The sequence below is a fragment of the Cervus elaphus genome, chromosome 5, assembly GCF_910594005.1.
Source record: "Cervus elaphus chromosome 5, mCerEla1.1, whole genome shotgun sequence".
Classification (NCBI taxonomy): domain Eukaryota; kingdom Metazoa; phylum Chordata; class Mammalia; order Artiodactyla; family Cervidae; genus Cervus; species Cervus elaphus.
The window spans coordinates 115,143,428-115,275,325 of NC_057819.1; the positions used below are offsets into that span (position 1 = coordinate 115,143,428).

The 131,898-nt window shown below is 47.8% G+C and overlaps 5 protein-coding genes, 3 long non-coding RNA genes and 3 pseudogenes across 13 annotated transcripts; 8 read left to right on the forward strand and 3 right to left on the reverse strand.

Moving 5' to 3' along the window:
* Positions 1–280: 280 nt before the first annotated feature.
* Positions 281–7,836, forward strand: LOC122693241 (annotated as a pseudogene).
* LOC122695156 (primary amine oxidase, lung isozyme-like) lies at positions 1,791–24,410 on the forward strand. 3 transcript variants are annotated; one of them, XM_043904709.1, is made up of 4 exons: positions 1,791–1,875; positions 22,436–22,721; positions 23,090–23,219; positions 23,952–24,410. In XM_043904709.1, exons 2-4 carry the CDS (start codon positions 22,465–22,467, stop codon positions 24,222–24,224), a joined length of 660 nt encoding a protein of 219 aa, XP_043760644.1. In that variant the 5' UTR covers positions 1,791–1,875; positions 22,436–22,464; the 3' UTR covers positions 24,225–24,410. The 3 variants fall into 3 exon arrangements, with proteins under 3 accessions (XP_043760644.1, XP_043760642.1, XP_043760643.1); XM_043904707.1 differs by lacking the exon at positions 1,791–1,875 and adding an exon at positions 20,534–22,241; XM_043904708.1 differs by lacking the exons at positions 1,791–1,875; positions 23,090–23,219 and adding an exon at positions 20,534–22,241 and having other exon boundaries at positions 23,952–24,117.
* Positions 24,411–29,689: 5,279 nt separating this feature from the next.
* On the forward strand, positions 29,690–35,535 carry LOC122693242 (annotated as a pseudogene).
* A 7,400-nt stretch (positions 35,536–42,935) lies between these two features.
* LOC122695155 (primary amine oxidase, lung isozyme-like) lies at positions 42,936–46,931 on the forward strand. The gene is made up of 4 exons (XM_043904706.1): positions 42,936–44,658; positions 44,853–45,138; positions 45,511–45,640; positions 46,378–46,931. Exons 1-4 carry the CDS (start codon positions 43,011–43,013, stop codon positions 46,648–46,650), a joined length of 2,337 nt encoding a protein of 778 aa, XP_043760641.1. The 5' UTR covers positions 42,936–43,010; the 3' UTR covers positions 46,651–46,931.
* Positions 46,932–49,780: 2,849 nt separating this feature from the next.
* Positions 49,781–54,070, reverse strand: LOC122695161. Its single transcript, XR_006341317.1, has 4 exons — positions 53,948–54,070; positions 51,698–51,851; positions 51,161–51,276; positions 49,781–50,009 (listed from the first exon to the last, which is right to left on the reverse strand). It is a non-coding gene; the product is annotated as an uncharacterized LOC122695161 (long non-coding RNA).
* On the forward strand, positions 54,003–58,031 carry LOC122695152 (primary amine oxidase, liver isozyme). The gene is made up of 4 exons (XM_043904696.1): positions 54,003–55,723; positions 55,938–56,223; positions 56,623–56,752; positions 57,470–58,031. Exons 1-4 carry the CDS (start codon positions 54,127–54,129, stop codon positions 57,743–57,745), a joined length of 2,289 nt encoding a protein of 762 aa, XP_043760631.1. The 5' UTR covers positions 54,003–54,126; the 3' UTR covers positions 57,746–58,031.
* Positions 58,032–61,142: 3,111 nt separating this feature from the next.
* Positions 61,143–73,110, forward strand: LOC122695153 (primary amine oxidase, liver isozyme-like). Of its 3 annotated transcripts, XM_043904698.1 has the most exons (5): positions 61,151–62,244; positions 62,833–62,955; positions 69,347–69,632; positions 71,860–71,989; positions 72,231–73,110. In XM_043904698.1, exons 1-5 carry the CDS (start codon positions 61,359–61,361, stop codon positions 72,576–72,578), a joined length of 1,773 nt encoding a protein of 590 aa, XP_043760633.1. In that variant the 5' UTR covers positions 61,151–61,358; the 3' UTR covers positions 72,579–73,110. The 3 variants fall into 3 exon arrangements, with proteins under 3 accessions (XP_043760632.1, XP_043760633.1, XP_043760634.1); XM_043904697.1 differs by having other exon boundaries at positions 61,143–62,955; XM_043904699.1 differs by lacking the exon at positions 62,833–62,955.
* A 4,360-nt stretch (positions 73,111–77,470) lies between these two features.
* Positions 77,471–86,768, forward strand: LOC122693465. Its single transcript, XR_006340905.1, has 3 exons — positions 77,471–78,129; positions 85,748–85,924; positions 86,016–86,768. It is a non-coding gene; the product is annotated as an uncharacterized LOC122693465 (long non-coding RNA).
* On the reverse strand, positions 81,728–85,506 carry LOC122693464. Its single transcript, XR_006340904.1, has 3 exons — positions 85,133–85,506; positions 84,745–85,041; positions 81,728–83,532 (listed from the first exon to the last, which is right to left on the reverse strand). It is a non-coding gene; the product is annotated as an uncharacterized LOC122693464 (long non-coding RNA).
* A 2,154-nt stretch (positions 86,769–88,922) lies between the features above and the next one.
* Positions 88,923–98,744, forward strand: G6PC1 (glucose-6-phosphatase catalytic subunit 1). Of its 2 annotated transcripts, none has more exons than XM_043904716.1 (5): positions 88,923–89,183; positions 91,785–91,894; positions 94,203–94,308; positions 94,920–95,035; positions 96,698–98,744. In XM_043904716.1, the coding sequence occupies exons 1-5, from the start codon at positions 89,149–89,151 to the stop codon at positions 97,207–97,209; spliced, it is 879 nt and encodes a 292-aa protein (XP_043760651.1). In that variant the 5' UTR covers positions 88,923–89,148; the 3' UTR covers positions 97,210–98,744. The 2 variants fall into 2 exon arrangements, with proteins under 2 accessions (XP_043760651.1, XP_043760650.1); XM_043904715.1 differs by having other exon boundaries at positions 88,928–89,353.
* A 24,339-nt stretch (positions 98,745–123,083) lies between these two features.
* Positions 123,084–123,168, reverse strand: LOC122695705 (annotated as a pseudogene).
* Between the last annotated feature and the right edge of the window lie 8,730 nt (positions 123,169–131,898).

Consider the following 131,898-nt stretch of genomic DNA (forward strand, 5'->3'; position numbering starts at 1 on the left):
GCTGCCAAGGGACATTTAAAATTCAGGTTATAACCCAAGCTGCATTTTCTGAGCCTGGCCTGATCACTGTCCTGCCCAACCTCCAACCACTGCCAATCCTCTTTCCTCAGCAGCTTGTCCTTAAGGTACATATAAGCATTGATCCAAAGCACAACTCAAAGAAAGACAGGAACCTACACACTCTAAAGGAGGCATCGTGCACCCAGTTTTGTTGGTCTGTCTGTCTATCTTGCATCTTGCATTCTGAATCAAAAGCCTGAAGATAGCCAGAGCTTTAGGGATGTTCATCTTCATTTTTCTGTCCTTGTGGACTCTTCTGGTGATGAGCAGGGAAGAAGGTGGTACTGGGAGTGAGGAAGGAGTTGGGAAGCAATATCTTCCCAGCCTGCTTCCCTGCTGCCCATCCAGATCCCCCAGTGCCCAGCCCTGGACACACCCTGGCCAGAGCCAGCTGTTTGCAGACCTGAGCCGAGAAGAGCTGTCGACTCTTAGGAGATTCCTGACCCAGAATCTGGGTCCAGGCCTGGTGGATGCAGCCCAGGCCCGACCCTCAGACAACTGCATCTTCTCGGTAGAGCTGCAGCTGCCCCCCAAGGCGGCAGCCCTGGCCCACCTGGACAAGGGGAGCCCCCCACCTGCCCGGGAGGCACTGGCCATCATCTTCTTTGGTGGACAACCCCAGTCCAATGTGACTGAGCTGGTGGTGGGGCTACTGCCTCAGCCCTCCTACATGCGGGATGTGACCGTGGAGCATCAATGGCGTCCCCTGCCCTGCTACCGATGCCCCTTGCTTCTCTGAGAGTTCCTGGACATAGACCAGATGATCTTCGACAGAGAGCTGCCCCAGGCTGCTGGTGTCCTCCACCGCTGCTGCTCCTAAAATCAAGGAGGAGGGAACCTGGTGATCTTGACCACAGCTCCCCGTATCATGCAGTCAGGGAACAAGGCCACCTGGTTTGGCTTCTACTATAATATTTAAGGATCTAGGATCTACCTGCACCCTGTAGGGTTGGAGCTGCTGGTAGATCACAAGGCTCTGGACCCTGCCCAGTGGACCATCCAGAAGGTGTTCTTTCAAGGCCACTACTATGAGAGTCTGGCCCAGCTGGAGGAGCAGTTTGAGGCTGGCCAGGTGAATGTGGTGGTGATCCCAGACAATGGCACAGGTGGGTCCTGGTCCTTAAGTCCCAGTTGTCCCCGGGTCCGACTCCACCTCTGCAGTTCCATCCTCAGGGCCCCCACTTCAGTGTCGAGGTAATCAAGTGGCCTCCTCATTGTGGACTTTCTCCCTTGTCCTTGGAGCTTTCAGTGGTCCTAGGATTTTTGACCTTCGATTCCAATGAGAACAACTGGGCTACGAGATCAGCCTGCAAGAGGCCCTGGTTGTCTATGGTGGGAATACCCCAGTAGGAATGGTAAGCCACTATACGGATTGAAGCTTTGGCATGGGCAAGTTCGCCACGCCCCTGAACCGTGGGGTCGACTGCCCCTATCTGGCCACCTATGTGGGCTGGCACTTCCTTCTAGAGTCCCAAGCCCCCAGCACCCTACACGATGCCTTTTGTGTGTTTGAGCAGAACAAGGACGTGTCCCTGAGGGGACACCACTCAGATGTGTTTTCTCACTATTTTGGGGGTCTTGTGGAGACAGTGCTAGTCTTCAGGTCTGTGTCAGCTTTGCTCAACTATGACTATGTGTGGGATGTGATCTTTCACTCCAATGGGGCCATTACAGTCAAATTGCATGCCACGGGCTTCATCAGCTCCGTGTTCCACTTTGGTGCTGCCAGACGCTATGGAAACCAGGTTCGGGAGAACACACTGGGCACTGTGCACACTCACAGTGCACACTACAAGGTGGATCTGGATGTGGGAGGTAAGACACCCTGGAGAGGTAAGGATTGCAGTAGAGGGGCCTGGAAGATGGGGGACGTTTTTGGGTGAGAGATGGGAAGCAAGGGACACACTCAGTCTGGCCTTGTCTTTGGCTCCTACTCTGAAGCCAGGCACAGGCAGACTCCACAGGGGACAGGGCAGCTGCTTGACCAACTCTCGCTCCTCCCTTCCCCCCCCCGACTCCTCTCCGAATGCACTGGAGAACTGGGTCTGGGCTGAGCTAATGGCTTTTATCTCCATGGCGGTAACTTGGAGCCCCAAGCACCAGACACAGAGGTTGCAGGTGACAGGGAAGCAGCTGGAGATGGAGGAGTAGGCTGCCTTCCCCCAGGGAGGGGCCTCCCCTCACCACCTGTACCAAGGCAGTGAGTGTTTACGAGTGGATAGTGTGTGTGTGAGTGTGCGTGGATGCTCGCTCACAGCTTTGATGTAGAAAAGGGACTATGGTTGTGTCTCTCTACAGCTGGTCTAGGGATGACACCCCTGGCCCAGACCTCACTGGACATGTAGATCATAAGCTGATAAGCCCAGCTGAGATCAGAAGGCCTGTAAGGTGGACCTCCAGCCCCCGCTACCCCACTAACTCTCTCCTTAAAACCTTTAAGCTGGCTGGACTGATAGCCTCAGACTCAGTGTCAAGCCAAAGGAGGGAAGAGTAACCCAGGATGTCAGGTTCTGAAAGAACTCCTGTCCCCAAGGGCACAATCTTTTGGACTTGGGCCCATTGTCCTTGAGGACCTGAATTAGGGGACACCCAAGGTGTCCTTACAGGATGGGCATAACTGGGATTCCAGGAAAGGGAACACAGGCAAACCCTGTGAGCAGCAGAAGCTGTGCCCTCCTGCCTTGGCTCTCCTCCTGCAACCCCTAGGCAGGGCTCCCTCTGAGAGTGCAGGATAGGATTCCCACATTCGTTCAACAAAGACTTCCCCAGTGCCTCCTGTGTGCCAGGCACCTTGGGAGGCACCAGGGTACATTATGGAGTAAGACACAATGTCGCCCCCAGGGGTGACAGGGGCAAGTCAAGAGTCAAACATCAGGGAGTTTTCCAGGGGAGGTGTGAGGAGGACAAAGCAGGGGTTCCTAACCTGGACTTAGGGACTGGAGAAGGCTTCCTGAGGGACGTGATGTCTAAGCTGATGGGTAGAGCTGGCCACAGGAGAAGGAATTGAGTAGTGACAAATTTCCAGGAAGAGAGAACAACATGTTCCAAGGCCAGGAAGTGACAAGGTAACACCGTCCAAGTCCCCAAGTTCACTGACAGGTGTGTGGGCTGAGAGCAGAGCCTGGAGGGCCGCAGGGGCAGAGAAGGCAGGTGCTTGCAATCCACGGTTACCCTAAGGGAAACGGGGAGCCATGGAAGGATTCTCAGCAAGGGAGTGCCGGGGGAGAGCTTCCTTTGCCCCTCCTGCAGTGGGGCCCAGTGTGTGAAGCACTGGACCACCAGGGAAGTCCCAGAGCATCACTATTTTAATGAACACTTAACACTTGGGAAAGTCAGAGGCTGGTTAAAGTAAAATCCTAGCCCAAAATCGTTCCCTTGGTCCTTTGTGCACTGATGGGCTAATTGCTTAGATGATCCTTGTAAACTTTATACAGAGGATGGTGGGATGGGAGAAAATGAAATCCTAACAGCAACAAAAAAAGGTTTCTTGGCTCTCCCTGACAGCTTCTTTGACTGGACTTGGCAGTGAAAAGGGGTTGATTATTTCTACAGACTCTTTACCTGTTGTAAGGGAAACCCACCCCTACTAGCCCTCTCCAGAAGGGGGTCCTCTCGCTAAGTCAATGCCAGCACCCTGCCTCTCCTGGGGGCTGTCTTCCCTGGGTCTGTTCCTTCCAGGCGTCATCCTCCAAGGAGAGCTCTCCCTTTCCAGGGTCAGCTTCCCTTCCCCCTGAGTCCCTCTTCATTCCATTCCCCTCCCTCTGCTGATGCAGAAGCCACAGGCCCTTCCAGTTGCTACTTTCTGGACCTCTGTGTGGCATTGCTCTCTGAGTAATCCCTAATGAAAACTCTCAAGTGTCATGACCTCCTCACATGCTCACCCCTCCGAGGGCATGCCAGCTGCTTCTCAGGCTCCTGTGTCGGCTTCTTTCCTTCTGCTCCACCAACCAGACCGCTCAGCCCCACACCTGAGCGTTTTCTGGTCTTTGGCCCCGGCCCTCCTCTCTCCCCTCTGCACAGTCCTCCATGGATGATCGCAGGCTCTCCTGTCCTTAATGATTACTACTTGTTGTTCAACCTAAATCTCAATTTCTAGCCTAGAAGCTGTTCTCCCATTCCTGGAAACCCATAGAGACAATGGTCTCTTTTCTGGGCATCTATGCTGGGGCTTCCCAGGAACACCTCAACCTCAAACTTATAGGTTCCCCCTTAACCTTGCTGCTCTTCTTGTAGGTCCTTCTGATGAGGAAAGCCCCTTGCTCACTCAAGTCACCCGTTAGAGGAAATTCCTCGGTGGTCCAGAGTTTAGGGCTCCTCCCTTCCGCTGTAGCGGTCACGGGGTCCATGCATGGTTGGGGAACTAAGATCTTACAACTTGCACTGTGTGACCAAAAAAAGAAAAGTCCATTAATTACCAAGTCACCGAATGGAACTGTGTCTTTGTGTGGCCTAAGTCGCTGTGCTCTCTCTCACCCACCCACCCAGCCAATTAGACACCGAGTCCTGTCAACTCCACCCACCACACTGCTCAGACCCTCCCTTCCTCTTGTCCTCCAGGTCACTGGCCTCAGTCTGGCCCTTTGCCTCCGGTCCGGTGTCATGGTCCCTGTCTGTCCCACATCCAAGTCCTGCTCGGAACCACAGTCAGAGCCGTGTCCCCAGATTGCAGGTCGGAGTGCAGTGACCTACGTGTCCTTCCGCTGCTGGACTGGGCCTCAGAGAGAAGCTCGGCTCAGTCACCGCCTCCTGGGGCCCAGATCTGGGGGCTGGACATGGGCTCTGGGTCCCAGGAATCAACTCACTTTGAGCATATTCACAGAGGATGGGGCCAAGTGTGTCCAAAGGGAAATAAGTCCCGGGGGTAGGGTTGGAGGGGGGTGGGGGTGGGGGGACAACATGTGGTCCTGTCTCCTGAGTAATTCTCCAAATGAGACTCCTTTTTTGTTTTAGGATGGCTGACACGATGATTGTGAAGCCTACGATGAAAGGACATCAGAGGAAGCGATGTGTCAGCAGGACACTTAGAGAAGATGGGCAGGGGGCACCTTCTCCTGTACCAACTCCTCCACCAGGTCAGGCAAAGTCTCTCCCTCCTGCTCCCTGATCATTACCCACCTTCCCTAGGAGACCTGGGATACACAGCAGAGTGGCTGTTCTTGACCTCTGCTTGGTCACACTGGTTGGGATTACTTTTACCAAGCACAGGGAAAGCATTATCCATCCTCTTGATGATGCGTTCTTACCAAGGAGAAGAGGCCATCACTTACAAAAGGATCCAGAATGAAGTTTGTGGCCTGGAAAGGCTGGCCTTGTGGCCAGGGCTGGGTGTGACCTTAGATTCTGCTCCTCTAATTACAAAGTCCACATGAACCATTTCAATTTCAGAGTCTGGGGCTGAAGACCCTTGAGTGGGGTGCTTGTACTGGCACGTGGACAAATGTCTCCTCAAGCAACAGAATACAGGGAAACTTTAAGGCATTAAAGATACTGGCATGGACCAGCAGTTGAAGCTATCATGAACCATAAGATACAAAAAGAGCACAAGTGTACTGCCACTTCTGAGTTGCCAAAAGCAAAAGCAGTGTATTGGGCACGATCCCTGCCCACAGCACCACTAGCAGTTGGACAGACCACCTAAGCCAGCCCTGGGGCCCGCTCAGCGGATCTGCCCCTGCTCTCACTCCACTGAAGGAACCAGTCCACGGAGGGCAAGCAAGGGAACTTGTGTTTTGTTCTTGCTCCTTCCTGCAGCAGCTTGAGTACCAGGAAGGCCCTGGCTCAATTCCTCCTCTGGCCTCTTATCAATTCTACCGATGGAAGTGTCCAGGGACGCAGTTTGGTAACAAAATGAGCCACATATGGAATTTGCATACCAAAATAGAGCTGTTTGCAGAAGCAGCTGGTATCTGGAGAACATGAACTTTCTGCAGTTGATTTTCCTGGTTTCACATGTTCCCAGATTTCTGTCTTTCTGCAGTGCCTACTTTGCTTAAGACCCACACACTGCACAAGCCTTCCTGACCTGATCTCTTTTGCTGTCCCACAGACTCCTGTCTCCACCTCACACCCAATACACTGACCTTGGCCATTTCCTGCCCATGCCCAGGCTGTTTCAAGATCTGTACTTTCCCAGCTTCTGATCCTTTTGGCTGGAAAGTACTGTCCATTCTCTTCTAGGCGACCTGCAAGGTCATCTAAGGAGCCTTTCGGGGGAAGTGGTCTTGGGCGTGTGCAGTTTGGAAAGGCTTCTCCCCCAGGTCCCCAGGGAAGCACATCCCATCTCTGGGACCCTCAGGTCTCCTGGTCCTGTCAGGACCTGGCTGCACAGAAGATGGTGTCTCCCGCACATCACCTGCCTGAGAATGGAGGTAGCTTTGTTCCCTGCCTCTGCGGTATTCTGGAAAGGGTTTCCTGGGGATGAGGCTTGTGGACACCTGGGTTAATTTCACAGCCAGGATTCCAGACACCGTGACCTGTGATGGTCCATCGGTCCTGCTCATGGGGTAAGGAGGGGGTCTTTCTTACACTGACTGCTCCCCCCACTGCATGCTCCCCTCCAGTGACTCAGGGAGCTCAGGGCCTCCAAGATGTTGACCTGGCTCAGCCCTTCAGTCCCCCAGCTCCTCCCTGGTGCTTTGGGTTCTCAGCATGACTCTGCAGGCTCCTGTGGGTGCCTGTAGGATTCTGGTTGATGGGGGATGAGAGGACAGTGATGAGGGCTTCTCAACTAGAGGAAGGAAGGAGCACATCCTCTGGAGGGTTGTACTCAGGTGTGTTTTGCTTACAGGCATGTAGCCAGGTGAAAGTTTGGGCCTGGAGCAGGAAGGAAGAGCCCAAGGACAGTCCCTTTCTGTCCCCATCACATCTCCCTCTTCTCTCTCCAGCTGTGTACTCAAACCCAGCCCTCCCCCACTTTGTGCACCAACCTTGAACCTGAGTGTTTGATTTGGAACAGGAAGACAGAGGCTGACATGGGCCACTTAAAAAGCAGATTCCTACTTCAGCCCCATTTCCCGAACTGAGTTAACCGCTGCCCCCACCCCACCCTCCACTCCCTGCCAACCCTCTGCTCTTGGCTGCTTGTCTTTAATGTACCCATCATGCCATCTCCCAGAAGCACCACCCAGAGCCAGGAACTTGGAGACACTAAGGAGGCAGTGTGCACCCAGTTCTGTCTGTCCGTGTGTCTATCTTGCATGCTGCATTCTGATTCAAGAGCCTGAAGAGTCAGGAGTTTTAGTGATGCTCATCTTCAATTTTCTGTCCTTGTGGGCTCTTCCGGTGATGGGCAGGAAGGAAGGTGGTTCTGGGAGTGAGGAGCAAGCTGGGAAGCAACATCATCCCTGCCTGCCTCCCCGCTGCCCCTCCGGATCCCCCAGTGTCCAGCCCTGGTCACAACCTGACCAGAGCCAGCTGTTTGCAGACCTGAGCCGAGAAGAGGTGACGGCTGTGACGTCTTTCATGAGCTCAAAACTGGGGCTAGACTTGGTGGGTGCAGCCCAGGTCCAACCCTCAGACAGTTGTGTCCTCTCAGTAGAACTGCAGCTGCCCCCCAAGGCTGCAGCCCTGGCCCACCTGGACAGGGGGAGTCCCCCACCTGCCCGGGAGGCACTGGCCATCGTCTTCTTTGGCGGACAACCCCAGCCCAATGTGACTGAGCTGGTGGTGGGGCCGCTGCCCCAGCCGTCCTACATGCGGGATGTGACCAAGGAGCGTCATGGGGGCCCCTGCCCTATTACCGATGCCCTGTGCTTCTCCGAGAGTCCCTGGACATAGACCAGATGATGTTAGTGCTGCTGCTCCTATGCCCAATGAGGACAGAAACTGTTGACTCAGCTCCCCATGGTGTGCAGTCAGGGGACAGGTCCACCTGGTTTGGCCTCTTCTATAACATCAGAAAAGGTAGGTCTTAGCTGCACCCTGTGGGGCTGGCGCTGCTAGTAGACCACAAGGCTCTGGACCCTGCCCAGTGGACCATCCAGAAGGTGTTCTTTCAGGGTTGCTACTATGAAAGTCTGGCCCAGTTGGAGGCGCAGTTTTAAGCTGGCCAGGTGAATATGGTGGTGATCCCTGACAATGGCACAGGTGAGTCCTGGTCCCTGAGGTCCCAGATGCCCCCGGGTCCAAATCCACCTCTGCAGTTCCATCCTCAGGGCCCCTGCTCACTGTCCAGAGCAATCAAGTGGCCCCCTTATGTGGACTTTCTCCTTTGGCCTCAGAGATTTCAGTGGTACTAGGATTTTGACATTCGATTCCAAAGAGAACAGTGTGGGCTTCTTCCTGCAACCATACAATTTCTTTGACTAGGAGCCCTCCATCAATTCTTCTGACTCTGTCAATTCCAGGAAGTCCAGGATGGTGGGTCCTACAAGGTCAACTCCCTGGCTTTCCGGCCTAAGGCTCGTGTCTGTGCCCCTGATCTCCCTGCCTTCTCCCACAGGGGCTTCTTCCACAACTAGGTGTTCCCTGGGATGGGTAATGTGACTGTGGCTCCAGAGTCTGGGAGTGTGGGGAGAAAGCCAGGAACTGGGGAGCCTGAGCCCTCTTCTCCCTCTTCACACCCCAGGGTCCTCTCTCCCGTCCATCATCCTCCCTTGCTTACCGCCTCACCAGGATCATCCTGAAGCTATGCTGCCTGAATCAGGGGCTTCTCAGCTCTGTTCACCCCAACCTGCTGGGTTCCTGTCACAGAGGAGAGGAATGGTCAGCTAAGAGTCTGGAGTCATGGTTACACCTTTCCAGAAGACTCTTCGGTTTGGTGTTTTTCATTTTCTTTTCTTTTGTCTTTGCTTTCTATTTTCCCCAAATCATTTTAGGCCATGCCAGATCTCTCCTGAGACTCCCCAGTCCTCACATGGGAGGAGAGGATGGGGGCTGTCTCTGGGGATGGTTGCCTAGAGGCCCTGGGCAGGGTTCCTGGCAGGCTTGTGAATCCAGGAGTCCAGCTGGAAGGGGCTCTTTGGCCCATGTTTCCTCTCATCCTGGTCCTCCTTCTCTCTCTTCCTTCTTGCCTCGCCTCCTCCTGTTCTTACCTATTCTCATAACCTGGGATTTACCTCCCGGCCCTGAGGGGATGTTCCTCAGCTCTCATTTTTCAACTCTGGTCTGGTCTCCTGACTCCAGGCCTGTGGAAGTCTGAAAACGCAAGGGACCTCCAGCTTGAGAGGACAGTCCCCATCTGTCTCCCTGTGTCTGGGAGCTGCCCCTTCCCCCAGTCCCGGGGCAGGGTGTCTCCCCCATGGTTCTTTCTGCCCATTTGTATGGGCCTGTGTGGCATCCTCTTGCAGAGGATGGTCGTGGAGACAGCAGCAGCTCTCATAGCACTGGAGGCGGCTCTGTGGGCGTAGTGGTGATGAGGAGGGGTCACTTTGTGCCAAGTGTGTGGTGTGACCAGTGTCCTCTGAACTTGGCAATAGCCAACATGGGAGACTGGGTGAGCGCCAAGGGTGAGAATCAGAAAGACCAGTCACACCATGCCACGGGGCCAGGGACTGACCAATCACGCGTGAGCATGCAAATGAGCCAGGGCCTCTGGGGGTGGAGCCTCCCCCTCAGGCTGTCCCTACAGGATCCGGGGTCTCTCCACCAATGTCCAGAGATTGAACATAATAGAACTGTCCTTCCCTAGAAGATTTGTTAAGTAGGTTCTAATACAGCTTGACAAAGCAATACTCCACAGCTATAAAACTGTATCTTTGTATAGACATTACTCTTCTAAAGAGCAAGGCAATGCACAGAATTGTGTACCAGGCACCTCCATTTGTGTTTTATGGGGGAGGATCATATGAATCCATATTTTCATATCTTTTAGATGCATATTCTGAAGACACGGGTAACACTGGTTACCTCTGTGAAGAGGAACCAGGAGGTAGGGACTTGGGAGGGTGGAGACTTGATACTACATATCCTTTTGTACATTTTGAATTCTGAGCCATGTGACTGTATTATCTATTCATTTATTATTATTCAAAGAATAAATGGGGCTAAGTAGTTTCTGACTTCATTCTTTAAAGTAACTTGTCTTTTTCTTGCCTGGAAAATCCCATGGATGGAGGAGCCCAATAGGCTACAGTCCCCGGGGTGGCAGAGTTGGACACAACTGAGCGTCTTCACTTTCAGGGTGGGGGAGGGTACTCTGCCCAGGGACTCAATTGTTTCAAGTGTTTGAGACCCAGAGAAATGGGTGTGGCCTCTGTGCTTACTGGCTCAATCATGGCCAACTCTTTGTGACCCCATGGACTGTAGCCTACCAGGCTCCTCCATGGATGGAATTCTCCAGGTAAGAATACTGGAGTGTATTGCCTTTTCCTTCTCCAGGGAAACTTCCTGACCCACGGAGAGAACCTGGGTCTCCTGCATTGCAGAGAGGTGTGGCCTCTGGTGACCCCTTTGCCTCTTCTTGCCTGTATATCTCCAAGAAAAAATGTTAAAGATCAAGAAATCTCTTTTGCCATCCCTTGCTCACTCTCCCTGTCTGCCTCACTTCAAAGAGGGGGAATGAGAGGCAATGGGGAGGGGTGGAAGCCAAGGTAGGGCTGGGCATTGAGGGACAGGAAACAGATTTCAGATGCTGCTCAGCTTCTGACCTGAGGGAGACCATATCCAGGGAGCACAGAAGCTTCTGCTCCCTTCTGTCCTGCTTCAGGCCCAGGTCCACTTCTGGGTCACCAGTGGATGGAGGTAAGCTGATCAGAAGCAAGTTTCCAAAGAACAGGGAGAAAGCCCTCAGTCAGGAGAGAGGGCCAGTGCTGGGTGGGTGAATTTATAACATGACCTGAAATGAAAGTCAGAGTGACAGAGGACAGAGAAAGAGGAAAAGGAGAAGCTAAAGACTGAGACAAGAAGAAATATCAATGCTGTTGCCGCTGTGGCTCTGATACTGACTTGATGCCTCTTCTTTCTTTCTTTTTTTTTCCCATTTATTTTTATTAGTTGGAGGCTAATTACTTTACAATATTGTGGTGGTTTTTGCCATACATTGACATGAAACATTGACATGAATCAGCCATGGATTTACATGTGTTCCCCATTCCCATCCCCCCCCCTCCCCTCCCTCCCCATCCCATCCCTCTGGGTCTTCCCAGTGCACTATCCCCGAGCACTTGTCTCATGCATCCAACCTGGACTGGTGATCTGTTTCACACTTGATAATATACATGTTTCAATGCTATTCTCTCAGATCATTCCACCCTCGCCTTCTCCTGCAGAGTCCAAAAGTCTGTTCTAAACATCTGTGTCTCTTTTTCTGTCCTGCATATAGGGTTATCATTACCATCTTTTAAAATTCCATATATATGTGTTAGTGTACTGTATTGGTGTTTATCTTTCTGCCTTACTTCACTCTGTATAATGGGCTCCAGTTTCGTCCATCTCATTAGAACTGATTCAAATGTATTCTTTTTTAATGGCTGAGTAATATTCCATAGTGTGTATGTACCATAGCTTTCTTATCCATTCATCTGCTGATGGGCATCTGGGTTGCTTCCATGTCCTGGCTATTATAAACAGTGCTGTGATGAACATTGGGGTACATGTGTCTGTTTCGGATCTGGTTTCCTTGGTATATACGCCCAGGAGTGGGATTGCTGGGTCATATGGCAGGTCTATTTCCAGTTTTTTAAGGAACCTCCACACTGTTCTCCATAGCGGCTGTACTAGTTTGCATTCCCACCAACAGTGTAAGAGGGTTCCCTTTTCTCTACAACCTCTCCAGCATTTATTGCTTGTAGACTTTTGGGTAGCAGCCATTCTGACTGGCGTGTAATGGTACCTCATTGTGGTTTTGATTTGCATTTCTCTGATAATGAGTGATGTTGGATGCCTCTTCTTTCTCTGACTTGAGTCATTGAACTTCTCCACCACACGCTTATGCGGTTGTCTCCACCTCCTCCTGGCTCCAGTGCTGGAGGCAAAAGGAAGAAAGAAATGTGGTATCCACCCCTCTCCCACCCTGGTTGAATAAGTTGCAAGTCATCGCCTTGAGTGCCATGTCCAGACCAAGGCTGTGAGTGTAGGCACGTAGTGAGTGTGCCTGTGAGTGTGAATGGATGCTCGCTTAGAGCTTTTTTAAAGTTTGTTGTCACGGTTTTTTTTGTTTTTGTTTTTATATTTTTCTTTCTTTTTTTCTTTGACTGTGCTGGGTCTTAGTTGTGGCAGGAAGGATCTTCACTTTTAGCTGTAGCATGTGGGATCTAGTTCCCCAGCCAGGGATCCTACCAAGGCCCCCTGCACTGGGAGCAGGGGAGTGTTACCCACTGGACCATCCGAGAAGTCCCAGAGCATTGCTATATTTAGGAGCACTTACCACCTGGCAAAAATGGGCTCAATAAAGGACAGAAAGTGGTATGGACCTAACAGAAGCAGAAGATATTAAGAAGAGGTGGCAAGAATACACAGAAGAACTGTACAAAAAAGATCTTCACGACCCAGATAATCACAATGGTGTGATCACTCACCTAGAGCCAAACATCCTGGAATGTGAAGTCAAGTGGGCCTTAGAAAGCATCACTATGAACAAAGCTAGTGGAGGTGATGGAATTCCAGTTGAGCTATTTCAAATCCTGAAAGATGATGCTGTGAAAGCGCTGCACTCAATATGCCAGCAAATTTGGAAAACTCAGCAGTGGCCACAGGACTGGAAAAGGTCAGTTTTCATTCCAATCCCTAAGAAAGGCAATGCCAAAGAATGCTCAAACTACCGCACAATTGCACTCATCTCACACACTAGTAAGGTAAGGCTCAAAATTCTCCAAGCCAGGCTTCAGCAATACATGAACTGAGAACTTCCAGATGTTCAAGCTGGTTTTAGAAAAGGCAGAGAAACCAGAGATCAAATTGCCAGTATCCGCTGGATCATCAAAAAAGCAAGAGAGTTCCAGAAAAACATCTATTTCTACTTTATTGACTACGCCAAAGCCTTCAACTGTGTGAATCACAATAAACTGTGGGAAATTCTGAAGGAGATGGGAATACCAGACCACCTGACCTGCCTCTTGAGAAACCTGTATGCAAGTCAGGAAGCAACACTTAGAACTGGACATGGAACAACAGACTAGTTCCAAATAGGAAAAGGAGTACGTCAAGGCTGTATATTGTCACCCTGCTTATTTAACTTATATGCAGAGTACATCATGAGAAATGCTGGGCTGGAAGAAGCACAAGCTGGAATCAAGATTGCTGGGAGAAATATCAATAACCTTAGATTTGCAGATGACACAAACCTTATGGCAGAAAGTGAAGAACTAAAAAGCCTCTTGATGAAAGTGAAAGAAGAGAATAAAAAAGTTGGCTTAAAGCTTAACATTCAGAAAACTAAGATCATGGCATCTGGTCCCATCACCTCATGGGAAATAGATGGGGAGACAGTGGAAACAGTGTCAGACTTTATTTTTGGGGGCTCCAAAATCACTGCAGATGGTGACTGCAGCCATGAAATTAAAAGACACTTACTCCTTGGAAGGAAAGTTATGACCAACCTAGATAGCATATCAAAAACCAGAGACATTACTTTGCCAACAAAAGTCCATCTGGTCAAGGCTATGGTTTTTCCAGTGGTCATGTATGGATGTGAGAGTTGGACTGTGAAGAAAGCTGAGTGCTGAAAAATGTATGCTTTTGAGCTATGGTATTGGAGAAGACTCTTGATTGAGAGTCCCTTGGACTGCAAGGAGATCCAACCACAGTCCATGCTGAAGGAGATCAGTCCTGAGTGTTCATTGGAAGGTCTGATGCTGAAGCTGAAATTCCAATACTTTGGCCACCTCATGCAAAGAGTTGACTCATTGGAAAAGACCCTGATGCTGGGAGGGATTGGGGGCAGGAGGAGAAGGGGACGACAGAGGATGAGACGGCTGGATGGCATCACCGACTCGATGGACATGAGTTTGAGTAAACTCCGGGAGTTTGGAGGCCTGGCGTGCTGCGATTCATGGGGTCGCAGGGAGTCGGACACGACTGAGCGACTGAACTGAACTGAACTGAACTGAACCACCTAACAGATTCAGTTACTGATTAAGGTAAAATCCCAGCCAAAAATCAGTAGTAGTTTGTGCGGTGATGAGATATTAATGATTGTGTAGAAGATCCTTACATAGTTTATACAGTGCTTGGTGGGTTTGGAAAAAGGAGATACCCCTAACCAAATAAAAAAAGGTATATGAAGTCCTGCTGACAGCTTCTCTGATGAGACTTATCAGTGAGAATCGGCTACCCTCCCCAGTACTCTTGCCAAGAGAATCTGATGAACAGAGGAGTTTGACAGGCTACAGTCCATAGGGTCGAGAAGAGTTGGACACAACTGAATCGACTTAGTACAGCACATGTCAGTGAGAATGGGCTCATTAATTCTACAGCCTGTTTACTTGTTTTAAGGGGAAACCCATCCCTCCAGCTGCTCCCAAAAGGTTCTCTCTCAGTTATCCAACCCTCTCCCTGACTTTAAATCTCTCCCTCATGACTGGCTCTTGATTCTCATCTCGTTAAGTCTCTGCCAGGACCCTGACTCTCCAGGGCAGGGTCTTCCCTTAGCTTGTACCTCCCAGATGCCTTCCTCCAAGGAGAGTTCTACTTTTCCCACCTCCAACTTCCCTTCCCCACCCAGTTCCTCCTCTTCCCACTCTCTTCCCTCTGCTGATGCAGAAGCACAGGCCCTTCCAGTCTCCCCTTTCTGGACTTCTGGGTGGCATTGGTCTTCTCTGAATAGTCCCTACTGAAAACTCTTGCCTGTCATGAACTCCTCACTCTCTGACTTCTCCGGGGCAAGCTGGGTGCTTCTCATCCTCTTATGCCGGGTCCTTTGCCTCGGCTCTGCCCACCAACCTGCTCAGCCTCACACATGGGCATCTTCTCGACTCTGGCCCTGCTCCTCCTCTCTCCCCTCTGCAGAGTCCTCCCTGGGTGATCTCAGGCTTCCTATCTTTCTGCATTAGTCGCTCAGTCATGTCGAACTCTTTGCCATTCCATAGACTCGAGCCTGCCAGGCTCCTCTGTCCATGGAATTCTCCAGGCAAGAATACTGGAGTGGGTGGTCATTTCTTTCTCTGGGGAATCTTCCCAACCCAGGCATCGAACCCAGGCCTCACACATCACAGGCAATATCATCTGAGCCAATGACTATCTTTTGTTGTTTGACACAAACCTCTATTTCTAGCCTAGAGCCTGTTCTCCGACCCTTGAAACCCTTAGACCCAGTGGCCCTTTTTCTGGGCATCTATGCTGGGGCTTCCCACAGGAACCTCAACCTCAAACTTCTTGGATTCCTCCTTAAACTTGCTGCTCTTCTTGTAGGTCCTTCATCTGAAGAAAGCCCCTCACCCTCCCAAGTCACCCAATGGAAACTTGGTGTCCTTCTGTCACCAGAGTCTGTATACTTTCTCACATACCAGCTCAACCAGACACTGAGTCCTGTCAACACCACCGGCCACATTGCTCAGATTTCTCTTTTCTTCTCTGTCCTGAGGTCACTGGCCTCATCTGACCCTCTGCTTCCTGTCGGTGTCCTCGCTTCTGTCTTTCACACACTCGGTGCTCTCTCAGCATTGAAGCCAGAGCTGTACCCCTGGAATGCAGATCAGGGTGCAGTGACCTGGGCATCCGGAGGGGTTACAGGGGCCTCATGGAGACTCTGGGACAGCAGCCAGGCTCAGGAACCACATTCTGGGGCCCAGCCTGGGGACTAAGGATGCAGCCTGGCTCCAAGGTATCGAGTCACCTTCAGCACATTTACACAGGCTGCGGGCAAGTTTGTCCAAAGGGAAATAAGACTTAATGGAGGAAGCAGGATGTGTAGCTCCTTTCCCCTGAGTAATTAAACAACAGGAACACCTTTAAACAGAAGTTTACAGTGTGTGACATGATGATTGTGTAGCCTAGGATGACACGAATTCAGAGGAAGCAATGTGACAGCAAGATGTTTCTAGAGAAGGTGGGCAGAGGGGGCACCTTCTTCTATATCAGTTCCTCCTCAAGGTCAGGCCAAAGCTCTCCCTCCCACTCCCTGATCATTACTCCCTCTCCTCAGGAGACCTGGGGATTCCCCACCAGAGTGGACATTCTTGATCTGTGATTGGTAACACTGGTCGGGATGAAAAAAAGTGTTCCTCTTGACAATGTGTTCTGAGCTGGAAGGAAACACCATCACTTATGAAAGGATCCATAATGAAGTTCCTGGGCTGGAAAGGCTTGCCATGGGGCCAGGGGCGGGTTTGACCTTCGATTCTGTCCCCCCTTTATTACAAAGTCCACATGAACCATTTCAAACTGAGACAGGCTAGGGCCTGAGACCCTGTACTGGAATGCTTGCACTTGGCACCTGAGCAAATATCTCCTTGAGCAACAGAATACAAAGAAATTGTAACAGACTGAAAATATCTGCAAGCACTGGGCAGCCCAGGCAGTTATGATCAACGAGATACATGACCAAGTGGGCTTTATCCCAGGAATGCAAGGATTCTTTAATATCCGCAAATCAATCAATGTAATACACCACATTAACAAATTGAAAGATAAAAACCATATGATTATCTCAATAGATGCAGAGAAAGCCTTTGACAAAATTCAACACTCATTTATGATTAAAACTCTCCAAAAAGCAGGAATAGAAGGAACATACCTCAACATAATAAAAGCTATATATGACAAACCCACAGCAAGCATCACCCTCAATGGTGAAAAATTGAAAGCATTTCCCCTGAAATCAGGAACAAGACAAGGGTGCCCACTCTCACCACTACTATTCAACATAGTGTTGGAAGTTTTGGCCACGGCAATCAGAGCAGAAAAAGAAGTAAAAGGAATCCAGATAGGAAAAGAAGAAGTGAAACTCTCACTGTTTGCAGATGACATGATCCTCTACATAGAAAACCCTAAAGACTCTACCAGAAAATTACTAGAGCTAATCAATGAATATAGGAAAGTTGCAGGATATAAAATTAACACACAGAAATCCCTTGCATTCCTATATACTAACAATGAAAAAACAGAAAGAGAACTTAAGGAAACAATACCATTCACCATTGCAACAAAAAGAATAAAATACTTAGGAGTATATCTACCTAAAGAAACAAAAGACCTATACATAGAAAACTATAAAACACTGATGAAAGAAATCAAAGAGGACACAAACAGATGGAGAAACATACCGTGTTCATGGATTGGAAGAATCAATCTTGTCAAAATGGCTATTCTACCCAAAGCAATCTATAGATTCAATGCAATCCCTATCAAGCTACTAATGGTATTTTTCACAGAACTAGACCAAAGAATTTCACAATGTGTATGGAAATACAAAAAACCTCGAATAGCCAAAGTAATCTTGAGAAAGAAGAATGGAACTGGAGGAATCAACCTGCCTGACTTCAGGCTCTACTACAAAGCCACAGTCATCAAGACAGTACGGTACTGGCACAAAGACAGAAATATAGACCAGTGGAACAGAATAGAAAGCCCAGAGATAAATCCACGAACCTATGGACACCTTATCTTTGACAAAGCAGGCAAGGATATACAATGGAAAAAAGACAACCTCTTTAACAAGTGGTGCTGGGAAAACTGGTCAACCACTTGGAAAAGAATGAAACTAGAACACTTTCTAACACCATACACAAAAATAAACTCAAAATGGATTAAAGATCTAAATGTAAGACCAGAAACTATAAAACTCCTAGAGGAGAACATAGGCAAAACACTCTCCGACATAAATCACAGCAAGATCCTCTATGACCCACCTCCCAGAATATTGGAAATAAAAGCAAAAATAAACAAATGGGACCTAATGAAACTTAAAAGCTTTTGCACTACAAAGGAAACTATAAGTAAGGTGAAAAGACAGCCCTCAGATTGGGAGAAAACAATAGCAAATGAAGAAACAGACAAAGGATTAATCTCAAAAATATACAAGCAACTCCTGCAGCTCAATTCCAGAAAAATAAATGACCCAATCAAAAAATGGGCCAAAGAACTAAACAGACATTTCTCCAAGGAAGACATACAGATGGCTAACAAACACATGAAAAGATGCTCAACATCACTCATTATTAGAGAAATGCAAATCAAAACCACAATGAGGTACCATTACACGCCAGTCAGGATGGCTGCTATCCAAAAGTCTACAAGCAATAAATGCTGGAGAGGGTGTGGAGAAAAGGGAACCCTCTTACACTGTTGGTGGGAATGCAAACTAGTACAGCCACTATGGAAAACAGTGTGGAGATTTCTTAAAAAACTGGAAATAGACCTGCCATATGACCCAGCAATCCCACTTCTGGGCATACACACTGAGGAAACCAGATCTGAAAGAGACACGTGCACCCCAACGTTCATCGCAGCACTGTTTATAATAGCCAGGACATGGAAGCAACCTAGATGCCCATCAGCAGATGAATGGATAAGGAAGCTGTGGTACATATACACCATGGAATATTACTCAGCTGTTAAAAAGAATTCATTTGAACCAGTCCTAATGAGATGGATGAAACTGGAGCCCCTTATACAGAGTGAAGTAAGCCAGAAAGATAAAGAACATTACAGCATACTAACACATATATATGGAATTTAGAAAGATGGTAACGATAACCCTATATGCAAAACAGAAAAAGAGACACAGAAGTACAGAACAGACTTTTGAACTTTGTGGGAGAATGTGAGGGTGGGATATTTCAAAAGAACAGCATGTATACTATCTATGGTGAAACAGATCACCAGCCCAGGTGGGATGCATGAGACAAGTGCTCGGGCCTGGTGCACTGGGAAGACCCAGAGGAATCGGGTGGAGAGGGAGGTGGGAGGGGGGATCGGGATGGGGAATACGTGTAAATCTATGGCTGATTCATATCAATGTATGACAAAACCCACTGAAATGTTGTGAAGTAATTAGCCTCCAACTAATTAAAAAAAAAAAAAGAATCCAATAGTCTAAAACCAGTCATGGGAAATATTAATTACTTTTAAATAAATTAACTATACAGACAAAAAAAAAAAAAAGACAGAAATGTATTGCTGCTTCTGAGGTGAAAGGAGAAGAGCGGGTATTGGGCATGACCCCTGCACACAGCGCCACCAAAGGGGTGGGCAGACCACCTAAGCCAGCCCTCAGTCCGCTCCACGGATTTGCCCCCACTCTGACTCCACTGAAGGGACCAGGCCACAGAGGGCAAGCAAGGGAACCTGTGTTTTGTTCTTCATCTTTCCTGTAGCAGCTTGAGGATCAGTTAACTCTCACTTGATTTACCCCACTGGCCTCTTTATCAATTCAATTGCTGCAAGAGTCCGAGGCCGCAGGTTGGTCACAAAATGACCCGTATGTGGAATTTGCGTATCAAAATAGAGCTGGTTGCAGAAGCAGCTGGTATCTGGAGAACCTGACCTTTCTGAGGTTGATTTCCCTGGTTTCACATGTGCCTAGATTTCTGTCTTTCTGCAGTGCCTACTTGGCTTAAGACCCACACACTGCACAAGCCTTCCTGACCTGATCTCTTTTGCTGTCCCGCCGACTCCTGTCACCACCTCACACCCAAAACCCTGACCTTGGCCAATACCTGCCCATGTGAGGTGTTTCAAGTTCTGTACCTTTGCACCTTCTGATGCTTTTGGCTGGGATGTACTGTCCCTTCTCCTCCAGGCAAACATACTCTGTCTGCAAGGACCTTCAGGCTCTCCTGCTTCCCTCATACCTGGCTGCACAGAAGATGGTGTCTCCCTCACATCCCCTGCCTGACAATGGAGATGATTTTGCTCTCTGCATCTTCAGCATTCTGGAAAAGGCTTTCCTGGGGATGAAGTTTGTGGACAGCTAGGTTAAGTTCACAGCCAGGGTATTATGCACCCTGACATCTGATGTGGTCCCTCAGTTCTGCTCAAGGGGTGGGGGTCCCTATAAACTGCAGCTTCCCACCCCCTCCAGCTTCTGACTGGCTTCACTCCCCTCAGGCTCCCCTCTAGTGACTCAGGGAGCTCAGGACCTCCAAGATGTTGGCCTGGCTCAGCTCTTCAGCCCCCCAGCCCCCTACAGGTGATTGGTGTTCTCAGCATGACTCTCCAGGCTCCAATGCATGCCAGTAGGTTTCTGGTTGCCACATGGGAGCCCCCATCAGAGAGCTTCATGGACTAGAGGAAGGAAGATGGAATCTGGCTGGATGGCTGAACACAGGGCAGTTTTGCTTGCAGCCATGTAGCAAGGAGCAAGGTTCCCTCGAGAGAGTGGAAAATATCCCCAGGACCCATGACTTCTACCACGCCTTCCCTCCAGCTGCGTCTCCCATACCCATCCCTCCCCCATTCTGTGAAGCTGAGTGTTTGATTTGAAACAGGAGGACAGCGTCTGACATAGGCCACTTAAAATTCAGGTTATAACCTCAGGTGCATCTTCTGAGCCTGGCCTGATCACTGCCCCACCCCAACCGCCAAACACTGCCAATCCTCTTTCCTTGGCTGCTTGTCCTTAGGGTACATATAACACGCTGACCCGAAGCACAACTCAAAGACAGGAACCTACAGACACTGAGGGAGGCATTGTGCACCCAGTTCTGTCGGTCTGTCCATGATGCATGCTGCATTCCAAATCAAGAGCCTGAAGACAGCCAGAGCTTTAGTGATGTTCTTCATTTTTCTGTCCTTATGGGCTCTTCTGGTGATGGGCAGGGAGGAAGGTCCTGCTGGGAGTGAGAAGGGAGTTGGGAAGCAATGTCATCACAACCTGCCTCCCTGCTGCCCCTCCGGATCCCCCAGTGCCCAGCCCTGGACACAGCCAAACCAGAGCCAGCTGTTTGCAGACCTGAGCCGAGAAGAGCTGACAGCTGTGATGAGCTTCCTGACCCAGAAGCTGGGGCCAGACCTGGTGGATGCAGCCCAGGCCCGACCCTCAGACAACTGCATCTTCTCGGTAGAGCTGCAGCTGCCCCCCAAGGCGGCAGCCCTGGCCCACCTGGACAGGGGGAGCCCCCCACCTGCCCGGGAGGCTCTGGCCATCGTCTTCTTTGGCGGACAAACCCAGCCCAATGTGACTGAGCTGGTGGTGGGGCCGCTGCCCCAGCCCTCCTACATGCGGGATGTGACCGTGGAGCGTCATGGGGGGCCCCTGCCCTATTACCGACGCCCTTTGCTTCTCCGAGAGTCCCTGGACATAGACCAGATGATCTTTGACAGAGAGCTGCCCCAGGCTGCTGGTGTCCTTCACCACTGCTGCTCCTACAAACAAGGAGGAAGGAACCTAGTGATCTTGACCACAGCTCCCCGTGGCGTGCAGTCGGGGGACAGGACCACCTGGTTTGGCCTCTACTACAACATTTCAGGATTTGGGGTCTACCTGCACCCTGTAGGGTTGGAGCTGCTGGTAGATCACAAGGCTCTGGACCCTGCCCAGTGGACCATCCAGAAGGTGTTCTTTCAAGGCCGCTACTATGAGAGTCTGGCCCAGCTGGAGGAGCAGTTTGAGGCTGGCCAGGTGAATGTGGTGGTGATCCCAGACAATGGCACAGGTGGGTCCTGGTCCCTGAAGTCCCAGGTGCCCCCGGGTCCCACTCCACCTCTGCAGTTCCATCCTCAGGGCCTCCGCTTCAGTGTCCAGGGCAGTCAAGTGGCCTCCTCGTTGTGGACTTTCTCCTTTGGCCTCGGAGCTTTCAGTGGTCCTAGAATCTTTGACGTTCGATTCCAGGGAGAACGGCTGGCTTATGAGATCAGCCTGCAAGAGGTCCTGGTTGTCTATGGTGGGAATACCCCAGTAGGAATGGTGAGCCACTTTATGGATCGAGGCTTTGGTATGGGCAAGTTCGCCACGCCCCTGACCCGCGGTGTCGACTGCCCCTATCTGGCCACCTATGTGGACTGGCACTTCCTTCTGGAGTCCCAAGCCCCCAGGACCCTACACGATGCCTTTTGTGTGTTTGAGCAGAACGAGGGCCTGCCCCTGAGGCGACACCACTCAGATGTGTTTTCTCACTATTTTGGGGGTCTTGCTGAGACAGTGCTGGTCTTAAGATCTGTGACGACCTTGTTCAACTATGACTATGTGTGGGATGTGGTCTTTCACTCCAATGGGGCCATTGGAGTCAAATTGCATGCCACGGGCTTCATCAACTCCGTGTTCCACTTTGGTGCTGCCAGACGCTATGGAAACCAGGTTCGGGAGAACACACTGGGCACTGTGCACACTCACAGTGCACACTACAAGGTGGATTTGGATGTGGGAGGTAAGACACCCTGGAGAGGTAAGGTTTGAAGATGGAGGACATCTTTGGGTGAGAGATGGGAAGCAAGGGACACACTCAGTCTGGCCTTGTCTTTGGCTCCTACTCTGAAGCCAGGCACAGGCAGACTCCACAGGGGGCAGGGCAGCCACCTGACTAACTCTTGCTCCTCCCTTCTCCCCGCTCCATTCCCACAGGACTGGAGAACTGGGTCTGGGCTGAGGACATGGCTTTTGTCCCCACGGTGATACCCTGGAGCCCGGAGCACCAGACACAGAGGCTGCAGGTGACACGGAAGCAGCTGGAGACGGAGGAGCAGGCCGCCTTCCCCCTGGGAGGGGCCTCCCCTCGCTATCTGTACCTGGCCTGCAAGCAGAACAACAAGTGGGGGCACCCTCGGGCCTACCGCATCCAGATGAACGGCGTCCCTGTGGAGCCACTGCCCCAGAGCAGTCCTTTGGAGAGAGCCGTCAGCTGGGGGAGGTGGGTGGGGTGCATTGTTGGAGGGGGTGGTTGCAATGAGAAGAGTGTTGGGAGGGGCATTTAGGAACCCAGTTCAAAGTGTACACGAGGTCAGTAAGAGCCCAAAACATATTTCCTGGTTATCAAAAGGCCCACAGTGAATACACACCGCCCAAGTGGGAAAAGTCTTTTCCATTTTGGTGGGGCCATGTTGTAAAATTGAAAAGGATGTACAGATATACATGGAAAGGTGTTAGGCCACCCACTAGAGTGACATCGAGTGACTGCAGAGAGGGGAAACCTAACATCCATGGGCTCAGCTCCCTTCCATGAGATCAAGCACCAGGACAGGGACAGGGACCATGGACCCCTGACCAGAGCATCTCTAGGTACCAGCTGGTCGTGACCCAGAGGAAGGAGACAGAGCCCAGCAGCTCCAGTGTCTTCAATCAGAATGACCCCTGGACTCCCACCGTGGACTTTGCTGACTTCATCAACAACGAGACCATTGCTGGAAAGGTCAGCTGACTGCGGTAGATGAGGGAGGAGTGGGGGACACAGAGATCAGCACCACCTTCTCTTGGGGTGAGGGCCTGAAAATTCGTGATCACCTGAAGGGTTAGAGCTGACTCCTGCTTCTGTGCTTTTGTGGATCTGCTCACTACTTGTGGAGGGAAACTTCCTAAGCTGGGAGTTCATCTGCAGACCCTGGCTGAGGCTCCAGCCTTTCCTGGAGAGGTGGCAGTTCTCTGTCTCCGCTCTGTGGACTGAGTCCTTTAAGGGCCCCAGGATTCAGAAGGGCTAGAATAAGCAGGGAAGACTACATCTGTTATACCTAAAACTTCTCCGCTTCTGTCTTCACCACCAAAGGGTTAATTTCTAAATGCCAGCCTTTTCTGTCAGCCACACTCTTTCATTCTCCTCCTCTCAGTTATTGTTTGGAAACTCCGAACAGTGTCGGGCAGGTGCTGAAGTAGCCTGTGGGTGTCGTCATTTCTCTTGGGATAGGTAGGCTGATGACAATGTGATAGGAAATGTCAGAGATGGCAGCTGCAGCCTGAAATAGTGGAGGCTGGTGTTGCTCCTAGTATGAAGTTGATTCTTTATGCTTTGACTTCTGGGCTACTATGAAAAAGCGTTTAGATGTTAAAACCCTCTTGAGTGATGGTGGGCTCCCAAAGTGAATCCTGTGGGAGGCAGAGTTGTCCTTAGCATCATCAGGCCTCGTGACCCTCTTTCTTCCCCCACTAGGACTTGGTGGCCTGGGTGACAGCCGGTTTCCTGCACATCCCACATGCAGAGGACATTCCCAACACCGTGACAGTGGGGAACAGTGGGGGGTTCATTCTGAGACCCTACAACTTCTTTGATGAGGACCCCTCCATCAATTCTGCTGACTCCATCTACTTCCGGGAGGACCAGGATGCCGGGTCCTGTGAGGTCAACTCCCTGGCTTGCCTGCCCCAGGTTGCTGCCTGTGCCCCTGACCTCCCTGCCTTCTCCCACGGGGGCTTCTCCCCCTAGGTGTTCCCTGGGATGGGGAAGGTGGCTGGGGCCCCATGGCCAGGGAATGTGGGGAGAAGGGCTGGGAGCTGGGGAGTCTGTGCCCTCGTCTTCCTCTTCACCCTCCAGGGTCCTTTCCCTTGCCGTCCCCTCCCTGCTGGGAGCATCCTGAGTCTCTGCTGCCTGAGACAGGAGCTTCTCAGCTCTGTGAACCCCAAGCTGCTGGGTTCCTGTTGCAGAGAGGAGAGGAATGGCCCGTGGGGAGTCTGGAATGATTATTAAACCTTTCCAATCGCTTCCTGGTTTTGGTGTGTTTTGTTTTGTTTTCCTTTTGTCTGGTTTCCTGCACTCTCAAAGCTTTTTAGGCCATGCCAGGTCTCCCCTGAGACTCCCCAGTCCTCACGTGGGAGGGGTGGATGGTGGCTCTCTAAGGGGGTGGCTGCCGACAGGCTTCCTGCCAGGACTGTGAAGCCAGGAGTCCAGCTGGAAGGGGCTCTTTGGCCCTTGTTTCCTCTCATCCTGGTCCTCCTTCTTCTGTTCCTTCTTGCCCTGCCTCCTCCTGTTCTTACCTATTCTTATATTTTGGTATTTACCTCCTGGACCTCAGCGGATGTTCCTCAGCTCTCATTTTTCATCTCTGGTCTCCTTTTCTGACTCTAGGCCTGTGGAAGTCTGAAAATGCAAGGGGCATCTAGCTTGAGACGAGAGTTCCCATCTGTCTCCCTGTGTCTGGAGGCTGCCCCTTTCCCAGTCCGGGGACAGTGTGTTTGTATAGGCCTGTCTTGCATCCTCGTGCAGGGGTGGTCATGGAGACAGCAGCAGCTCGAGGTAGCCCTTGAGGTGGATTTGTGGGTGCAGTGGTCATGAGGAGTGGTCACTTTGTGCCAGGTCTCTCTGTGACCTGTGTCCTCTGCACAATGCAGTAGCCAGTAGGGGAGGTTGGATGGGCACCCAGGGAGAGAGGCAAGAAGACCTGTCGTGGAGCCAGGGGTTGTCCAATCACGTGTGACTGTGCAAAGGAGCCAGGGCCTCTGGGGGTGGAACCTCCCCCACAGGCTGTCCCTCGGGAGATGTGGATGGAATAGGTCTGGATCCAGGGTCTCTCTACAAATGTCCAGAGATTGGAAATTATAGAACTCTTTTTCCTAGAAGATTCATTAACTAAATTCTTATACAGTCTTACAAAACAATATTACATAACTATAAAACCAGTCATATTTCTTTGTATTAATTAATCTTCTAGAGAGCAAGGCAAGGTACAGAAGTGTGTATAGGGCACCACCTTTGTGTTCTAAAGGAAAGATCATATAAATACATATTTACATATCTTATAGATGCATATTCAGAAGACATGGGTGTCACTGATTGCCTCTGGAGGGCATCCAGGTAGAAGGGACCTAGGACGGGGGACTTAGTAGTATAAACCCTTTAAAAAACTTTGAGCCATATGACTGTATTACCTATTCATTTATTATTATTCAAATAATAAATGGTCCCATACAAGACCTGACTTCATCCTTTAAACTATTAATAAGCTGTCTTTTCGGATAGGGTAGAATTGGGGAGGATAAACTATGTTGAGAGATGAGCCTAGGGTCTCAATTTTCTCAAATATTTGAGACCCAGAGAAATAGTTGTGGTCTCTGGTGACCCCATGCTATGGTTTTTCCAGTGGTCATGTACGGATGTGAGAGTTGGACTATAAAGAAAGCTGAGCACCGAAGAATTGATGCTTTTGAACTGTGGTTTTGGAGAAGACTTTTGAGAGTCCCTTGGTCTGCAGGAGATCCAACCAGTCCATCCTAAAGGAGATCAGTCCTGGGTGTTCATTGGTAGGACTGATGTTGAAGCTGAAACTCGAATACTTTGGCCACCTGAAGCAACAAGCTGACTCATTTGAAAAGACTCTGATTCTGGGAAATATTGAGGGCAGGAGGAGAAGGGGATGACAAAGGATGAGATGGTTGGATGGCATCACTGACTCAATGGACATGAGTTTGAGTAAATTCCAGGAGTTGGTGATGGACAGGGAGGACTGGTGTGCTGCGGTTCATGGGGTTGCGAAGAGTCAGACACGACTGAGCGACTGAACTGAACTGAACTGACTTACTGATTACCTCTTCGCCTCCTCTTGTCTGTACGTCTCCAAGGAAAACGTTAAACCTCAGTCAGTCTCTCTTTGACTGTCTATGGCTCACTCTCCCTGTCTGTCTCTCTTCAGAGAAGGGGAATCAGAAGCAATGGGGAAGGGTGTCCTCTACCTGCTGGAAGCCCATGCTGGGCTGGGGGTTGAAGGACAGGAAACAGATTTCAGATGCTGCTCAGATTCTGACCTGAGGGAGTCACACCCAGGGAGCACACACAGCACAGAAGCTTCTGGTCCTTTCTGTATTGCTCCAAGCCCAGGTTCACTGCTGGGTCAACAGTGGGTGGAGATGAATCAGTGAGCTGGAGAGAAGCTAGATTTCAAAGAACTGGGAGAAAGACCTCAGTCAGGAGAGAGTGTGGCGGGTGGATGAATTTATAACACGACCCAGGGTGGTAGTCAGGGTGGCAGAGGACAGAGGCTGCAGAAAAGGAGCAGTTAAAGACTGAGACAGAGGAGAAAAATGGATTTTGTGGCCGCTGTGGTTCTGATTCTGACTTAATACCTTTTCTCTCTCTGACCTGAGTCATTGAACATCTCTATAAGATGTTTATGCTATTGTTTCTACCTCCTCCTGGCTCCTTTTTATGGTCAGTTGCATGAGATTCAGTTCGGGAGGCAATGGAATAAAGGAACTTTTTTCTTTTGGAATAAAGGAATGTGGTGTCAACCCCTCCCTTACCGGGCAGAATAACTTGCAAGTTGTTGCCTTGAAAGCATGTCCAGACCAAGGCAGTGAGTGTTTACAAGGGGTGAGTGTGCATGTGAGTGTGTGTGGATGCTCGATCACAGCTTTGATGTGGAACAGGGACTATGGTTGTGTCTCTCTACAGCTGGTCTAGGGGTGACACCCCTGGCCCAGACCTCACTGGACATGTAGATCGAGAGCTTCTCAGCCCACTGAGGTCAGGAGGCCTGCAAGGTGGACCTCCAGCCATCCACCCCACCCACTCTCTCATAAAACCTTGAAGCTGTGGGGAGGGAGGTAAGAGGGGGGATCGGGGTGGGGGACACATGTAAATCCATGGCTGATTCATGTCAACATATGGCAAAAACCACTACAATTGTAAACTAATTAGCCTCCAACTAATAAAAATAAACGAAAAAAAAAAAAACCAGCCTTGAAGCTGGTTGGATTGTTAGCCTCAAACACATGGTCAAGCCAAAGGAGGAAAGGGTAACCCAGGATGTCAGGTTCTGAAAGAACTCCTGTCCCCAAGGGCACAATCTTTTGGACTTGGGCCCATTGCCCTTGAGAAACTGAATTAGGGGACACCCAAGGTATCCTTACAGGAGGGGCGTAACTGGGAATCCAGGAATGGAGACACAGGAAAACCCTGTGAGCAGCAGAAGCTGTGCCCTCCTGCCTTGGCTCTTCTCCTGCAACCCCTAGGCAGGGCTCCCTCTGAGAGTGCAAGATAGGATTCCCATATTCGTTCAACAAAGACTTCCCCAGTGCCTCCTGTGTGCCAGGCACCTTGGGAGGCACCAGGGTACATTATGGAGTAAGACACAATGTCGCCCCCAGGGGTGACAGGGGCAAGTCAAGAGTCAAACATCAGGGAGTTTTCCAGGGGAGGTGTGAGGAGGACAAAGCAGGGGTTCCTAACCTGGACTTAGGGACTGGAGAAGGCTTCCTGAGGGACGTGATGTCTAAGCTGATGGGTAGAGCTGGCCACAGGAGAAGGAATTGAGTAGTGACAAATTTCCAGGAAGAGAGAACAACATGTTCCAAGGCCAGGAAGTGACAAGGTAACACCGTCCAAGTCCCCAAGTTCACTGACAGGTGTGTGGGCTGAGAGCAGAGCCTGGAGGGCCGCAGGGGCAGAGAAGGCAGGTGCTTGCAATCCACGGTTACCCTAAGGGAAACGGGGAGCCATGGAAGGATTCTCAGCAAGGGAGTGCCGGGGGAGAGCTTCCTTTGCCCCTCCTGCAGTGGGGCCCAGTGTGTGAAGCACTGGACCACCAGGGAAGTCCCAGAGCATCACTATTTTAATGAACACTTAACACTTGGGAAAGTCAGAGGCTGGTTAAAGTAAAATCCTAGCCCAAAATCGTTCCCTTGGTCCTTTGTGCACTGATGGGCTAATTGCTTAGATGATCCTTGTAAACTTTATACAGAGGATGGTGGGATGGGAGAAAATGAAATCCTAACAGCAACAAAAAAAGGTTTCTTGGCTCTCCCTGACAGCTTCTTTGCCTGGACTTGGCAGTGAAAAGGGGTTGATTATTTCTACAGACTCTACCTGTTGTAAGGGAAACCCACCCCTGCTGGCCCCCTCCAGAAGGTTCTCTCTCAGTTGTCCACTCCTCTCTCTGAACTTTAAATCTCTCCCTTCTAACTGGCTCTGACTCAACTCGCTAAGTCGATACCAGGGTGCAGCCGCTCCTGAGGGTGTCTTCCCTGGGTCTGTTCCTTCCAGGTGCCATCCTCCAACGAGAGCTCTACCTTTCCAGGGTCAGTTTCCTTCCCCTGAGTCCCTCCTCATCCCATTCCCTCCCTCTGCTGATGCAGAAAACACACTCCCTTCCAGCCACTACTTCTGGACCTCTGGGTGGCCTTGGTCCTCTCTGACTAGTCCCTACTGAAAACTCTCGCCTGTTGTGACCTCCTCACATGTTGACCCCTCCGAGGGCATGCCAGTTGCTTCTCAGGCTTCTGTGCCGGCTCCTTTCCTTCTGCTCCGCCAACCAGCTCCCTCAGGCCCACACCTGGGCGTTTTCTGGCCTTTGGCCCTGGCCCTCCTCTCTCCCCTCTGCACAGTCCTCCATAGATGATTGCAGGCTCTGTTATCTTTAATGATTACTACTTGTTGCTCGACCTAAATCTCAATTTCTAGCCTAGAAGCTGTTCTCCCATCCCTGGAAACCCATAGAGACAATGGTCCTTTTTCTGGGCATTTATGCTGGGGTTTCCCAGGAGCACCTCACCTCAAACTTATTGGTTTCCCCCTTAACCTTGCTGTTTCTCTTGTAGGTCCTTCTGATGAGGAAAGCCCCTTGCTCACTCAAGTCACTCGTTGGAGGAAATTCCTTGGCAGTCCAGTGGTTAGGGCTCCTCCAATCCCCTGCAGCTGTCATGGAGTCTATGCATGGTTGGGGACTCGGATCCTACAACTTGCACTGTGGGACCAAAAAAGAAAAGTCCATAAATTACCAAGTCACCGAATGGAACTGTGTCTTTGTGTGGCCTAAGTCGCTGTGCTCTCTCTCACCCACCCACCCAGCCAATCAGACACCGAGTCCTGTCAACTCCACCCACCACACTGCTCAGACCCTCCCTTCTCTTGTCCTCCAGGTCACTGGCCTCAGTCCGGCCCTTTGCCTCCCGTCCGGTGTCATGGTCCCTGTCTGTCCCACATCCAAGCCCTGCTCGGAACCACAGTCAGAGCCGTGTCCCCAGATTGCAGATCGGAGTGGAGTGACCTACGTGTCCTTCCGCTGCTGGAAGCAGTGTACTGGGCACGATCCCTGCCCACAGCACCACTAGCAGTTGGACAGACCACCTAAGCCAGCCCTGGGGCCCGCTCAGCGGATCTGCCCCTGCTCTCACTCCACTGAAGGAACCAGTCCACGGAGGGCAAGCAAAGGGAACTTGTGTTTTGTTCTTGCTCCTTCCTGCAGCAGCTTGAGTACCAGGAAGGCCCTGGCTCAATTCCTCCTCTGGCCTCTTATCAATTCCAGCGATGGAAATGTCCAGGGACGCAGCTTGGTAACAAAATGAGCCATATATGGAATTTGCATATCAAAATAGAGCAGGTTGCAGAAGCAGCTGGTATCTGGAGAACCTGACCTTTCTGAGGTTGATTTCCCTGGTTTCACATGCTCCCAGATTTCTGTCTCTCTGCAGTGCCTACTTTGCTTAAGACCCACACACTGCACAAGCCATCCTGACCTGATCTCTTTTGCTGTCCCACCGACTCCTGTCTCCACCTCACACCCAATATGCTGACCTTGGCCATTTCCTGCCCATGCCCAGGCTGTTTCAAGTTCTGTACCTTTGCACCTTCTGATTCTTTTGACTGGAATATACTGTCCATTCTCCTCCAGGCGACCTGCAAGGTCATCTAAGGAGCCTTTCGAGGGAAGTGTTCTTGGGCGTGTGCAGTTTGGAAAGGCTTCTCCCCCAGGTCCCCAGGGAAGCACGTCCCATCTCTGGGACCCTCAGGTCTCCTGGTCCTGTCAGGGCCTGGCTGCACAGAAGATGGTGTCTCCCCCACATCACCTGCCTGAGAATAGAGGTAGCTTTGTTCCCTGCCTCTGCAGTATTCTGGAAAGGGTTTCCTGGGGATGAGGCTTGTGGACACCTGGGTTAATTTCACAGCCAGCGTTCCAGACACCGTGACCTGTGATGGTCCATCGGTCCTGCTCATGGGGTAAGGAGGGGGTCTTTCTTACACTGACTTCTCCCCTCACTTCATGCTCCCCTCCAGTGACTCAGGGAGCTCAGGGCCTCCAAGATGTTGACCTGGCTCAGCCCTTCAGTCCCCCAGCTCCCTACAGGTGCTTTGTGTTCTCAGCATGATTCTCCATGCTCCTGTGGGTGCCTGTAGGATTCTGGTTGATGGGGAATGAGAGGACAGTGATGAGGGCTTCTCAACTAGAGGAAGGAAGGAGCACATCCTCTGGAGGGTTGTACTCAGGTGTGTTTTGCTTGCAGCCAGGTAGCCAGGAGAAAGTTAGGGCCTGGAGCAGGAAGGAAGAGCCCAAGGACAGTCCCTTTCTGTCCCCGTCACATCTCCCTCTTCTCGCTCCAGCTGTGTTCTCAAACCCAGCCCTCCCCCACTTTATGCTCCAACCTTGAACCCGAGTGTTTGATTTGGAACACAAAGACAGAGGCAACATGGTCCACTTAAAAAGCAGATTCCTACCTCAGCCCTATTTCCCAAACTGAGTTAACCACTGTCCCACCCCACCTTCTACTCCCTGCCAACTCTCTGCCCTTGGCTGCTTGTCTTGTATGGACCTTTCATGTCGTCACCCAGAAGCATCACCCAGAGCCAGGAACTTCCAGACACTAAGGAGGCATCGTGCACCCCATTCTGTCTGTCTGTGTGTCTGTCTTGCAGGCTTCATTCTGATTTAAGAGCCTGAAGACTCATGAGTTTTCACAATGTTCATCTTCATTTTTCTGTCCTTTGGACTCTTCTGGTGATGGGCAGGGACAAAGGTGGTGCTGGGAGTGAGAAAGGAGTCGGGAAGCAATGTCATCCCAGCCTGCCTCCTCCCACCCCTCCGGATTCCCCAGGTCCAGACCTGGACACAGCCTGACCAGAGCCAGCTGTTTGCAGATCTGTGCCGAGAAGAGCTGATGTCTGTGATGTCCTTCCTTACCTAGAAACTGGGGCCAGACCTGGTGGATGCAGCCCAGTCCCAACCCTCAGACAACTGTGTCTTCTCAGTAGAGCTGCAGCTGCCCCCCAAGGCTGCAGCCCCGGCCCACTTGGACAGAGAGAGCCCTCCACCTCCCAGGAGCACTGGCCATCATCTTCTTTGGCCGAGAACTCCAGCCCAATGTGACTGAGTGCTGGAGACAGTGCTGGTCTTCAGGTCTATGTCCACGATGCTCAACTCTGACCGTGTGTGGGATATGGTCTTCTACCCCAGTGGGGCCATAGAAGTCAAATTCCATGTCACAGGCTACATCAGCTTAGCTGGTGCTTCCCGAAGATATGGCAACGAGGTTGGGGAGCACACGCTGGGCACCATCCACACCCACAGTGCCCACTACAAGGTGGATCTGGATGTGGGAGGTAAGACACCTCAGGGGAGGCAAGGATTCCAGCAGAGGGGGCTGAACGACTGGGGACATGTTCGGGTGAGAGGGGAGGAAGCAGGGGACACACTCAGTCTGGTCTTCTCTTTAGCCCCCACTCTGAAGCCAGGTGCAGGCAGAGTCGAGAGTGGGCAGGGCAGCTGCCTGACCAGGCCTCCCTCCTCCCCTCCAAGTCTGCAGCCCTCCTGTGCCCCAGGACTGGAGAACTGGGTCTGGGCTGAGGACATGGCTTTTGTCCCCACGGCGATACCCTGAGCCCTGAGCACCAGATACAGAGGTTGCATGTACCCGGAAGCAGCTGGAGACGGAGGAGCAGGCTGCCTTCCCTCTGAGGGGGCCTCCCCTACTACCTGTACCTGGCCAGCAAGCAGAGCAACAAGTGGGGGCACCCTCGCGGCAATAGCATCCAGACAGTCAGCTTTGCTGGGCGGCCACTGCCCCAGAACAGCTCCATGGAGAGAGCGGTCAGCTGATGAAGGTGGGTGGTGTGTACTATTGGCGGGGGGTGGATGAGATGAGAAATGCGTTGGGAGGGGCAATTGGGAACCCAGTTCAAATTCTACATGAATGACTTAAGAGCACAAAACATTTCCTGGTTATCAAAAGGCCTACAGTAGATAAATGGTCCCCTTGGAAGGCTAAAGCCCAGGCAGATAAATCTTTCCTGTTTTCCTAATGCTGTGAAATCCAAAGGGATCAACAGGAGAAGGCCATGAAAAGATGTTGGGCTCAGGTCAAAAGAAAAGAAAGATAAATAAAAAGATCACTCAAGTACTATATCTTAAAAAAAAAAAAAAAAAAGGTATTGGACCACTCACTAGGTGGGATGTGGGATGTGCAAGAAACAGTCTGCACACTAGGGTGACATCACAGTGACGATATGGATGAGCTGAGAAGCTGAGGTCCATGGGCTTGGCTCCCTTCCATGATGATCAGGCAGCAGGACAGGGACAGTGACCATGGACCCCTGACCAGAGCCTCTCTAGGTACCAGCTGGCTGTGACCCAGAGGAAGGAGACAGAGCCCAGCAGCTCCAGCGTCTTCAATCAGAATGACCCCTGGACTCCCACCGTGGACTTTGCTGACTTCATCAACAATGAGACCATTGCTGGAAAGGTCAGCTGACTGTGGGAGATGAGGGAGTTGTGGGGGACACAGAGATCAGCCCCACCTTCTGTTGGGGTGAGGGCCCAAAAACCCGGGATCACCTCAAGGGCTGAGCTGACTCCTGCTTCTGCGCTTTTGTGGATCTGCTCACTACTTGTGGAGGGAAACTTCCTTTTCTGGGAGTTCATCTGCAGACCCTGGCTGAGGTTCCAGTCTTTCCTCGAGAGGCAGCAGCTCTCTCAGTCTCTGCTTGTGGACTGAGTCCTTTAAGGGCCCCAGGGTTCAGAAGGGCTGGAATGACCAGGGAAGATCACATCTCTTATGCCTAAAGCTTCATTTCTGTCTTCACCACAAAAGGATTAATTTCCAAATGTTGAACTTTTCTTCCACCCAAACCTGATCTACCCTCCTCCATTCTCCTTCCTTCAGTTATAGTTTGGGAACTCTCCCAGAGTTGGGGGAGGTGTTAAAATAGCCTGTGGGTGTCATCATTTCTCTTGGGATGGGTAGGCTGATGGCGATGTGATGGGAAATCTCAGAGATGGCATCTGCAGCCTGGGACGTTGAGGATGGTGTTGCTCTTAATAAGTTCATTCTTTATGCTTTGACTTCTGGGTTAATACGAAAAAACGTTTAAAGATTTAAAGCCCTGTTGAGTGATGGTGGGCTCCCAAAGTGAATTCTGTAGGAGGCAGAGGTGTCCTTAGCAGCACAAGGCCTCATGACCCTCTTTCTTCCCCCTCTAGGACTTGGTGGCCTGGGTGACAGCCGGTTTCCTGCACATCCCACATGCAGAGGACATTCCCAACCCGGTGACAGTGGGGAATGGTGTGGGCTTCTTCCTGCAACCCTACAACTTCTTTGACGAGGACCTCTCCATCAATTCTGCTGACTCCATCTACTTCCAGAAAAACCAGGATGCCGGGTCTTATGAAGTCAACTCCCTGAATTGCCTGCCCCAGGCTGCTGTCTGTGCCCCTGATCTCCCTGCCTTCTCCCACAGGGGCTTCTTCCACAACTAGGTGTTCCCTGGGATGGGGAATGTGACTGTGACTCCAGGGTCTGGGAGTGTGGGGAGAAGGCCAGGAACTGCGGAGCCTGAGCCCTTTTCTCCCTCCTCTCACCCCAGGGTCCTCTCTCCCGTCCATCGTCCTCCCTTGCTTACCGCCTCACCGGGATCATCCTGAAGCTATGCTGCCTGAATCAGGGGCTTCTCAGCTCTGTTCACCCCAACCTGCTGGGTTCCTGTCACAGAGGAGAGGAGTGGTCAGCTGAGAGTCTGGAGTCATGGTTACACCTTTCCAGAAGACTCCTCGGTTTGGAATTTTTCATTTTCTTTTCTTTTGTCTTTGCTTTCTAGTTTCCCCAAATCATTTTAGGCCATGCCAGTTCTCTCCTGAGACTCCCCAGTCCTCACATGGGAGGAGAGGATGGGGGCTGTCTCTGGGGATGGTTGCCTAGAGGCCCTGGGCAGGGTTCCTGGCAGGCTTGTGAATCTAGGAGTCCAGCTGGAAGGGGCTCTTTGGCCCATGTTTCCTCTCATCCTGGTCCTCCTTCTCTCTCTTCCTTCTTGCCTCGCCTCCTCCTGTTCTTACCTGTTCTCATAACCTGGGATTTACCTCCCGGCCCTGAGGGGATGTTCCTCAGCTCTCATTTTTCAACTCTGGTCTGGTCTCCTGACTCTAGGCCTGTGGAAGTCAGAAAATGCAGGGACCTCCAGCTTGAGAGGACAGTCCCCATCTGTCTCCCTGTGTCTGGGAGCTGCCCCTTCCCCCAGTCCCGGGGCAGGGTGTCTCCCCCATGGTTCTTTCTGCCCATTTGTATGGGCCTGTGTGGCATCCTCTTGCAGAGGATGGTCGTGGAGACAGCAGCAGCTCTCCTAGCACTGGAGGCGGCTCTGTGGGCGTAGTGGTGATGAGGAGGAGTCACTTTGTGCCAGGTGTGTGGTGTGACCAGTGTCCTCTGAACTTGGCAATAGCCAACACGGGAGACTGGGTGAGCGCCAAGGCTGAGAAGCAGAAAGACCAGTCACACCATGCCACGGGGCCAGGGACTGACCAATCACGTGTGAGCATGCAAATGAGCCAGGGCCTCTGGGGGTGGAGCCTCCCCCTCAGGCTGTCCCTACAGGATCCGGGGTCTCTCCACCAATGTCCAGAGATTGGACATAATAGAACTGTCCTTCCCTAGAAGATTTGTTAAGTAGGTTCTAATACAGCTTGACAAAGCAATACTCCACAGCTATAAAACTGTATCTTTGTATAGAAATTACTCTTCTAAAGAGCAAGGCAATGCACAGAATTGTGTACCAGGCACCTCCATTTGTGTTTTATTGGGGAGGATCATATAAATCCATCTTTTCATATCTTTTAGATGCATATTCTGAAGACATGGGTAACACTGGTTGCCTCTGTAAAGAGGAACCAGGAGGTAGGGACTTGGGAGGGAGGAGACTTGATACTACATATCCTTTTGTATATTTTGAATTTTGAACCGTGTGACTGTATTAATATTCATTTATTATTATTCAAATAATAAATGGGGTTAAATAGGTTCTGAGTTCATTCTTTAAAGTAACATGTCTTTTGGGAAGGGAGAGGGTGGGGGAGGGTACTCTGCCCAGGGACTCAATTACTTCAAGTGTTTGAGACCCAGAGAAATGGGTGTGGCCTCTGTGCTTAGTCGGCCAATCATGGCCAAGACTTTGTGACCCCATGGACTGTAGCCTACCAGGCTCCTCCATGGATGGAGTTCTCCAGGTAAGAATACTGGAGTGTATTGTCTTTTCCTTCCCCGGGAAATCTTCCTGACCCAGGAATAGAACCTGGGTCTCCTGCATTGCAGAGAGGTGTGGCCTCTGGTGACCCCTTTGCCTCTTCTTGCCTGTATATCTCCGAGAAAAAATGTTAAGTGTCAAGAAATCTCTTTTGGGGGGTACTCTTTTGCCCCCTTCTGATGCCTATGTCAGAAGCTTTCTCTATCTCCTTTATACTTTAATAAAACTTTATTACACAAAAGCTCTGAGCGATCCAGCCTCGTCTCTGGCCCCGGATTGAATTCATCTCCTCCATAGGCCAAGAATCCCGCGTCTTATCGTTCAGTAACAACCTTTCATCTTGGGGGCTCGTCCGGGATCCTTCAGGACAAGGGAGCTAACAATTCCAGCCTCACTCCTTTGAACTGTATCCTGAAAAACTGGGATAGATTTGATCCCCAGGGCTTAAAGAAGACACACCTGGTCTTACTATGTGATACTGCATGGCCACGATACTGAGGCTACTTACTCCGTGCTTACTGAAGCCCCTGGCCCACTTTCTTCCCGATCCGCTTCCGTAATGGGACTGTCTGGAGGAGCCAAAAGCTTTTCAACAGGCATTAACAGAACTCTGGGAGACGACTCCTGGCCCAGCCTCTGAATCCAGCAAGCCTCTATTTGAGCCAGGAACCGAGCTGTCAAAGTGCCAGGAATTGATTCGCGGGTACATCACACTGAAATCAAGAGGTGGCACCCTGACCAGAACTGAGTGATGTCATTTTATGTTTTTACTTTCTATGCTCTGACTTTGTATGTTTCAGATGGGCCCGATAATCTATGTGAGCCTACTTCTGCTGACTCCAGAAATCCTGAGTCTGCCGTTTGATCCTCAAGACAATGCCTTCCTGTCCTGGGCTCACTCCTATGCTGCATTCCACAATCGGTCTAACTGCTGGGTCTGCGGAGCACTCCCCTCTTCATCAGTGGAAGGCGTTCCATGGTGGACATCTCCACTTCAAGGAAAGGACTTTCTCCAAGTCTGCAAGTAACTTCAACAATCGCATGTGATACCTCTTCTTAAACTGATGACATCTAACAACCTTAAGATGGACTGATGTAACTATGGACATAATGTGACTTTTCATTTTGATTTTAACTTGGTTTAATGACTATTTTGCCTTACGTCTGTAACTGTATAATGGGGTTTTCTAACAGTCTAAAAGCTTTTAATTTACAAATAGTTGTCCAAGCTCCTATGAGTGCCACAGCCTCCTCCAACTATTACTTAGAGCCCCTGGATCAGACATCCTCACTATGAGGATTAGGAGAATATGTTGCCTCACCAATTTAGGGACAACACCCCTTGTCAGCTCGGAAGCAGTTATGGAATGAGAACGACGCCCCTTTTCCCTAGGCAACATAATTCTCCTAAAACAAAAGGGGGGAATGAGAGAGTCATTTCCTAGGCAGGTTGATAAGAAGTCTAAGGGTCCCCAAGGAGAGAGAGGTCTGGGATATTCAAGGAGGAAGAAAGGACAAACTTTTACTTTTTTTCCTCTACATTCCTTAGGATTATATAACAATAATGTATCCTGCCTGAGGACAGTCTTTGGATTAAACCCTCTGGCTAATTCTGTTATCTTAAAACATAAATTATGGGAGTAGGTCTGGTCTTTACAAGGATGTATCCTGCCTGAGGACAATCTTTGGATTAAATCTTCTGGCGAACTGTTATCTTAAAATGTAAATTATGGGAGTGGGTCTGGTGAGGTCTTTGCAGCCTCCAGACATTCTTTGGATTCATTGGAGAGTATATAACTCCATTGCTAATACTAGCAAAGGGGGTACTCTTTTGTCCCCTTCTGATGCCTATGTCAGAAGCTTTCTCTATCTCCTTTATACTTTAGTAAAACTTTATTACACAAAAAAAAAAAAAAAAAAAAAGAAATCTCTTTTGCTGTCTCTTGCTCACTCTCCCTGTCTGCCTCACTTCAAAGAGGGGGAATGAGAGGCAGTGGGGGGGGGGGGTGGACTTCCATCTGCTGTAAGCCCAGGTAAGGCTGGGCATTGAGGGACAGGAAACAGATTTCAGATGCTGCTCAGCTTCTGACCTGAGGAAGATCATATCCAGGGAGCACAGAAGCTTCTTCTCCCTTCTGTCCTGCTTCAGGCCCAGGTTCACTCCTGGGACAAAGGTGGATGAAGTTGAGCTGGACAGAAGCTATGTTCCAAAGAACAGGGAGAAAGCCCTCAGTCAGGAGAGAGGGCCAGTGCTGGGTGGGTGAATTTATAACATGACCTGAAATGAAAGTCAGAGTGACAAAGGACAGAAACTGAGGAAAAGATAGGCTAAAGACTGAGACAGGAGGAAAATCGATGCTGTGGCCACTGTGGCTGTGATACTGACTTGATGCCTCTTCTTTCTCTGACTTGAGTCACTGAACTTCTCCCTGACACACTTTTGCTGTTGTCTCCACCTCCTCTTTGCTCCTTTTTATGGTAGGTTGCATAATAGTCAGTGGTGGAGGTAAAAGGAGGAAATAAATGCGCTGTCCACCCCCCCCACCCTGGTTGAATAACTTGCAAATCATCGCCTTGAGTCCATATCCAGACCAAGGCTGTGAGTGTTTGCATGTGGTGAGTGTGCCTGTGAGTGTGTGTGGATGCTTGCTTAGAGCTTTTTTTTAAAGTTTGTTGTCAAGGTTTTTTGTTTTGTTTGGTTAAATATTTTTCTTTCTTTCTTTCTTTGACTGTGCTAGGTCTTAGCTGTGGCATGAAGGATCTTCACTCTTAGCTGTAGCATGTGGGATCTAGTTCCCCAACCAGAGAACCAACCAAGGTCCCCTGCACTGGGAGCAGGGGAATGTTACCCACTGGATCATCTGAGAAGTACCCAGAGCATTGCTATATTTAGGAGCACTTACCATCTGGCAGGTTCAGTTACTGATTAAGGTAAAATCCCAGCCAAAAATCAGTAGTAGTTTGTGTGGTGATGAGATATTAATAATTGTGTAGAAGATCCTTGTATATTTTATATAGTGTTTGGTGGGTTGGAAAAGGGGATACCCTTAACCAAATAAAAAAGATATATGAGGTCCTGCTGACAGCTTCTCTGATGAGACTTATCCGTGAGAATCGGCTACCCTCTCCAGTATCCTTGCCTGGAGAATCCCATGGACAGAGGAACTTGGGGGACTACAGTCCATAGGGTCGAGAAGAGTCAGACATAGCACAGCATATATCAGTGAGAATTGGCTCGTTTATTCTACAGCCTGTTTACTTGTTTTAAGTGAAAACCGACCCCTCCAGCTGCTCCCATAAGGTTCTCTCTCAGTTATCCAACCCCTTCCCTGAACTTTAAATCTCTCCCTCTTGACTGGCTCTTGACTGTCATCTCGTTAAGTCTCTGCCAGGACCCTGACTCTCCAGGACAGGGTTTTCCCTCAGCTGTGCTTCCCAGATGCTTTCCTCCAAGGAGAGCTCTACTTTTCCTGGATCAGCTTCCTGTGTCCCCCCCCCCCCCCACTCTACTCCAGACCCCAAGTTTCTCCTTATCCCACTCCCCTCTTTGTGCTGATGCAGAATGACAGGCCCTTCCAGCTGCTACTTTCTGGACTTCTGGGTGGCATTGTTCCTTCTGACTAGTCCCTACTGAAAACTCTCACCTCTCAGGACCTCCTCACACTCTGACCCCTCAGAGGGCATTCTGCATGCTTCTCAGCCTCTTATGCCGGCTCCTTTGCCTCGGCTCTGCTTACCAACCTCTTCAGCCCCACACATGGGCAATTTCTGGACTGTGGCCCTTGTCCTCCTCGCTCCCTTCTGCAGAGTCCTCTCTGGGTGATCTCAGGCTTCCTATCTTTCTGCATTAGTCACTCAGTCATGTCCGACTCTTTGCCACCCAAAGACTGTACCTGCCAGGCTCTACTGTCCATGGAATTCTCCAGGCAAGAATACTGGAGTGGGTGGTCATTTTTTCTTTGGGAAATCTTCCCAACCCAGGCATCGAACCCAGGCCTCACACATCACAGGCAGATTCTTTATCATTCGAGCAATGACTACCTTTTGTTGTTTGACACAAACCTCTAATTCTAGCCTAGAAGCTGCTTTCTGGTCGTGGAAACTTATAGACCCAATGGCCATTTTTCTGGGCATCTATGCTGAGGCTTCCCACAGGAACCTCACCACAAACTTGTTGGATTCCTCCTTAAACTTGCTGCTCTTCTTGTAGGTCTTGCCTCTGAAGAAAGCCCCTCACCCTCCCAAGTCACCCAATGGAAACTTGGTGTCCTTCTGTCACCAGAGTCTGTATACTTTCTCACATACCACCTCAACCAGACACTGAGTCCTGCCCACACCACCGGCCACAGTTTTCAGATTCCTCATTTCTTCTCTGTCCTGAGGTCACCGGCCTCATCTGACCCTCTGCTTCCTGTCAGTGTCCTCGCTTCTGTCTTTCACACACTCAGTGCTCTCTCAGCATTGAAGCCAGAGCTGTACCCCTGGAATGCAGATCACAGTACAGTGGCCTGGGCATCTGGATGTGTTCCAGGGGCCTCATGGGGACTCCAGGACAGCAGGCAGGCTCAGGAACCACGTTCCGGGGCCCAGCCTGGAAACTGGGGATATCACTTGGTTCCCAGGGATCGATTCACCTTCAGCACATTCACACAGGCTGCGAACAAGTTTGTCCAAAGAGAAATAGACTTATTGGAGGAAGCAGGATGTGTAGCTCCTTTCCCCTGAGTAATTGTCCAACAGTAACACCTTTAAACAGTTGTTTACGCTATGTGATATAATGATTGTGAAGCCTAGATGACATGAATTCAGGGGAAGCAATGTGACAGCAACATGTTTCTAGAGAAGGTGGGCAGAGGGGATACCTTCTTCTATATCAGCTCCTCCTCAAGGTCAGGCCAAAGCTCTCCCTCCCACTCCCTGATCATTACTCCCTCTCCTCAGGAGACCTGGGGATTCCCCACCAGAGTGGACATTCTTGATCTGTGATTGGTAACACTGGTTGGGATGAAAAAAAGTGTTAGGTATTCTCTTGACTATGTGTTCTGAACTGGGAGGAAATACCACCACTTATCAAAGGATCCACAGTGAAGTTCCTGGGCTGGAAAGACTTGCCATGGGGCCAGGGCCGGGTTTGACCTTCGATTCTGTCCCCCCCTTTATTACAAAGTCCACATGAACCATTTCAAACTGAGACAGGCTAGGGCCTGAGACCCTGTACTGAAATGCTTGCACTTGGCACCTGAGCAAATATCTCCTTGAGCAACTGAATACAAAAAAACTGTAACAGACTAAAAACACCTGCAAGCACTGGGCAGCCCAGGCAGTTATGATCAACGAGATACAAAAAAGACAGAAATGTATTGTTGCTTCTGAGATGAAAGGAGAAGAGCGGGTATTGGGCATGACCTCTGCACACAGCACCACCAAAGGGGTGGGCAGACCACCTAAGCCAGCCCTCAGTCCGCTCCACGGATCTGCCCCCACTCTGACTCCACTGAAGGGACCAGGCCACAGAGGGCAAGCAAGGGAAACTGTGTTTTGTTCTTGTTCTTTCCTGTAGAAGCTTGAGGATCAGTTAACTCTCACTTGATTTACTCCACTGGCCTCTTTATCAATTCAATTGCTGCAAGAGTCCGAGGCCGCAGGTTGGTCACAAAATGACCCGTATGTGGAATTTGTGTATCAAAATAGAGCTGGTTGCAGAAGCAGCTGGTATCTGGAGAACCTGACCTTTCTGAGGTTGATTTCCCTGGTTTCACATGTGCCTAGATTTCTGTCTTTCTGCAGTGCCTACTTGGCTTAAGACCCACACACTGCACAAGCCTTCCTGACCTGATCTCTTCTGCTGTCCCACCGACTCCTGTCACCACCTCACACCCAAAACCCTGACCTTGGCCAATACCTGCCCATGTGAGGTGTTTCAAGTTCTGTACCTTTGCACCTTCTGATGCTTTTGGCTGGGATGTACTGTCCCTTCTCCTCCAGGCAAACATACTCTGTCTGCAAGGTCATCTAAGGTGGCTTCTGGGGAAAGTGGCCTTGGACATGTCCAGGCTGGAAAGGAGTTTCCCCCAGGTCACCAGGGAAGCACGTCCATCTCTGGACCTTCAGGCTCTCCTGCTTCCCTCATACCTGGCTGCACAGAAGATGGTGTCTCCCTCGCATCCCCTGCCTGACAATGGAGATGGCTTTGATCTCCATTTTCAGCATTCTGGAGAAGGCTTTCCTGGAGATGAAGTTTGTGGACAGCTAGGTTAAGTTCACAGCCAGGGTATTATGCACCCTGACATCTGATGTGGTCCCTCAGTTCTGCTCAAGGGGTGGGGGTCCCTATAAACTGCAGCTTCCCACCCCCTCCAGCTTCTGACTGGCTTCACTCCCCTCAGGCTCCCCTCTAGTGACTCAGGGAGCTCAGGACCTCCAAGATGTTGGCCTGGCTCAGCTCTTCAGCCCCCCAGCCCCCTACAGGTGATTGGTGTTCTCAGCATGACTCTCCAGGCTCCAATGCATGCCAGTAAGTTTCTGGTTGCCACATGGGAGCCCCCATCAGAGAGCTTCATGGACTAGAGGAAGGAAGATGGAATCTGGCTGGATGGCTGAACACAGGGCAGTTTTGCTTGCAGCCATGTAGCAAGGAGCAAGGTTCCATGAGAGAGTGGAAAAAGATCCCCGGGACCCATGACTTCTACCACTTCCTCTGTCCAGCTGTCTCACATACCCATCCCTCCCCCATTTTGTTCCCCAACAGTGAAGCTGAGTGTTTGATTTGAAACAGGAGGACAGAGGTTGACATGGCCACATAAAATTCAATTTGTAACCTCAGCTGCATTTTCTGAGCCTGGCCTGATCACTGCCCCACCTCAACCGCCAACCAGTGCCAACCCTCTCTTCCTGGCAGCTTGACTTTAGTGTATATAACGCATTGACCTGAAGCACAAGTCAAAGACAGGAACCTACAGGTACTGAAGGAGGCATTGTGCACTCAGTTCTGTCGGTCTGTCCATGATGCATGCTGCATTCCAAATCAAGAACCTGAAGACAGCCAGAGCTTCAGTGATGTTCTTCATTTTTCTGTCCTTGTGGGCTCTTCTGGTGATGGGCAGGGAGGAAGGTGGTACTGGGAATGAGGAAGGAGTTGGGAAGCAATGTCATCACAGCCTGCCTCCACGCTGCCCCTCTGGATCCCCCAGTGCCCAGCCCTGGACACACCCTGGCCAGAGCCAGCTGTTTGCAGACCTGAGCCAAGAAGAGCTGACAGCTGTGATGAGCTTCCTGACCCAGAAGCTGGGGCCAGACCTGGTGGATGCAGCCCAGGCCCGACCCTCAGACAACTGCGTCTTCTCAGTAGAACTGCAGCTGCCCCCCAAGGCTGCAGCCCTGGCCCACCTGGACAGGGGGAGCCCCCCACCTGCCCGGGAGGCTCTGGCCATCGTCTTCTTTGGTGGACAACCCCAGCCCAATGTGACTGAGCTGGTGGTGGGGCCGCTGCCCCAGCCCTCCTACATGCGGGATGTGACCGTGGAGCGTCATGGGGGTCCCCTCCCGTATTACCGACGCCCTGTGCTTCTCCGAGAGTACCTGGACATAGACCAGATGATCTTTGACAGAGAGCTGCCCCAGGCTGCTGGTGTCCTTCACCACTGCTGCTCCTTCAAACAAGGAGGAAGGAACCTAGTGGTCTTGACCACAGCTCCCCGTGGCATGCAGTCGGGGGACAGGACCACCTGGTTTGGCCTCTACTACAACATTTCAGGATTTGGGGTCTACCTGCACCCTGTAGGGTTGGAGCTGCTGGTAGATCACAAGGCTCTGGACCCTGCCCAGTGGACTATCCAGAAGGTGTTCTTTCAAGGCCACTACTATGAGAGTCTGGCCCAGCTGGAGGAGCAGTTTGAGGCTGGCCAGGTGAATGTGGTGGTGATCCCAGACAATGGCACAGGTGGGTCCTGGTCCCTGAAGTCCCAGGTGCCCCCGGGTCCGGCTCCCCCTCTACAGTTCCATCCTCAGGGCCCCCGCTTCAGTGTCCAGGGCAGTCGAGTGGCCTCCTCGTTGTGGACTTTCTCCTTTGGCCTCGGAGCTTTCAGTGGTCCTAGAATCTTTGACATTCGATTCCAGGGAGAACGGCTTGCTTATGAGATCAGCCTGCAAGAGGCCCTGGTTGTCTATGGTGGGAATACCCCAGTAGGAATTGTGAACCGCTATATGGATCGAAGCTTTGGTATGGGCAAGTTCGCCACGCCCCTGACGCGCGGCGTCGACTTCCCCTATCTGGCCACCTATGTGGACTGGCACTTCCTTCTGGAGTCCCAAGCCCCCAGGACCCTACACGATGCCTTTTGTGTGTTTGAGCAGAACAAGGGCCTGCCCCTGAGGCGACACCACTCAGATGTGTTTTCTCACTATTTTGGGGGTCTTGTGGAGACAGTGCTAGTCTTCAGGTCTGTGTCAGCTTTGCTCAACTATGACTATGTGTGGGATGTGATCTTTCACTCCAATGGGGCCATTACAGTCAAATTGCATGCCACGGGCTTCATCAGCTCCGTGTTCCACTTTGGTGCTGCCAGACGCTATGGAAACCAGGTTCGGGAGAACACACTGGGCACTGTGCACACTCACAGTGCACACTACAAGGTGGATTTGGATGTGGGAGGTAAGACACCCTGGAGAGGTAAGGTTTGAAGATGGAGGACATCTTTGGGTGAGAGATGGGAAGCAAGGGACACACTCAGTCTGGCCTTGTCTTTGGCTCCTACTCTGAAGCCAGGCACAGGCAGACTCCACAGGGGGCAGGGCAGCCACCTGACTAACTCTTGCTCCTCCCTTCTCCCCGCTCCATTCCCACAGGACTGGAGAACTGGGTCTGGGCTGAGGACATGGCTTTTGTCCCCACGGTGATACCCTGGAGCCCGGAGCACCAGACACAGAGGCTGCAGGTGACACGGAAGCAGCTGGAGACGGAGGAGCAGGCCGCCTTCCCCCTGGGAGGGGCCTCCCCTCGCTATCTGTACCTGGCCTGCAAGCAGAACAACAAGTGGGGGCACCCTCGGGCCTACCGCATCCAGATGATCGGAGTCCCTGGGGAGCCACTGCCCCAGAGCAGTCCTTTGGAGAGAGCCGTCAGCTGGGGGAGGTGGGTGGAGTCCATTGTTGGAGGGGGTGGTCGCAATGAGAAGAGTGTTGGGAGGGGCATTTGGGAACCCAGTTCAAACTGTACACAAAGCGAGGTAAGAGCCCAAGACATATTTCCTGGTTATCAAAAGGACAGCAATGAATACACACCGCCCACGTGTGAAAAGTCTTTTGAATTTTGGTGGAGCCATGTTGTGAAATTGAAAGGGATATACAGGTAAATATGGAAGGTGTTGGGCCACCCACTAGGGTGACATCGAGTGACCATAGATGAGATGGGAAACCTAACGTCCATGGGCTCAGCTCCCTTCCATGATGATCAGGCAGCAGGACAGGGACAGTGACCATGGACCCCTGACCAGAGCATCTCTAGGTACCAGCTGGCCGTGACCCAGAGGAAGGAGACAGAGCCCAGCAGCACCAGCGTCTTCAATCAGAATGACCCCTGGACTCCCACCGTGGACTTTGCTGACTTCATCAACAATGAGACCATTGCTGGAAAGGTCAGCTGACTGTGGGAGATGAGGGAGGGGCGGTGGACACAGAGATCAGCCCCACCTTCTCTTGCGGTGGGGCCCCGAAAACCTGTGATCACCTGAAGGGTTAGAGCTGACTCCTGCTTCTGTGCTTTTGTGGATCTGCTCACTACTTGTGGAGGGAAACTTCCTTTTCTGGGAGTTCATTTGCAGATCCTGGCTAAGGTTCCAGTCTTTCCTCGAGAGACAGCAGTGCTCTCAGTCTCAGCTCTATGGAATGAGTCCTCTAAGGGCCCCAGGATCCAGAAGGGCTGGAATGAGCAGGGAATACCACATCTCTTATACCTAAAACTTCTCTGCTTCTGTCTTCATCACCAAAGGATTAATTTCTAAATGTCAGCCTTTTCTGTCAGCCACAGTCAGCCACAGTCCTTCATTCTCCTCCTCTCAGTTACTGTTTGTGAACTCCCGCAGTTTCAGGGGAGGTCCTGAAGTAGCCTGTGTGTGTCATCATTTCTCTTGGGATGGGTAGGCTGATGGTGAGGGAAATGTCACAGATGGCAGCTGCAGGCTAGGATAGTGGAGGCTGGTGTTGCTCCTAATTTGAAGTTGATTCTTTATGCTTTGACTTCTGGGCTACTATGAAAAAGCGTTTAGATGTTAAAACCCTCTTGAGTGGTGGTGGGTTCCCAAAGTGAATCCTGCGGGAGGCAGAGTTGTCCTAGCAGCATCAGGCCTTGTGACCCTCTTTCTTCCCCCACTAGGACTTGGTGGCCTGGGTGACAGCCGGTTTCCTGCACATCCCACATGCAGAGGACATTCCCAACACCGTGACAGTGGGGAACAGTGGGGGGTTCATTCTGAGACCCTACAACTTCTTTGATGAGGACCCCTCCATCAATTCTGCTGACTCCATCTACTTCCGGGAGGACCAGGATGCCGGGTCCTGTGAGGTCAACTCCCTGGCTTGCCTGCCCCAGGTTGCTGCCTGTGCCCCTGACCTCCCTGCCTTCTCCCACGGGGGCTTCTCCCCCTAGGTGTTCCCTGGGATGGGGAAGGTGGCTGGGGCCCCATGGCCAGGGAATGTGGGGAGAAGGGCTGGGAGCTGGGGAGTCTGTGCCCTCGTCTTCCTCTTCACCCTCCAGGGTCCTTTCCCTTGCCGTCCCCTCCCTGCTGGGAGCATCCTGAGTCTCTGCTGCCTGAGACAGGGGCTTCTCAGCTCTGTGGACCCCAAGCTGCTGGGTTCCTGTTGCAGAGAGGAGAGGAATGGCCCGTGGGGAGTCTGGAATGATTATTAAACCTTTCCAATTGCCTTCTGGTTTTGGTGTGTTTTGTTTTGTTTTCCTTTTGTCTGGTTTCCTGCACTCTCAAAGCTTTTTAGGCCATGCCAGGTCTCCCCTGAGACTCCCCAGTCCTCACGTAGGAGGGGTGGATGGTGGCTCTCTAAGGGGATGGCCGCCAACAGGCTTCCTGCCAGGACTGTGAAGCCAGGAGTCCAGCTGGAAGAGGCTCTTTGGCCCTTGTTTCCTCTCATCCTGGTCCTCCTTCTTCTCTTCCCTCTTGCCTTGCCTCCTCCTGTTCTTACCTATTCTTATATCTTGGTATTTACCTCCTGGACCTCAGCGGATGTTCCTCAGCTCTCATTTTTCATCTCTGGTCTCCTTTTCTGACTCTAGGCCTGTGGAAGTCTGAAAATGCAAGGGACATCTAGCTTGAGACGAGAGTTCCCATCTGTCTCCCTGTGTCTGGAGGCTGCCCCTTTCCCAGTCCGGGGACAGTGTGTTTGTATAGGCCTGTCTTGCATCCTCGTGCAGGGGTGGTCATGGAGACAGCAGCAGCTCGAGGTAGCCCTTGAGGTGGATTTGTGGGTGCAGTGGTCATGAGGAGTGGTCACTTTGTGCCAGGTCTCTCTGTGACCTGTGTCCTCTGCACAATGCAGTAGCCAGTAGGGGAGGTTGGATGGGCACCCAGGGAGAGAGGCAAGAAGACCTGTTGTGGAGCCAGGGGTTGTCCAATCACGTGTGACCATGCAAAGGAGCCAGGGCCTCTGGGGGTGGAGCCTCCCCCACAAGCTGTCCCTCGGGAGATGTGGATGGAATAGGTCTGGATCCAGGGTCTCTCAACAAATATCCAGAGATTGTAAATATAGAACTGCCTTTCCTAGAAGATTCATTAACTAAATTCTTATACAGTCTTACAAAGCAATATTACATAGCTATAAAACCAATCATATTTCTTTCTAGAAATTAATCTTCTAAAGAGCAAGGCAAGGTACAGAAGTGTGTATAGGGCACCACCTTTTGTGTTCTAAAGGAAAGATCATATAAATACATATTTACATATCTTATAGATGCATATTCAGAAGACATGGGTGACACTGATTGCCTCTGGAGGGCATCCAGGTAGAAGGGACTCAAGAGGGGGGACTTAGTAGTATAAACCTTTTTAAAAACTTTGAGCCATATGACTGTATTACCTATTCATTTATTATTATTCAAATAATAAATGGTCCCATACAAGACCTGACTTCATCCTTTAAACTATTAATAAGTTGTCTTTTCGGATAGGGTAGAATGGGGAAGGATAAATTGTGTTGAGAGATGAGCCCAGGAACTCTTTTTCTCCAGCTTATGAGACCCAAAGAAATAGGTGTGGTCTCTGGTGACCCTTTGCCTCCTCTTGTCTGTACATCTCCAAGGAAAATGTTAAACCTCAGTCAGTCTCTCTTTGACTGTCTATGGCTCACTCTCCCTGTCTGTCTCTCTTCAGAGAGGGAGAATGAGAAGCAATGGGGAGGGGTGACCTCTACCTGCTGGAAGCCCATGCAGGGCTAGGGGGTGAAGGACAGGAAACAGATTTCAGATGCTGCTCAGATTCTGACCTGAGGGAGTCACACCCAGGGAGCACACACAGCACAGAAGCTTCTGGTCCTTTCTGTATTGCTCCAAGCCCAGGTTCATTGCTGGGTCAACAGTGGATGGAGATGAATCAGTGAGCTGGAGAGAAGCTAGATTTCAAAGAACTGGGAGTAAGATCTCAGTCAGGAGAGAGTGTGGCGGGTGGATGAATTTATAACACGACCCAAGGTGGAAGTCAGAGTGGCAGAGGACAGAGGCTGCAGAAAAGGAGCAGTTAAAGACTGAGACAGAGGAGAAAATGGGTTTTGTGGCTGCTGTGGCTCTGATTCTGACTTGACGCCTTTTCTTTCTCTGACCTGAGTCATTGAACTTCTCCATAAGATGTTTATGCTGTTGTCTCCACCTCCTCCTGGCTCCTTTTAATGGTCAGTTGCAAGATATTCAGTGCTGGAGGGAAAGGAATAAGGGAATTATTTCTTTTGGAATAAAGGAATGTGGTGTCAATCCGCTCTCCTACCCAAGCAGAATAACTTGCAAGTCATTGCCTTGAAACCATGTCCAGACCAAGGCAGTGAGGGTTTATAAGTGGTGAGGGTGCATGTGAGTGTGTGTGGATGCTCCATCCCAGCTTTGATGTGGAACAGGGACTATGGTTGTGTCTCTCTACAGCTGGTCTAGAGATGACACCCCTGGCCCAGGCCTCAGTGGACATGTAGATCAAGAGCTTCTCAGCCCGCTGAGGTCAGGAGGCCTGCAAGGTGGACCTCCAGCCATCCACCCCACCCACTCCCTCCTTAATATCTTGAGGCTGGCTGGATGTTAGCCTCAAGCACATGGTCAAGCCAAAGGAGGGAAGGGTAACCCAGGATGTTAGGTTCTGAAAGAACTCCTGTCCCCAACGGCATAATCTTTTGGGCTTGGGCCCATTGCCCTTGAGAAACTGAACTAGGGGACACCCAAGGTGTCCTTATCGGAGGGGCATAACTGGGAATCCAGGAATGGAGACACAGGCAAACCCTGTGAGCAGCAGAAGCTGTGTCCTCCTGCCTTGGCTCTCCTCCTGCAGCCCCTAGGCAGGGCTCCCTCTGAGAGTGCAGGAGTAGGATTCCCACTGTGAACTTCCAGACTTCCCCAGTGCCTCCTGTGTGCCAGGCACCTTGGGAGGCACCAGGGTACATTATGGAGTAAGACACAATGTCGCCCCCAGGGGTGACAGGGGCAAGTCAAGAGTCAAACATCAGGGAGTTTTCCAGGGGAGGTGTGAGGAGGACAAAGCAGGGGTTCCTAACCTGGACTTAGGGACTGGAGAAGGCTTCCTGAGGGACGTGATGTCTAAGCTGATGGGTAGAGCTGGCCACAGGAGAAGGAATTGAGTAGTGACAAATTTCCAGGAAGAGAGAACAACATGTTCCAAGGCCAGGAAGTGACAAGGTAACACCGTCCAAGTCCCCAAGTTCACTGACAGGTGTGTGGGCTGAGAGCAGAGCCTGGAGGGCCGCAGGGGCAGAGAAGGCAGGTGCTTGCAATCCACGGTTACCCTAAGGGAAACGGGGAGCCATGGAAGGATTCTCAGCAAGGGAGTGCCAGGGGGAGAGCTTCCTTTGCCCCTCCTGCAGTGGGGCCCAGTGTGTGAAGCACTGGACCACCAGGGAAGTCCCAGAGCATCACTATTTTAATGAACACTTAACACTTGGGAAAGTCAGAGGCTGGTTAAAGTAAAATCCTAGCCCAAAATCGTTCCCTTGGTCCTTTGTGCACTGATGGGCTAATTGCTTAGATGATCCTTGTAAACTTTATACAGAGGATGGTGGGATGGGAGAAAATGAAATCCTAACAGCAACAAAAAAAGGTTTCTTGGCTCTCCCTGACAGCTTCTTTGACTGGACTTGGCAGTGAAAAGGGGTTGATTATTTCTACAGACTCTACCTGTTGTAAGGGAAACCCACCCCTGCTGGCCCCCTCCAGAAGGTTCTCTCTCAGTTGTCCACTCCTCTCTCTGAACTTTAAATCTCTCCCTTCTAACTGGCTCTGACTCAACTCGCTAAGTCGATGCCAGGGCCCAGCCGCTCCTGGGGGTGTCTTCCCTGGGTCTGTTCCTTCCAGGTGCCATCCTCCAACGAGAGCTCTACCTTTCCAGGGTCAGTTTCCTTCCCCTGAGTCCCTCCTCATCCCATTCCCTCCCTCTGCTGATGCAGAAAACACACTCCCTTCCAGCCACTACTTCTGGACCTCTGGGTGGCCTTGGTCCTCTCTGACTAGTCCCTACTGAAAACTCTCGCCTGTTGTGACCTCCTCACATGTTGACCCCTCCGAGGGCATGCCAGTTGCTTCTCAGGCTTCTGTGCCGGCTCCTTTCCTTCTGCTCCGCCAACCAGCTCGCTCAGGCCCACACCTGGGCGTTTTCTGGCCTTCGGCCCCGGCCCTCCTCTCTCCCCTCTACACAGTCCTCCATGGATGATTGCAGGCTCTCCTATCTTCAATGATTACTACTTGTTGCTCGACCTAAATCTCAATTTCTAGCCTAGAAGCTGTTCACCCATCCCTGGAAACCCATAGAGACAATGGTCCTTTTTCTGGGCATCTATGCCTGGGCTTCCCAGGAGCACCTCAACTTCAAACTTATTGGTTTCCCCCTTAACCTTGCTGTTTTTCTTGTAGGTCCTTCTGATGAGGAAAGCCCCTTGCTCACTCAAGTCACTCGTTGGAGGAAATTCCTTGGCAGTCCAGTGGTTAGGGCTCCTCCAATCCCCTGCAGCTGTCATGGAGTCTATGCATGGTTGAGGAACTAGGATCCTACAACTTGCACTGTGGGACCAAAAAAAGAAAAGTCCATAAATACCAAGTCACCGAATGGAACTGTGTCTTTGTGTGGCCTAAGTCGCTGTGCTCTGTCTCACCCACCCACCCAGCCAATTAGACACCGAATCCTGTCAACTCCACCCACCACACTGCTCAGACCCTCCCTTCCTCTTGTCCTCCAGGTCACTGGCCTCAGTCCGGCCCTTTGCCTCCGGTCCGGTGTCATGGTCCCTGTCTGTCCCACATCCAAGCCCTGCTCGGAACCACAGTCAGAGCAGTGTCCCCAGATTGCAGATCGGAGTGCAGTGACCTGCGTGTCCTTCCGCTGCTGGACCGGGCCTCAGAGAGAAGCTCAGGTCAGTCACCGCCTCCTGGGGCCCAGATCTGGGGGCTGGACATGGGCTCTGGGTCCCAGGAATCAACTTACCTTGAGCATAGTCACAGAGGCTGGGGCCAAGTTTGTCCAAAGGCACACATAAGATCCAGTGGGGGGAACAGGAGGTGTGGTCCTGTTTCCTGAGTAATTTTCCAAATGAGACTCCTTTTTTGTTTTAGGATGGCTGACACGATGATTGTGAAGCCTATGATGAAAGGACATCAGAGGAAGCGATGTGTCAGCAGGACACTTAGAGAAGATGGGCAGGGGGCACCTTCTTCTGTACCAATTCCTAACTAGGTCAGGCAAAATCTCTCCCTCCCGCTCCCTGATCATTACACACCTTCCCTAGGAGACCTGGGATACCCCAGCAGAGTGGCTTTTCTCGACCTCTGCTTGGTCACCCTCGTTGGGATAACTTTTACCAAGCACAGGGAAAGCATTATCCATCCTCTTGATGATGCGTTCTTACCAAGGAGAAGAGGCTATCACTTACAAAAGGATCCAGAATGAAGTTTGTGGCCTGGAAAGCCTGACCTTGTGGCCAGGGCTGGGTGTGACCTTAGATTCTGCTCCTCTAATTACAAAGTCCACATGAACCATTTCAATTTCAGAGTCTGGGGCTGAAGACCCTTGAGTGGGGTGCTTGCACTGGCACGTGGACAAATGTCTCCTCAAGCAACAGAATACAGGGAAACTTTAAGGCATTAAAGATACTGGCATGGGCCAGCAGTTGGAGCTATCATAAACCATAAGATACAAAAAGAGCACACGTGTACTGCCACTTCTGAGTTGCCAAAAGCAAAAGCAGTGTATTGGGCACGATCCCTGCCCACAGCACCACTAGCAGTTGGGCAGACCACCTAAGTCAGCCCTGGGGGCCCGCTCAGCGGATCTGCCCCTGCTCTTACTCCACTGAAGGAACCAGTCCACGGAGGGCAAGCAAGGGAACCTGTGTTTAGTTCTTGCTCTTTCCTACAGCAGCTTGAGTACCAATTAACTCTCACTTGATTTACTTCACCGACCTCTTATCAATTCTATTGATGCAAGACTCCAAGGACCAAGGTTGTTAACAAAATGACCCGCATGTGGAATTTCCATATCAAAATAGAGCAGGTTGCAGAAGCAGCTGGTATCTGGAGAACCTGAACTTTCTGGGGTTCATTTCCCTGGTAACACATATTCCCAGATTTCTGTCTTTCTGCAGTGCCTACTTTGCTTAAGACCCACACACTGCACAAGCCTTCCTGACCTGATCTCTTTTGCTGTCCCACAGACTCCTGTCTCCACCTCACACCCAATATGCTGACCTTGGCCATTTCCTGCCCATGCCCAGGCTGTTTCAAGTTCTGTACCTTTGCACCTTCTGATCCTTTTGGCTGGAACTGTCCATTCTCCTCCAGGTGACCTGCAAGGTCATCTAAGGAGCCTTTCGGGGGAAGTGGTCTTGGGCGTGTGCAATTTGGATTGGCTTCTCCCCTAGGTCCCCAGGGAAGCACGTCCCATCTCTGGGACCCTCAGGTCTCCTGGTCCTGTCAGGGCCTGGCTGCACAGAAGATGGTGTCTCCCCCACATCACCTGCCTGAGAATGGAGTTAGCTTTGTTCTCTGCCTCTGCAGTATTCTGGAAAGGGTTTCCTGGGGATGAGGCTTGTGGACACCTGGGTTAAGTTCACAGTCAGGGTTCCAGACACCATGACCTGTGACGGTCCATCAGCCCTGCTCATGGGGTAAGGAGGGGGTCTTTCTTACACTGACTGCTCCCCCCACTGCATGCTCCCCTCCAGTGACTCAGGGAGCTCAGGGCCTCCAAGATGTTGACCTGGCTCAGCCCTTCAGTCCCCCAGCTCCTCCCTGGTGCTTTGGGTTCTCAGCATGACTCTGCAGGCTCCTGTGGGTGCCTGTAGGATTCTGTTTGATGGGGGAACAGAGGACAGTGATGAGGGCTTCCCAGACTGGAGGAAGGAAGGAGCAAATCCTCTGGAGGGTTGTGCTCAGGTGTGTTTTGCTTGCAGCCAGGTAGCCAGGAGAAAGTTAGGGCCTGGAGCAGGAAGGAAGGGCCCAAGGACAGTCCCTTTCTGTCTCCGTCACATCTTCCTCTCCTCCCTCCAGCTGTGTCTCCCAAACCCAGCCCTCCTCCACTTTGTACCCCAACATTGAACCTGAGTGTTTGATTTGGAACACGAAGACAGAGGGCCAGTTAAAATGACGTGGGCCAGTTAAAATGCAGATTCCTACCTCAGCCCTATTTCCCAAACTGAGTTAACCATGGCCCCCACCCCACCCTCCACTCCCTGCCAACCCTCTGTCCTTGGCTGCTTGTCTTGAATGTACCCATCACGTCATCGCCCAGAAGCGCCACCCAGAGACAGGAACTTCCAGACACTAAGGAGGCATCGTCCACTTTGTTCTGTCTGTCCGTGTGTCTGTCTTGCATGCTGCTTTCTGATTCAAGAGCCTGAAGAGTCAGGAGTTTTAGCGATGTTCATCTTCATTTTTCTGTCCTTGTGGACTCTTCTGGTGATGGGCAGGGAGGAAGGTGGTGCTGGGAGTGAGAAGGGAATTGGGAAGCAATGTGATTCCAGCCTGCCTCCCCACTGCCCCTCCAGATCCCCCAGCGCCCAGCCCTGGACACAGCCTGACCAGAGCCAGCTGTTTGCAGACCTGAGCCAAGAAGAGCTGACAGCTGTGATGAGCTTCCTGACCCAGAAGCTGGGGCCAGACCTGGTGGATGCAGCCCAAGCCCAACCCTCAGACAACTGTATCTTCTCAGTAGAACTGCAGTTGCCCCCCAAGGCGGCAGCCCTGGCCCACCTGGACAGGGGGAGCCCCCCACCTGCCCGGGAGGCACTGGCCATCGTCTTCTTTGGCGGACAACCCCAGCCCAATGTGACTGAGCTGGTGGTGGGGCCGCTGCCCCAGCCCTCCTACATGCGGGATGTGACCGTGGAGCGTCATGGGGGTCCCCTCCCGTATTACCGACGCCCTGTGCTTCTCCGAGAGTACCTGGACATAGACCAGATGATCCTTGACAGAGAGCTGCCCCAGGCTGCTGGTGTCCTTCACCACTGCTGCTCCTACAAACCAGGAGGACATAAACTGTTGACCATGAACTCAGCTCCCCGTGGATTACAATCAGGTGATAGGTCCACCTGGTTTGGCATCTACTATAATATCACAAAGAGTGGGCCTTACCTGCACCCCGTGGGATTGGAGCTGCTGGTAGATCACAAGGCTCTGGACCCTGCCCAGTGGACCATCCAGAAGGTGTTCTTTCAAGGCCACTACTATGAGAGTCTGGCCCAGCTGGAGGAGCAGTTTGAGGCTGGCCAGGTGAATGTGGTGGTGATCCCAGACAATGGCACAGGTGGGTTCTGGTCCCTGAAGTCCCAGGTGCCCCCGGGTCCAACTCCACCTCTGCAGTTCCATCCTCAGGGCCTCCGCTTCAGTGTCCAGGGCAGTCGAGTGGCCTCCTCATTGTGGACTTTCTCCTTTGGCCTCGGAGCTTTCAGTGGTCCTAGGATCTTTGACGTTCGATTCCAGGGAGAACGGCTGGCTTATGAGATCAGCCTACAAGAGGCTGGCGCTGTCTATGGTGGGAATACCCCAGCAGCAATGCTTACTCGCTATACGGATAGTGGCTTTGGCATGGGTTACTTTGGCACACCCCTGATTCGTGGGGTAGACTGCCCCTATCTGGCCACCTACATGGACTGGCACTTCGTTGTGGAGTCCCAAGCCCCCAAGACACTACATGATGCCTTTTGTGTGTTTGAGCAGAACAAGGGCCTGCCCCTGAGGCGACACCACTCAGATTTTCTTTCCCACTATTTTGGGGGCGTTGTGGAGACAGTGCTGGTCTTCAGGTCTGTGTCCACGATGCTCAACTATGACTATGTGTGGGATATGGTCTTCCATCCCAATGGAGCCATAGAAGTCAAATTACATGCCACGGGCTACATCAGCTCAGCATTCCTCTTTGGTGCTGCCCGAAGATACGGAAACCAGGTTGGGGAACACACGCTGGGCACTGTCCACACCCACAGTGCCCACTACAAGGTGGATCTGGATGTCGGAGGTAAGACACCCTAGGGGAGGCAATGATTCCAGTGGAGGGGGCTGAACGATTGGGGACATTTTCAGGTGAGAGGGGAGGGAAGCAGGGGACACACTCAGTTGGTCTTCTTTTTGGCCCGCACTCTGAAGTCAGGTGCAGGCAGAGTCCAGAGTGGGCAGGGCAGCTGCCTGACCAGGCCTCCCTCCTCCCCTCACCCTTTGCCCCTCCCCACCAGGACTGGAAAACTGGGTCTGGGCTGAGGACATGGCTTTTGTCCCCATGGCGGTACCCTGGAGCCCTGAGCACCAGATACAGAGCCTGCAGGTGACCCGGAAGCAGCTGGAGACGGAGGAGCAGGCCGCCTTCCCCCTGGGAGAGTCTTCCCCTCGCTATCTGTACCTGGCCAGCAAGCAGAACAACAAGTGGGGGCACCCTCGGGGCTACCGCATCCAGACGGTCAGCTTTGCTGGGGGGCCACTGCCCCAGAACAGCTCCATGGGGAGAGCCTTCAGCTGGGGAAGGTAGGTGGGGTGTGTTGCTGGAGGGGGGTGGATGAGAGGAGAAGAGCATGTTGGGAGGGGCAATTGGGAACCCAGTTCAAATTCTACACCAGGTGAGCTAAGAGCACAAAACTTATTTCTTGGATATCAAAAGGCCAACAGTGGATACACAGCCCCCTGGGAACGCTAGAGCCCACACGGGAAAAGTCTTCTCTGTTTTGGTTGGGGTATGCTGTGAAATTGCAAGGGATCGACAGGTAGACTTGAAAAGATGCTGAGCTACTGACAGCTTCTAGGGTGACATTGAGTGACTGTAGATGAGAGGGGAAACCTGAGGTCCATGGGCTTGGCTCCCTTCCATGATGATCAGGCAGCAGGACAGGGACAGTGACCATGGACCCCTGACCAGAGCATCTCTAGGTACCAGCTGGCCGTGACCCAGAGGAAGGAGACAGAGCCCAGCAGCTCCAGCGTCTTCAATCAGAATGACCCCTGGACTCCCACTGTGGACTTTGCTGACTTCATCAACAATGAGACCATTGCTGGAAAGGTCAGCTGACTGCGGGAGAAGAGGGAAGGGTTGGGGGACACAAAGATCAGCCCAACCTTCCTTTGCGGTGGGGGCTGAAACCCCGTGATCACCTCAAAGGCTGAGCTGACTCCTGCCTTCTGTGATTTTGTGGATCTGCTCATTACTTGTGGAGGGAAACTTCCTAAGCTGGGAGTTCATCTGCAGACCCTCAAGAGGCAACAGCCCTCTTAGTCTCAGTCTCAGCTCTGTGGACTGAGTCCTTTAAGGGCTGCAGGATTCAGGAGGGCTCGAGTGACCACGGAAGATAACATCGCTTATATCAACATCTCTGTTTTTGGCTTCACACTAAAGATTAATTGCTAAATGTCAGCCTTTTCTGCCTCTCAATGCCTGATCTTCCCTCTTCCATTCTCCTTCTCTCAGTTACAGTTTGGGAATACTCCCAGAGTCAGGGGAGGTACTGAAGCAACCTGAAGGTTGCATTATTCCCCTCAGATGCATAGACTGATGGTGATGTGATAGGGAAAGTCAGAGGTGGAGACTTTAGGCTAGCAAGGAGTTCTGGTATTGCTCCCAATGTGAAATCGATTCATTATGCTTTGATTTCTGGGCTAGTAGGAAAACATTAAAGACTTAAAACTCTCTTGTTCAAAGCTAGGCTCCCAAAGTGAAGCCTGGGGGAGGCAATTGACCTTAGCAGTGCCAGGAGTCTTGACTCTCTTTCTACCCCGCTAGGACTTGGTGGCCTGGGTGACAGTCGGTTTCCTGCACATCCCACATGCAGAGGACATTCCCAACACCGTGACAGTGGGGAATGGTGTGGGCTTCTTCCTGCGACCCTACAACTTCTTTGACCAGGAGCCCTCCATGGATTCTGCTGACTCCATCTACTTCCGGGAAGACCAGGATGCTGGGTCCTGTGAGGTCAACTCCCTGGCTTGCCTGCCCCAGGTTGCTGCCTGTGCCCCTGACCTCCCTGCCTTCTCCCATGGGGGCTTCCCTGAGTACTAGGTGGCCCTTGGGGTGAGGAATGTGTCTAGGACCCAAAGACAAGGGAGTGTGGAGAGGGGAGGGGCTGGGCACTGAGTTTCTCCCAGCTCCCACCCCAGGTTCCTCCCTCTCCCACCTTCTGCTCTTGCCCCCTCATCCCTCCTGGGAGTATCCATAGCCTGTGCTGCCTGACCCATGGGCTTCTCAACTCTGTGGACTCCAGACCTGCTGCATCCCTATCGCAGAGAGAAGATAAATGGCCAACAGGAAGTCTAGAGTGATGATTAAACCTTTCTAGAAGACTTAACTTTGGCCATTTTTTTTGTTTGTTTTCTACTTATTTTGCCTTCTGGGTTTCTCAAATCTTTTTAGGCCATGCCAGATCTCTTCTGAGATTCCCCAGTCCTCACTTGGGAGGGGAGGATGGGGGCTGTCTATGTGGATGGCCGCCTAGGCACCCCGGGCAGGGTTCCTGCCAGGTGAATCCAGGAGTCCAGCTGGAAAGAACTCTTTGGCCCATGTTTCCTCTCATTCTAGTCCTCTTTCTCTCTCTCTCTTCCTTCTTGCCTAACCCCCTCCTGTTCTTCAGTTCAATTCAGTTCAGTCGCTCAGTCATGTCTGACTCCTTGAGACCCCATGGACGGCAGCACGCCAGGCTTCCCTGTCCACCACCAACTCCTGAAGCTTGCTCAAACTCATGTCCATCAAGTCAGTGATACCATTCAACCATCTCATCCTCTGTCATCCCCTTCTCCTCCTGCCTTCAGTCTTTCCCAGCATCAGGGTCTTTTCCAACGAGTCAGTTCTTTGCATCAGTTGACTAAATAGTGGAGTTTCGGCTTCAGCATCAGTCCTTCCAATGAGATGGTAGGAGGGGTGAAATCACGTTTAGAATCAAACCCCATACCTGCCAGAGACATTCAGAGGGCTCAAACAAAACCTTGTGTGTACCAGGACCCAGGGACCCCACAAGAGACCGAGCCAGACCTCCTGTTCTTACCTGTTCTTATTTTCTGGGATTTCCCTTTCTGCCCTGAGCAGATTTTCCCCAGTTCTCATTTCTCAACTCTGGTGTCCTCTCCTGGCTCCAGGCCTGTGGAAGTCTCAAACTGGAAGGGACATCTAGTTTGAGAAGACAGTCCCCATGTGTCTCCCTGTGTCTGGGAGCTTCCCCTTCCCTCAGTCCTGGGGCAGGGTGTCTCTTCACAGTTCTTTCTGCCCATTTGTATAGATCTGCCTTGGATCTTGCATCCTCTGGCAGAGGATGGTCATGGGGACAGCAGCAGCTCAAGTGTTGTGGGTGCAGTGCTAATGAAGAGTGGTCATTTTATGTCAGGGGTGTGTGTGGCCAGCGCCCTCGGCACTCAGCCGTAGCCAACAGGGAAGGTGGGGCAGGCAGAACGGGAAGACCAGGCACTCACACCATGGGGTGAGGTGCTGCTCAAGCATATGTAAGCATGCAAATAAGCCAGGGTTTCTGGGGGTGAAGCCTCCACACAGGCTGTTCCTATGGACAGCTGGGTGGTGGCAGATTGGATTTGGGCTACCTCTGCAAAGAACCAGAGATGGGAAGCAGTAGAACTCTTGTTCCTAGAAGACTGATGAAATAAATTCTGATACACTCTTAAAAAACAAATCTATGCAGCTGTAAAAGTAATTATATCTCTTTATAGGGAATCATAATCCAGTGAACAAGAGAAAGCACAGAAGTGTGTATAGGACACCTCCACTTGTGTTTTACAGGGAAGTATCACATAAATACATATTTTCATATCTTAGAAATGTGTATTCAGAAGACATGGGTAACACTGGTTGCTGCTGTGGAGAGGAACCAGGAGACGGGAACTCAAACGGGAGGCAACTTAGTAGTATAAACCCTTTAGAAATTTTTGAATTTTGAACCATATGACTATATTAATATTCATTTATTATCGTTAATAAATGGGCCCAACAAGATTTGACTCTGTTCTTTAAACTAACTTGTGTTTTAGGAAGGGGTAGGGTACGGAACGGAGAAGGCAATGGTACCCCACTCCAGTACTCTTGCCTGGAAAATCCCATGGATGGAGGACCCTGGTGGGCTGCAGTCCATGGGGTCGCTACGAGTCGGACATGACTGAACGACTTCACTTTCACCTTTCACTTTCATGCATTGGAGAAAGAAATGGCAACCCACTCCAGTATTCTTGTCTGGAGAATCCCAGGGACGGGGGAGCCTGGTGGGCTGCCATCTATGGGGTCGCACAGAGTCAGACACGACTGAAGCGATTTAGCAGCAGCAGGGTACGGAAAGCTAAAGTGAGTTGAGACATGGGCTTGGGGACTCAATCTTCTCAAGTGTTTGAACCTAGAAAAATGGGGGTGGCCTCTGGTGACCCCTTTGCCTCCACTTGTCTGTACATGTACAAGAAAAATGTTAAACCTCATTCAATTTCTCTTTTGCTGTCTCCCACTCACTCTCTCTGTCTGACTCTCTTCAAAGAAGGGAAATGAGAAGCAATGGGGAGGGGTGACTTCCACCTGCTGGAAGCACAGGCAGGGCTGGGAGGTGAAGGACAGGAAACAGATTTCAGATGCTGCTCAGCTTCTGACCTGAGGGAGTCACATCCAGGGAGCACACATAGTACAGAAGCTTCTGCTCCCTTCTGTCCTGTTCCAAGCCCAGGTTCACTGCTGGGTCAACAGTGGATGGAGATGAGTCTGTGAGCTGGAGAGAAGCTAGGTTCTGAAGAACAGGGAGAAAGACCTCAGTCAGGAGAGAGGGCCCGTGATGGCTGGATGCATTTATAACTTGGCCCAAGGTGGAAGTTCACAGCCAGAGTTCCAGGCACTCTGACCTGTGATGATCCACCAGTCCTGCTCATGGGATAGGGAGAGGGTCTTTCTTACACTGCAACTCCCATCTCCGTCCAGGTTGTTACTGGTTCCACCCCCTAAATGTTTCCCTCCAGTGACTCAGGCAGCTCAGGGCCTCCAAGATGTTGACCTGGCTCAGCCCTTCGGTCCCCCAGCTCCTCCCTGGTGCTTTGGGTTCTCAGCATGACTCTGCAGGCTCCTGTGGGTGCCTGTAGGATTCTGCTTGATGGGGGAGCAGAAGGCAGTGATGAGGGCTTCCCAGACTAGAGGAAGGAAGGAGCAAATCCTGCTGGAGGGTTGTGCTCAGGTGCATTTTGCTTGTAGCCACATAGCCAGGAGAAAGGCTGCATCTGCATGAGCAGAGAAGCCCAAAGACAGTCCCTTTCTGCCCCCGTCACATCTTCCTCTCCTCCCTCCAGCTGTGTCTCCCAAACCCAGCCCTCCTCCACTTTGTGCCCCAACCTTGAACCTGAGTGTTTGATTTGGAACAAGAAGACAGAGGCTGACGTGGACCACTTAAAGTCCAGGTTTCTACCTCAGCCCCACCTCCCGAGCCTGGTTTGACCATTGCCTGTACCAAACCTCCACTCCCTGTCAACCCTCTTTCCTTGGCTGCTTGTCTTGAATTTACCCAACATGCCATCGCCCAGAAGGACCACCCAGAGCCAGGCACCTCCAGAGACTGAAAGAGGCATCGAGCACCCAGGTCCTGTCTGTCTGTCTATCTTGCATTCTGCATTCCAATTGGAGAGGCTGAGGACAACCAGGAGTTTTAGAGATGTTCATCTTCATTTTTCTGTCCTTGTGGACTCTTCTGGTAATGGGCAGGGAGGAAGGTGGTGCTGGGAGTGAGAAACAAGTTGGGAAGCAATGTCATCCCAGTCTGCCTCCCCGCTGCTCCTCCGGATCCCCCAGTGTCCAACCTTGGACACAGCCTGACCAGAGCCAGCTGTTTGCAGACCTGAGCCGAGAAGAGCTGACAGCTGTGATGAGCTTCCTGACCCAGAAGCTGGGGCCAGACCTGGTGGATGCAGCCCAGGCCCGACCCTCAGACAACTGCATCTTCTCGGTAGAGCTGCAGCTGCCCCCCAAGGCGGCAGCCCTGGCCCACCTGGACAGGGGGAGCCCCCCACCTGCCCGGGAGGCACTGGCCATCGTCTTCTTTGGCGGACAACCCCAGCCCAATGTGACTGAGCTGGTGGTGGGGCCACTGCCCCAGCCGTCCTACATGAGGGATGTGACTGTGGAGCGTCATGGGGGGCCCCTGCCCTATTACCGACGCCCTGTGCTTCTCCGAGAGTACCTGGACATAGATCAGATGATCTTTGACAGAGAGCTGCTCCAGGCTGCTGGTGTCCTCCACCACTGCTGCTCCTACAAACAAGGAGGACAAAAACTGGTGACCATGAACTCAGCTCCCCGTGGCGTGCAGTCAGGGGACAGGGCCACCTGGTTTGGCCTCTACTACAACATTTCTGGGGCTGGGTTCTTCCTGCACCCTGTGGGGTTGGAGCTGCTAGTAGACCACAAGGCTCTGGACCCTGCCCAGTGGACCATCCAGAAGGTGTTCTTTCAAGGCCACTACTATGAGAGTCTGGCCCAGCTGGAGGAGCAGTTTGAGGCTGGCCAGGTGAATGTGGTGGTGATCCCAGACAATGGCACAGGTGGGTCCTGGTCCCTGAAGTCCCAGGTGCCCCCGGGTCCCACTCCACCTCTGCAGTTCCATCCTCATGGGCCCCGCTTCAGGGTCCAGGGCAATCGAGTGGCCTCCTCATTGTGGACTTTCTCCTTTGGCCTTGGAGGTTTCAGTGGTCCTAGGATCTTTGACATCCGCTTCCAGGGGGAAAGAATTGCGTATGAAGTCAGTGTCCAGGAGGCCTTGGCCATCTATGGTGGAAATTCTCCTTTGGCCTTGAGAGGCCGGTATGCAGATGCCAACTTTGGTTTGGGGTACTTTTCCACACCCCTGAGCCGTGGGGTTGACTGTCCCTATCTGGCTACCTATGTGGACTGGCACTTCCTTCTGGAGTCCCAAGCCCCCAAGACACTACATGATGCCTTTTGTGTGTTTGAGCAGAACAAGGGCCTGCCCCTGAGGCGACACCACTCAGATTTTCTTTCCCACTATTTTGGGGGCGTTGTAGAGACAGTGCTGGTCTTCAGGTCTGTGTCCACGATGCTTAATTATGACTATGTGTGGGATATGGTCTTCCACCCCAATGGGGCCATAGAAGTCAAATTCCATGCCACAGGCTACATCGGCTCAGTGTTTCTCTTTGGTGCTGCCCGAAGATACGGAAACCAGGTTGGGGAACACACACTGGGCACCGTCCACACCCACAGTGCCCACTACAAGGTGGATCTGGATGTAGGAGGTAAGACGTGCTGGCGGAGGCAATGATTCCAATGAAAGAGTCTGAAGTCTTAAGCCTAGATTTAAAAGTTTTCATTGTGCCAATTCCCTGGTTGTCCAGTGGTTAAGACTCCACATTTCTACTGCAGGAGGCAGGGTTCCATCCTTGGTCAGGGTACTAATATCCTGCTCGCTGGGAGGCCAAAAAGAAGAAAAATCTCTCTGAAACATTAAAGATGTACAAGTATATGAATAAATATGAAAGTCATTGAACTACTCAGAGATTTTCAACCTTAGTTATTCCCTCATGCTTAAAAAAATAATTTTTTCTTTTTTAAAACTCTGCACCTGCAGTTCTAGAATATATCACAGTATGTGCTATGTATGATACTATACAGTGGTGGTTTAGTTGCTCAGTTGTGACCGACTCTGCGACCCTATGGACTGTAGCCCGCCAGGCTCCTCCATCCATGGGATTTCCTAGGCAAGAGTAATGGAGTGGGTTGCATTTCCTTCTCCAGGGGGTCTTCCTAACCCAGGGATGGAACCCACATCTGCTGCATTGGCAGGTGGGTTCTTTACTACTGAGTCACCTGGGAAGACCCATGGTAAGATATAGTGGTATAGATTTTTACTGAAATTTTTCAATCATAATGTACATATATTTCTCAGTTCTAATTTCTCACATAACAACATATTACACTCATGCAAACAACAAATATTTACCGAATGCATATTTGTGCCAAGCACTGCCGTAAACCAGTTTAACAGAAGAAACCACATCTCTGCTTTCAAAAGGCTTAGGTTATAATGGAGGAGTAGGGACCACATGAAGAGCTCCTGGCAAATGTGAGAGCAACCTTTTCTTTTTTTATTGAAGTTGAGTTGATATACAATGTTGTGTTAATTTCTGCTATGCAGCAAAGTGATTCAGTTATACACACATATATATATTCTTTTTCATATTATTTTCCATTATGGTTTATCTCAGGATATTGAATACAGTTCTCTGTGCTATGCAGTAGGTCTTTGTTATTTACCCATTCTACATATAGTAGTTTATGTCTGCTCATCCCAAACTCCCAATCATCCCTCCCCCACAGCAACCACAAATCTGTTCTCTATAGCTGTAAATCTGTGTTTCTGTTTCAAAGATATGTCAATTTGTGCTGCATTTTACTATTTATAAGATTTTTTAATTGGAAGATAATTTGTTAACAATGTGTTAGTTTCTGCTGTTCAACGATGTGAATCAACCGTAAGAGAGAGAGAGAGAGAGAGAGAGAGAGAGAGAGAGAGAGTGAGAGAGTGTGTGTATGTGTGTGTGTGTATACATATATATATCCCCTTCCTCATGAGTCTCCCACCCACTCTTTCCCATCCCACCCCTCTAGGTCATCACAGAGCACCTGGCTGAACTCCCTGCATTATATAGGAACTTCCCACTAGTTATTTTACACAAAGTATTTCAGTGCTACACTCTGAATTCATCCTACCCTCTCCTTCCCTTGCTGTGTCCACAAGTCAGTTCTCTATGTTTATGTCTCCATTCCTGACCTGCAAAAAGGTTCAGTTCAGTTCAGTCGCTCAGTCGTGTCCGACTCTTTGCAACCCCGTGAACCGCAGCACACCAGGCCTCCCTGTCCATCACCAGCTCCCGGAGCTCACTCAAACTTATGTCCGTTGAGTCAGTGATGCCATCCAACCATCTCATCCTCTGTCGTCCCCTTCTCCTCCTGCCCTCAATCTTTCCCAGCATCAGGGTCTTTTCCAACGAGTCAGCTCTTTGCACCACGTGGCCAAAGTATTGGAGTTTCAGCTTCAGCATCAGTCCTTCCAATGAATATTCAGGACTGATAGATATCCTTTGGGATGGACTGGTTGGTTCACCACTACCATTTTTCTAGATTTGATATATATGTGTTAATATACAATATTTGGTTTTCTTGTTCTGACTTACTTCACTCTGTATAACAGGCTATAGGTTCATCCACCTCAGTTCAACTGATTCTCACTTGTTCTTTTTCATGGCTCAGTAATATTCCGTTGCATATATGTATTACATCATCTTTATCCACTCACCTGTCAATGGACATTTAGGTTGTTTCCATGTGTTGACTGTTGTAAATACTGCTGCTATGAACACAGGGGTACATGTATCTTTTCAAATTATAGGTTTGTCTGAATATATGCCCATGAATTGCTGGATCATATAGTAACTCTATTTTTAGGTTTTAGTGTAGGAGGGTTCCCTTTTCTCCACACCCTCTCCAGCATTTGTTGGGAAATGTTTTTTTCTATTCTTTTATTATGTTCAATATGGTAGTCACTAGCCACTTCCATCGTGTTTATGTGTATCTCACATCTTCTTAATCTAATCGTCAGTTGTTGTACTTGGGTTGCTTCTAGGTCTTGGCTATTGTAAATACTGTGGCTATAAACTTTGGGGTGCATGTATTTTTTTGAATTACAGTTTTCTCCCAGACCCAGAAGTGGAATTTCTGGATCACATGGCAACTCTATCTTTACTTTTCTGGGGAACCTCCATGCTGTTCTCCTTGGTGGCTGCACCAATTTACATTCCTACTAACAACGTAAGAAGGTTCCCTTTTCTCCACACCCTGAGAGAAAGATTTTTATGCTTATCCTCTTTGTATCTCAGTTTACTCAAGTATAAAAATGGTTTAACAGTGCATTTCTCATAAGATTGTTGGGAGGATAAATGACTATTTGAAGACATTTTTTCTTTTGAAATAACTTTTTTGTTTTTGGCTGAGCTGGGCCTTCATTGCAGAGCATCGTCTCTTCGTCATCATGGCTGGGCTTTCTCTAATTGCTCTAGAAGCTCACGGGCCTCTCTTGTTGTGAACAGGCTCTAGAATGTGAGGGCTCAGTTAATTGTGGCTCTTGGACTTAGATGCTCCAGGGCATGTCAAATTTTAGCTCCTTGACTAGGGATCAAAGCTGCATCCTATGCAGTGGAAGATGAATTCTTAACCACTGGACCACCAGGGAAGTCCCTGAAAAAACTTTAGATTTACAGAAAAATTGCAGACATTATACAGAGTTGCCATATATCCTTCATTGACTCCCCTTAATGTTAACATCTTACAGAAACACAGGACAGTCAAACCCAGGAAATTAACATGACTACAATACTATAAATGGCAGACCTGATGAGAATTTTATCAGTTCTTCCACTGATTTCCTTTCTCTGATTCAGGATCTAAACCAGCATCCCACATTGCAGTTAGATTTCCCATCTCTTTATGGTCTTCTCCAATCTGAAGCAGTTCCTATTATTTATCTGTTTGGCTGCATCCAGTCTTAGTTGCAGTATGTGGGATCTTCACTGCATCAAGCGGGATCTTTTGTCACAGCCCACAGGCTCTCTTGTGCCAGACACTCTAGAACATGAGGGCTCCGTAGTTGCGGTGCGTAGGCTTCCTTGCCCCACAGCACATGAGATCTTAGGTGGGATCTTTGATTCCCCCAACCAGAAATCAAACCCATATCCCCTGCATTGCAAGGCAGATGCTTAACCACTGGACCACAGGGAAGTCCCAAGAACTGACACTTTAGAAGATATTAGTCAATCATTTTGTAGAATGTCTTTCATTGAGTTTTCTCTGATACTGTCTCATGGTTAGATTGAGCTTGTGTTTTTGTTTTCATGGAGTTTCTTGGGTAAGAAAACCACAGGAATGACACTACACCCTTCTCAGAGCATCGTATCATGGGATACATCTTGTCCTTATGTCTTATCGCCAGTGATGTGGGACTCAAGCACGTGGTTAAGGTGCTATTTTCCAGCTACCTCCATTGCAAAAGTTACTGTTTTTCCACTTGCAATTAATAAATATTTGAGGTAAATTTTTGATACTGTGCAAATATACTATTTCTTTTCTTCTCAAGCTCTTTCTTCTCATGCTCTTGTCTATGAATATTAGCATCTATTGGTGGATTTTTCCTGCAACAGTGATTATTACTGTGTCATTTACATTTGTCTCTTTTTCTTTATACATTTATTCATTGGAATTTTCCATAAAACAGTGTTGTCCCTCCATTTTACTTACATATGTAATTATTTATTCATAACTGTATGGACTCATGGATATTTTATTCTAAGGGTTATAACCCCCTACTATCATTTTTTTTTCCCTAAATTATTCCAGCTTTGGTCACTGGGAGGGCCTTCAGGTTAGTTCCTGTGTCCTGCTGATATGATTCCCTCCTTTTTTGAGCACTTCTTTTCTCTCTGGAACAATATGTTCCCATTCCATCTTGTATTTTCCCTCTTCTAACCCTTAATTCAACCACTTCTCCAGGAATCTCTGATTTCTTTTACTGGAGAATAGTATTTAGAAACCAAGATCTGGGTACCAGGTGTGCTCATTATTCCTGGGGTGTCATTGCTTTTAGGGTCTTTTATTGGACTTAACTAGAAAATATATGTATGTATTCTGACACACATTTCTCTCTTTATCTCTACATCCAAACTAGGACAACTCTTTTTTAAAAAAATGTGTGTACTTGTCTGTTTATTTATGGCTTTGCTGCGTCTTTGTTGCTGTGAGTGGGGTTTCTATCGCTGCAGTGCATAAGCTTCTCATTGTGGTGGTTTCTCTTGTGGCAGAGCACAGACTCTAGAGTGAAGACTCAGTAGTTGCGGGGCACGGGCTTAGTTTCCCCGAGGCATGTGGAATTTTCCCAGACTAGGAATTGAACCCATGTCCCCTGACTTGGACAGGGAAATCCTTTAAAAAAAAAACACACAACAAACTTTTTATTGGAGAATAACTGATTAACAGTGTTGTGATAGTTTCAGGTAGATAGCAAAGGGACTCAGCCATACGTATACTTGTATCCCTTCTCCCTCAAACTTCCCCCCATCCAGGCTGAAAAATATATATGTATTTATTTATCTATTTGGTAGCACCAGGTCTCATGTGAATTCTTAGTTGATTCATGTGTATCTAGTTCCCTGACCAAGGATCAAACCTGGGCCCCCTGCATTGGGAGCTCAGAGTCTTAGCCACTGGACCACTTGAGAAGTCCCTATGGCAAACCTTAAAGCACATGTAATGGTATCTGATACACGTGGAGAAGAATTAGCTATGATTGTTATTATTATCCATATGAGTTTGCTTGTGTGGCTGTACCAGAAAAGAGAACTCTTGGCCTGTAATTATCATCTATAAGTAGAAAGGCTTCCCCAGTGGCTCAGATGGTAAAGAATCTGCCTGCAAGGCAGGAGACTCTGGTTCGATCCCTGGGTTGGGAAGATCCCCTAGAGAAGGGAATGGATACCCACTCCAGTGTTCTTGCCTGGAAAATTTCATAGACAGAGGAGCCTGGAGACCTACAGTCCATGGACTCACAAACAGTCAGAAATGGCTGAGCGACTAACATGCATGTAAGCAGAAACTGTGGAGTGTGGCCTAGGAGCAGTAATTCACAAGAGGAAACAGGCTTTGCTCAGTCAGTCTCCGCTCTCTCTAATCTTTTGAAGGTATGGAGGGAGCTCCTGGCATGTTTTAGCTTACTGCTCTTTGGTCTCAGATCACTTAAGTTGATTCCTAATGTGGAACCCAGCTGGACGCCAATAAATTCGTTCAAAACAAATATGCAGGCAACATACTGTGCCTAATTCCTTGCCAAACCCCAAACAATAGAAAACACCACTAACCTCCAGCAGTGCTGGGCCTGGGGTCTGGCTTTCCTTCCCGCTGGCCTGCATGTCTGCTGTCCATGAGTGGTGGAGCCACTTGATGTTGGTTTCCTCTGGGTACTCATGTATAGTCAGTGTAGAGCCAGACTGAGACCCAGGTCTCCGGCACTGCCATGAAACTAACCATGTGCCCTTGGTGACAAACTGGGGCACATCTAAGCCTCAGTTGTCCCATCCATAAAATGGGTTGTTGTGAGAGGAAAGCATCAATCCATGTAAAAGCCCTCAGCACACTGCCTGTGTAGAACTCCTCCAAGCTCAGGAAATCGAGCTACTGCTGTGATTATGTTCATGAGAAGGCAGTTCTAGTGATGGAGCTTCAGATATGATATGCAGACCTTTTCCTCAGGTCAGAAAGAACCTAACTCTGCACATCGCCTGCTAGACTGCTCCAACCTCAGGTAAACTACCCTACCTTCAGCTCCTCAGAAGGAGAAGGTCAATGGAAACTCAGTCGTAGGGCATCTGGGGTTATTACCCGAGATGATGTCCAGAAGAAAGGCCTTCTCCAAATCTCTGGATCAGGGACATCCTGGGGAGAGGGGCGGGAAGCAAGGGACACACTCAGTCCAGCCTTGTCTTTGCCTCCTACTCTGAAGCCAGGAGCAGGCAGACTCCAGAGGGGACAGGGCAGCTGCCTGACTAATCTCACTCCTCCCTTCTCCCCACTCCACTCCCGCAGGACTGGAGAACTGGGTCTGGGCTGAGGACATGGCTTTTGTCCCCACGGCGGTACCCTGGAGCCCTGAGCACCAGATACAGAGCCTGCAGGTGACCCGGAAGCAGCTGGAGACGGAGGAGCAGGCCGCCTTCCCCCTGGGAGGGGCCTCCCCTCGCTACCTGTACCTGGCCAGCAAGCAGAACAACAAGTGGGGGCACCCTCGGGGCTACCGCATCCAGACGGTCAGCTTTGCTGGGGGGCCACTGCCCCAGAACAGCTCCATGGAGAGAGCCTTCAGCTGGGCAAGGTGGGTGATGGGATATAAGGGAGGCACTGGGGGAGGTGGATGGTACAAAAGGCTACGTGTTGCTGGGAGCCCAGGTTCCCCACCTCCCATGGGTGTGTGTACACACTCACAATCACACATTCTCACACACATGCATTCCTACAGCCACAATCTTAGGCTGCTCAAATTGAAGCCTACTGGGTGAATGGATGAATGGAAAGATAGATACTGAATCAAACATGAAAAAGCGTTTAAGGCATCAGTAGAATCTATGAGGTGGGTGTGTGGGTGTTCACTGTACTACTCTTTCAAGTTTTCTGTATGTTTAAAATGTTCATAATCAAGGTTGGAGAGGAGAGACTTCCCTGGCAGTCCAGTGGTTAAGACTTCACCTTCCAATGGAGGGGCTGTGGGTTTGATCCCTGGTGAGGGAGCTAAAATCCCGTATTTCTCATGGCCAAAAAGCCAAAACATGAAACAGAAGCAAGATTATAACAAATTCAATAAAGACTTTTTAAAAATGGTCCATATAAAAAAAAACCTTATAAAAAAAGATTGAGTCAAAATAGTTATTAAAAAATCCATAAACAAATGCTGGAGAGGGTGTAGTAAGAAGAGGACACCCCCTATACTACTTGTGGGAGCGTACATTGGTACAGCCACTATGAAGAACATAGTATGGACATTCCTTAAACACTGAAAAATAGAACTACCATACGATCCTGCAATCCCTCTCCTGGACATACACCCAGAGAAAAATATGATCTACAAGTATACTTGCACCCCAGTGTTCATTGAAGCACTCTTTACAGCACTGTTTGCAGCCAAGACATGAAAACAACCTAAATGTTCGTTGACAAAGGAATGGATAAAGAACATATAGTTCATATACACAATGGAATATTACTCAGCCATTAGAAAGAAGTAATGGCTTCAGCTCCTCAGAAGGAGAACGTCAGTGGAAACCCAGCCACATAAAATAATTGTTTAAGGAGTATGCTCAACCTAGTAGAATCAAATTTCTTTAAGTACCTTGGAAGAACATCCTAACATAAAATCTATGAATTTAACCACCAGTGGTCACTTATCTCTCAATAAAACGGGGGTAGGGGCATTGGTAGGGTGGAGGACATTTGCAGCAACATGAATGAACCTAGAGATTGTCATACTGAGTGAAGTAAGTCGGAGAAGGAGAAATATCGTATGACATCCCTTACATTAGAAATCTGAAAAAAAAAAATTTTACAAGTGAACTTATTTACAAAACAGATACAGACTAACAGAGAACAAACTTATGGTTGCCAGGAAAGAAGGGTGAGGGGAAGGGCTAGTTGGGGAGTTTGGGATAGACATATACACGCAGCTATACTTAAAATTGGGCTTCCCTAGTGGTCCAGTGGCTAAGAATCCACCTGCCAATGCAGGGGACATGGGCTCGATCCCTGGTCAGGGAGCTAAGATTCCCACATGCTGCAGGGCAATGGAGCCCGTTCACCACAACTACTGAGCCAGCACTCCAGCCTCTGAGCCACCACTACCAAAGCCCTCGTGCCTAAAGCCCGTGCTCCACAATGGAGACTAGTCCCCGCTCCCTGCAACTAGAAAAAGCCTGAGCTCACAGCAGTGAAGACCCTGTGCAGCCAAAAATAAAAAAATTAAATGGATAACCGACGAGATCCTACTGTGTAGCACAAAGAAGTCTGCTCAATGTTATGTGGCAACTTGAATGGGGCGGGGGCGGAGTTTGGGGGAGAATGGATACATGAATATATATGGCTGAGTCCCTTTGCTGTCCATCTGAGACTATCACGGCATTGTCAATTGGCTATACCCCAATACAAAAAAAAAAAAAAGTTGAAGGAAGGAAGAATAGAGGAAGAAAGGAGCATAGTTCTGAGGGAGTCCTCCCTAAAATCCAGGTACATGAGATACTGAAATTGACCTAAGATGGGAATCAGGCTGTGTCTGTGCCAATGCATGCAGGCCCAGAGTCCCATGTGCATGGAAGCGTGAGTCACAGTCCCACCTGAAGTCTGAACGACCGGCTAGTAGATGTTTGAGACACATGATATTGAACACATGCAGGAACTTTGTGAGAGAGAGAGTGGGAAGTTGACAGAGGATGATAAAGAGGCTGGACACCCTAAGACCTTTGTGCCTCCTTTCCCCTTTGTGTCCTCTCCTCAGTGCAGCTTCAGGCAGCAGGATGAGTCGATGATCTTGTGGGTCTAATCCAAACCCCCTGCAGGTACCAGCTGGCCGTGACCCAGCGGAAGGAGGGGGAGCCCAGCAGCACCAGCATCTATAATTTGAACGACCCCTGGAGCCCCACCCTGGACTTCAGTGACTTCATCAACAATGAGACCATTGCTGGGCAAGTGAGTCAAGTGGGGGCCTGTGGGGGTGAGGGAGGAGGCAGAGGGAGCCAGCATGAGCCTCCTCACTCCCTTCCAAGTCAGAATTCTCCAGGGGTCTTTAGGGCTCACTAAGGAAGAAAGTGTTATGGTTTCACATTTTTTCCTGGCTGATGAGCTCAGTCCTTCCGTGTGAGGCCACTGTGGGAGGCAGAGGTGTCCTTAGCAGCACCTGACCTCATGATCCTCTTTCTTCCCCCACTAGGACTTGGTAGCCTGGGTGACAGCTGGTTTCCTGCACATCCCACATGCAGAGGACATTCCCAACACTGTGACAGTGGGGAATGGTGTGGGCTTCTTCCTGCGACCCTACAACTTCTTTGACCAGGAGCCCTCCATGGATTCTGCTGACTCCATCTACTTCCGGGAGGACCAGGATGCTGGGTCCTGTGAGGTTAACTCCCTGGCTTGCCTGCCCCAGGTTGCTGCCTGTGCCCCTGACCTCCCTGCCTTCTCCCACGGGGGCTTCTCCCACAACCAGGTGGTTCTTGGAATGGGGAATGGGGCTGGGACCCCAGGGCCAGGGGTGGGGATGGGAGGGGACGGGCCCTGAGCTGGGGAGCCTGGGTCCTCTTCTCTCTCCTCACACCCCGAGGTCCTCTCTCTCCCATCTTCCTCCCTTGCCTCCCCCTCCCTGCCGGGAGCATCCTGAATCTGTGATGCCTGAGACAGGAGCTTCTCAGCTCTGTGGACCCCAACCTGCTGGGTTCCTGTCACAGAAAGGAAAGGAATTGCCAGCGAGGATTCTGGAGTCATGGTTATACTTTCCCCAGAAGACTATTTTTTTAAAGTTTTTAAAATCTTATTCTTTAAATAAGATATAATTCATATACCATGAAGTTCATGCTTTTAACATGTATACTTTAATGGGTTTTAATATAGTCATAAAGTTGCATAACCATGACTACTATCTAATTCTAGAACATTTTCATCACCTCAGAAAGAAACTCCAAATTGTGTTAGCTATGCTTTCTATTTCCCTCCAACGCCTTCCCAATTCTACGTAACCACTAAACCTTTCTGTCACGACAAATGTGCCTAGATCCTGGAAATTTCACATAAATAGATTCATGCAATGAGTGGTCTTTTGTGGTTCATTTCTTTCCCTCAGTGTAGCATTTCTGAGGGACATCCATGCTGTAGTATGAGGCAGTACTTCATTCCTTTCTGGACAGATAATATTCCATTGTATGGATAGACCGTACTATATTTTCACTTTTTGGTTATGATGGATAATGCTGCCATGAACATTTGTGTACAAGTTTTCATGTGAGTGAATGCCTTCATTTATCTTGGGCATATACAGGGGAGTGGAATTGCTAGGTCATATGGTAAAAGACATCAACCCTGAATATTCCTTGGAAGGGCTGAAGCTGAAGCTCCAATACTTTGGCCACCTGATGCAAAGAGTCAACTCACTGGAAAAGGCCCTGATGCTGGGAAAGATTGTGGGCAAGAGGAGAAGGGGGTGACAGAGGATGAGCTGGTTGGATGGCTCAATGGACATGAGTCTGCGCAGACTCCAGGAGCTAGTATAGGACAGGAAAGCCTGGTGTGCTGCAGTCCATGGGGTTGCAAAAAGAGTCAGACACGACTGGGCGACTGAACAACAACAAATGGTAATTCTGTGTTTACCCTTTTGAGGAATCACCAGGTACTTTTCCAAAGAAACTATGCCTCTTCTTTTCATTTTTTTGGTATAACATAGCATAAAACTTTTACTTTAACTTTTATGCAACATACTTACACACATCATAAAATGTACCATGTAATGGTCAATTAAAATTTTTTATTATTTATTTATTTTTGGCTGTGCTGGATCTTTGTTGCTGCACTGGTTTTTCTCTAGCTGTTGTGAGCAGGGGCTACTCTCTAGTTGCAATGCATGGGCTTTTTATTGCAGAGACAGCTTCTCTTGTTGCAGAGCACGGGCTCTAGGACACGCGGGCTTCAGTAGTTGCAGCACATGGGCTCAGTAGTTGTGGCTCCCGGGCTCCAGAGCACAGACTTAATAGTTCTGGCCCATGGTCTTAGTTGCCCGCAGCATGTGGGATCTTCCACGCACCAGGGATAGAACCCATGTCTCCTACATTGGCAGGCAGAGTCTTTATCACTGAGCCGCCAGGGAAGCCCTCATTGGGCCATTTTTAAATGTACAGTTCAGTTACAGTAAGTACCTACAGAAGCTTTCTTGGGCCTCCCCAGCTCCTCTTCTGTGCTGACTGGGTCTTTAATATGAAGGTAAGGCGTCTACAGACCACTTGTTCTCCGGAGCCCCAGGACAGGGTCCCCACAGGCCTGTGTCCCAGATCTTATAAGGTGCTTCCTCCAACTCCCTGTCACCCTACCTAGCTCCCTCCTTCTCTCTCCTTTCTTCTCTTTCTCCTCCCCCTCTTCTTGCTACTTGTTTCTACTCTGTGGTATTTCCCCCTGCGGTTCTAGGGGAAGTCCCTGTTGCCACAGGTCCCAAAATCCTCACTTCCCCATTTCCTCAGCTTTGGTGTCCTCCTCTCCTCCTGAGCTGAGGACGCCTCGGGCATACAGGGGACTGTGGAGCCAGAGGTGTCCCAGTGGGGACAGTCCCACCTAGTCAAGCAACAGCCTCCAGGGCCTCACATCCCGGCTGCCCCTCCCTGGCCATGGACTTCGGATGGACATAAATAAGAACTGGGACATTTTCTAGAAAAGAGTGTAGGGGCAGGAGTAAGGCCAGGGGCAGGCAGGCCTCAAAGACGCAGCTTTCTCAGGTGCCTCCAGGCTAAGGGAACCTTTGTGGTGTCTGCATTTATAGCTTGCTTTGTCTTGTCTAGTGTTTTTTCTAGAGGGGGCTGTGATGTCAGGAGAAGATGGGTTCTTTCCCCAGCTGGAAGCCATGACTGCAGACCCAGCCCTCGGGAAGGACACTGAGAGGGCAGGTCCTGGCAAGAGGGGAATTCAGGGCACAGAGATTTGGGTCCAGCTTAGCCTGTGGCCAGAGCGAAACCGGAAGTTCAGACTACATGGAAATCCCGTCGTTTCTCGCAGGAGCTGCCGGGACCCAGGCTCAACCAAGAATTAACTTTTGGCAAACGGACTATCACAGAAAGACTAAAAGTCATGCGAGCCACATTCCTGATTCCAGAATATCAGCAGCATATGGTGAAAAGTGGAGCTTCCCAGGCAGTGCTAGTGGTGAAGAACCTGCCTGCCAATGTAGGTAGACGTAAGAGACACGAGTTCGATCCCTGGGTCGGGAAGATCCCCTGGAGGAGGAAAGGACAACCCACTCCAGTATTCTTGCCTGGAGAATCCCATGGACAGAGGAACCTGGAGGGCTGCAGTGCATAGGGTTGCACAGAGTTGACTTAGCATGCATGCACGCATGGTGAAAAGTGCTCAGACGGGGAAGGGGTTAAAGGCAGAGTTGGTTTGCTGTTGGTGATTACTTTTATTTTGCTTCTCACCTCAGTGATTCAGCATTTCTTTATTCTCTCACCCCAAATGAATGCCATATTTTGACTTTCTTGTGTTTTCTTGTTTAAAGAAATTTGAACCATGACAAGTATAAATGCTCTCATCTTGCCTCCTAAACCAATGCTTGACAGGGCGCGGTGGGGGAGGGTTAGGGTTGCTTCTCCTGGCTGGTCCACCTCCGCTTCTCCACATACAGGGGCGGGGAGAGGGGACCTGTGGCTCTAGGCTGACGTCTGCGTGGGGGAGCTCTGCTGCTATGTTCACTTGCTCACCAAGGAGTGTGCGATCAGGCTCCCTACTGGGTTCAGAGGGTACAACTGGAGCCTCCCCAAGGGAGGGTGCACACAGGGAACACTCAAGAGCAGTCATGGAGATGGTGGCCCTGCTGGAAAGCTCTCCTGGGAACATACCTTTCAGCCAAAAGAGAGAAGCAAGTGGCCCAGAGAGATCCAAAGGGTCAGAGCAGCAAAGTTCGCAGGGAGCCTGGAGAGTGGGAGGGATGCTTGGGAATGTGGCCCCTCCGGGACTGTCAGACTTACATCTAGAGCACTACACACACTCACACATGCATACCCACACACACAGAGTCAGTGTGAGCTCCCTGGCCTGGCATCTGAGGGGTGCCTGCCCCATATCCTCACCCTTCCACTTGGCTTGTGCCAAGGGGTGACCAGGTTTCCTCCACTCAGGCCCTGCAGGTGGGTGTCTGCAGCTTCTGCCCCGTCCCTCCTCCTTACCTGGACCCTGTGAAGGGAAAGAGCCTGTAGTATTCTCAGTGGAGCTTGACTCTCAGTTACCTTCCCACTGCAAATTATTTTTCTTTAGCCAACTGCCCGTGCACCTCATTAAGAAGGGTTTATAGTCTTAATTTGGGTGCACATATTGTTTAACATGGGGCTTTCCCAGAGGCTCAGAGGGTAAAGAATCTGCTTGCAATGCAGGAGACCCGAATTCTATCTCTGGGTCAGGAAGATCTGGAGAAGGAAATGGCAACCCACTCCAGTATTCTTGCCTGGAGAATTCCATGAACAGAGGAGCCTGGTGGGTTGCAAAGAGTCGGAAATGACTGAGGACTAAGCAGCAGCAACATTGTTTAACATGTGAACTACTTTGTTAATAAAATTGTTGATTCATAGAAGAAAATGAACACTGCAGGGACTTCCCTGGGGGTCCAGTGGCTAAGGCTCCACACTCCCATTGCCAGGGGCCTGGGTTTGATCCCTGGTCAGGGTACTAGATCCCACATGCCACAACTAAAGATCCCAAATGCTCTAAGGAAGAGAGACAATTCCATGTGCCACAACTAAGATCCCTTGCAGCCAAATAAATGTTAAAAAACAAACAAACAAAAACTACCAAAAGTCATCCTTGATGCTTGTAACAACAACAGACATACGCCTTGGCCATAGTCTGTGGGCCAGGATATGATGGGGGAGCACCTCCTTTCTCAAGGACCCTCAAAGAATATGATATCTCAGCCTCTCCCACTTCTCCCATTGAATGGAGCCAAGATGGTGGCAATGACTCTGGGCTAGCAGATTTCCATCTGCTGCCTCATTTATTCCTCACAACTGCCTTGCTGCTGCTGCTAAGTCACTTCAGTCGTGTCCGACTCTGTGCAACCCCATAGACAGCAGCCCACCAGGCTCCGCCGTCCCTGGGATTCTCCAGGCAAGAACACTGGAGTGGGTTGCCATTTCCTTCTCCAATGCATGAAAGTGAAAAGTGAAAGTGAAGTTGCTCAGTCCTGTCTGACACCTAGCGGCCCCATGGACTGCAGCCTACCAGGCTCCTCCATCCATGGGATTTTCCAGGCAAGAGCACTGGAGTGGGTTGCCATTTCCTTCTCCATCACAACTGCCTTAAGAAGCAGATATTGTTATTCCCATTTTACAGATGAGGGCTCAAAAATTCGGAGGGATTATGTAACTTGCCCCAAGTCACCTGACTGGTAGGCAGTGGGGCTGGGGTCAAACCCAGGTCTTCGTGGAATCATACCTGACTCCTTCCTCCACACCATTGCTCTTCTCCACTGCCTGGCAGCCTGGTTAAAGAATTAAACAATGTAATGCTTGAGAAGCACTTGGCACCTGATCCATGAGAAGTGACCCTCTAGGAGAAAAATCAGACTCAGTGGACCAGAGCAGAGATCTGCAGTTGCCTTAAAGCAAAGCTTCTCAACCTTGATCAGACATTGAAATCACTGGGGAGCTTGTAAAACTCCACACACCCAGGCTGCCTCTCAGCCCAATAAAATTAGAATTTCTGGAGGTGAAGCTCAGATATTAGCAGCTTTTTCATTTCTCCCCGCTGATTCTAACATGAAACCAAGGTTGAGAAAACCGCAGGACAGCAGCTCCATTGCAAACCTGCCAGAGGAGGCTGACCAGAGAATCTAAAAAGAATGAGGCTGTCTGAAGGCACTGAAAAGGAGCATTACAGAGCCAGCCCTGGCAGGGACAATCCACCCGTGTCTGGAGCAGACGATCCGGCCCACAGCCAGGACTTGTCCAGCCCTGGAGGCGCAACAGCCACGTGGATGGAGACTCCAAGCCCTCTCAAATCTCTCTCATGACCAACTGCTGCTTCTGAATCGCAGCTCAGTGGGCCAGCTTCCCACCACACCTCAGTCATGGAAAGAAAACGGGCAAGTCAGTCATGGCTCTTTTGTAGATGTATCTTGTATAAATTGGTATTCTGTAAATGTAAATTAATGTAGATTGATCATTGCTTTTGCTTTGACAGTTATTGGAAATGGAGATTAGCCTTCAGGTGTTACTCTGGTAAACTTGGATTTTCCCTAAAAGACCACCCCTCTCGGGGAGCTGACGAGTGTGGTTTCTGATTTAGGCCCCTCACTTGGACTGTGGTGAATTCACTAGGAAACCATCATGGGGAATCCCAGAGGACATCGGCCAGACTCCCCCGACACGGCGCACCCCAGCCTCGCCACAGACTTTGCATCTAACGTCCTGTGCACAGACTCAGTCTGAACGAATTCTCACCTTCCTTCCAACCCACTCCACAATTTTCCTTGGCCAAACTGCGCTTTGTAAATCTTCAGAGCATCCCACTGTCTTTAGAGCATTATAGATGGGGTACAGCAGCCCCCACCATCCTGATGCCCTGCATGCTGGCACTCCCAACCATGGGACCTTCCCCAGTCAGGCAGTTCCCATCCACTCACGCCTCTGCCTGTGAGCTCCCCTCCTCCTTTCCTCTGGTTCCTTCCTCTTTCCCCTTCCTCTCTTCTTTATTGGGTGACACTTTATTCATCTTCTAAAACCCAACTCGAGTATTATTCTGTCCCTCTTTCCCTGCTGGTGGCTTTGTTCACCCTGCACCCTTAGTCCTTCAGAAAGAACTGTACAATGGAGGTTCACACACTGAACTCTAGTTAATTATCGACACATTTCCTCCCCTTGTCTCCCCAGGGTTAGAACCATGTCCTGTTGGCCTTGGTGGCCTGGTGCCCAGCATGGTGGCATGCCCAGTGTGTGCGTGCTTTAGTCGCTTCAGTCATGTCTGACTCTGTCTGACTATGAGTGCTTAAATGTATCTTTGTTGAAATCTGAGCAAACAGTGACAATGGTTACATTCAGTGATTCAAGTGAAAAACCATTTCATTTCCCATTTCTCCTTTGACTACCTCAAAAAAGAAAATCTAAAGAAGCCTAGTGTCTGTATAGTCAAAGCTATGGTTTTTCCAGTAGTCATGTATGGATGTAAGAGTTGGACCATAAAAAAGGCTGAGCACCAGGAATTGGTGCTTTTGAATTGTGGTGCTAGAGAAGACTCTTGAGTCTCTTGGACAGCGGGGAGATCAAACCAGTCAATCCTAAAGGAAATCAACCCTGACGATTCATTGGAAGGACTGATGCTGAAGCTGAAGCTCCAGTCCTTTGGCCACTTGATGTGAAGAGCCGACTCATTGGAAAAGCCCCTGATGCTGGGAAAGACTGAAGGTAAAAGGAGAAGGGGTCGGCAGAGGATGAGATGGTTAGATAGCATCACCGAATCAATGGACATGAATTTGAGCAAACTCAGGGAGATAGTGAAGGACAGGGAAGCCGGGCGTGCTGCAGTCCATGGGGTCCCAAGGAATCAGACATGACTTAGCAACTGAACAACAACAAAAGAAGGCTAAAGGGACTTCCCTGGCCATCCAGTGGTTAAGACTCTGCGCTCCCAGTGCAGGGGGCATGGGTTCTATCACTGGTCAGGATAAGATCCTGCATGCTTCATGGTGTGGCAAAAAAAAAAACAAAGAAGCCCATAGATCCTGAGTGAATGATCACTCTGGCTGCACAGGCTAAGCTGGGACACAGGGCCAAAGGGCAATGCTGACACACTAGCCCGAGTATTTCCTTTCCGGATGAGACCTGCACTGCTGGGATCAACAATCCAGCCAAGGTTGCAGGAGGGAGGGGATGGGACAGAAGCGCCTCAGAGTAGGTGGATGTTGGCAGGTCCATAATCCTGTTCCCCATGCTGGGCTTTCCCTGAAACAGGCAGGAGGGGCCCAGAGCCTGGGATGGCATGGAGTGGGAAGGTTTGAAGCATAGACTAGATGTTGGACTCCAAGTAGTAGTAATAGTAGCGTCGCTCAGTCGTGTCCAGCTCTTTGTGACCCCATGACCTGGAGCCTGCCAGGCTCCTCTGTCCATTGGGTTGTTCAGGCAAGAACATTGGAGTGGATCTCCACTCCCTTCTCCAGAGAATATTCTCAATCCAGGGATCAAACTCAGGTCTTCTGCATTGTAGGCAGATTCTTTACCATGTTACAGAATTTGACATGTATGTAGGGAAGATGTCTGTGAGGCAGCAGAGCAGTGAGTTAAAGTTTTCCTCATTCTGTAACGTGGTATAGTGTTTTATAGTGTGGTTTCTAGAGACAGATTGCTAGGATTTGGAATTGGCAAGTATGGTCCTGAGCAAATTAACTTCTCTGTGCCTCATTTTCCTCACCAGTAAAGTGGAAACAGTAATAAAAATCTCACTCAGGATTTTTATGAGGACTAAATGAATTAGCTCATGTAATTTTCCAATACTAGTTCTTTGCATGCATGCATGCATGCTCAGTCGCTTCAGTCATGTCCAACTCTTTGTGATCCTATGGACTGTAGCACACCAGCTCCTCTGTCCATCGGATTCTCCAGGCAATAATAATTGAGTGGGTTGGCTTGCATTCCCTTCTCCAGGGGATCTTCCCAACCCAGGTATCAAACCCAGGTCTCCAGCATTGCAGGTGGATTCTTTACCCACTGAGCCACCTGGGAAGCCCATACTAGTTCTTCAGTTCAGTTCAGATCAGTTCAGTTGCTCAGTCGTGTCCGACTCTTTGCGACCCCATGAATTGCAGCACGCCAGGCCTCCCTGTCCTTGGCATATAATAAATGCTCAATGAATGCTAGTTAGTATTTGATATATATTTTTTAAATTTAATTTTTTTGACTGCACTGTCTGATTTGTGGGATCTTAGTTCCATGACCAGGCATCAAACCTATGCCCCCTGCACAAGATCAACCCGAAATTCAAAATCTTGACTTCACATCTTGACAGGAAAAGGGGCAAAGTCACAATGCAAAGGAATGTATGTCAGTAATGGGAGGAACCACTGCAACTGTCTAATGAAGTAACCATACTGACCCTAGATATGCAAGCAGAATCAGTTCCGGTGGCTAGAAGGGATGCTTTCTTGGCCTCAGGGCTCAGGATAACTGGAAAAGGGTTAAGGTACATGCAAAACAGGTGTAATGCAAGGTTTGAATATGCTAGGTGACCTAAGGCAGGAATGATTAAGGACTAACGGAGTTCAGGTCTGACTGATCATTTATGGCTGATGAGGGGTGGGCATCAGTGGCTTGGGAAGGCTTTATTACTTGGCCTTGAAGTATGTTCAGAATCTGGATATGTGGAGATGGGAGGATTTCTATTCCAGATGAAGCAAAGTTAGGTGAACCAAGGCATGTTTGGTAAATTAGTATGTTGGGAATGAGGGGGTCCCAGAAAGAGAGCTGCAAGACATAAGGCTGGGACAATAACTTGAGTTCAAACTCTGGGTGAGCTTGAGTTTGAACTTCATTCTGACAGTAATGGGGAGCAACGGGATATTTTCCAGGTGATAAGTAGAAAGAACTCTACTGTAAGAAGGCTCTTTTGCAAGTGGCCTGTAGGATGGCTCAGGTTGGGGAGTGAGAAGGGGCATAGGCCATAGGCATTAGGTAATGAAGGAACCAGCAGGTCTAGGCAGGGGGATTGATGAGTGGCCACCTGAAAAGAAAATCAGACAAGGCCTGATGAGGTGTCAAGGATGATTCAAAGGTGGTCAGGCTCAGTGCCTGTAGGATGACAGAGAAGGAAGAGATGCATCTACAAAGCAGAGAAGTCTGGAGGAAGAACATTTCTGGAAGGAACTCAGATTTGGAGGATGTATGAGGCCTCCCCAGTGGCTCAGTGGTAAAGGATCCACCTGCAATGCAGAAGCCACAGAAGACTCAGGTTCAATCCCTGGGTCGGGAAGATCCCCTGGAGGAGGAAATGGCAACCCACTCCAGTATTCTTGCGTGGAGAATCCCATGAATAGGGGAGCCTGGTGGGCTACAGTCCATGGGGTCACAGAGAGTCAGACACAAGTGACTTAGCATGCATAGCATGAGGCAGCCAGTTGGGATCCAAGAGGGTGGCCTAACATCAGACCGATGATGGGAGGAGGAAGAGGAGAAAGGAAAACAGAGCTTGCTGCAGCAACACTGAAAACAGTGAGTGTGTGTGTTTCAAGGCAGTTATCTGTCAAAAGCGTCAGGTGTAGCCAAAAGACTAACAGAGGAAGGATGAGAAAAGGTCACCCAGCAGACCTGACAGTGGGAAGGTCATGGTGACTTCCCAGTAAAGCAGAGGAGGTTGAAGTTGCACAGAGCTGAGGAGGGAGCAACTCACATCCTGATCTCTGGAATTCAAGGTTGGAGAGATCCCCTGAACTTACACGACACTAGCACCTCCCCTTCCACTTCAAACATACTACGGTGCAGAAAAACTTTAAAATATTCTAAATAAAACAAATCTTTCCTTCCATCCTAAAGAAGGGAGGCACAATAGGCTCTCCTCGGCCTTCTCCCTCTCTCTCCCACTCTCTGGCTGGAGATCAGGCACTGTCAGGACTCATGTTTAGGGAGACAGGCGTTGGCGGGATAGACAGCTGTTTATTTCCTAGCGGAGCCCTTCTGTGTTTTCATAGCTCAGAATAGTTCCTTGGCCCTCTCCAGGCCTGAGGGGAGGGGGAGAAACCTCATTGTTTGTTTTCATGACAATTCTGGGCCTCACCTCTTCCTTTTTCTCTGCATCACGGTTCTCATTTGGGAACTCTCAGAGGGGGTAAGGTGTGGGTTAACAGGGTCCAAGACTACTAATTTCCTAGTTATGTCCTCTAGCTGGGCTCCGGAAGAGGGAAGGACTAATAACTGACTGTACAACGTGGGTGTTTTGGTTGGGATGAAAATTCTGAAAATTAAAGAAAGAGTTGATTAAAGGACTACAGGGCAGAGCCGAGAGAGAAAAATAGTAGGGGGAAGAGAAGAGGGTGAAAGGGACGACCCCCTCCCCCAATCTGAGTCACAGCTGGATGACAGGCTGTCTGTAGGGAGCTGACTTCCACTTGAGAATTGCGAAGTGCTTCTCTGATTCCCCGTGTACCTCAGTTCTTGGCTGAGTCCTGGCAGCACCCAGGTTTGGAAGGTGCCCAGAGATGGAAGGAAGAACTGACTTCATTGAACAATCTTTCAAACTCTGAAATTTTTGTTAACTATGTGGATACATTACTTTTGAAAATATTTTAATTAAAAAGATATGCAGATACTATTATATAAAATAGTATATAAAACAAACAACATGGACCTACTGTATAGTACTGGGAACCATATTCAATACCTTTTAATAACCTATGGAGGTGGAGGTTTAGTCGCTAAGTCGTGTCCAACTCTTGCGACCCCATGGACTGTAGCCTGCCAGGTTCCTCTGTCTATGAGAATCTCCAGGCAAGAATACTGGGAGATAATCTGAAAAAAAAAGTACACACATAAATATATTTATAACAGAATCACTTTGCTGTATACCCAAAATGCTGTAAATCAACCATTCTTCAATGTAAAAAATTCCCCCCAAAAGATATGAACACATTTATCTTTTTCCTTCTGGTAATAATGAATTATTTGCTTCTATCAAATAAAAGTCAGGCACCACATCATCGGAGCTACTTTCAAGCAAGGACTCAAAACTCAGAATGTTAAAACTGAAAGGTGGGTGAATATCAACTCTCACTTTACAACTGACAAGAGTGAAACCCAGAGAACTCTAGTTACTTGGCCGAGGCCACACAGCTTTTTAATCATTCTCTTTTTTTTTTTTTTCCTTTTAATATTAGTGATGGCAGTGGGGGAAGGACAGTCTCCTGGATTGCCTGCTATAAGCTTGAGAATGTTTCTGAGTCTTCTTAGGAAAACCAAGATACTCTTTCTGCCCCATACCCACCTCCTACCCCCCATCCCCTACTTCACTTCACTCCCCATCAGGCTGAGCTAGGACTGCGCAACTGATGTTTCTTCAATTTCCTCCCTTCCTTTAGTTCTTCCAAAGAATTCATGAGTTGAAGCAAGGAGGAATGGCAGGTCAGGGTTGGATCCTTAGCTGGAGTCACCCTTCCCAATTCCCCTCAGCCAGCCCCTCTTTGTCTCTGGAGTATAGACCAAGACAAAGAAAATGAACTTTTTCCAAATAGTCCCAACCACTTTTTTAGAGCTTTCCTTCCTTTGCTTCTGCCTCTGCCATGCAACGTCAACAAAGTTTAACTCCTGGCAAGAAGGATAGAATTCGACAGATAGAATGTGTCCTGGCTGCTAGGGTGGTTTGGCACCACCAAGGGGCTGATGGAGAATGGGAGAAGTGTCTACCCTCTGGTGGTGAGGGAACTAGTTGACCTTTTTTGAAAACAGGTTAATCTCTGGAGGGAAAAACAGCTTCTTTGGGAGGGGGAGGGGGTTTAAGAAAGAGGGAGGAGAGGGAAAAAATGGTCAGTCTGTACTCCCCATAATGGCTTGGATTGTTAGGGGAAACACTGACTGAAACCGCCCACCCTGGCCAGGCACGATAGTAACCATTTGCATGAATAATTTTATAACAGGAAGTCTTGGTAAGGAACACAGAACTAACAAGCCACCACCAACCAGAAGAATTTGGGAAAGGTCAAAGGAGGACACCACATGTCTACCAACCTCCCGAATTCTCCTTGCTGGAATCCATCTTGGATGTGCAATGCGTGTGCCATCAGGAAAGATCCTTTGTCAGGATGATTGGCCAGAGACAACCCAGAAACTAATCCCATTACCATAAAACCCCCGAGACTGTGAGCCACGTGGCAGAGCTGTTCTCTTGGGTCCCCTTGCCCTGCGGCTCTCCACCTGGGTGCCTCTGCCCAGTAAAGTCTCTTGCTTCGTCAGCACATTTGTCTCCTTGGACAACTCACTTCCGAGTGATAGACAAGAGCCTGCTCCTGGAAAGGGTCTCCCTTCCTGCAACAGCATGATTCATTTGATTTTAGTAGAAGGCAGATGCTGGGGTGACAAGAGGTAGGTAATGAGCCAAAGATTCTTAACTGTTTACCGTGAAGCGAGTGTCCTGCAGCATTTTTCTGTGGACAAAATGTCCAGCTCATCCTGAGACATGAACCACGCTCCCCCAACCTGGTCAACAGATGCACAGTTCAAGGTCCTGCAGCTGAACTTTCCCACCGTGCTGGAGATAAGTCAGCCATTTTCACTGGCTAACAATGATTAACCCACCTCTCCCTCCACCTGTTTTTACCAACATATTTTTGTAAAAAAAAAAAAAATGATCTGGGTCACTCACATCAAAGGTAATAGCAGCTGATCCAGCCAATTTCTGTCTGCCCCTCAACCCCAACCCCACCCCCACCGCACGCCCCCACCGCTGATCACTTTGATAGGAAAAAAAGCACCTGAAAAGAAATTTGGTGGAGTGGGAGGAGAGTTCTTGTTTTATTTTATTTTGGCTACACTGGGTCTTCACTGCTGCACATGGGCTTTCTCTAGCACAGGCTTAATTGCCCTGAGGCATGTAGAATTTTAGTTCCCCAACCAGGGATTGAACCTGCATCCCCTGCATTGGAAAGTGAAATCCTAACCACTGAACCACCAGGGAAGTCCCAAGAAATTAAAAAAAAACAAACAAAAAACATTGTACATCTTGCGGTTACAGCTGTCACCCTTCAGAGACATCTACGTTGTTACTAAAAGCCTTGGACTGAAGCTGGGTTTGGCCTCCCTGCTACTATGTGCAGACAAGATCCACTCTAGTGATCATAGCTGAGCAGAAAGGCAGCTCCTCTCTCAATAGGACCCAGAGCCACAGCCACAAGAGAGGATTTGGCTGTAGGTAAGGTCACAATCTCTTTTTGTGAATAAATGCAATTTTTGGATGAGATGCATGGTCAGTTATGGCTCCTTCCCTTTTGCTTTCCCGTCAGCAAAGAAGCTTGTCTGAGTGAATGAGTCAACCTTGCTCTGGGAAGAAGTTGCCAGATACACTGAAACCAGCTGCTCTTAGTTAACAACAGACCAGACTGTACTTTCTGGAACCTTGCCTTCATGTTCTTCCCAAACCAAGATCTCCAAGCCTCTGAATTTCTGTTTGTGCAGAGACTGCCTGGGGAGTGCCCAGCTAATGTGCCTGGGAGGGACCTGTATAATTTTCCATCTTCACTGTTTCCTAGACTCAGCAGTTTTTTCCCCAGAGAGCATTAAGAAGACTTGAGTTACTAAACTAAATCTTGTCATATTATTTAGCTAATCTAAATCTTGTCATATTATTTGTATGACTTTGAAGCTCCTTAACAAATTAACATTTGTGTTCCAAAAAAATAAAAAGTCTTGAGCCATCTCTGCCAAGGACAAAATAATAAGGAACTCACTGACATCTGTATAAATGGATTCTGTTTTCATCAAAGGATCCCCCACTGGACATAATTAAGTAAATGGCTTCCCTGCCCTGCTAGAGAGGGTGTGGAGATCCCTGAGGACAACCGGGATTTAACTTTGAATTCCTCAGAGAGCCAGGCATGGTGCTTTGCTCAAGAAATGTTTGTTGAATTAAACTGGAGAACTTCTTGAAAGATGCCAGAAGCTGGAGGGAGATGATGGAATCCTCTCTCTGGAGATAGTTCTTTAAATGAGAGAATTCTCACCGAAACCTCCAGCCACTCAAATGCTTCTTTCGCTGTATTCACTACAAATAGTCACAAGTCCCTGGAGGATTTGAAAGCTCCCAATTTTTCTCTTCAGTCAGCTTTCTAGCAGGCTCAAGTTCTTGGTTGGGGTGGGGGGTGGGGGCTCTCCTCTTTCTGCATCTGATAAAAATTTGCTGGAGGCAGCAGGTAGGGGCTGGAAGTTAGAAAAGTAGAGACCAGCAAATAGTCTCATGATGTAGGCAATTCTCTAGACAAGAGTCCCCCTGCCAGGCAGGCAACCTGTCAGAAAGACTCCCCAACTGCCCTGTGTGCCCAGAGGGATAGCAGCTCCATCTGCCCTTCTTATCAACAGGCTCATGCTCCCTGAGTTTCCCCCAGAAGATAGGGCTCTCCCCTGGCTCCCCATATGCTGAGCACGTGATGGCACCCCGCCCAACTCAGGTACTCTGACTCCTAGCAGCCAGCGGAGGGGGGAGACCCAGATAGTGCCTCTGAATATGTTGTCAGAGCATCTGCCCAACTTGCCCTTGTCTCACCTTTGACCATAGAAACTTCAGTCCTGAGGGATCACTGCAATAGATACTCAGTACTTTCTAGGAAAGCTTATCTGGTTAGAGAGAGGGGGTCACCTCTTCCGTGGGGCCCACTCCCTGTGACCTGGCAGTCCCGATAGTGCAGAACACCCTCCCCCTCAACACCACAACACCACATTCCTCATTTGCAGCCCACTCACAGCCACCAACACCACCATCACCCCAGCTCTCCCAGCAAGGAGTGGCAGGATAAGGATGCCTGGGCCAGCAGAGACAGTAGGGTCAAAGGCAGTTAAATTCTGCTGGAGCTGAGGAGGAGCCCAGAGGGGTGGGAATGAGACTCCAGATCATACCTCCTGGATGAGGTTTTAATCATTTCCAGCGTGGAATGTGGTCAACCTTTGCTACAAACTCATTTGCTCTGAGTTTCTTTTCCCTGTCCCTGAACTACCCCTTACAAAGCAACTGTGGACTTGCTAAGGGAGAATTCAGGTGGATTTTAACAAGGTTTATTCCCACTGGCTCTTATCCTTGAAACTGCACCAGTCTGTCACCTGGCTCAGACCCTGCTCTCTTCACAGTCCTAGGTCATCTGAGTGTGAGGTTTTGGTCTCTGTGCTGCTGCAGAATGTTTCCTGCTTGTAGGAGTGAGCAGGCAGCATTGCTTCTCATAACTTGGTGTTTCTTACTTTATTTCTTGTCTACATCCATGGCTATAATAGTACTGTATTGACTTCTTGGTGATTATACTTATCTATCAATCTGCATATCTCCAAGTACGAATGAAAGAAGACTCAAAGTACAAAGCCCTTTCCAGAGTCCCCAGTCCCCAGTTTACTTGTGATTTTATTTAGAACCACTTATTCATCGTATGGCCTTCCCAGGTAGCTCAGCAGTAAAGAATCCACCTGCCAATGCAGGAGACTCGGGTTCAGTCCCTGGGTTGGGAAGATCCCCTGGAGAAGGAAATGGCAACCCACTCCCGCATTCTTGCCTAGGAAATCCCATGGAAGGAGGAGCCTGATGGGCTATAGTCCATGGGGTCACAAAGAGTCAGAGACAACTTAGTGACTAAACAGCAGCAGCAGAAATTCATCATATTGCTTTTGACTGACCCACGAAGCACACACATATGCACTCTACTGCTTATACTTACATGTTAAAACCCCAAAGGTCCTCACTTTAAGGACGTTAAATGAATTAATCAGTGCATTCAAAGATGATTCTTTTCTGGACCTAAGAGATACAGAGCCAATACTGGAAAGAGGGTTTGATCTCCCAAATCAGAGGCATTTTCCAGATCCTAGTGAAATTCAGAAGTGTCCAGCAATGTGACTGTCCCCACTACAATAGAACTTATTATATTTTAAAATTTAACTATTTAAAAGTTGAATTGCTAGAGCGCCAAGACTTTTCTTTGTTCCCAAATAAGTGCAATTGGAGACTTGGGAAGTCAGACATCTTCGCAAGAACCATGGCAGATTTAGACTCTGTCCTTTGTCTCTGGTCAGGTTTCAGAACCAGGAGGGCAACCCCTTGTACCGTCAAGCAGCAATGCCAAAGTTAATAATTGGCTGTGCCAGCCCATGGCCGATCAGGCTGTTTTTGTGTGCCTGTTTTTCTATTTTACGTAAATCACGCTGAACATGTTTGCATCAACCTACTGGTGATGCACCTTTGATCAATAGATTTTAGACAAAAGTGGTTTTTGAGTCCAAAGATCAGGGCTGGGTTGGCCTGCAGACTGGATACAGGGTGTATAAAACAGAGAGGCAAGGCACAAGCTGATAGCAGAGCAATCGCCACTCAGTCTGAAATAACTGCAAGGGCACAGCCAAAGGCTTCCTGAGTGAGGATGGAGAAGGGAATGAACGTTCTACATGACTTTGGGATCCAGTCAACACACTACCTCCAGGTGAATTACCAGAACTCCCAGGATTGGTTCATCTTGGTGTCCGTGATTGCAGATCTCAGGAATGCATTTTATGTCCTCTTCCCCATCTGGTTCCATCTTCGAGAAGCTGTGGGCATCAAACTCCTCTGGGTAGCTGTGATTGGAGACTGGCTCAACCTCGTCTTTAAGTGGTGAGTAAGAGCCGGACAAAGAGGAAATCAGCAAGGAAAGAGGCTGGCATTGTCTTTGGAAAGGTCTGTCCATCGGAAGTTGCTTTTTCATGCTATTCATGCAATCATAGTTTACTCCCCTCCTGTCTCTGGATCCTCTATAGAAAGAGGAAAGACAGAGAAAACCCTGTCAGTGAGTGAAGATACAGGAAAGGCAATTTCATATGGATGGAAGGCCAGCTAGACCTAGTGAATTATAGGCTATCAGCAAAGAAATGCCATTTTTCTGTTTGCTTGTTTTTGTGTTTTTTTGTTTGTTTTTATGGCTGCTCTGGGTCTTGTTGGCTGTATGTAGGGTTTCCCGAGTTGGAGAGAGCAGGGGCTACTCTCCAGTTGGGGTGCACGGGCTTCTTGTTGTAGTGGCATCCCTTATTGTGGTGCATGGGCTCTAGAGCTCAGGCTTCAGTAATTCTGGCGCATGGGTTTAGATGCTTCGCAGCATGTGGGATCTTCCTGGAGCAGGGATCAAACCCATGTCCCCTGCATTGGCAGGTGAATTCTTAACCAATGGACTACCAGGGAAGTCTGAAACTCCGTTTTATTACCTTGAAGCAGCATAGGTGACACATAGATAGGTGTGTGAAGGGAGAAAGATGAGGTATGAAGAAAGGAGACAGGCAATTTCAAAACCCGTTGTGTGAGATCATGAAAAGCAATTCAGAGACCTCTCTTGTTCAGCCAGCTTTATGTCTTGGGCAACTCAGAGCAACTCTCTGAGTTTCTGTTTTATAATCTGTAAACTTAGATTATCTCTGGGATCTTAATAATTACTATAGTTATCAACAATTGTTGATCCTGTAGTATGTGCCAGGCCACGTGCTAAGCACTTTTTTATAGGGTGTTACTATTATATTACAGATGAAGAGACTAAGGCACTGAGTTAAGTGACTACAAAAACATAGGTAGTAAATGTCAGAGACAGGATTCAAGCCCAGGCAGGCTGACTTCATAGGCAAGGCTCTTAAGAATTATGTTATATCCAGTGCTAATAAACTGACTTTCAAAAGATAAAGAAGCCCCAATTTTAGTATTTGCCAATTTCTAACTGTGTCTGTTATCCCGTTATGACCATTTTCAAGCTATCAATGGGTCTGGCTTGCAAAAACCCTGAATATTTTACAACTGTTAGCCAGTACCAGTTGACTCCAGCATATCACTACTTTGGTCTCTATTTCTTCATGTAGAAAATGAACAGTTTGGACCAGCTGCCCTCAGAGACTTTTACCATCCCTGAAATTATCTTTGTTCACTGTCAGGTGATTCTTAAGATCTCGTCTAGCTTTAATTTTCTTTGGCCATAAACAAGAAAAGTCTTGAACATTGTTACTGGGCTCAGCAGCCCAGGACATATTGGTGGGATTCTGAAATTTCTGTTGAAAAACCTGCCAAGTTTTGTCTATAACTTCCAGTATTCAATAGCATGACCTTAAAAGACAAAAAGATAAAGGATTATTCCAAATATCTGATTTCATGTAAAGAACCATGGATTTTCTCTAACTTTGTAGAGGTCAGAGTTAGTGGCTGTGGCCAATTTTAGTGAGAAGTCACTATTCCTCCACTGCAAGCATCCTGACTGACTCTTCACACCTGTTTCCACAATGAAAAACATGCTTTTAAAGGGGAAGTGGTTTGTCTGAGATATTCTGTTTCAAAGCCAGAGGATACAAAACAAGCAAATAGTAGCTATGTATGTCCTTACAGAAAGTGATTCTGATGGAAACAGAGACCACATCTCCTGGGAGGCTTGTCCTTGGGGCTGGGGCTCAGTCTCTGAAGTCCGGAAGAAACCCAAGACTTTGGAGGCCTGAAGAAACGATCAGTAGGATATGCAAATCCAAGTCACAAGCTGTAATCCCTAGGCATCCTTCTAGGGCAAATTCTTCTCAGGGTTAAAAAAGAAAAAGTTACATAGCTGCTGTCAATCTGCCTGCCAATGCAGGAGCCTTAGGAGACCTGGGTTCTATCCTTAGGTCAGGAAGATCTCCTGCAGGAGGAAATGGAAACTCACTTCGCTCTTCTTGCCTGGGATATCCTATGGACAGAGGAGCCTGGCAGGCTACAGTCCATGGAGTCACAATAGTTGGACACGACTAAGCAACTAAACCACCAGCAGCTGCTGTTAATATGGTTTTGAGGATATGGGATTTATTTATTTACGTTTCAATAAATAATACCTCTGAAGGCAAAATTCATAAGTTCTATAAAGGATGCTCCATAAATGTCTCCCTCCCCTGCTTTTCCCTAACAGCCCAGTTCCCCTTCTTGGAGGGGCTCGTGTTCTGTGTTGGATCTCATGGATCTTCTACCCGAGCTACTCTCTCTTCTTGAAGGTGTGGCATCGGGCCAAAGCATTCCCTCAGTAACTCCAGACCCTGGTTCTGCTTTTTCACAGGGTTCTCTTTGGACAGCGCCCGTACTGGTGGGTTCTGGACACCGACTACTACAGCAACACCTCGGTGCCGCTGATAAAGCAGTTCCCGGTCACCTGTGAGACCGGCCCAGGTGAGAGGCCCAGCCCTCATCCAGACAGAAGCTGGGTGGACCATGCTCCTTGTGGACACCCGGTAACATTTGTGCTGCGTGAAGCTGTCTTTGAAGGGGACATGAGCAGAGCCACTCCTTCAAGCTCTGGTCATGGCCTTGGATTTGGTACAACTCCATCTGAATTCACTTCAGCAAGGCCTTCCAGAATAGCCTCTGACTGCCACTTTGGAATCTGCCTAATGTTTCCAGAACGGAAATTGCTAGTTCAGAGAGGCAAGGGCTCCCTCACAGACAAACGGCTCATGAGAGTAACTGTGCTGTGGCCCTTTGTCCAGGAAGGGAACTTGGTAGAGGCCTGAGCCCCTCGTCATCCTTCCCAGAAGCCTGGCCGGGGAGCTGTGTCCTCCCCAGCTGACCGTTCAGTCCCACACCCTGTCTGTACTTTACTAGTTACACCCAGACGGGCATTGTTCAGCCAAATGATAGATTTCATTTTTCAGTAAGAAAAAGCAATATTCAACCCCTCCACTCCCCTACAGGTATTAGTGTCCCTAAACTCAGGGGCCCCATCCCTGACTCCCAGACTAGGGCGTTGCCCTTAGTTATTTGTTTTCACAAAACCTTGATTCACTTTAGAGTATATTCACTCATTCAGATGTTGTTTATCTAGTATCTGTACCAAACATTGTTCTAGGCACTTGAAATGCCTCAGTGAATAAACCGAAGATCCCTACTGTTGGGAATTCCCCGATGGTTCAGTGATTCAACACCTCACTCGGCGCTTTCACTGTGCGTGGGTGCTCAGTTGCTCGGTCATGTCCAACTCTCTGCAACCAACTCTTTGGACTGTAACCCGCCAGGCTCCTCTGTCCATGAAATTTTCCAGGCAAGAATACTGGAATGAGTTGCCTTTTCCTCCTCCAGGGGATCTTCCCAACCCAGGAATCAAACCCGGGTCTCCTTCGGCTCCTGCATTGGCAGGCAGACTCTTTACCATTGAGCGATCGGGGAAGCCCTCCCTGTCGTGGCTCAGGTTCAGTCCCTGGAACTAAGATCCCGCAAGCTGTGTAGTGCAACTGGAAAAAAAAGGCTCCTACCCTTGTGGAGTTTGTATTTGAATGAGATGTGTGTGTGTGTGTGTGAGAGAGAGAGAGAGAGATAAAAAATCATAATACACAAGTAAAATATTTAGGATATTAGAAGAAGGAGGAGGAGGAGGAAGAAAGGCAAGGGTTTGTGTGGGGTTCCCTGGAAAGCAGACTCAGATGGAGATGAGCATGCAGGAGGTGCTACACTCAAGAGCAGTACTTGTGGAAGGAAGAGATGGAAGCCACCTGGGCAGAAATCTAATTGCCGTTCAGGCTCAGCTAACCCCATAGGAGCTCTGAATTGATTCAAGGGGACCGGCCTTATACCCCAATAGAGATGAGTGATTGGATGCAGGGGTCCCCCAGGGAAAGGGTAGTTCTGATCAAGAAGGCTCTCATCAGCCCAGGGCAATGTCCAGTGAAGTCTGAGCACTGACGGCCACCTGCAATCACACTCTCAACAATAGAAAGGAAAAATAAACTCTTTAGTCCAGAAAAGGATCTGGTGGCACAGGGCCCTCCACCTTTCAGGGAAAGGAGACCAGGAACAGCCATTGGATGCAGTGTTAAATAGAGTGGTCAGGATAGGACTCACTGAGAAGGAGAAATCTGTGCAAAAACTTGAAGGAGGCAAGAGAATTAGCCAATAAACCCTGGAGGAAGAGGTGTCTGGATAGAAAGACCAATGTCACAGACACTGAGGAGGGAGTGTATTTAACAGAGAGCAATGAGGCCAGCATGGCCAGAGCTGAGCGAGCAAAGAGAGTAGAAGAGAGGTAATGGAAGGCAGATCGATTTGCAATTATATACCCAGCAGGCTGATTCTGTGTGTAGTCTCTAGACTGTATACAGACTGTATAATCTCAAGGGCTGAGGCTTTCTCTAACTGTGCCACCCACTGTTCTCCCAGAGCCTAGCACATTGCTGGGCATGTAGTAGGAGCTTAATAGATAGGTGTTACATAGATAACTAAATAGGTAAATGAATGGATGGCAGGAGGGGTAGATGGGTGGAAGGATGGATGGGTGGATAGATAATTGAATGAACAGATGAAAAGATAGATGGCTGGCTGGCTGGATGTAAAGATGCATAGATGGCTGGCTGGCTGGATGGATGGATGAAAAGATGGAAGGAAGGATGAATGCATGGATGGATGGATAGATGATGCCCCCTAGCAATCTCCCAGATGAAGATTTTTTGGCTTTGGTTCATTCATTCATCTCTTTCCTATTCTTTAGGGAGTCCCTCTGGCCACGCCATGGGTACAGCAGGTGTATACTATGTGATGGTTACATCCACCCTCTCTATCTTTCGGGGAAAGAAAAAGCCAACCTACGGATTTCGGTAATAGCTCTGGGTTGTGGGTGGTGGATGGCAGGAGGTGGCTCTCTCTGTAGCAGACATACCACTTGCTCTTCCTCCATGCCCCCTGCCCACCTCATGCCTTGGGTTGGTACTGATAAGAGTTGTGGCAGTTCTGCTGGGAGTGAACATTAGGGTCACAGAATGTTAGGGCTAAAAGGGACCCACATGGGCAACGTCTAATTTTACAGATCAGGAACAAGGCCTAACATAACAGAGGCTTTCTCAAGATCAGCTAGTGAGGAAGAAGCAGGCTGTAAATAAAAGCCCATTTCCATACCAAACATTGCGATGCCCCATCCAGGTTAAAATAAACAAACAAGCAGAAGACATTACTTTTATGGGGAATTCTGAGTATGCAGCCACTGAGTGAATCTTTCATTATGAAACATAAAATAGGGAGGTTGAAATTCACATACACAGGGGTTCACCACTTGCCACGGTTATCTTTGAAATTTTGAGCAGTCTTCAATTTACAAAAAATTCCACTAATGTAACTTGAGTTTGCCAGGCTCCAGTGCTCCTGCTGAGGCAATTCTCTTTGCTGAAGGATCTACATCTGGATTTTCTTATGACTGCCTCTTCCATCGCAGGTGCTTGAATGTCATGTTGTGGTTGGGATTCTGGGTCGTGCAACTGAATGTCTGCCTGTCACGGATCTACCTCGCTGCTCATTTTCCCCATCAAGTTGTTGCTGGAGTCTTGTCAGGTACCAACTGCTCTGGTTCCCTCCCTCCAACCCCCACCTACACCATTCCTTCCTAATCAAGACAAAATGCGGCATTCCAGCCATGTTCTGTGTATAATCAACACTGTTAGTATTTCAGCGGGTTGGAAGTCAAGGGTGGGCAATTTAAAGGACTCATTTGTATGGGAGTGCCCAGATCTACACAATTAAGTGTGCTTCAGAAAAATGACAAGACAGCAAACTTACCCAGTTGACTTTGCCTAAAATCTCTGAGATATTTTTACATTCTTTATTTCTTACAGCTCTTCAACTGGAAGTGGGCCCTAGGTTAGGGTTAAGAAAATCTATCAAATTTAACAAATTAACACAATGTCCTTGGAAAGCTCTTTATTTAAATAAATTCATTTGCAAACCTAATAGATACCCACAGCTGATCTTTATTATAGGTTCTGTGTTTCAAATATGTTGTTTTCTTAGATCCAGCTAATAACGGGCAGAAAAGACTTAGGTAAGTTAAGTTTAAGAAAGAATTTCTTGACTTTGTGGGAAGCACTAGAATATAAGACCTTAGGGGAAATGTGGAATTTTCCCCCTGGAGACCTGAAAAAGCAGAGGAGAGCAGCATTCACAGAAGCATTTTGAGAACAAGAAAAATGATGACTTCCTGGCAACTATGAAATTAACACAGCATTATAGCACTGGGTTCCATGTTTGAGGAAGAGCCTGGAAGTTCATGTTACATGAAAGATCTGGGAAAGTTTAAGTCAGAAAGAAGAATAACTATCTTTATTTTTTGAGTTCCCAATCTGTTTTGTCTAGTCTTTTCCACCCAGCTTATTATTTTTAAACTGAAGTATAGTTGATGTACAATATCATGTTAGTTTCGGGTGTTCAGCAGAGTGATTCAGTATATATATATTCCTTTTCAAATTCTTTTCCCTTATAGGTTATTATGAAAAGAGTTCCCTGTGCTATATAGTAGGTCCTCTATCTATTTTATATATAGTAGTGTATATATGTTAATCCCAACCTTCTAATTTATCCCTCACCCCTGAGAATGAAAAAAAAAGTGAAAGTGATAGTCACTCAGCTGTGTCAACTCTTTGCAACCCCGTGGACTGTAGCCCACCAGGCTCCTCTGTCCATGGAATTCTCCAGGCAAGAATACTGGAGTGGGTAGGCATTCCCTTCTCCAGGGGATCTTCAAGTGTGTTTAAATGTGTTAACAGAGGCTCTAGAGTTACTTACAAACTCCTGCGAAAAGAATTGAGACCAATCAGTTCAGTTCAGTTGCTCAGTTGTGAGAGAGAGGCTTTAGCTCAGCACAAAGAAGTACCTTCTAATATCAAATTCACGCAAAGATGAAATGGGCTGCCTGAGTGGGAGTGAGCTCTCCACCCCTGAGGGTATCCAAACAGAGACAGGAGGACCACCCCTGACCCTCCTCCCAACACAGGAAGTTTGCATGTGGTGGGGGGAAGTAAGTGGCATATCTCTTCCGTCTCAAAGAATCTATGACTGAGGACAGGCTGGGAAAAAACCAAAAGACCCTCTAATCTGGCCTCTGTGATTTAACTCCACAATGGTGGGACAGGTGGCAAGTCAACCATTGTTCCAAACTCACCTCTAGCTGACGGGCCAGCATCTTCCCCAGTTCTCATGGTCATTCCTTCTTCCACTCAGGCATTGCGGTTGCCGAGACTTTCCGCCACATCCAGAGCATCTACAATGCCAGTCTCAAGAAGTACTTTCTCATCACCTTCTTCCTATTCAGTTTTGCCATTGGATTTTACCTGTTGTTAAAGTGGCTGGGGGTCGACCTGCTGTGGACTCTAGAGAAAGCCAAGAGAAGGTGTGAGCGGCCAGAGTGGGTCCACATTGACACCACGCCCTTTGCCAGCCTCCTCAAGAATCTGGGGACCCTCTTTGGCTTGGGTCTGGCTCTCAACTCCAACATGTACCGGGAGAGCTGCAAGGGCAAACTCAGCAAGTGGTTCCCATTTCGCCTCAGCTGCATCGTGACCTCCCTCGTCCTCTTGCACCTCTTTGACTCTTTGAAACCCCCCTCACAAATCGAGCTGATCTTCTATGTCCTGTCCTTCTGCAAAAGTGCAACGGTGCCCCTGGCATCTGTCAGCCTCATCCCCTACTGCCTCGCCCGGGTGCTGGGCCAGCCCAACAAGAAGACTTTGTAAGGGGATATGGAGTCTTTAGGATTGAAAGCCAATGACTCTGCCAAGGATTGAGGATGGTTAGGGCCTTCTGCCAGCCCCTCGTGAGGCCAGAGGGACTAGAGTCAGCTCAGGCGGCCCCCCTTCCCCCTTTGCAATTCTAATTGTATTAGGTGATGTTTTATTGAGAAGCTAGAGAAAGCTTTTATTTGAGAAAGCCTTATTGGAAGGTGGGTCGTTCTGGATTTTCCCTGTGAAGGTGTGCTTTTTTTCTGTCAGTACAAAGGCAAGACTTCTTGGTAGTAATAGTAGTTTAGTTGCTAAGTCAAGTCCAACTCTTGCGACCTCATAGACTGTATCCCACCAGGCTCCTCTGTCCATGGGATTCTCCAGGCAAGAATACTGGTGTGGGTTGCCATTTCCTTCTCCAGGGGATCTTCCCCACCCAGGAATCAAACCCCGGTCTCCTGCCTTGCAGGCAGATTCTTGACCGACTGAACTGTGAGGGTAGGGTCAGCTCATGATGCCAGGCTGGGAATCACAAGTGAATTTCCCTTTTTTATTTTATTTTTTTTTGTCCTTTTTTATTTTTAATGGCAACATATTTAATTTATGAAAGTTACCTTGCAGGTACAGAATATGTTTATGCTAAGAGTCAGTCACCACTAAAAAGTCAATTCTTTATTAAATCTTCTAGGTAACAACTGCATTTTCTACTCATGCTCATCATTACCCAGAAAAGGAGAAAGGAGCTGTGGATTTGGTAGGAAAAGAAGGATTGATTAAGGATTTTTTAATATCTTGCATACCCTGAAAATTGTATGTCAAACAATATCTTAATGACTTTGATTATATTCCAGTCTTTGGGTAAAAGACTCTCAACAGCGGGCGACAACTTCAAGTACAATTAATCAGTGGTTAGTGGAGTAATTCTGCTTGTATTTTTCTATTATATATCCATGGTCATCGTATTTACTGAGATTTCTGAATGGCTGTGGTGACCTGGATATTGTACTAGGTCAGAAACTTTGTACAAAGTCAGCTTATCCTTCCATAACATTTAATCTTTCTCCTTACTAGCCCAGCTCTGCTTTCCCCAGAATTTTCCACTGATTTTACACCCACCCTGCTGGATCCTCAGATGCCTGAAGGCGACTCTGTAGTGGTGCTTTTGTATGTTTCAGTTAAGCTCTTAAATCTTAGGCAAAATGGTGAGGAGAGGGCCAGGATTCCTCTCTCCAGAAGGTCACTCCAATGTTACTTTTGATTCCTGGAGGGTAAATATGACTCCTTTCCATATCCGAAACCAATCAAGAGCACATTCTTGGAGGAAAAGCCAACTCCTCCTTTTTGCCTGTTCTCTTGTCTCAACTGATTCGCAGACTATGTTCTTTAAAAAAAAAATGTTGAAGCCTATTTATTTGAGAGTCCTTGTTTTTTCTACTAATTATATAGCTCACCATATATTATCATTCATACCAATCATCCTGGTCATAACATCTTTGCAAAGAAAAATATATACGGGCAGTATTTTATTAAAACAACATTTTACTTAAGAATGAAGTCTTGTTGATTACTATATTTTAGAGGTAATGTGATCTGAAGCTTCTAATTCTGGCTCAGCTAAATTTCTAGCTCTTTCTCTAGTTCCCTAAACAAATAATTTGGTTTCTGTGTACTTACATTTTCTTTTTGGAAAAGGAAGCTGTTTTATCTTGGGTTGGGCCAGAAGTCCCAATAGGGCTGCAGAGACTTATGAAGTGTCAACAAGGGCACAGGCAGAGTTGAGCATATCAACATAGGCACAATATTGTTGGCCAAGATGGAACATTAGTTACCAGACCACAGCGCAGCACGAGTTGCTTTATCGGGTCAAACTGCAACTTGAGAAGAGACATGAAGGATCATTACCAAACTAAGCAATCAGGGAATGTAAGTCGTAGTAGCAGAATAAGGCTGAGCCGACTTGGGAGTTCTCCGGTGGCTCAGTGGTTAGGGCTCTGGCACAGGTTCCGTCCCTGCCTGGTCTGGGAACTAAGATCCCACACACTGTGCAGTGCTGCCAAAAGGATTTAAAAAATAAAAATAAAAAGACTGAACAGACTATGGAATCCAGTATCCTGGTGTCAGCAAGCTTTTTGGTTACAGTTAAGAAAGTCTGAACAGAGCAAGTCATAGCAGCAAAGGATGCTCAGAGATACTGAAAGTGTCGCTCCAGGATTTATTTTTATCCTGGGTGCAGAGTCCCAACCTCCAAAAGCCTTGACTCACCAGCATAACTCTGGATCTACTGAGAGTGAGACCTGATCATTCACCTCAGAATGCTGGGGACTTCCCTGGTGGTCCAGTGGTTAAGAGTCTGCGCACCAATGCAGGGGACATGGGTTCCATCCCTGGTTTGGGAAGATCCCACATGCCTTGGGCAACCAAGCCGGTGTACCACAATTACTGAACCCACACTCTAGAGCCTGTAAGCTGCAACTGTTGAGCCTGAGCACTGCAATTAGAGAGTAGTCCCCACTCACCTCAACTAGAGAAAGCCTGGGCACAGCAGCAGAAAATTAAAAAAAGGAAAAGAACTTTGGGATGTGAATTTTTAGGGAAAGTTGAGTCCTCCTACGGAATTTGATTTATTTGGGGTTGTTGGCGGGCAGGGGGTGCGGCGAGCACCAGGCCCCTCTGAGATGCTAATGGTCTCATCAGGGGAGAAGAGAAATGGTCTTGTTCAATTTGAATTTGTTAGGTAGTTAGAATAGGGAAAAAGAGTCCAAAATGGCGGTGGCTAAAAGACCTGGAAGGGAAAGCCCGGGAAAATAGAACAAAGGAAGGTCCGAGGACCAGAGTGAGAACCTCAGGTAAAACAAACAACTCTCCTGCCTAAGCCCAATTTACATAAGACAGGCCCAGGGACAGAGAAACATATAAAAAGAGGAGCCAAAGCCCTCTTCTCCCTTTTTGGCTCCCTCTCTCTCTCTCCCGCGCGATAGGGCAATCTTCTCTTGCCGTCTTTGGATCAACGTGCCCCCACACCTCGAAGATGGATTTTCCTGCTATTATCTAAATAAAGAGAGCTGTAACACTGAGCTGTAACACTGATTTATTTAAGAGCTATAACACAGTCCGTTCCAGACCTGAGAGCTATAACACGGTCTGTCCTCTGAGAGCTGTGACCCGCCAAGGGGCTTTAATGTCCGTCACTCCAAATTTTTGTTGTGACGAGACGAAGAACCAGGAACATACACTCGCGTGACAAATTGAACCCCACTGCGTGGGCATGGCCCCCATCCTGGACGGTTTATTTGCCCTCGAGGACCAAAGCCAGATTCTTTGCAATAGAACTCTGGCAGAAGGTAAACAACGCCCCTGTCCCTGGTAGTTGGTCAGGTTGATAAAGACACATAATAAAAGATGAAATTTGTGCTTAATATATGCCAGGCTCTGTTTTTATTTATACATTATACATTTTGTTTATACAGTGAACTCTCTTAATTCTCCCAATGTCTCTGTAAGGTGGGTGTTAGAATTTATCCTCACATTACACATGAAAAGGCTTTAGGGAGCTGGCCCAGAATGGAGGAGCCAGTTTAAGAACCGGGCAGTCTGACTCCAGAGTTCATCTTCTCTCCTCTACTCCATGGATGCTGGTAAGACTGCATCAAATCACCCTTCAGATACCAGACACAACTCTTGACACAGACCACAGAGATTTGGATTTCTTGTGGCCAAAGGACACTATAAAACTTAGAGTGATCCTCCCAGTGAGCTAGTATTGGTTTCTAAGTATGAAGATACCATTTTTCAAAGTTCATTTCATAAACTCACTATTGAAACAGGCATAACCATGTTAGTTAGCAGCAGTGTCTGAAACAACCTGAGCTCTTTCTTTTCTTTCTTCTAAGAAAGAGCTTAAGTCATTTCCCTGGCAATCCAGAGGTTAGCACTCCTCACTCTCACTGCTGAGGGCTCGGGTTCAATCCCTGGTCAGGCAACTGAAATCCCACAAGTCATGCGGCGTGGCAAAAAAAAAAAAAGCAAGAGCCTAAAAATCATGCTGAGCCTCTGGGTCAGAAACTAACTTACTATCTGCAATCAAGATAGCACAAGAAGATAGAATTACCACAAAGAACTTTTAGCATAGATCTATATAAAAGGGTAGAAAGTAAAGAAATGCTGTGGAAGATTTTTAGATCAGAGATTCTACCAATGCAAGACTGCTCTTTCACTGGGACAGGCAAAGTCTAGAAATGGACAGCCCTAAAGGCTAAGAGGGCCTCCCTGGTGGCTCAGATGGTAAAAAATCTGCGTGTAGTGCAGGAGACTTGGGTTCAATTTTGGGGTGGGAGATCCCCTGGAGGAGGGCATGACAACCCACTCCAGTATTCTTGCCTGGAGAGTCCCATGGACAGAGGAGCCTGGCGGGCTACAATCCATGTGGTCTCAAAGAGTTGGACATGACTGAGCAGCTAACACAAAGGCTAAGAGCTCGTGATGGGTAAAACCGAGAAGAGTGTCAGCCCATGATCAATTTGTAAAATAACCAATGTATTAGCACGTTTTGATCACAGATCTGCTCCTCAAGTTACAGATATATGTTTACTTTAGACATGACTTGTGAATCCTCAGGATGGCAGTAAGTTTAAATGACCAATAACCATTTAATTCTTTTTCTTTCTTTCTTTTTTTAAATTATGAAAGTATGATAACACATTTACAGGAGACTTGGAAAACACAGAACAAAGTTACATATAGTTTTGCTATATATTACAATTATTTTTTGAATAGATAAATCATGATTTTTAGTTGGAGTTTCAAGAGAAAACTCTCAAAAATTAATAGAATGAATATACAGAAAAGTAGAAGGATATAGTAGGCTTGAAAAGCACCATGAACCAATTCAACATAATTAAGATTTATACAGTTTTCACACAACAGTAGGATACAAATTCTATTCAAGTTCCCATAGACTGTAAATTAGGAGACACTGGACCATATCCAGGGACATAAAATAAGATGCAAAGATTTCGTGTCTAAAGGTATTGAAATCATACAGAGTCTATTTTCTTATTACTGTAGAATTATGTTAGATCTATAGTATGCTAGATTTATGTTAGAATTATTATTAATTATGTTAGAATTATGTTAAGTCAATATCAAAAGATATTTGAAAATAATCCATAAGTTTGACCAATGACTGTTTTAAACCAAGGTCCACGTTATATTATAACACAATTTGATAGATTGGTCTAACAGTCTTTTCATTTTGAGGAGATGGGTTTAAGGATGATACAAACACACACACACCGTACAATTGTATCCTTGGCCTAGGAAAGCAGACCCATTAAGAAAATGTAAATTCTGCTGTCTGAGCCAATGCTGCATCACCACAGAGAGCCCAAGGGCTTCAAGTTTTTGCTTCTGTTTTTTAACAAAATTTATAATAGATTTAAAAAATTTATAGCAACTTTATTGAGATGTAGTTCACACACTGCACAATTCACCCAAAGTGAACAATTCCAGGGTTTTTAGCATATTCAGAGAATTGTACAACCATCACCACAAAATGATTTTAGAACATTTTCTGTCACTGCATAAAGAAACCCCACACCGGGACTTCCCTGGTGGTCCACTGGATAAGAATCTACCTGCCAATGCAGAGGACACAGGTTTGATCCCTGGTCTGGGACGATTCCACATTCCACAGAGCAAGTCAGCCTATGTGCCACAACTGCTGAGTCCAAACTTCTAGAAGCCATGCTCCACAAGAGAAACCACCGCAATGAGAAGTCCACACACCGCAATTAGACAGTAGCCTATGCTCACTGCAACTAGCGAAAGCCCATGTGTAGCAATGAAGACTCAACATAGCCAAAAATAAAATAAAATAAGTAATTTAAAAAAAAGAAACCCCACACCCATTAGAAGTCACCTCCATCTCACCCCAACCTGCTCCACCCTCGGCCACCACTGATCTACTTTCTGTCTCAAACATCTGCCTGTTCTAGACATTTCATATGAATGGAATCACACAACATGTGACCTTTGGGGTCTGTCTTCTTTCATTTAGCATGATGTCTTCAAGGTTCATCTATGTTGTAACATGTATTAGTACTTCATTTCTTCTTAAAGGCAAAGAATATTTCATTGTGTGGATAAATTTTGTTTATCCATTCCTTAGTTGATGGATATTTGGATTGATTCTACTTTTTGGCCATTATCAACAATACTGCTATGAACCTATGAACATCTGTGTACAGGTTTTTGTAGAGATGTATGATCTCATTTCTCTTGGGTATACCCCTAGGAGTGGAACTTCCAGGACAAATGGTAACTCCACATCTAACCTTTTAAGGAACTATCAAACTGTTTTCCCAAAGGTCTAGAAAGGAAAAGTTTTACAGTGTTCTTGGTTTGCCACCTCTTTTGATTTTTTAGGATCATACCCTACATCAGAATCATCTAATTATTTGCTTTGGGAGGGTTTCAAAGCAAGATGGATCAGGTGTTCAGATTTACATGATGAAATATCAGTGGGCACCTCCCACTTTTGTTGGTAATGATTTACTGTTCCAAGAGTATTTCATTTGAAGACACACAAGGATATTTGAAGTTCCAGTCCTAATCAACTGACTAGTTGTTTGTAAACTGTCAAACTTCGCTGAATTGTTTGCTGAAAATCATTACTTTAGCTGTTGAATTATTAATGTTTATTGATTTGACTCTGCAGTAATTGCCAAACTAAGACAGATGCCTTTAAGGCACATATGTGTAAATAAAATACCACAATAACATTTGTATCCAGGAGTTTTTCAAAAGCCTCTTGAGAATGAAAAACACTGTCCAAAGAGCCTTCTGATGATGTTATTAAGGAAAGAACTGACTAGAAATGATATGACGAAGCAGTCAATATAAGTCACTTCCATTACGGGACCAAGAACCTAATTCATCTGGAAGAGAAATCAGCAGTCATATAGTCCAATGATGGGCAACCCAAAGTCCAAGATCTAATTTTAGAGAGAAAGGTAAAAAAGCTGCCTCTGGGTTGCTGGTTTCTTCATGAAAAGAAAAAAGTTTAGAATATTTTTCTTTTTCCTGAATTGGCCCTTATTTTTTTTTTTTTTTAGGTGTTCACTATTAATTCTATTCAAAAAATATTTTTTTCATTTCATAGATACAGAAATGAAGGTCTAGAGAGGTAAAACAGCTCTTTTAAGGCACATGAGTAACCTCTCCTCAGGTCTCCTGCTTCTTAGCAGGGAACAATCTCCTCTTTGCCTGACTCCAGCATTTACCTGAGCAGCGAGGTCAACAGGCAGCAGTTGCCACAAAAGTGAAAGACAGAAGTGACTAGTAGAGCAAGTTTATTTGAACCAGGACCAGGGTCTGTTAAGCAAATTAAGCCACAGCTATTGAATAACTGTGTTCAAGGTAGCCTGTTCCTAATTAAGTTACGTGCTCCTGTCTTCCTTTGCTTTCATAAATCTTTCCAGGGCAGGAGTGTAACTACAACAAGAAACGACTTGATGTTTTTATGGGGATTTTTTAGCATGAGGGTAGTTTTCCAGTCAGCAGCTTTTCAGTGCTTTCTTTCCTGCCGTCTCCTGGCTTTCTTCTTTTGATATTCACATTCTGTGGTTATTGCCTTACGCTCTGCTCAACTGCACTTCAACGTTTGATGGCTAACCGGATTTCTCTCATTCTGCACCATTATGGAAATGGGGATTCCAATTATCTTGGGTTTTTTAAATTTTTATGTTGTTTATTTGGCTGAGCTGGGTCTTAGTTGTGCTATGAAGGCTCTTCATCTTAGTTGCAGCATGTAGAATCTAGTTTCCTCACCAGGGATTGAACCCAAGCCCCTTGTATTGGGAGCATGGAGTTTTAGCCCCAGAGACATCCAGGGAATTCCTGTCTTTAAGAGCTGCAATTCTTCCCTCCAGACCAAAAAGAATGAAAATCTGATTCCTTCTCTTTCATGAAGAAATTTTTTGGACTCTGGCTGTGGCATGCAACCGTGAAAAGAATGCCATCTTTTCACCTCTATCTTTCTCCTCCTTCAACCCCAGCCCATCGGCAACCCTGCCACTGATTCCTACTTGATCTTCCTAGTAATGAACTCAGGGAAGCCTTTGGACAAGTATGAATAGGCTTAACTAATAGTCCAAGTGGCATAAATTATGTTACCAACCAGCGTTCTTGGCCTTCCCCAGTCAATAGAAATTGACTAGAGGCTGGACAAGAAATGTAGGCAAGGCTACACTGGGGCCCCTGCTGCAGCGGTGGGGGAGCAAAAACAAGCAACAGTTTCCCTTCCTTGTTTCCCAAAGAGGGGCGAGCTTGTTCCTTATATAAAGTGAGGGTAGGGGTGCATCCAGGGGTTGGGCTGGCAGGGTGGCTTAGGTAGCTTGCCCACCCCTTTGGTGATATTGAGTGCAGGGGACATGCACAGTACCCTGCTTTTGGTCCTGACAACCTGTTTTTGCTCCCAGCTTCTCAGAATTGGCAGTTGGGATTTTTGGTCTTTTTGTAGCTTCTATTTATTTAATTTTGGCTGCTTTGGGTCTTCATGTCGTGAGTGGGCTTCTCCCTAGATGCGGTCTGTAGTTGCAGTGCATGGGCTTAGTTGCCCTGTGGCATGTGGAATCTCAGTTCTCTGACTAGGGATTGAACCCGCGTCCCCTGCACTGGAAGGCGGATTCTTAACCACTGGATAACCAGGGAAGTCCCTTTCTGTGTCTTTTGTATCTTGTTGTCCAGAATTTGCCCCAACTACACAGACATACAGCTATTTTTATTCCCTTAACGTTTCCTTGTATTTTACTACTCAGAGAGACGTTTGTCCAGGTGCAAGCACTGTAGCATGCAACAAAGGGCCCCGGGTCTCAGCCTGTCTCTCCGTCTTTATTTTTTATATAATTTTATTTATTTATGGCTGTGCTGGGTCTTCATTGCTGCTTTGGCTGTGAGCAGGGGCTACTCTCCTTGTGGTGCACAGGCTTCTCGTTGTGGTGGCTTCTCTCGTTGCAGGGCACGGGTTCTAGGGGTCACAGGCTTCAGTAGTGGCAATGTGTGGGCTCAGTAGTGGTGGCTCACAGGCTCCAGAGCACAGTCACAATAGTTGTGGCACATGGGCCCACTTGCTCCTCCACATGTGGGATCTTCCCAGACCAGGGATCGAACCTGTTTCTCTGGCATTGGCAGACAGATTCTTCGCCACTGAGCCACCAGGGAAGCCCTGTATCAATCTCGTTAGACTACCAATGCCCTCCTTACCAGTCCATCTTGCCCTCCGTTCAATGACTGCAATGAAATGACAAAGGCATCATGTCTCCCTCCAGACCACAGAGAAACCACCATGGACACCGTGTCAGAGACTCCAAAGGGCTCCTTTGCTCTGGAGGAGCTCAGGGGAGGCCCTCACTGTTGACAGGCATCAGAGCTGATTCAGGAAAAGCTGATGCAGCAGCTCCAGGCTTTAATTTGCTCCCCGAGTTTCGTCAGCATGCTCGCTACTCACAGTGGCCGCCAAACTGTTATCTCCAGAACTCTGCCCTTTCTCATTTCCTACCTACAAAGCTCCACACAGCTGCATGATATGCTTCTAAGAAATTCCAAAGGGCAGGTGACCCCAAACATAATAACTGTCAGACCAGTGAGTTAATTTCTCAAGTTGAGGGTTGGCTGAACTCAACTCGTTTTTTAAGAAAAATAAAAGGGGACTTCCCCGGTGGTCCAGTGATTGAAGTTATGAGCTTCCTCTGCAGGAGGCATGGACTCCCTGGTTGGGAAACTAAGATGCTGCATGGTACAGCCATAAAAAAAAAAAAAAGACCTGAGGAGGATTCTGCCACTTAGGGCTCTCTAACCAAAAAGGGCTCGAGATTTCCAAGTTCCAAGTTGTTACAGGTTTTCTTTGGGGAATTCCGATAATAATCAATGCTTGAGGCAGATTAACTGGGGGAAGTGGATTTGAGGAAGAATAAGAAAGTGTTGGAGAAGAGCTTAATGAAGAGTCAGGAATGAAAACAAGTTTTATTTTGGGCTGAGCCAGCTGGGAAGCCAAGGGCAGAGTAGATGAAGTTGGAATGTTCCATTCTTTACAGAGATAGGGGAGAGTCTCATACTGTTGCCCAAATACCATCATGTCCACACAAAATATCTAATCAACTAACAATTCTCCACTGGGTGCCATTTTGCCTCCCAGGTGACATTTGATGGTGCCTGGAGACATTTTTGGTCATCAAAACTGGAGGGGGGAAAAAAAACTGGAAGGGATTCTACTAGTTTCTAGTGGGTAGAAGTCACATAAACTGTAAACACAACCCCCTCCCCCACCCCAACAAATAATTATCTTGCCCCAAATGTTAATAGCACGCCAGGATTGAGAAACCTTATGACAAACCAGAAAAGACATGGCTCAATCACAGTTTATTCGAAAGAACTTTCCTCCAGCAGATGTTTTTCAACTCAATGTCAGGGCACTGCTGTGCCAAGGCGTCATTGTGGTGTAGCCCATCTTTCAGTTCTCTCTGAATTGAGAGATTCATCATCCTAAATTCTAAGACCTTTCCCTCCAATAAGGTAACTTGTGAAAGTAACAGGAGTTGTGGCATCTGGGTTCCTGCAAAACCACTCTTGACTCCAGGACTTTTCTAGAGACCCTGAAGCTGAATGTCTTTCTAGGGATCCACAGATGTGGACTTGATTAAACACAGGATAAAATGTGTAGACGGGTTGAGGGGTAACAGGGTCGGGTCTGGCAGAGGCGGGGTCTGTCAGGGAGCCACCAATTATAAGAGTTTGGGACACAAACGGCCCCCCTCCACCCAAAGGTTCTGGATGTACTTAACATGTTGTTAAATCACCAGGGAGAGGAACTAGTAAAACAAAACACATTCTTCAGTGAACAAACAAAGAACGTAGTTAAGACACATTGCACAACACTGGTGCTTAACTCCACTGAACTAGGACTTGACTTCTTTGGAGAAGACCGTAGAAATGAGATTCGTCTTTGATGTCTCATCACTACAAAATTCAGTGTCTGATACTGTTGGTGCAGGCTCCTGTTGTAATTCCTGTGAACTGTTGATGAAAAAAAAGAATCCAAATTTGATTGTGTCTTACTGCCCAAGTTAAGACTGAGAAAGGAAAAACTTCATTCCAGGCCAAAGAGCCTTCAGATGATAAGGTAAGAATTCACTAGAAAAAAATGACTTTTAAAATGGTGTGTAACCTTTAATAACAGTTCATTCCAGCGGATGTGTTTCCTTGTTTACTAGTTGTTAAAAATTAATTCTTACTCAAGATAATATTATTTTAAAAAAGTACTTGATATACCCCTGAACTTGCCACAAATATCTCTCCATGTCCTTCCTATTTTTTTCCCCTTCCTGTTTTCTCACAGCTCCATGCTGTTAGTTTCTTGCTATGACTGTCCAGTTTCCCATGCTGAACTCTTGCATTCCTAGTATTTTTTTTTTTAAGTGTGAGTCTACTGTAGGCCTGACTTTGTAAAAGTAGTTGAAGAAGTAATGTTATTTTGGTAAATATTTATTTGGAATCTCTGATACATTCTGGCCTCTGAAATCTAATTTCCTTCTCCCTCCCCATTAAAAAAAATATATATCCCCACCACTTGGCTCATTATTGGTGAGCTCTCAGCAAGATCTGAGGATTGATGTGCCAGGGGTTTGATTCCAAACAAGTTTTTGTTTTTGTTTTTTTGCCATGCCCTGCAGCATGCAGGATTTTAGGCCTGAACCCAAGCCCCCTGCAGTGGAAGCACGGAGTGCTAACTACAGGACCGTCAGGGAAGTTCCTCCAAACAGGTTTTAAAACCCAGCATGTCTTCTGAGCAAACTCCAGGAGATAGTGAAGGACAGGGAAGCCTGGCATGCTGCAGTCCATGGGGTCACAAAGAGTCGGACAACAACTTAGCGACTACACAACAAATGTCTTTTCTGCAACTCTTAGTGTCTCTAGATTCTAGAGCAAAGACTTCTGATGCCAGAGTTCATATTTTCCCAGGCTTTGGCACATAACTGTGAAGATGTTTTGCTGCAAACCAAGTCCACTGGTTGATTTATAATTATCCACTTTCTCTGCTCAAATAGCTGTCGAAAGGGTCAGGCCCCAGAAGACATTGCCATTACAACTTTACAGCAGTACGCAACTTGCCAGTAATTCACAAGCAGTTTGACAGCACTCACACCACCCTCAACTCTGAACAACATTTTCCTTTCCTCAAGATCTGCCTCCAAACTTTTTTGCCCAGCACACATTTTACACAGTTGCAAACTTTCCATTTGGTGTTCTTTGTCACTTAAAATAATCTATGCATTCCCTAGAGCCAGCAGAGGCTACATTCCCATCCTTGAAAATCGTTGCCTCGTATTTCCTCATGTCACTATACCATAATTTGCCGAGCCATTCCCTTATTTGGCATTTGGCTTATTTCCAATTCTCCACTCTTATAAATAGCAGCACACGAACCTCTTTGCACGAATCACATTTTTTTCCTCTTTTGGGTTATTTCCTTGGGGTATATTCCCCAAAGTGGTAATACTGGGTTAAAGGGTTTGAAAAGTTTCATGGCAGTTGTTACTCACTGCCAGAAGATTCTCTAGGCAGACTGTGGTATATTTAGGTTTTTCAGATGTTTAATGTTTCCCATGAAATACAATAAGGTTAACTTTTATCTTCTCTTCTTCTTCCATAATCTTCAGTAGGGAAGGGAGTTACAAAATTTCAAAACAAAACAAAAATAAGGATGAAAGAACTCTGTATAGCCAGAGGTGAGCTCTTTTAAGCTAACTTGATACAATGCTACCCGCAAGTGCTGGAGCAAAACAGCTGTATTCCAGGCAGAATAGAAAATGACATTAAGGTTCTGGGAAGTCATGTCAGCTGAGGATATCTGAGGCTGAGATAGTCTCATGGAGAAATTAAAGCTGGCAAGTGGCAAGATCAGGAAGACTTGGTAAGAAGGGTGGGGAAAAGGGTAGAAAATAAAAAGAAAGAATGGTGCTCTCTTGTCATTGCAGCTTTTGGGGTGATGGCATCAGCAGAGAGAGAAATAAGCTGATTTTGTGCCTTTGAGATTCAGATTAGTCACCATCTGTAGGTGACTTCTAAAGATTGTGAATGCTTGAGGACCTTGGTCTCCTTGGTTTAAGAATGAAAACCAAAATAAAACAAAACAAAAATAACCTACTGAGTCATCCTTACCATCTGGTTCCTCAAGCTAATAATAGTGATGATAATGGTGGTAGTGATGGTAATAATGATAATGATAAATGTGGTGATGGTGATTATGATGGTGGTGATGGTGATGATGATGGTCATGGTGGTGACAGTGAGGTGCCTATCACTTTTCTGAAGACTTTACACATTTAACTCGCTTCATCCTCCCAATACCCTCTGTGATCCCCACTTTACAGATGAGGAGGCAGAATCAGAAAGCTAGGAAACTTCCTCAAGGTCACCTAGTGAGTAAGCCAGATTCAAACCCAAGCAATTGACCACCATACCTGGGCTCTGACCACTGTACCATACTGCCCTAGGGACCACAATAGAAAAATAGCTCATGTATGGCTATGCAGTAAAATATATGCAATTGAATATCCAACTTTAAGGTCTTCAGAAAACTTCTGAATGTTAAAATTATTTCTGGTTCCTGTCTACTCATCTAAATTGAAACAATGTGCTATTCAAACATGTACTGTTTAAATTTAAACTATCAGTGGGTCTGTGTGTATATATAGCAATATCAAATACAACTTTTAAGTGCCTAAGAAAAATGAAAGAAAATACACCAAAATGTCAACATTGACTATCTTTAGATGGTGGAATTATGGGTATTTTTTTCTTCTTTCCATGTTTCTATTTTTTCTCAATTGTTCTATACTAAGCAGGTGTTACCATTTTCCCCCACTCTTTATTTTGAAAAAAATTTTAAATAAAAAATAAAGTGCAATGAATTTCAATATACGCTTCATCTAAATCATCAACTTTTCACATTTTGTTTTACTTACCTATCACTCTGTCTCACTAGATACATATAAGTATAGCTAGACCCATTTCTTATTTTTTTAATCATTTATTTAAGGGTAATTTGCAGACCTCAGAACTCCTTTGCTTTTAAGTACTTCACATAGCTCCTAAGAACAAGGACGTTCTCTTACACAACCACAGTCATTTGCATACCTTTTTCATCCAAAAGAACTTCAGTTTAACAAAAACAAATAATTATAAATAAACTAAGGCAAACTAAACATTTTCTGTTTCAATACCTTGCACTCCCTGTTATAAGACCTTTCTTTCCTCTCGGAAGCTCATCTGCCCTGCCTCATCCTTATCATCATCCCAACCATGCCGCATCCCTGCCTGGGAAACCTGAAGAACACTTTTGACTTCCAGAATCTGTGAGCCCAAGTTTCCTGTCAGTGTTCTGAATATCAATGGTATCAATCTTGGTATCAATCCACGCACTTCCTTCCTGAAAGTCAATAGTTTGATTATTCAGTTAACATAACACTTAGATTACTATTAAAGTTAATATTTTTATTTTGTTACTATAACAGAAATTTTAAAACTCTAAAGATTTTCAATTATTTTTTCCGTAAAATGTCCTATGGTTGCCACTGAGGTAAGAAGTGTCCATCTTTTTTTTAAATTGATATTATTTTTATGTATTTATTTATCTATTGGCCACATTGGATGGCATGTGAGATCTTAATTCCCAGGCCAGGGATCCCTTGCATTGGCAGAGTGATAACATTTTTTCAACTAGAACAATTTATTCATTTACCAAGTATTTATTGAGCATCCACCCTATCCCAGGCATTATTAGAACTAAACTATTAATACCTAGAACTTTGGAGCATTTATTATGGCCCTGGAACTTCACCTGGGATACCTGAATTAATTCTCACAACTGTTACCATTCCCATTTTCCAGACAGGTAAACTGGGAAGTTAAGTAAATTGCCCAAGGTCCTGTAGCTCACTAGAATTCGGACCTAAACATTCACCTTCTGTCTAGAAGAGGCACCAGGCAATACTGCTGGGGGTGCCTTAAAGGGATTCTTGCCTTAGATAAGGTCGGTTGGGGTCAAGAGAGGGACCCAAAGGCAATTCCATTTTTCCAGCTTCTGGGCTCTAGCAGAGAAAATAGATAAAAGCAAGAAAAGTATGCCTCTGGGAGTGGGTAATTATTTCTGTAAAAACTGACAATTGTCTCGGCCTTAAATTAGCTTCTAGGATAGTCTTGGTGATTCTGCTCCTTCTGGCCGCTCCTCCTCTGTCTCCTGGGGTGGTTTGTTCAACCTCCTTCAGCCCAGTGTCCAACGTTTCAAGGACTCAAAACTGTCTCAGGCCTCTTTTTGCCTCCTGTCTGGTCCGAGGATTAAATTACCACCCGTGCCATCTTCTGCTTACCCCTCCAGACGCCATCTCTGCCCTTTCTCCCCCCACCCTGGGCTCTGGAGGGGACCCTGGATGGACTACCTCAGGCTCCCTTTCCTTGTGCTTCTGCTTGGGTTGTTTTGTTTTGATTTTTAATTTTATTTCTTTCTGGCTGCACTGGGTCTTCATTGCTGCTCGAGGGCCTTCTCTAGTTGCAGGGGGGGCTGCTCTTTGTCGAGGCGAGTGGGCTTCTCACCGAGGTGGCCTCTCTTGCTTCAGTAGTCATGGTGACTGGGCCCAGTTGCTCTGCAGCATGTGGAATCCTCCTGGATCAGGGATCGAACCCGTGTCCCCTGCATTGGCAGATTCCTATCCACTGGGCCATCAGGGAAGTCCCCATTTGGATTTTGCAGGTGGGAGGTGTAAACAAGAGACCAGAGGGGAGGAGGTGGGCCAGTGTCCTGAAGGCAGTGTCCCTATACCAAAGTCCACAGCTACTGTTAGGCTCCTCCCCTCAGCACACAGTTCTATCTGACTTTCAGTAACATTTCAGGCCTGGAAGGGTTAATGGCTCCCAATTTGCAAGCCCCAGAACACTACCCTCTTTTGTAATATTTCCTTCAACCCGACCCATGATTTTATAAACAGCACCTTTCTTAAACTCTCCTCAAAGTAAACAGTTGGAGCATACATCTGCTTCCTGCCGGACCTCTGCTTATCTCCCAGTGACTGTCAAATTAATTATCTCCTACCAGAATAATCTCCACTGCTTTCTATTCAACTACTCACTTAAATTTCTCACAGTGCCTCACACTCAAAACACCCAAGCCTGGTATGGTGTGATAAAAAATATACGTGGTCTTTGTCCCTGGTTTTTGGCAGAGTTCCTAAAACCCTTGGAATTTCTAAGTGATAAGAGCAATAAAGTTGTCTTGATATTCATAACAAATCCCTTTCAACCACACCCTAGTTTATGTTAATGAGGTGACTGTTGGTAAGGATGGGGTCTGCTTGCTAGGGGAACCAACCAGTGATTAGAAGGCTGGAACCTTTCAGTCCCACCCTCCTGACCTCCCAGGAAGTAAAAGGGGCTGGAGGTTGGATCAACGGCCAACAGGCAATGATGTAATCATTCATGCCTATGTAATGAAGCCTCCCTAAAAACCCAAAAGGATGGTCTTTGGAGAACTTCTGGGTTGGTGAACGCAAAGAGATCTGGGCAGAGTGGGGTGTGTGGAAAGAGCATGAAAGTTCCATGACTTTCCCCCATGCCTTGCCCTTGGCATCTCTTCTGTCTGACTGTTTCTGAGTATACATCCTATTATAATAAATCGGTAATTTAGTAAGGAAAATGTTTCTCTGAGTTCTCTGAGCCACTTTAGCAAATTAATAGAACCTAAGGAGGGTGGTGGTTGGGACCTCTGATCTGTAGCCACGGGGTCAGAAGCACAGGTGAAAACTTGGGCTTAAGACTGCCCTCTGGGGGGGAAAAAAAAAATACTGCCCTCTGGAGACTTCCTTGGTCATTCAGTGGTTAAGAATCCACCTTCCAATGCAAGGCATGTGGGTTTGATCCCTGTTGTTGCGAATAAGGTCTGGTGCAGCCAAAATAAATATTTAAATATTAAAAAAAAATAAATACTGGCCTCTGGGGAAGCCACAAAGCTCAGCCTCCCTCCCCTCTCCCCAAGAGAAAACTCGCCTCTAAATGGAGGGTTGGGGGAGGACAGTCTTGTAGAACTGAGCCCTTAAACCTCAAACTCCAGGTAGACGGTGTCAGAATTGAGTTGAGTTGTAAGATACACAGGCTGTGTCCCAATAATTGCTTGTTGGATGTTTGGGGAAACACCCATATACACACATTGAAACTGGGTCCAGAACCCACCTTTCTCTGGGTCTGTGCACTACAGCCTGGTTCCTCCTGGCTTTTGCATAGCCTTCTTCTCAAAACGCTCCTCCTCCACTTCACACAGAAAATTCCTCCCTTTCGATATCACTTTCTCAAGGAAAGCACCCCGAGCCCCGAGCCTAGACCAAGAGCCCCTGCTAATCCCATGCCTAGCCCCCCTTTACCCTTCTTCTCTAGCTAGTGTCAATGTGTGGCTTATTCAGCCACGTCTGTCTTCATTAAACTCTAACCCCCGTGAGGGCAGTTTGCACCTGCTCTGAACACCACAGTAAGTGACTTCAGGGCCTAACACGGAGAAGGCCTCTGAAAGTCTGTTGACTGATACATGAAAAATAGACAGCTATTTGCTGGGAAAATAGTTGGAAAAAAACAGCTAACAAATTATAGATTTAAGTAGCTTCAAGTTCCACAAATGACTCAACAAAGAAGACATTCTTAGGCTCCCAGCTGAAAATTAGAAAGAGGCTGAAAACCCAAAGGACCGGTTAGAGGATGGAGAAACTTTGGCCTCTGGGTTCCCAGGAGAGGTTTACTTCCCAGTAAGCGGAGACCAAACTCTCGAAGCAGCTGATGACGAGGAAGGCATGACTAAGAGACATGCTGCTATTTTTCAAGATAGACTGATTCTCAAAGATCCCAGGGTGAGACAGAGTGTGAACTGAATCCTGTTCAACCCTGGGGCTTTCAGGTAGGACTTGATCTTTTTGTTGAAGGTCACAGACTTCTTGGTGGTGACCTCTTGCCTCAGCCTCTGTGACATTCCAGTTCCCTGTCCCCTTTAGGATGCTGTGAACATCATAAAAGGAGAAAAAAACATCCACAAATACCACAGTGATAACAGAACTCATTATTAGACAGTTGCACTTCAGTGGTTATCATATCTCATCAACTATGGATGTTGATGTTCACCTTCCTCATCGCTGTATATATTTTAATTACTTTCTTGTGTTCCCTTTCCAGGATTATCTGACACTATCCTAGGTTCACAGCAGTTTTTTTCCCCCTATATCTTTGCAAGGTTACAGTAATTTTCAGAACCAAGAGAAAAAAATACTACTATCTCTGACCAGCCAAGATTAGCTTTCTGCATTGTAAATCGCTTGATTCTGGACAAGGATATGGATCTATCCAACCCAAGCTCCTCTTTTCTGTTTAAACTTGACTTGCTACATCAATAGATTGTACAAATTCATCCCTTGGAGTCTGGTGTCTCTCACCATAATAGTGCATTCTATAATTTTACTGAGCCAAATCCTACTGTCTCATCATATGAATGTATGAGTAGTATTGACCGGGTCTGTTTCAAGTATTAAAAATGTATGTGTGCTTTATCATATCTCATTATGACTAACAGTGAGTTTTGGCGGTTTCCCCTGCAGAATATTTGGGTAATTCTTCATCTTAGAAAACTTTGGGGTTGATCCACTCTGAGACCTCCACGCGTATAATTTCTATTTATTGTGTGTGACCACTGATCTTGATCCATCTTTCCTGTTCTTGGTACAATTTCTACCTTTGCCCAGAACTATCTGTCTCCCATTAATTTATTGTGGTCACACTTTGCTAACTACATAGTAAAAAAAATGTTTAAGCCTACTAATTTAGTTTTAAAAATCCCTATTTGTTGGCACTCCTCTATTAATTAAAGCTAACATATTCTGGTATATTTATCCTTTTAAGAAATTACATGTCAACTTCTTTGTCTTGAGATTCTCTCACATTCAACTCATTTCAGTCAATCATCATTGTTTTTTTTCTTTTTTGATGTCAAAACTGTTGCATTTTAGTCAATGGCTTCCTTATCCTTCTACCATTACCTGTCTGAAACCTTTGTTTTCTAGCCCTATCCTAAATTTTCCTTACTCCAAGATGCAGAGTCATCCTTCAAGAAGTCTCAGGTCATTTCAGTGAGAGTCGGGGGTTGGCAGAAGTGCACCTATTAATGGACGGCAGTCAGAAAAACACATTTCTGTTAAAGGTCATGAGTTCACAATGATTTGTCCAATAAAATTACATTTTTTTCTAACGTAAAATCTTGTATTTTACCTACAATATTTCTGCTTAAAGTTTGATTCCTTCACCCACAATATAATCGTACTTCCTTCTCTTTTTTTGTTCCTCATATTCCTTGGCAACTACCAATCATGCCATCTCTTTGTTAACAATGATGTCCATTGGGTGGGTTGGTCTCTTTGTTCTTGTTGACTAACCTGTCCTTTTTCCACGAACAGCAGGAAACACACACACACACACACATGCACCCAGACTCACTGGCCAGGGCCAGCATTCTTCTTGGAAGTAGCCTCCTGAAGCCAGCCATCCATTTAAGACAATGACCCCTTCTGGAGTAAAATCATAACAGAGTTTCAGAGAATGTTTAGTTAATACTCTTTTTTGCCGAGTTGACATTTGAGAAGCTGCCATTTGTTCTCAAACGGTATTTTAACTCAACCTTTAAAAATCATAGTTCTGGCTCTTCCTGATTATAAAAGTATCACACATAGGAATTACAAAGAAGACTGTTTCCCTAAGAAGTGTTGGCAACTATGGAAATTATAAAGATGACAATAAGAGTCACTCCAACCTCATTACCCAGAAATAACTCCTGCTAACATTTTGAAATAAGAAGTATGGAATGAAACTGAAAGAGCTGCTGAACTTTGGACAAATATTTCATCAGATTCATTAGCGATTTCTCTAAAACTTCTTTCTTTAATATGAGAAATATTAAGAGCCGGTTGGGTTGTTATTTTTTTTATTATTATTATCTTCAACTTACAGAGTTGTAGTGAAAAGTCATCATTCTGATTTAACAGTTTGTACTCCAGGATTCTTGCCTGGGAAATCCCACGGACAGAGGAGCCTGGTGGGCTACAGTCCATAGGATCACAAAAGGTTTGGGACATGACTTAGCAACTAAACAACAACACAATGGATCAACAGACCTTAAAGGAAAATTCAAAATTGAAAAAGTTTGTTCTTTCATGAGAAAACATCTGAGTTAAAACGCCCTTAAAATAAAAACAGCAGAACAAAAACTGTGGGGTCCAAAGGTCTCAGAATTTCCCTAATTTTTTTCTTTTTTGTTTTGTATACTTTAGGTATCTTTAAATTAACTAATATCTCTTAATGAGTAACATTTGTTTTCAGGTAGTTAAACTTAGTCAACTGTCCCATAAAAATCAGAAGACCTCCCTGATGTCTAAGTGGATAATTACAAACCTATTTTTTAATTAAAAATATAAAAAGTTTAAGGGACTTCCCTGGCATTCCAGTGATTAAGATTGTGAGCTTTCACTGCAGGGGGCACAGGTTCAACCCCTGGTCAGGGAAATAAGATTCCACATGCCTTGAGGTGCGGCCAAACAAATACATGAATAAAACTTTAAGAACTAAGCTTACTTAGGTTCATTTTCCAAGAGAAGAGAATGGGGGAAGCTGAACGCTAGGCACAATAACCAGGACTGCTGTCAGCAGGGAAGCGTGGGAACAGACACACTGCGTGCATCCGTGTGCACTATGTCACTTCAGGCGTGTCCGACACTTTGTGACCCTGTGGACCATACCCCACCAGGTTCCTCTGTCCATGGGATTCTCCAGGCAAGAGCAGTGGAGTGGGTTGCCATGCCCTCCTCCAGAGGATCTCCCTGACCCAGGGATCGAACCTGCATCTCTTAGGTCTTCTGCAACGGCAGGCTCTAAATAGCAGGTGGGTTCTTTGCACTAGTGCAAGAGCTCCCCAAGTGCCCCTGCTGTCCTGATGCCTTCCTGGGGACTCCCCAAAAACAGCACTCAAGGGCCCAGCAAGGGGCCCCCAGGATTCTGCTCCTGCCCCTCTTGGATCGACACCATCCTCCAAGGCCAGGAGTGGCCCTTTATCCCTCTCTCTCCCTCACTCCCACATCCAGTGGGTCGGGAAATCCCAAGGGCTCTCTAACTTTCGAAGTGTATCCAGAGCCCACCTCTTCCCATCGGCAGGAGGAACGGGAAGAAGCAAGGGAGTCTGTCAGGGGGCTGATGCTGTCGTCCAGGTCAAAGAAGATAGCATCAGCCCCCTGACAGACCCCCTTGCTTCTTGCCATGCCTCTTGCAGTCTTTTTTCATCAGAACAGCCATAGCGATTTTGGGGGGAGCGGGAGCTGCATGGGGTCTTCACTGTGGCCTACAGGGGCTTCTCTGTAGTTTCGGCGCTCTGACTTTTGTCTAGTTGAGGTGCGCAGGCTTAGTTGCCCTGGAGCATGTAGGATCTTACTAACAGTTCCCTGACCAGGGATGGAACCTGAGTCCCCTGCATTGGAAGGTGGATTCTCAACCACTGGACCACCAGGGAAGTCCCGATAGTGATTATTTTAAATTGAAAGTCAGACTCTGGGCCTTTGTGCTTAAGATGCTTCAGTGGGTGGATGTCATTCAGAGTAAGAACTGCACTCCTCCTCCTGGGTTGGTGGCAGTGGGGGGAGCGGTGGGGGACAAAGGACCCTCATCTTGTTCCTCTGCTTCCCCTACTTCCACTCCTGCCACCGTGGCTTCTTGAGGTCCCTGGAGCAGACCAGGTGCACTCTAGCCTGAGGGCTTGGCAACAGCTCCTCCCCTGCCCCCATGCCCTACCCTCAGATACCCGCCTGCGTGATGCTCTCATCTCTGTCGAATCTTTGCTTGAATCTCATCTTCTCAACAAAGCCTTCCATGACCACCCGATTTAAAATTTCCATTCCATACCTTTCTCTCCCCGTTCTCACCCTCTGCATTCCCAGCCCTCCTCTTTCCTGCTCCCTTTCTTTCGTTTTCTCTTACTGATTAGATTCATTGTTTCTGATGTGTCTGCATGACTAAAAGATAAGCTCTACTAGGGCAGGAACTGTTTTGTTCATTGGTGTATCCCAAGCATGTAGAATAATGCCTGGCACACAAAGGCACTCAATAAATACTTGTTGAAAATGCTCAGGGCTCACGCCATAGCAATTGGTAAATAATTTGAATATATCACCTAAAAAGATCCTATGAAACTAGCCTATAAAAAGCAGTCAAAGGAAAAAGAAACAGCAAAGTGCATCAGGGGAAACGCATGTGGTTAGCAACTATTATAAATCCAAAATGATGGTTCACAAAATTAGAGCATCCGCCAGTCCCCCTGACCCCACTCCCACTCCAAATTACCTGGCTGAAGGAGGCATGGCCTTCGTGGTCTAAAATAGAGCTCCTTCTGCTTCTTCGGTTCTCAGGATCATTTATAAACTATATCCTGCTTTATTTTCAGTCCATGACTTTTTTGAACAGTGTGTCTCTATGATTTTTTTTTAGATGTTTTGAATCAGCTCTTGGAAGATTTCGTGGTTCATTGTCATGTAAAGCAGCTTTTCTTTCCTTGCAGTTCTCAGTTTCATTTTCTTGCATCCTACGTTTTTCTCTTTCTCGAATTCTTCTCTTGTTTGGCTGGAGTTGATCCAACACACCAAAGCAAATATTGTTTGTTTGTTCCAGAAAGGGAACACAAGCGGTAATCTTTCTGAGTTCTTGTCTGTTGAACAGTAGCCCCGTTTTGTTCATGTCTAGAATCTTGACAAGTTTATATTCCAGGTGATTACTGACGCCATCAGAGGCCAGTCTGCAGCCACAACTTTCTGCACACGTTACCCAAGCTCTCTCTGTATTCTCAGAGGCTCCTTTCTCACCGTGGCTGTGAAATCACATCGAAACTGTTGAAGCCAGCTCTCCAAGATGGATATATTCTACACTTGTCAGAAGTAGTGAGCATGTTGAGTGTGTGTCCATTAGGTTATATTATATTATGAGTTCCTTAGCCTATCTTGCCATAAAAGCCTGCTATGAAGGATTTTATAAAAATAGGTCTTACAAAGCAAATTAGCTTACAGCAAAGGTAACTGAAATAGCCAGAAATACAAAATGTTGCTGTTGTTTTTTGTCAATAATCAAGATGTGAAGGGGACTTCTTTGGTGATCCAGTGGCTAAGACTCTGCACTCCCAATGCAGGGGGCCCGGGTTGGACCCTTGTCTGATCCCTGGTTGGGGAACTAGATCCCACATGCCACAACTAAGACCCAGTGCAACTAAATAAATATATATATATATATTTTTTTAAAGACATGAAAAGGGCTGTAGGGAGTCAAGAAGCTGAAAAAAAAAATGAGTTAAAAATGCAGAATTTCAGGAAGACTGAGAAAATCTGAGAGATAACCTGGAGGTAACATTCAAGCCTCAGCTTTTAAATAGATGAAAAAAAAGAAAAAATATTCCTTGTTGTCTTGCGGTAGCCCTTGATAGCATCAATATAGAGGAATTCGGGGGCGGGGGCACCTGAGAAATGGGAACAACGGATGCTGTTTTCTTTTTTTGTGTGTTTGTTACATAAATTAAGTCATTTATTATCGGCTAGCCATGTTTCAGATGGTGAAACTTCTACTGGCCTTGGTATATGCCTCCAGTCATCTCGTGACAGACGTGACTGTGACTGCAGACGTGGGCTTGGAGGCACCCACAGCTACCATTTTCATTCAGGAACCACAGTGCCACATCGCCACAACTCAGCTCTTCATTTCAGTTTCCTCTCCAGAAGGAGCAAGTGTGCTGGGTGTGTTGGTTGATGGTGATTTTCTTCATCAAAACATCAAACAAGGCATCAAAACAAGTCCCATATTTACCGATGACTCAACTTCTTAGGGTGTTTAGCCTCGTCATTGCCAACTAAGGCTGAGCCCAGAGAGCCGGATGTCGTTTTCTGATTTAAGTTAGGATTCAGCACTATTCAGAATCTCTGGTCTTGGCGGAATCAAGGGCATAAAATATCAAGCATCAACTTTACCAGGGCTGGGCTGTGCTTAGTCGTTCAGTCGTGCCCGACCTTTTGCAACCCCATGGACTGCAGCCCACCAGGCTCCTCTGTCCGCGGGGATTCTCCAGGTAAGAACACTGGAGTGGGTTGCCATGCCTTCCTCCATGGGATCTTCCCAACCCAGGGATCGAACCCAGTTCTCCCGCGTTGCAGGCGGATTCTTTACCAGCTGAGCCACCAGGGAAGGCCAGAGAAGGGTTAAAACTCCCCAAAACACAAATGACAAATTCTTTACAGAAGCCCACACCTTGTCTCTTGATTCCTTGTTGGCTTCTTAAGAACTGACTGCTCCATGTCCCACACACAAGATTTTCAGAAGCCACAAGGGGCCAAGATGTGAAGCTGTCTGGCTAAATCCAGCCGGGGCCTCTTTATCTTTTTCCTGGCGGAGGCCTGGGCAACCCTAGGCTCATAGCACCCTCTGCTGTCAAATTCTAGAAACGGTGCCTTGCTGTTGAGACCAAGACTACTAGAGGATTCTGGTCTGGGGCGAGGAAGCAAATGACAAGAGCAGAAATTCGAAATTAGTTTTCATGCAAAACTTCAGGACGAGTTAATCTTTATGGTAACAAGCAGCAAAAACAGCCAAAGAAAACGGGACAGCAGAACTTTTCCAGCAAGACGGCTTTTCAGTCTTTTCCAAAGCTGAATGGAAATCCCGGACTCACCCATACCAGGAGCCAAAAGAGGCCAAGTACACTTTTTCGAGCACCATTTGTAAAACACATAGAATGTTGTCTTCATAGAATTCGAGCCCAGGGTAACAGAAAGGAGGAGACAGACAAGCTTAGTATTAAATGTAGGGAATTAGGGGCTTCTCTTTTGGACCCTGTAAGAATCAACTCCTGGCATTCAGCACGATAATGTATATACCTGCCCTAACAGAGGTAAAATTAAAGGCTATGTGGCAACATTGTAATGGAAGGTTTTCACTTCTATTTATAGCTTGTTTATTTGATCCTTTTTCCTTGCCAAAAACACCAAACAGCCTTAAGATCCTTAAATGCCCCTGTCCTGAAATCACTTATTTAACCATAAGAGAGATGCTAGTTTATAAAAGATATTGGATATATATATATATATATATATATATATATATATATATATATGTATATGTGCTAAGTTGCTTCATTTGTGTCTGACTCTTTGCAACCCTATGGACCGTAGCCCTCCAGGCTCCTCTGTCCCTGGGATTTTCCAAGTAAGAAATACTGGACTGGGTTTCTGTACCCTCCTCCAGGGGATCTTCCCAACCCAGGGATTGAACCTGTGTCTCTTATATCTCCTAAATTGGCAGGCAGTTTCTTTACCACGAGCCACCTGGGAAGCCCTGTATATATAAATATATATAATTTGTGTGCTCTTTTAAAGTATATTAATAGTACTTATAGGCATGCGTGCTAAGTCCCTTTAGTCGTGTCTGACTCTGTACGACCCCATGGACAGAGGAGCCTGGTCAGCTATAGGCTCCTCTGTCCATAGGATTCTCCAGGCAAGAATACTGGAGTGGGTTGCCTTCTCTCCTCCAGGGGATCTTCCCAACCCAGGGATTGAACCTGAGTCTCTTATATCTCCTGCATTGGCAGGTGGATTCTTTACCACTAGTACTTATGTAACTACTTACTAATATACTAGATATGCTGCTGAGAGGCCATACTACATGGGGGTAGGCAGATGGATTCAAGAGCCAGATTGTTGGTTCAACATTGTGCCATGCCGATTACTAGCTGTGTGACCTCAGGCAAGCTCCTTATCTCTCTGTGCCTCTGTATCCTCATCTCTAGTAACAAACTATAGAAATGATCCCTGAAAGTATAGACTTTGTATCCTCATCTCTAAAGAGGATGACAGTGCGCTCATCTCATGGAGTTGTTTTGAGAATTAAACAAGTAATATTTATAAAGTGCTTAGAACCATGCCTGGCAGAACTGTACACATTTAATACCAACTGGTAATTGAAGCACAAGCTGGAATCAAGATTGCCGGGAGAAATATCAATAACCTCAGATTTGCAGATGACACAACCCTTATGGCAGAAAGTGAAGAACTAAAAAGCCTCTTGATGAAAGTGAAAGAGGAGAGTGAAAAAGTTGGCTTAAAGCTCAACATTCGGAAAACTAAGATCATGGCATCTGGTCCCATCACTTCATAGGAAATAGATGGGGAAACCGTGGAAGCAGTGTCAGACTTTATTTTTTGGGCTCCAAAATCACTGCAGATGGTGACTGCAGCCATGAAATTAAAAGATGCTTACTCCTTGGAAGGAAAGTTATGACCAACCTAGATAGCATATTAAAAAGCAGAGACATTACTTTGCCAACAAAGTTTTGTCCAGTCAAGGTTTTTCCAGTGGTCATGTATGGATGTGAGAGTTGGACTGTGAAGAAAGCTGAGCCCCAAAGAACTGATGCTTTTGAACTGTGGTGTTGGAGAAGACTCTTGAGAGTCCCTTGGACTGCAAGGAGATCCAACCAGTCCATCCTAAAGGAGATCAGTCCTGGGTGTTCATTGGAAGGACTGATGCTGAAGCTGAAACTCCAGTACTTTGGCCACCTCATGCCAAGAGTTGACTCATTGAAAAAGACCCTGATGCTGGGAGGGATTGGGGGCAGGAGGAGAAGGGGATGACAGAGGAGGAGATGGCTGGATGGCATCACCAACTCGATGGACATGAGTTTGAGTAAACTCCAGGAGTTGGTGATGGACAGGGAGGTCTGGCATGCTGCAATTCATGGGGTCACAAAGAGTCGGACACGGCTGAGCGACTGAACTGAACTGAACTGAAACAATAATAAAATAAAAATTACGCAGTGGCACTGAAGTCTGCCTTTCACTATTTTTTTAAATATTTGTGTATTTTTAAAAATTTTGCTGCATGGGATCTTCGATCTTCATTGAGATAGGCAGGATCTTGAGTTGCAGCATATGGGATCTAGTTCCCGGACCAGGAATTGAACCCCAGACCCCACCCTTGAGAATACAGAGTCTTAGCTACTAGACCACCAGGAAATTCCCAGCCTTGCACTATTTGGAATTGCAATTAGTAGGGGGTTTTTGTCAAGTGTAACTTCCTTGTATTCATGAGATCTTTTTCAGACTATGTTTTTATCACCCTCTTTTTGCTGGGGTGTAACAAAGCATTTACCTTCTGTTAGTGGGGAGGGAGGGGAGCCTCTGGGGACCAGAAGAAATGGCCTAGAAGTGGTGGGAGAGACTCATTTGGATGAAGAGCAACACAAGCTTCATGTCTTATTCTTTGCTTCCTTCTTATAACAGCCACATAAAAGATACCAAAGTATGTGTGACTCTGATGAATCCATCAGCCTCTTTAAGACCCTGGTCATCTTCTGGAGCTGAGGACAGTTTGAAGTCCAGAATTTCATATAAAGAAGGAGCTTAGCAGTGACCCTCTGGTTGCAAGGGAAACCAACTGAGTTGTCTTAGAACAAAATAGCTTGGGGAATTCCCTGGTGGTCTAGTGGTTAGGGCTCAGGTGCTTTCACAGCCAAGGGCCTGGGTTCAATCCCTGATCAGGGAACTAAGATCCCACAAGACACACAGCACAACCCCCAAAAAACAAAAGAAACCTAGTTTTCTTTGCCTATTAAGTGCTCTGCTGTGTTGAAATGGCCTGGATGCTGGTGCCCAGGTGAGACTCCATTCTCCCCCAAGCCTTTGTTGTCACTGCTACAACACTCCTTGCTTCCCTCCCCACCATTTTTCTCTCTTCTTCACCTGCTCTTTTCCTCTTTGACTTAACAGAATGTATAATTTTACATTTATTTGCTTCTCTCCTTTAAAATGCCGTTGAGAACAGTGATCACAGCTGTATTATCCACTAGTGTGGCCCAGTTCCTAGAACTGTGTCTGGCACTCGCTACACTCTCAGTAAGTATCTATTAAATACATGAACAAATGAATTCTTGGGTAGTTTATTATATGTCCAAGCCAACAATAACAACAAACTCCGTTGGGGGTCCAGTGGCTAGGATCCCATGCTCCCGATACAGGGGGCCCGGGTTCGACCCCTGGTCAGGGAACTAGATCTGCATGCCGCAACCAAGAGCTCTCAAGTCACAAGTCAAAGATCCTAGATGCCGCAATGAAGGTCAAAGATCCTGAGTGCCACAACTAGGACCCAGCATGACCAAATAAATAAATATTAAACAACAACAACAAAAACGAGTTGGGCTTTCCTGGTAGCTCGGCTCGTAAAGAATCTGCCTGCAATGTAGGAGAACCTGGTTCAATCCCTGGGTCGGGAAGATCCCCTGGAGAAGGGATTCCCACTCCAGTATTCTTGGGCTTCCCTGGTGACTCAGCTGGTAAAGAATCCCCCTGCAATGCGGGACCCTGGTTTTGATTACTGGGTTGGGAAGATCCCCTGGAAAAGGGAACAGCTTACCCACTCCAGTATTTTCGCCTGGAGAATTTCATGGACTATGAATGATCCATGGGGTTGCAAAGAGTCAGATATGACTGAGCGACTTTCACTTTCAAACAACAACAACAAAAACAAGTCAGGTGACATGGAAGAAAGAGGGAATTTTATTTTCGCAGAGGGAAGGTTTGATTCTGAAACACTTGGCTTTGAGGTTGGTGTTTGAGGGTGAGCAGGGATGTTTACAGGAGGCCTTGGCTGCAGGTGGCTTCTGCAGGGAGCTCACAGAAGGGCTCAGCAGAAGACAGAGAAGGCTCTCACTGTTAGTGCCTCTTCTGCCCTGGACCCAGGCTCAGGTCAGTTTACCAAGACCCGCTCTTGTTCCTTGACCTTGAGAGCCAGGCGCTCTTGCCAGCAGTCGTCTGCACAGAAGGTACAGACCTTTCTGGAAAAAAAAAAAGAAGAAAATGTCTCTATCACTCGTTCCCAAATAACCCTAGTTGCCCTCCGTCAAGGGCTCTTTAGTCATAGCTTGGATCCAATTCAGGAAAGGAATGGGCGACATAGAAGCTTTCTGCATGAGTGTTTCATTAGGGTATGTTGAGCTGCCTGTTTCCCAGCAGGGCCATGAAGTTTATTTAAGTTCTTATGAAGGGAAAGACCTGGCATTCTAGCATAGCTTGGCCGACTCTCTGGTTTCCACTCAGGACTACAGGGTGGGGTGCAGCTATAGGACATTTAGGCTGTCTGCTGCTCTGTGTCTGGCTTTGATCTGATGTCTTTCGTCTTTCATACTAAAATCTGATCCAGCACCTAAACGTGCACACATAATTACAAAGGCGACCCTCACCCAGGTGTGAGCCGCAACATCTGTGTCTTCAGAAATCTATGGGTACTTGAGTCATAAAACCTTCTGAGCCCAGAGGGAGCCCCTTCTCACTATTTCTATGCTGCAAAAGTGGATTCTAGGGACTTCCCTGATGGTCCAGTGGTTAAGACTTCGCCTTCCAATGCAAGGGGGTGCAGGTTGGGTTCAATCCCTAGTTAGGAAGCTAATTCCACAGGCCTCATGGCCAAAGAAACCAAAACATAAAACAAAAACAATATTGTAACAAATTTAAGAAGACTTTAAAAATGGTCCACATGAAAAAAAAAAAGTGGATTCTAACAATGTTCCAGAATATACAATCTATGTGTATGTATGGGTACCTAAAACTCTACCACATTTTATGCTAATTAATACCTATTATTCTCTTTTAATGTTACTCTAATAAATATTTAAACTCACTCTGCTGGAGAAGGAAATGGCAACCCACTCCAGTGTTCTTGCCTGGAGAATCCCAGGGACAGGGGAGCCTGGTGGGCTGCTGTCTATGGGGTCACACAGAGTCGGACACGACTGAAGCGACTTAGCAGCAGACTTAGCAGTAGAAGGCCTATAGTGAGAGGATTAGAAAGAAAATCTCTGCTGAGAAAAAGAGCCATAAAGAAAAGCTGCCTCTCACAGGTCTTATTACGTATGGGCTGAGGGAGAACGTTTTTTTACTTGATGAATTCCTAAGCACAAATCTGCCCACACTGGGTTTGGTGTTTACATTAATTTGTGTGGTCTAGGAAAGCTTGTGCCAAATGTTTCTAGCTCAATAATGCCCCAGAGCATCTGGTAGAAGCGAAGACAAATCCTCACTAGAAAAATGTACCCTCAATTCAGGTTTTGCCATGTTCATTTCTACTATTAAATATATATGAATGTGTGTGTGTGTGTTACTGATCTGTTAATAGCTCTTCTGATGAGTATTATGGAACTTCATTATCCAAGCAGCTCAATGTATCATTAGTGCTAAAGTTGAATTCCTTTCAGAATTCATTAGTTGACAGCCTTCTTGCTCAGGTATACAGTCCTGAATTTTCCTGTTCCATGGTTTGTAAAGGCATTATATGATGTTCAATAAACTCCCTTATTTGTGAAAAAATAAAATAAAATAAACTCACTCTGCTTGACTTTCACAAAAGATAACCCATCCCTTCCCTTGAATACAAACTGTTCCTCTCCCTGGGGCAATGGATTAGGGCCCCTCTGACAGGCATGAATGACATCACTGGTTCCAAAACTGCTGCTTTATTTTCCCTTCTTTCATACAACTAGTTAGTGTTTTCATGCAAGTTGCTCAAATGTTGATGCACTTTCCTAATTATTTCTTTCTGAGGACATAGTGTTTATATCCCCACTTGCAGGTCAAGAAATTGAAGGTCAAAGAGAGTCTCAGCAAGGAAACCAGACACCCTGGGTTTTGCCAGAGACCATCCTGGTTTGTGGGGGCTTCCCAGGTGGCACTAGTGGTAAAGAACCTGCCTGCCAATGCAGGAGACGCCAGAGATGCGGGTTTGATCCCTGTGTTGGGAAGATCCCCTGGTGTAGGAAATGGCAACCCACTTCAGTATTCATGCCTGCAGAATCCCATGGACAGAGGAGACTGGTGGATTACGGTTCATAGGGTTGCAAATAACTTAGCGACTTAGCATGCAGGCACGCATCCTGGTTGGTGACTGTGGCTCTGGAGAGATGTGTAGAGCAACCCTTTTACTCTTAGAAAGACACAAGTTTGGGGACTTCCCTGGTGGTCCAGCGGCTAAGGCTCTGTGCTCCCAGTGAAGAGGGCCCAGGTTCAATTCCTGGTCAGGGAACTGGATCCCACGTGTGGCAACTAAGGGTTTGAATGCTGAAACTAAAGATGCCCCATGATGCAACTAAGGCCCAGCACAGTCAAATAAATAATTTTTCTTAGTTCCTTAAAAAAACAGTACCCAACTGTTTTTTAAAAATGATATGGATAGTAAATGATATGGTCTAGTCTACATGATCAGAACTCACCTGAGTAGTGGCAAGCAGGGGTAGCCCCCAGTCCACTGCTCCTTTTAGTATGCCCCGAGGAAATAGAAATATAAAGGGATAGAGGGAGATGACATACACATGAAAATGAACTCACTTGGGAATTCCCTGTGGACCAATGGTTAGGACTCTGCACTTCCATTGCAGGGGCCCTGGGTTCGATCCCTGGTCAGGGAACTAGGATCCCAACAAGCCACACAGCCAAGCAAAACAAGACAAAATGATTCCACTTGGGTCTCTGCTCAAGGGAATCCTGCCTGAGTCCTTCTAAAAGTAAGGAGCCTTCTGTGAAGCAAATAATATGCCCCCATCTCTCATCAAAGATTCCATTTTGTACTGCATAACTTTTACACTATGTTTTAAAAAAAAAAAAAATGACACTCATTTAGCTGAGAAAAGCAAGATGCAGAGGGGTGTACAGTGTGTTTCAAAAGAGGGAAGATCTATATCCATCTATTAAAAAAAAAAATACTACCAGATGATAGGTAAGAAATTAGTAGTTATCTCTAGCAGGGAAAATCGGGCAGGGGCAGGGTTGGAGAGACATTTTAAAAATACATTTTGAGGGCTTTCCTCATGATCCAGTGGTTAAGACTCCACACTTCCCATGCAGGGTACATGGGTTCAATCCCTGGTCAGGGAACTAAGACCCCACATGATACACAGTGAGACCAAAACAAAAATTTTTTTTAAATGCCTTTCATGCCCCTAAGCAGTCTACTGATGCAACAACAATGCCCAAATTTTGCCTCAGAAACTCAAACTCCTCTTCCTTCTGGCCACCTCCCTGCAGCCTGCCTCTCCCACTCCTCTGCCTCCTGGCTCCAGCTGAAGTCTCAGGCTCCAGACTCCAGCTCCTGACAAGTAGGCTGTCTTGTGGCTTTCAGTCTTACCAGACAAACTGTTTTAACTTCTTTTGTTTGGGGAGAAAACTAATTGGATACTGTCGTTCTCTACTTAGGGGCTCTTAAAACACGGAAAAATGTTATTCCCCACCAGAGCTGAATCTACCCTGAACTTTCTAGAGGTGTATCACACACACATGTAAGCACAGAACCTCATCAGGAGACTCAGGATTGAACCATAAGTTTGATTTGAAGGACCAGCACAGACACCATAATTGAGTGCCCTGTGATGGAAAAACACAGGTGGTTGGGGGAGGGATTTGTTTATGCTTTGAAATGGAATGGCACATCAAAAAATTTCTTGTTGGACTTCCTTAGTGGTCCAGTGGATAAAACTCTTGTGCTTCAAAGGCAGGAAGCACAGGTTTGATCCCTAGTTAGGGAACTAAGCTCAGTGGTAAAGAATCTACCTGCAATGCAAGAGCAGCAGGAGATGCAAGTTCGATCCCTGGGTCAGGAAGATCCCCTGGAGGAAGTATTCTTGCCTGGGGAATCCCCATGGACAGAGGAACTTGGCAGGCTACAGTCCATATGGTCCCAAAGAGTCGGATAGGACTGAAGCGACTTAGCATGCACACTCAATAGCTTCCAAATGGTGCCCTGTGGCTCCATAGGAAACCCTCAGGGACCTCCTGAGTGCCTTCAAAACTCCATGCCTCCACTTCCTTTTCTTTTTTTTCCCACTTCCTTTTCCAACCAGATCAACACAACTTTCGTCCATTTCTGAAATGGGCTTTTATATGTAAGGCTCATGAAGAAAAGCTTCCTTTATTTAAACTAAAGACAAAAGTCTAGAAGCCACTGCACTAGGTAAGCACTCAGTTCCTTCCAGAAAAATTCAATGAAGCCATGCTCCCTGCCTCCGTCTCTCTAGCAAAACAGTAGCAGAATTTCTTCATGTGGGAATTTCACTTGAATAAACTCCTGGTGAGAACAAGAAGATGGACATCTAATCTGAAGCTATTTGTTGATAGCTGCTGGGTTCAAGGGAAGATCCCCTGGAGGAGGGCATGGCAACCCACTCCAGTATTCTTGCCTAGAGAATCCCAAGGACAGAGGAGCCTGGTGGGCTACAGTCTACGGGTGGCAAAGAGTTGGAAACAACTGAAGCGACTTAGCATGCACACACACACGCTGGGTTCAGAGGAAGCTTCCCCTGGGCTCAATCATAGCTCTAATATAACTAGGAAAGCACATGAGGTGCCTGCACCCAAATCCATCCACAGCAGCCCCACCCAGGGATGCGGCTCACCTGGGGGTGGAAGAAGGCCAACTGCTCCTACTGTTACAATCAATCCTCGATTTGCAGGTAAAGAGAAACAGAACACTAGGTGATCAAAAATGACCTGTTGCTAGATCACCTCTGGGAATCCATTAAGTGCTTTTTAAAAATTTTTGGCTATGCTGAATCTTTATTGCTACACTCAGGCTTTCCCTAGTCGCAGTAAGTGGGCTTCTCATTGTATTGGCTTCTCTTATTGCAGAGCATGGGCTCTCAAGTGCATGGCCCAGAAGTTTTGCTCACAGGCTTAGTTGCCCCTCGGCATGTATAATCTTCCAGAACCAGGGATGAAACCTATGTGCCCTGCGTTGGCAGGTGGATTCTTAACCACTGGACCACCAGGGAAGTCCCACAAAGTGCTTTCTTGAGCACGTACTGCCATTTTACCAGTGAGGAAAGTGAAGGTTGAAAATGCAAGGTAACTTTCCTAAGTGAGTAAATGACAGAATCAGATTTTTTTTTTTTTTAGTTGTATTCTTAAATTGTGAAATAACCCCATGGAATAAAACATAAATGCAGGCCACAATGCAAAACTATTAAGCAAAGTGAAGTGTAAGTCGCTCAGTCAAGTCTGACTCTGTGACTGTATTGTGCATGGAATTCTCCAGGCCAGAACACTGGAGTGGGTAGCCTTTCCCCTCTCCAGGGGATCTTCCCAACCCAGGAATTGAACCCAGGTCTCCTGCATTGCAGGCGGATTCTTTACCAGCTGAGCCACCATTAATAAGCAAAAGCCTATGTAAATGCCACCCAAGTCAAAAAACAGAATGTTGCCAGCATTCAAGAAACCACTCTCCCACCCACCCCCACCTTGGGTCTCTGCTCCGTGCTGCTTCACTCCCTCCCCAGAGGTAAATGCTGTCCTGACTTTAAATTATTTTCCTGCTTTTCTTTATAATTTAACCACCTGTAGGTGCACAAAGCCAGGATTTCTACTCAGGTCTGTGAAAACCCAAAGTCTATGCTCTTAACCTCAAGATGTTTCAATAATGAGCCTTAAAGTCTTAGAGCCTTAAAGTCTCACTTGTTTCATATTAATAATGACCCCAGTTTTCTCTGGGTTAGTTTTGCCTGGTATCTCTATCCTTTTCCTG

What these genes read in the sequence shown, in the direction of transcription:
- G6PC1 (XM_043904715.1), top strand. Translation starts at nt 89,124, where the DNA reads ATGGAGAAGGGAATGAACGTTCTACATGACTTTGGGATCCAGTCAACA. An exon ending in CACCTGTGAGACCGGCCCAG is followed by an intron (nt 91,895 to 94,202) that starts GTGAGAGGCCCA and finishes CCTATTCTTTAG; the next exon opens with GGAGTCCCTCTGGCCACGCC. An exon ending in TGTTGCTGGAGTCTTGTCAG is followed by an intron (nt 95,036 to 96,697) that starts GTACCAACTGCT and finishes TCTTCCACTCAG; the next exon opens with GCATTGCGGTTGCCGAGACT.
- LOC122695153 (XM_043904697.1), top strand. Translation starts at nt 61,359, where the DNA reads ATGTTCATCTTCATTTTTCTGTCCTTGTGGACTCTTCTGGTAATGGGC. An exon ending in GGTGGATCTGGATGTAGGAG is followed by an intron (nt 62,956 to 69,346) that starts GTAAGACGTGCT and finishes CCACTCCCGCAG; the next exon opens with GACTGGAGAACTGGGTCTGG. An exon ending in ATGAGACCATTGCTGGGCAA is followed by an intron (nt 71,990 to 72,230) that starts GTGAGTCAAGTG and finishes TTCCCCCACTAG; the next exon opens with GACTTGGTAGCCTGGGTGAC.
- LOC122695156 (XM_043904707.1), top strand. Translation starts at nt 20,594, where the DNA reads ATGATGCATGCTGCATTCCAAATCAAGAGCCTGAAGACAGCCAGAGCT. An exon ending in GGTGGATTTGGATGTGGGAG is followed by an intron (nt 22,242 to 22,435) that starts GTAAGACACCCT and finishes CCATTCCCACAG; the next exon opens with GACTGGAGAACTGGGTCTGG. An exon ending in ACGAGACCATTGCTGGAAAG is followed by an intron (nt 23,220 to 23,951) that starts GTCAGCTGACTG and finishes TTCCCCCACTAG; the next exon opens with GACTTGGTGGCCTGGGTGAC.
- LOC122695152 (XM_043904696.1), top strand. Translation starts at nt 54,127, where the DNA reads ATGTTCATCTTCATTTTTCTGTCCTTGTGGACTCTTCTGGTGATGGGC. An exon ending in GGTGGATCTGGATGTCGGAG is followed by an intron (nt 55,724 to 55,937) that starts GTAAGACACCCT and finishes CCTCCCCACCAG; the next exon opens with GACTGGAAAACTGGGTCTGG. An exon ending in AGAGCCTTCAGCTGGGGAAG is followed by an intron (nt 56,224 to 56,622) that starts GTAGGTGGGGTG and finishes GAGCATCTCTAG; the next exon opens with GTACCAGCTGGCCGTGACCC.
- LOC122695155 (XM_043904706.1), top strand. Translation starts at nt 43,011, where the DNA reads ATGATGCATGCTGCATTCCAAATCAAGAACCTGAAGACAGCCAGAGCT. An exon ending in GGTGGATTTGGATGTGGGAG is followed by an intron (nt 44,659 to 44,852) that starts GTAAGACACCCT and finishes CCATTCCCACAG; the next exon opens with GACTGGAGAACTGGGTCTGG. An exon ending in ATGAGACCATTGCTGGAAAG is followed by an intron (nt 45,641 to 46,377) that starts GTCAGCTGACTG and finishes TTCCCCCACTAG; the next exon opens with GACTTGGTGGCCTGGGTGAC.